Raw genomic sequence first — 144179 nt, forward strand, 5'->3', positions numbered from 1 at the left:
ACTCACTGTTTACGCAAATGTGTCAGAACTTCCCCCCCCCCCCCTTGGTTGGTTCAAACTAGCAGTTTCCAAACTTTTTAATTAAGAAGTTTATTGAATTGGTATGTTTTTTTAATCATTGGGGTTGAACATTATCTTATCGTCCTTTGTCTTATCCCCTGAGATCCAAAAATATTGATATTATTGTATTTTATCCCAGGGATCCTCAGGTATAAGATAATGGCCGATAAATTGTTGTTCATCCACAATGATGATGCACAAAATTACCCCTTCTGAAGATTTCAATCAGTGTTTAAAACGTTTGGACACTTAACTTAATCAACCAATCAATTAAAATTCAAAAAAGGTCCCTAAAATTGTTAAGTCATCGGATAAAAAAACTTCTTTTAATCTTTTGGAACTAGAATAATAAAAACCCCATTGTCCCCTCCTTCCCTATACCCTCATCCCTAATATTGAGAACACTTCAGCAACAAGATTTGTTATTTATTATTTTCATTATGAATCAAGTTTCTTCATTTTATTGAATTTTTTCCTGTCTATAATTGCAATATTTAATGTTTTATTTTTCTTGTGATAGAATTATTAGTAAGAAATTGCTCTTTCATAATGAATTGACATTTTAACATTTTGTCCTAATAACTCATAATTTAGTGATATGTTGAAATAAATGGTGATTAGATACCTAAGAGAAACCTAAATAGTAATACAAAAGCAAATATCTAAATTAGATGGCAGTAAGTTTTAGTTTGAATTACTTGAGTATCCCTAGCTATACCTCTTGATACATATTCTTAATTTGGTGAGAATTTAGTTATTTATCGCATCGTAATATAAACAGCTTTTTTTGCGGATATTTAAGTTAAAATTATACTATTATAACTATTTTTATTTTAATATTCGTGAATAATTGTCTGTAATACAATGCTACACATGATTGTCAGTATGCCTGAGAATGAGCTCTAATCCAGCGGATATTAAGGGGGGGGGGGAAGTTCTGACACATTTGCGTAAACCTGGTGTATAGGCTTCATCTTTAGACTGAGTGGATAGGTTATTAGGGATAAAATCATTCTCATATGATGAATTTCCCCCAGATTTAAGATTTTTTGGATAGGCCTCCAGGTTCCGGAGCTCCAGGCCTCCAGGTGGTCTATCTACAGGTAAAAATGAAAAAAAAAATTTTTTTTTAAGAGTTAGATGTCAGCTTATGATACAAAATATGTATGTTTTTTCTTCAAATATGTGAATAACAATCAAAAAGAAGCATATTTTGTTTTATAAGTTAACCTCTAACTCTTCAAACTGGAAACTGGAGGCCTATCCAAAAAAGCTTAAATCTGGGGGAAATTTATCATATAAGAATGATTTTATCCCTAATAACCTATCCTCTCAGTCCAAAGATAAAGCCTATACACCAGGTTTACGCAAATGTGTCAGAACTTCCCCCCCCCCCCCCTTGGTTTCGAAGCCATACGGGAAATTGTATTTTCCCGATTTTTAAAGATGTATACCTACAGTTTCCACTTATAAGTAGCCCACCTGCTAAAGAATTCTATACTCTATCTAGGCATTTGTAATACCTATGTTTCTAATATTTATAATATTTTTCAGAACCATATGTAAAGCTTAACAGAAATCTAGTGATTATTTGCCAATAAGGCACATCCAGTAGTTACAAATAAAGGGGTATAACAGAAGAATAACCCCCCGTATGTGATTTTTTTATAAAACATAATGATTATCAGTTACTGCCAGTAGTACATCACATTTTTACAGGAAAACTTTCAATTTAATCCATATAAGAAAAGTAGCAGGATGTCTGTCTGTAGCAAAGGATCTTGCTGAACCGATATGGCCCACCTTTAAATTGTAGCTACTTTAAGGATTGTAACTATATTGGTGTAGGGAATCTCCACCCTCCCAAGAAAAATCACCTCTAGAAAAAAAAATAACCCTTCTTCCAAGAATTTTTTACTTACAACTAAAATTGAAAATTGATGGGGGCGGGTCGACTTCTCCATTTCACCTAATTTAGAGCCTCCTAGAGGCGCTAGTTGTAAAACCCATTAAATTGAAAGTTTGTGACCGCTGCAGGATGATGTTACGACATGTTTTATTGTTTCTGGTGGCCGTATCCCGGCTAACCAGGGCAGAGTACAAGTGGACAGGCTCGGAATGGGTCTACCTAGAACCTGACAGAAAAGAAATTGAAGCTTATGACGTAAGTAACTTTCATTAAATACATTTTTTAAAAAACAAATGATATTTTTTTTTTAACATACCTAGCTAATGTATTTCTAATTCTTCTATAGAGACTTTAAGTATTTGGCTCATAAGCTTTTATGAAAACTAGTGCAGCAAGAAATAAGCATAAAATTTCAATGAGCTTAGTGGCTAAATTCCTAAAATACCTGATCGAAAAAATTTCCTTTTTGTTATTCCTCCAATGTTATAATAATACTAGCGGATACTCCACTAGCATGTATTCGAGAAAAATAAAATTAGCCTATAACTTTCCTAGGACCTATGTTAAGTTTCATAAACTGGAGAACTCAATCGGTTCTGTAGTTATAGAAATCTGAAGCTACAGACAACAAAAACCTTACTACTTATTAAGATATATAAGTTTTCCGGAATTGTAATGTAGGGAGTAGATTTGAAATCTGCATCAAAGGGGACTATCCACGAACGAGAGCACATAATTCTAAGTACCTTCCAGCATTGATCCTAAGTATTTTCTTTCAGAATATATAGGTCACCATATATCATTATTGTATTGACGAGAAAATTTATGTTTCACCATGTTTTTTTTAGGTATTTAATTGATTTTGAAAACTTTTATAAAGCTAATTCTTTTAATAAAATGGATATTTGATGATACATATGCGAATACTCGTGTTATATAGATTGTAATTTAATCCATACTAGCATTAATTTAAACATACATATGAGATATAGGTAGTAACTGTGCTTTTAACTTTTTAAAAATTTTTATCATTTGACACATAGACAATTAAAGACACCCCGAACTCAACAAAACGTTTGATATAATTTTGACTTAAAAACCTGAACATTTTTTTACTTTTCTTCAACTTGAAGTGGTGAAACATAAATTTTCTCGTCAATATTTTAATTATTAATAGTGACCTATAATATTTTGAAAGAAAATACTTAGGATCAATGCTGGAAGGTACTTAGAACTACGTGCTCTTGTTCGTGGATAGTCCTCTTTTAAGAATTTTTTTTATAAAATTCGTTTTTTGTATAATTCTTTATCTAAAAGCGGAAATACAAATTAAGTTAATTAATTTTGGCATCTGTGATTGGTGGATTTAAAAAATCTGCGCTCTGATTGGATGTCGTACATCATTCAACCAATTAGAGCGCAGGTAGTTTAAAATCCACCTATCCTATTGGTCAAAATTAATTAACTTAAAATGTATTTTCGCTTTTAAATAAAGAATTTTACAAAAAAAAACTTATATCTCTTACTACTTATATTATAGGATACCTACATAAGGAATTTTACAATAAAAAAAAATACCTTATTCCGTCAGCTAAAAAGATTAATGTTAATTAACGTTAATAAAAGGGAAGGTTGGTAATTATAATTAATTAATATAATAATTGCCATAAAGTATGAAAGAAATTATTAGTTATTAATTAGGAACGTTTAATTAACAAATAGTACAGACACTTGTACAACTTTTCTTCACATTATTTATTCATTCATACATTTTCAATTAAATCTTAATATATTCACAGGGAGGGAGGGGACAGTAGACTGTAAATTAAATTGATACCCATACTTTTAAGAACAAATTCTTCAATTTGTGGCTTAAAATTATTGGTCATTTTAAGGTTACGGGGGGGGGGGGGGGGTGAAGTTTAGTAAAATAAAACTTTGCTCTGGCTGTTTGTAAAATCTCTTTTATTATTGGATCTACCTGTAAAATTTTCCTTCTAGGAGATAGTGGGTTAATACACACCCCCCAACCCCCCAAAAAATATAAGTTCTGAGCTTTTTTGAGATATCGAGCTGATTTGGGGTTTGTGTAGGAATCCTTTTAATCATCATCTACAGCCGGTAATATCTTGTTGTCCCGTTTCAGATTCTTACAGATAGATGTTGAAAATTATAGATTTGCTTTGCTCCTAAAGAGGAATATGTTAAAACAGGAACCTATAGGAAATACCTACCTATAGTGGGTTATAAGTTAAAACTATATTATTCTTTGCCTAATTATACCATGAAGTATGTATTTATTATCAAAATAGGTTAATTTTGATTGAATTAGGAATTTTTAAGTTTTTTTTTTCATTGATGGTTCAATTTTATATCAAACAAATGACTTCATTATTTTTTTTTATATTTAAACCTTATGAAAAAATGCATACGAACTTTTGGCTAATACTGAAGTTATTTTCTCATTTGAAAATAAATGCTCTGATCTAATATATTGATTTTCTTTGTTCCTACCAATTGCAGTATGATATTGTAAAACCCTTCTATTTGTCTAAATTGCCAGAAAAATTATTTTTAAATTAGCTTTTCTGCAATGGGGAAAAATTGTCGTCAATTTAACTTGCTAACACGAAACCCGTTTATTGGTCAGTTCTTTCGTCCAGTAGAAGGGAAGGGGGTGGATAGTTTTTTTTTAGCCCCATACAAGTTTCACTTTATTAGAGTACATTATAATCTGGTGTAAGATCCAAGTAATAATAAATCCATTGCTGATTTTGTGTTAGATAAGTCTACTGATAAGTTGTAAGGTGAATGTACTAAGAATATCTTATCAATAATATTAAAATATGAAAAATTTAAAAATGACAAAATGTTAATTGGAGCTAAAAATCGAACAGGGATATCAGAAATAAGTAAAGCTTAGAAAAAAATGATCTTTTTTATTTCCACCTTTTCTTTGTTTATATAGGTATGATATTTTACTATTTTGCTTCAATCATAATGATTTTACTAGCGGAAAAGTTAAAGGACGAGTTTTTTCAAACCATTTATTTTCTATCGGTAAATACTAAACCAATTTACAGTCTTGAAAATTTTATGAAGATGTCCAATGTCCAGTAGAAATAAATAATCATATAGCTAATTATAATCTGATAAGCTTAGTATCCGGATTTATAAGAAATAAATGCTAAAGTCAAATCACATTTACAGTATTTGCAATATTCTTTTATACACATTTAAGGGTGAGGGTAGAACTTCACCCACGTATTATAAGTTTAGATCTAGTTAGGTTATTTGAGTATTATTTTCGTTTTGTCAGAAAGCCACTTGCATTAGTTAGGCTACTGTAAGGTAAAGGTTCCCGCAAGGGCTAGAGACTCGAGTGCTGTTGGGATAAAAAAAAATGCTGAAACTCTTGATATCAACCTTAAACATATTTTCCAGTCTTTTTACCTATTTCAACTGTGCCTGAAAATTAGCAACGCCATAGATATGTGTGTGTGTCTTTTGATTCGGTCCTGCTTCAATTTATGATAAGCATTACAGTGAATATCAATTTATATGGTGCTTTAATCATAATGTGACATTGGACTTCAGATAAATCCGGGAACTGCCTTTGATTTGCAAATTTTGCTAGACTTTGATCGTCATATCATGTGTAGGATTTGATAATAGACAGATAAATATAAGAGTCGTATTAGCCTGTTAAATATAGACAGACAATTTTAATGGTTTACTATGGACTTCAAAAAATTACATGCGCTAATATCGAGCAACATTAAATAAATACTTTCCGAGATCTATATTTGTTAGGGATCGTCAAAATATTACTATATTTAAGGGGGAAAAGTTATCAGGTATTTGAGTTTAATTTGAATGAAGTTTCTTTATTTGAATCAACCAGATTACATAATCAAGATTTTAAATCTAAATGCATCATCTTTTAAATCTTATCATGTGTAGGAAGATTTTTTTAGTTAGCTTCTATTTTTTCCATTTCATACTGCTAAAAAATCTAATGATCTTAACATCAAGAAACTACTTAATTCAAGAATTTTAATTAAGTTCAACAATATTTTTTTCTAAATAGAAGAGTAAAGCTGTATTTTAACATGCACTTTAAAAAGATATTTACCCCTAATAAAAATACTTCTTTTTATTGTAAATAAGTGATTTTAAGATCTTTATACAAATAAGAAACACGTAACCATTTTACTTATTAACGAATGGACATAGTTTAATTAACGTGTAGTTGCGATACTAAGAAAATATTTGAGCATATAAAGAATTTGCAGAAATGTATGAAAACTATCACATCACTCTTAAAGATTTATAGATGATGTAAGAGGGAAGTCATTTTCTAGTAAATCCTGTAAAGGTGTGTGTTATAAGGCCTAAAAGTAGTAGTAGAATGATAAGGTGCTCTAAATATTTGTATTCCCTATTGAATAGAACAATAGGGAAATTTTTTTTTTTTTTTGATAACTGTACCTGGAATATCTTAAAAAAATAAGAAATTTCTATCAAACGCTTTGTTTGGCTCAAACTGACAAAAATTAAAAAAAAAATATAATTATAATAATAATGTTTTCTATAGGTACAAGGTAAAGGTTAAGAACAATCTATACCACTAAACAAAGGAAGAAGCCATTCTTTACAGGTTGATTTATTCAAGGTGACAAAAATTAGTTTTATGTTTGTGGAATTATTTTAACTACCTAATTAAGCAAGGGAATTAAACCTTAAAGAATATCTATTATTTATTCAATTATGGTTTTCAAATATGGTTTTAAATAAGTTCCAATAGTAAATAAAATAAAGTATCTTAGAATACAAATAAATTAAAATTACAAAATAAAGAAATAAAGATTATGATATCTAAATAAAAATGAAAGTAAGAAAATTAAACACTATAAAAGCCATTGACATGCAACCTCCACTTTGAATCTCTTACCTTCTTATATAGATTGTATATCTGAATGTTTTCAAAATTGTCTGTATGTAACTTGTTGTGTTGGTTTGTTTCACTAAGTCATTGTATTAATGATTTGTTAAAGTTTCATTTTAATGTTCACTGCTCGTACAACCTGTAAAGAATGGCTTCTTCCTTTGTTTAATGGTATAGATTGTTCTTAACCTTTACCTTGTACCTATAGAAAACATAATTATTATAATTATATTTTTTTAAAATTTTTGTCAGTTTGAGCCAAACAAAGCATTTGATAGAAATTTCTTATTTTTTTAAGATATTCCAGGTACGGTTATCAAAAAAAAAATTTCCCTATTGTTCTATTCAATAGGGAATACAAATATATAGAGCACCTTATCGTTCTACTACTATTTTTAGGCCTTATAACACACACCTTTACGGGATTTACTAGAAAATGACCTCCCTCTTTATTTAGAAATTATTAATTGCAAATACGCATCTTTGTAAGTTTATTGATGATAAACAAACTTTCCCCTTTTTAAGACTAGAATTATTGGTTTAAAAGTTTGGACACTGCTAGTTTAAAACAACCAATCAAGATTTTTATATGTACCCAAAGTTTTAAATTTGGCAAAATATTAAGTTTCTACTAAGACGAGTACCTATACTTGTTAAAATATAAAAATATATGTTGAATATAGTTGGAATTAATAGGACAATTGTGATTATATTGCTAGGTATACAAGCATTATTTAGGTACCTTTTACGAAAGGCAGAATGTTACAAAAAGAAATTATGAATATATCTTATTTATAGTCCATTTGCTAATCCCATTTATATAATAAAGATAAAGAAAATGATTAGTTAATCATGAATACAACTTATTCTAATTCAATAGGTAGATGATTATTATATTTTCATATGTAATCAATGAACTAATTTTCCAATTATTATAATATATGAATCATTATAAAAGATCTATTAAATATTTAATTAAAAGTTGATATTACCTATAATATAAAGTGTAATATAGTGTATTAGTGGACATGTAATATGCTTTTAAAAATATCATATTTAGCTTCCACGTTTAGATGATCCTTTTAAGGATGTTCTAAATAATTCTAATATGGTGGTTTTAGGCTTTTTTTATTGCCCCTTGCTGAAGCCAATGAGGCTAGTTTTTATAATTAAAATAGAAAAACTGTATAGATATTTAATTATCACTTTAAAAATCACTTTTAAAGAACTAGGCATCCCTTTCATAATTCCAATAATATTTCTATCATAATTATTATGTAATGTATTTGTAGGTTTGGAATATAAACTAAATTCATAAGGAAATCCTCAGATTAATTAAGTTTATTTACTTTACATGAAATGCTTTAGTATTGTAATTAGGTCTGTACTTAAAGCAATATACCTATGTGTATTTGAATCAGAGTTTCGGATCCGCATTGATTGTATGCGGATCCGGATCCTCAAAATTTGGTCAGTGGACTCAAAAATATGCTTATCCTGGCGGATCCGGATCCGAAACTATGATTTGAATAAAACTAAATGCAGATACACTAGAACTCTGTGTAAAAGCAATGGCTATTTATTTCGGTCAATTTTGAAGTTTTCAACAATTGATTCTCTTGTGGTGAATGTTATTATTAATTTTAATCAGATGATAACTCGAAAAATCTCAAATAAAACAGATTTTTGAGAGATTTCTATTACAATTTTAAGAGTTCTTTTTCATTAAACGTTTTTTTTTTTAACTCTATACCTACTTTTTAATTTTAAGATTATTAAGTCATTGTTTAATGTTTAAAGTACGAACAATGAGTAAGTTTTAATGTAGAAAAAAAGATTATTTTGATGATTCGACAAATTTTTTTATCATTTGTTATCAAAATTTGTTTCGGATTAAATTAAAAATTATGCAATTTTTTTTCTTTCTTCATAATTCATGACCTAAGAATATTAATCACGTTTCGTGATTACAAAAAAATGATTGTAAATAGAAGGAATATATTTTTCTAGTTGCTGCTTCTCTCCTTGCATCTAGTGCAGTGGTTCTGTATTACAAATCTAGGGAAGAGCAGAATAATAGCCTAAAACCACCCCTGGATATATGTAAGCTTTCCTTAAATATAACTCATTTGGTTCAGAAGTAATCGCAATCTTAAGTTGAAGAAAAATAACCTTACTACTTTATAGTATTTTAGTAAGATACAAAAATACTAATACTATAATATTTATTACATGAGATCAAATTGACAATATGTTTACAAATAAAATATTTTTATTAATTATTACTATTGTTGTATATTGTAAATCATGATGATTATGGTCGGGTTCATTAAAGGTAAGATTCATGTGATCCAGATTCCAAGAAGGCACGTAAGCTATCCACTGTTACAAGGAAAGCTTGCCTGTAAAGCTGGATAACAGCATATTTAAGCAGGAATATTAGAGAAAGACTATTTCATCTGCATTAACTGGCAGAAAAATATTTCCAATGTTGTATTTTAATAAAATGATTGTCCTTGTTATTTTATTTGTGAAAAACAAGTGTAGAGTGTACACAACCAAGATATTGATTCGCATAATTCTTTGTCTTCAAGTCTCTTCATAAAATTTAGGAATAGGTAAAGGAACAAATAAGAATTTTTACTTGGATTCACACATATAAATACTTTTTCTTGTAGTTTTGATAAACCATTTTAATGTAACTTTATATTTTAAATATTTAGGAGAATAATGCCTTCTAATTTTTGGTATTAACCATCACAAAAAAGTAGTTGGACTCATTTAATGATTTTAATAGAACTGGCGGTTTAGTCAAAGGGTCAGAGAGGTAATACAAAATAAATTATGATAAAAACCTTACTACTTTAGATAGTGAATTAAGTGGATTTGATATTTCATACATCAAACTCATAATAAACCCGTTAAATGATAAGTATACTTAAGATGATAAATTATTATCATAAAAACCTTACTACTTAAAGTTATACCTAGAATAGTGAACTATGTGGATATTACATACATCAAACTGTTAATAAACCCGTTAATTGATAGGTGTAATTAAGATAAAAAAAAGTATCTTTCTCCAAAAAATTCAATTGAGAAAATTCTGGCCTAAAAAAAATTTCGGATCATGGAAAGAAAACAAAGTCATTCCTAAATTAGGACAGAAGTCACCTTCCTAGAAAGGACATAAGTAGCCTTCCTCAAGTGAGAATTTGTTAAATGAAGGGCAGAACATGCCTCCCTTAACAAAGATTTTGCAAGATTGAGGACATAAGTAGCCTCCCTTCACCTCACAAAACCTAGCTTTTTGATCCTTCACATAGCAAAATCTTGCATAAAATTGGTTTTTGGTTCATCACATAGCAAAATATTAGAAAACTTAGCTTTTCTGTCCTTCACATAGCTAATTCTTGCAAAACATAGCAAATTCTTGCAAAACATAGCAAATTCTTACAAAACATAGCAAATTCTTGCAAAACATAGCAAATTCTTACAAAACGTAGCAAATTCTTGCAAAACATAGCAAATTCTTGCAAAACATAGCAAATTCTTGCAAAACATAGCAAATTCTTGCAAAACAAAGCAAATTCTTGCAAAACATAGCAAATTCTTACAAAACATAGCAAATTCTTGCAAAACATAGCAAATTCTTGCAAAACATAGCAAATTCTTGGAAAACTTAGCTTTTTTGTCCTTCACATAGCAAATTCTTGCAAAAAATAGCAAATTCTTGTAAAACTTAGCTTTTCTGTCCTTCACATAGCTAATTCTTGCAAAACATAGCAAATTCTTGGAAAACTTAGCTTTTCTGTCCTTCACATAGCTAATTCTTGCAAAACATAGCAAATTCTTGCAAAACATAGCAAATTCTTACAAAACATAGCAAATTCTTTCAAAACATAGCAAATTCTTGCAAAACATTGCAAATTCTTACAAAACATAGCAAATTCTTGCAAAACATAGCAAATTCTTACAAAACATAGCAAATTCTTGCAAAACATAGCTAATTCTTGCAAAACATAGCAAATTCTTACAAAACATAGCAAATTCTTGAAAAACATAGCAAATTCTTGCAAAACATAGCAAATTCTTGCAAAACATAGCAAATTCTTGCAAAACATAGCAAATTCTTACAAAACATAGCAAATTCTTGCAAAACATAGCAAATTCTTGCAAAACATAGCAAATTCTTGGAAAACTTAGCTTTTTTGTCCTTAACATAGCAAATTCTTGCAAAACATAGCAAATTCTTGGAAAACTTAGCTTTTCTGTCCTTCACATAGCTAATTCTTGCAAAACATAGCAAATTCTTGGAAAACTTAGCTTTTCTGTCCTTCACATAGCTAATTCTTGCAAAACATAGCAAATTCTTGCAAAACATAGCAAATTCTTACAAAACATAGCAAATTCTTGCAAAACATAGCAAATTCTTGCAAAACATTGCAAATTCTTACAAAACATAGCAAATTCTTGCAAAACATAGCAAATTCTTACAAAACATAGCAAATTCTTGCAAAACATAGCTAATTCTTGCAAAACATAGCAAATTCTTACAAAACATAGCAAATTCTTGAAAAACATAGCAAATTCTTACAAAACATATCAAATTCTTGCAAAACATAGCTAATTCTTGCAAAACATAGCAAATTCTTACAAAACATAGCAAATTCTTGAAAAACATAGCAAATTCTTACAAAACATAGCAAATTCTTGCAAAACATAGCAAATTCTTACAAAACATAGCAAATTCTTGCAAAACATAGCTAATTCTTGCAAAACATAGCAAATTCTTACAAAACATAGCAAATTCTTGAAAAACATAGCAAATTCTTGCAAAACATAGCAAATTCTTGCAAAACATAGCAAATTCTTGCAAAACATAGCAAATTCTTGAAAAACATAGCAAATTCTTGCAAAACATAGCAAATTCTTGCAAAACATAGCAAATTCTTGCAAAACATAGCAAATTCTTACAAAACATAGCAAATTCTTGCAAAACATAGCAAATTCTTGCAAAACATAGCAAATTCTTGGAAAACTTAGCTTTTTTGTCCTTAACATAGCAAATTCTTGCAAAACATAGCAAATTCTTGGAAAACTTAGCTTTTCTGTCCTTCACATAGCTAATTCTTGCAAAACATAGCAAATTCTTGGAAAACTTAGCTTTTCTGTCCTTCACATAGCTAATTCTTGCAAAACATAGCAAATTCTTGCAAAACATAGCAAATTCTTGCAAAACATAGCAAATTCTTACAAAACATAGCAAATTCTTGCAAAACATAGCAAATTCTTGCAAAACATTGCAAATTCTTACAAAACATAGCAAATTCTTGCAAAACATAGCAAATTCTTACAAAACATAGCAAATTCTTACAAAACATAGCAAATTCTTGCAAAACATAGCAAATTCTTACAAAACATAGCAAATTCTTAGAAAACTTAGCTTTTCTGTCCTTCACATAGCTAATTCTTGCAAAACATAGCAAATTCTTACAAAACATAGCAAATTCTTGCAAAACATTGCAAATTCTTACAAAACATAGCAAATTCTTGCAAAACATAGCAAATTCCTGCAAAACATTGCAAATTCTTGCAAAACATAGCAAATTCTTGCAAAACATAGCAATTCTTGGAAAACTTAGCTTTTTTGTCCTTAACATAGCAAATTCTTGCAAAACATAGCAAATTCTTGGAAAACTTAGCTTATCTGTCCTTCACATAGCAAATTCTTGCAAACATAGCAAATTCCTGCAAAACTAGCAAATTCTTACAAAACATAGCAAATTCTTGCAAAACATAGCAAATTCTTAGAAAACTTAGCTTATCTGTCCTTCACATAGCAAATTCTTGCAAAACATGGCAAATTCTTGCAAAACATAGCAAATTCTTGCAAAACATAGCAAATCTTACAAAACATAGCAAATTCTTGCAAAACATAGCAAATTCTTACAAAACATAGCAAATTCTTGCAAAACATAGCAAATTCTTACAAAACATAGCAAATTCTTAGAAAACTTAGCTTATCTGTCCTTCACATAGCAAAATTCTTGCAAAACATAGCAAATTCTTGCAAAACATAGCAAATTCTTGCAAAATATGGCAAATTCTTAGAAAACTTAGCTTTTCTGTCCTTCACATAGCTAATTCTTGCAAAACATAGCAAATTCTTACAAAACATGGCAAATTCTTGCAAAACATTGCAAATTCTTACAAAACATAGCTAATTCTTGCAAAACATAGCAAATTCTTACAAAACATAGCTAATTCTTGCAAAACATAGCAAATTCTTACAAAACATAGCAAATTCTTGCAAAACATAGCAACTTCTTGCAAAACATGGCAAATTCATACAATGAGGGTCCCAAACTCAAAAACGAATTTTCAGCACGATCCGACCACCGGTTCTCAAGATATGGTGAACTGGTGTCCTTGGTACCGACGGTAAGATTTGGGAAATGGTTCAAATCCTTAGGACAAGTCCCAAAATTTTTTTACACTTTATTTTCTATATTTCGACCTGGTGTCCTCTCAGTTCAAAAATTTGACTAAGTGTCAAAATAATTTTTGGACTTAGCCAAATTTACTAAGGATTCGAACCATTTCCCAAATCTTACAGCCGATACCAAGGACACATCGCGCTGAAAATTTGTTTTGAGTTTGGGACCCTTTTTGCAAGAATTTGCTATGTTTTGCAAGATTTGCTACATTTTGTAAGAATTTGCTATGTTTTGTAAGAATTTGCTATGTTTTGCAAGGAATTTGCTATGTTTTGTAAGATTTGCTATGTTTTGCAAGAATTTGCTACGTTTTGTAAGAATTTGCTATGTTTTGCAAGAATTTGCTAAGTTTTGTAAGAATTTGCAATCTTTTGCAAGAATTTGCTAAGTTTTGTAAGAATTTGCTATGTTTTGCAAGAATTAGCTATGTGAAGGACAGAAAAGCTAAGTTTTCCAAGAATTTGCTATGTTTTGCAAGAATTAGCTATGTTTTGCAAGAATTTGCTATGTTTTGCAAGAATTTGCTATATTTTGCAAGAATTTGCTATGTTTTGCAAGAATTAGCTATGTTTTGGTAAGAATTTGCTATGTTTTGCAAGAATTAGCTATGTTTTGTAAGAATTTGCAATTTTTTGCAAGAATTTGCTATGTTTTGTAAGAATTTGCTATGTTTTGCAAGAATTTGCTATGTTTTGCAAGAATTAGCTATGTTTTGCAAGAATTTGCTGTGTTTTGCAAGAATTTGCTATGTTTTGCAAGAATTTGCTATGTTTTTGCAAGAATTAGCTATGTTTTGTAAGAATTTGCTATGTTTTGCAAGAATTTGCTATGTTTTGTTAAGAATTTGCTATGTTTTGCAAGAATTAGCTATGTTTTGCAAGAATTTGCTATGTTTTGTAAGAATTAGCTATGTTTTGCAAGAATTTGCTATGTTTTGTAAGAATTTGCTATGTTTTGCAAGAATTAGCTATGTTTTACAAGAATTTGCTATGTTTTGCAAGAATTAGCTATGTTTTGCAAGAATTTGCTATGTTTTGTAAGAATTTGCTATGTTTTGCAAGAATTTGCTATGTTTTGTAAGAATTTGCAATGTTTAATTTGCTATGTTTTGTAACAATTTGCTATGTTTTGCAAGAATTAGCTATGTGAAGGACAGAAAAGCTAAGTTTTCTAAGAATTTGCTATGTTTTGCAAGAATTTGCTACATTTTGTAAGAATTTGCTATGTTTTGTAAGAATTTGCTATGTTTTGCAAGAATTTGCTATGTTTTGTAAGAATTTGCTATGTTTTGCAAGAATTTGCTACGTTTTGTAAGAATTTGCTATGTTTTGCAAGAATTTGCTATGTTTTGTAAGAATTTGCAATGTTTTGCAAGAATTTGCTAAGTTTTGTAAGAATTTGCTATGTTTTGCAAGAATTAGCTATGTGAAGGATAGAAAAGCTAAGTTTTCCAAGAATTTGCTATGTTTTGCAAGAATTAGCTATGTTTTGTAAGAATTTGCAATTTTTTGCAAGAATTTGCTATGTTTTGTAAGAATTTGCTATGTTTTGCAAGAAATAGCTATGTTAAGGACAGAAAAGCTAAGTTTTCCAAGAATTTGCTATGTTTTGCAAGAATTTGCTATGTTTTGCAAGAATTTGCTATGTTTTGCAAGAATTTGCTATGTTTTGTAAGAATTTGCTATGTTTTGCAAGAATTTGCTATGTTTTGTAAGAATTTGCTATATTTTGCAAGAATTTGCCATGTTTTGTAAGAATTTGCTGTGTTTTGCAAGAATTTGCTATGTTTTGCAAGAATTTGCTATGTTTTGCAAGAATTTGCTATGTTTTGCAAGAATTTGCTGTGTTTTGCAAGAATTTGCTATGTTTTGCAAGAATTTGCTATGTTTTGCAAGAATTAGCTATGTTTTGTAAGAATTTGCTATGTTTTGCAAGAATTTGCTATGTTTTGTAAGAATTTGCAATGTTTTGCAAGAATTTGCTATGTTTTGTAAGAATTTGCTATGTTTTGCAAGAATTAGCTATGTTTTGCAAGAATTTGCTTTGTTTTGCAAGAATTAGCTATGTGAAGGACAGAAAAGCTAAGTTTTCCAAGAATTTGCTATGTTTTGTTAGAATTTGCTATGTTTTGCAAGAATTAGCTATGTGAAGGACAGAAAAGCTAAGTTTTCTAAGAATTTGCTATGTTTTGTTAGAATTTGCTATGTTTTGCAAGAATTTGCTATGTTTTGTAAGAATTTGCTATGTTTTGCAAGAATTTGCTATGTTTTGCAAGAATTTGCTATGTTTTGCAAGAATTTGCTATGTTTTGCAAGAATTTGCTATGTTTTGTAAGAATTTGCTATGTTTTGCAAGAATTTGCTATGTTTTGCAAGAATTTGCCATGTTTTGCAAGAATTTGCTATGTTTTGTAAGAATTAGCTATGTTTTGCAAGAATTAGCTATGTTTTGCAAGAATTTGCTATGTTTTGTAAGAATTTGCAATGTTTTGCAAGAATTTGCTATGTTTTGTAAGAATTTGCTATGTTTCGCAAGAATTAGCTATGTGAAGGACAGAAAAGCTAAGTTTTCCAAGAATTTGCTATGTTTTGTAAGAATTTGCTATGTTTTGCAAGAATTTGCTATTTTTTGTAAGAATTTGCAATGTTTTGCAAGAATTTGCTATGTGAAGGACAGAAAAGCTAAGTTTTCCAAGAATTTGCTATGTTTTGTAAGAATTTGCAATGTTTTGCAAGAATTTGCTATGTTTTGCAAGAATTTGCTATATTTTGTAAGAATTTGCAATATTTTGCAAGAATTTGCTATGTTTTGTAAGAATTAGCTATGTGAAGGACAGAAAAGCTAAGTTTTCCAAGAATTTGCTATGTTTTGTAAGAATTTGCTATGTTTTGCAAGAATTAGCTATGTTTTGCAAGAATTTGCTATGTTTTGTAAGAATTTGCTATGTTTTGCAAGAATTTGCTATGTTTTGTAAGAATTTGCTATGTTTTGCAAGAATTAGCTATGTTTTACAAGAATTTGCTATGTTTTGCAAGAATTAGCTATGTTTTGCAAGAATTTGCTATGTTTTGTAAGAATTTGCTATGTTTTGCAAGAATTTGCTATGTTTTGCAAGAATTTGCTATGTTTTGCAAGAATTTGCTATGTTTTGCAAGAATTTGCTATGTTTTGTAAGAATTTGCTATGTTTTGCAAGAATTTGCTATGTTTTGTAAGAATTTGCTATGTTTTGCAAGAATTTGCTATGTTTTGTAAGAATTTGCTATGTTTTGCAAGAATTAGCTATGTGAAGGACAGAAAAGCTAAGTTTTTCAAGAATTTGCTATGTTTTGTAAGAATTTGCTATGTTTTGCAAGAATTAGCTATGTTTTGCAAGAATTTGCTATGTTTTGTAAGAATTTGCTATGTTTTGCAAGAATTTGCTATGTTTTGTAAGAATTTGCTATGTTTTGCAAGAATTTGCTATGTTTTACAAGAATTTGCTATGTTTTGCAAGAATTAGCTATGTTTTGCAAGAATTTGCTATGTTTTTTTAAGAATTTGCTATGTTTTGCAAGAATTTGCTATGTTTTGTAAGAATTTGCTATGTTTTGCAAGAATTTGCTATGTTTTGTAAGAATTTGCAATGTTTTGCAAGAATTTGCTATGTTTTGTAAGAATTTGCTATGTTTTGCAAGAATTAGCTATGTGAAGGACAGAAAAGCTAAGTTTTCCAAGAATTTGCTATGTTTTGCAAGAATTTGCTATGTTTTGCAAGATGAAGGACATAAGCAGCCTTCCTAATGTAAGAATTTGTCAGACAAAGGACATAAGTCACCTCCCTTAAGTTAGATTTTGTTAGATGAAGGACATAAGTAGCCTTCCTTAGATCAATTTCCAGTGACTTATGTCCTAATTAGGAATGACTTTGTTTTCTTTCCATGATCCAAAATTTCTATCCTTGCAACCCTGTGTTGACAAAAACCTTGCAATGAAATATTCAGACAATAAGGCTGAATTGGATTTTTAACAAGGAAGAAAATATCCATATTAAGGTAGAGTCAGTAGCTTTAATCAGGGATCTTAAGGTATATTAATGTACATCCCCAATGATGATACACAAAATTGCCCCTTCTGTACATTACAACTAGTGGTTGAAAAGTTTGGACACTTCACTTAATGAGCCAAACAATCAAGATTCAATAAAAGTCCCCAAAGTTGTTAAGCCAACGTAACCATTATCATTATAATAAGATTAATGAAAAGCCTTTTTTTGAATATGAAGATACTATTCAATTTCTATGTCTTTTTTAATTTCCAAAGATATAAACCAATTTAATTGATATAAAGATGCTTCGCATGTTGTTAAAGAAGGTCTAAATATGGATAAATATACCTTTCTTTTCTTTCAGCCGAAACTTAAAATCACCAAGAGAGACATATATTATTAAAAATAAAGGGAAATATGATTAGACCCAATAAGATATTTTGAGAATAATGTAATAATAGTTGTTTATCGCATCGTACTATAGACAGCTTTTCGCGGAAATTGAAATGAAAAAAAAACAAGATTAAAACCAGCAAAGCCCAGAGGTGCCGAAGGACCGGGCTAACAAAATGTATTAATATTACGATTTTTTACTATTCGTAGAAAAATGGCTATAATAAGATACTATACATGATTTTCATTTTTTTAGAACCGGTTCTAATCCATTTGTTTTTGCCCATCCTATTTATTATTTTTACTATTATATCTCCTTATTCCAAACTTTACATGCTTTAAAGAATAGAAAGGCTCCATGAATACATTTGCAAAAAAATATTTTAAACTTTAGGGTAAATTTGAATGTCAGACACGAAAAAGTTAAATAGTTGTTCAGCTACTCTATACATTATTTTTGAACTTATCCGGTAAATTGATTAAGAAATCATTTTTATATTTTATTTATTGATATTTTAAAAAATTTGCTAACATTTTTGGATCTAGTTCAACTCGTGTAAAGATATAGTAATGGAATCCAAGAGTTCCTAAAAACTAAGTGCCTTACAGGCAGCTGCTGGCCAAACGGATAAACGTATATAGTTTAAACAGCTGTTAAGGCTATTTGTATTCTATGAAGAATTTTTTTGGGATCGTTGCATTTTATTATGATATGTACCTAAAATGTTCTTATATTATGACTACGCTATGCATTGATTGATGAATGTTATTGTCCTTGTTTTGTGAATATTTAACTAAGTTTAAAAGCGAATCTGCATTAAGTTAGAAGAGAATTTCTGTCAAAGCTAAAGAAATTAGATTTGATTAATATCATGAAATTAAATGAGATTTAGATATTTTTAGGTTCTGAAAATTCTATAACATAACAAACATTTGGAGGATGAATGGAGGAACAGAAAAATAGCATTGAACCTTCTAACGTTTAGAAATAAAATAGACAAACTCCAATTCTGAATCTATACGATGTTCACGTAAATGTGAAACTCAAACGGATCAGTAGTCTTAACGGACAGGCATAAAAACTTTATCCTATTATATAAAGTAGCAAGAGTTTTTAGTCTAATCTCAATAACTACTGAACCGATTCATTTAGATAAACTTCACAAAGTTCATGTGATGGCTCTAGGCAATTTAATCTGCTAGCTTGTCTTGTGTCTTGTATACCTGACTTTTTCAATGTAGAAATACTTTAAAATTGTAAATATATGTATCATTACTTAAAAATCCAGCTATGTTGAAAAAGAAAGATTTTAATGATACTACTTACATTACAAACAAAGAGGTGATAATTGATATATGAAAATTATCCAAATATCTGTCTGTTAATCTCTTTACCTTAAATGTTATTTTTAGTAGCGCAGCTACTCTAATCCTAGGTTTCGTATGTACGTCCCATCGTCCTTGTATATGTATATCATTCTATTCAAGGGATTATCAGAGTATAAGTAGTTTATAAAAGTGCTTACCTTTAAATTATATTCATTATTCATAGAATGAAAACTTATATTAACTTAACAGCACTCGGAGTATTTCAATAACTAAACCTATTTTAAGATTTTCTATATCTTTAATTAATGTATGATAGTTTATTGTTCCCTGTTCCTCCTTAGAAATAGTTTTTATCTAGTTGGTACTGCGCTACTCATTAACTTTCTTATTCTTGTTATATACACAAAGAAGTGTTTTGTTATTCTTAATTTAATTTTATGTTTTATTGTAATGCATTGGTTATTACTGCGCTTCTTCTTTACTTTATTGTTCTTGTTATATACACAAAGAAGTGTTTTGTTATTCTTAATTTTATTTTAATGTTTTCGTTATAAAGCTTTGGGAACTTCATTTTATTTCATCTTGTTAGACTCCTTTACAATGTAGCTTTTTATAGGTTCTGGGAAGGTTTATAACTATTTTGTGGGAGGTTATCATCCCTCTTTTTTCTTTCTTTTTTCTTTCTAAACTAATTGAAAGTTAGATTTGGCGACGTCCTACCTTAATATAGAGGCCTCTAGGGGCGTAGCCGCTAGTATAACATATTACCACACTCTGAGTAAACCTAATTGAGCAAATTTCTTGCATTCCTTTTCAAATCTTGACTGGGTTTAAGAATTCCTCTGTCACTGTACAATGGCATCCTAGTCCAGGCTAAAATAAGCTGTGATTATTTACTATCAAAATAAATAAACAAGCAGGAGGACGGTGTCTCTTTAATTAGAAAATAGGTCACTGAAATAGCTAGTTAAGTATACTGAGAGGATTTTTACTCTTACATTTATTTTTAGCTATAGATAATTTTAAAAAATCATAATAGGCTTTATTTCATTTTAAGCTAAGTTTACTTCAAAGAAAAATTGAAGTATCATTTATTGATTTTAAATTAGTTTAATAATATCTACTCTAATGTTTATCATACTTCTAGAACTAACGGGATAAATCATGATGATAAAACTTTGCCTAGGATTTTTATTTGGATAACTAAATAGAGGCGATTTTTATTGTATGATTTTTAGTCAGGTAGGGAGGGGTCATTAGACCACACATTATACTGTTATCCAAAGTTTTTTGAACATACTCTCCCATTCTGCTGATTGGTTGGTTCAAATAAGCATTGCCTAAACTTTCCACTAATAATTGTGTTGTAAAGAAGGGGTAATTTTGTTTATCCGCATGGAGATGAACAACAATTTTTCCTCCATTGTCCTTTCCCTTAAGATTACTGATCCATGTGTAATAAGATATATAAGTTTTCCGAAAATTTAAAGTTAGGGGGAGATTTGAAATCTGCATCAAATTTTGAGGATTTTTTATAAAATTCGTTTTTTCTATAATTCTTTATCTAAAAGCGGAAATGCATTTTAAGTTAATTAATTTTGGCATCTGTGATTGGTGGATTTAAAAAATCTGCGCTCTGATTGGATGGCGTACATCATTCAACCAATTAGAGCGCAGGTAGTTTAAAATCCACCTATCCTATTGGTCAAAATTAATTAACTTAAAATGCATTTCCGCTTTTAGATAAAGAACTATACAAAAAACGAATTTTATAAAAAAAATCCTTAAAATTTGATGCAGATTTCAAATCTCCCCCTAACATTAAAATTCCGGAAAACTTATATATCTTAATGTGTAAGCCTCATATAGATTGCATAGGTGAGGGACATTTAGTAGCATTTTATTACAAAATTAGCCCAGATTTCCCCCTACTAACATCGGATAGGGATAGATATTTTGTTTAAAAAAAGCCTTCTGTATTACAATGCACAATTCATGCTTTTTAGTAGTATTAAAACCCTAGATTTTCTTTTATTATCAATAAATAGAGACTGATATTTTTGGCTTATCAAAAGAAAAGATTAAAGCTAATGTCTCATTCCACCCTACATTTTGTACGAGCTGATTTTATTTTATTTTTTAGTATAATTGTCCTATCTGGATTAAGCATCGGATAAAATTTGTGTAATAAAAATATATGCAACGTACAGCGAATATGTTTTACAAACTAAATAAAAGTTAATGCTATTTTTACGGTAGCTTATTATATTCTCATTTGAAACATATAAGTTCTAGTGTCTTTAAACTAGTGCCTTCGCCCATAGAGGCCACAAGGCTAAGAACATTATAGAACATTATAAAAACTGGACTCTCCTTCATTAGGTTTTATTTAGGTTTCAGAAATATAAATTTTAAAACAGATATTTATTTCATGGGCCTCTTAATATTGGGTGGGTTGAGCTACTCCACTAAATTAGATGAAAACCTTTACATGAAACGTATAGCGGTAAAGTTGTTATCAAGATCATAGTCAAAAGACCAACATACATACATCCTACTTCTCTTCTAAAAGCATAAGCTCATAAATGAGTTGTAAGAAACTCAGAAAATTTACTGAAAATCACTTTGATTTAAATATTTACACATTAAGACGGCAATTAACATTTTCAAACTTTAACGATAGTCAAAATATTCTCCTAACTCCTAATGTTTCAAAAATTTCTTTTCTTTTCAATTTGTATTTATTTTAGTAAAATCGTACCTAATCGATATGGTTAATGTCTTTTATTAAAGTCATGAAGTACTAAAATATCATAAAAGACAAACCAGCAAAACTAAATTAGGAGAAGCTATGCAACACACTGAAAGGATTTTTTTTATAAACAGCTGATTTTAAATTAGTGGATTTTTTTGAAGTTTAATTTTGGTGATGACATTGACTTCAACACTTGTAAGTCCTTGTTTACTTCTTGGGTTATGTCATTTACAGTTGTGCATACAAAACGTCGAAAATGTACACAAAAATAGCCATATATTATTAGTGGGATGTTTTAACATTTTGACTACTTACAGCTCTAGTACCTCAATAAATTTTTTACATCCTAAAGTTATTAGAATTAAAGCAAAATTATTTTAGGGAAAAACGAACAGGGTTTAAAGATTATTGTATGTTTCTTTTACGGTTACTATTGCTGATAACGATGTGGTTATTTTGTATACACACCCGCACTTTTTTTCATGTTTATCTGATATTGGGTGGCGAAGGAGTTTAATCATGCAAAGAAAAGCAATTTTATGCACACACGTCTCCTTAAATATCTTAAGCCTTTGTTGCAAGTGTGTTTTAAGTCTGGACTGTTTTTACATCTGAAAGCACGTATAACTGAAACGTATTTTAAACGTATAAAATAGGAATATCTCTAAAGTAACATACATAGAATATGAAAAAATGTCTTAATTTTGTGAGGAAAGTAGTGGAAAGGCTATAAGCCCACGTATGCTCAAGTATTCCATACTGAGATCAAATCATACTATCTTTTAAGCACATATTAGAGTTAACTACTAGAATGATACTTGATTGTTTTAAATGAGGGGTGTTATTCAAATAGCTTACAAATGCTTTAAAATATAAGAGGTTCTGAAATGATCTGTAACATACAGGGAGGAAGGGGACAATGGGCTGTATATTACTCTATATCACAAAATTTTATAATAACATTTTCTAATTCGTTGTCTTTAAAACTTTAGTGACCTTTATTAAATTTTGATTGGTTGGTTTATTAAGTTGAATGTCCAAACGTTTTAACTTCTAATTGCTATCTACAGATTGGTAATTTTGTGTATTATTGGGAATGTACATTGTCTTATCCCTTTAGATCCCAGTAGAACTTACCATTAAACATATTCAAACATAAATGGATCGATTTGTAATACAACAAGGATGACAACATCCATAAAAGCGAAGCTCTGAAACGGTAGGACAAATGGACATTAACACTTGTATAATGTCAGAACTAAATAATCAGAATGCGAATGTATAAGAGTCAAAGCAAATTTGTTTGATACAGGATAATGATACAGGATAATGATCATGGACATACTTACATTTTTAGGACTTGATTATAGAGTTGCTTCGCTTATAATATTGTACCTTGTTGTCCTAGGAATCAGTTTACAAAAAATCAGACCAATCGGAAAATTAGGTCACATACAAATTTGTTGTTAAAAATGTTAAAAAAATCATCATGTTTAAAATGGACGTACGGACATTCTGGTAATGATTATTGAGTTGCTACGCTTTCTAACTCGTACCTAACTATTACAGGAATCACCATGCAAAATTTTAAATCGATAGGACAATTCTAACATGCCTAAATTAACTAAAAAAGCTATTTAAAAAAGTAAAAAAATTAACATGTTTAAAATGGACGTACGGACATTTTGGTAATGATTATAGAGTTGCTACGCTTTCCAAATCGTACCTAACTACTATAGGAATCACCATGCAAAATTTGAAATCGATAGGACAATTCTAACATGCCTAAATTAACGAAAAAAGCTATCCGTGACGGACGGACGTACGGACGGACGGACGTACGGACGGACGGACCGACCCTAATTATAGAAAAGCTTCGCTTTTAATAAAACTTCAAATATAATGATTCTATACATTATAAAATTACCCCACATTACTGAAAAAAACACTCTATTTTACGGGGAAGATTACTCTAACTTACTCTAAACAAGAGAAGACAAGTGCATAGATACTAAATACCTTGCATGAAAATAAGTAAAAAATTTCATTTAGCCGCGGGAATCTGTTGGTTTGCCGGTAAAATATTAGTTTTTTTATCACATTGTAGTATAGAAAGCTCTCCGCGGATATTAAAATGAAAAAGGGGGGGGGCGAAAGTGACACTTTTTGAAACCAAAACTAAGAAACTAAAAAATTTTTGTTGCCTTTTCTCGGCGGTTTTCGGCGGTTGCGCCGCCGTTTTTTCACAGTTCCATATTGTACCCCTATAAAGCAACTGCCATGCAAAATGTCAGACCTGTAACACTTTTTTTAGTTGAGTTCCTTTGACTTTTAGTTTTGGTTTCAAAAAGTGTCACTTTCGCCCCCCCCCTTATATGATTAAAAGTCTTGTTTTGTTAGTCCCGATTTGCAGAAAGCCATGTCTAACAAAACTGGTATTTATTTTATGCTTTTTATGTTAATATTCGTGGAAATCTGTCTCTAATAAATGATTTTTCAGTGAGACTATGTACCGGTTTTAATCCAGCGGATATTAATCGGTTTCGAAGCCATACTGGAAATCACGAGAATCAAAATCATTAGGGGGTTAGGGATAAATGTGTTTTAAACACACATAAATTGTTAGGGTAAGGGGGGGGGGGGAAATTTCGGTATTTTTTCGGGGTTTTTTTTGGAAAAAAATGGGGTAAATATTAATATTTTCAAATGAAACCAAAACCGGTAGAAAGCTTATGGAAAGGATTATCAGGTCCTAAAAGGACGTTATCCTAGGACTTTTAGAAGTTTGCCGAAATTGACCGCAAAAAAGTTACCGAAAATTTCCCACCAGCGGGGGAATTTTCGGTAATTTTTTTCAACCTAAAAAAAATCGATGAAAAACGGCCAAACGGCCAGTCGAACATAAATAATCATAATTAGTATAGGTTATAGGGATTATCCACAAAAAAATTCACAATGATCGGACTATTCCTTCTATGTTAAAAATGAATTTTTTTGAAAGACGCTAATTTTCGATTTTTTTTTTCGAAAATTTTTTTTTTTTTAAACTTGAAATTAATATAAGAAAAAAACGTATTTTATTACTTTTTAGGCCTGATCCTAAAAAAGCTCACATTGAACTATAGATTTAGACCAAAAAACATGAAAATTGATTAAAAATTGAACTCAATAATCGAATTTGAAGCAAAAGTGTCATCTTTGCAAAAAATCTTGACTACATTTTAACCTTAAAAAAATCGATGAAAAAAGGCCAAACGACCAAACAAGCGTAAAAAATCATAATTAGTATAGGTTATTGGGATTAACCACAAAAAAAATCATAAAGATCGGACTATTCCTCCTATGTCAAAAATATTTTTTTTCAAAGGACCAGAAATTTTGATTTTTTCCTCGCAAAAATTTGCTTCAAAAAATAAAATTAATTTTTTTGTTTGTTTTTTATCTGTTCTATTCATTTTTAGGCCTAATTCTTAAAAAGTCCATATGGAATAATAGATTTGACAAAAGAAAACATGAAAACATGACCTTAAAAATTGAATTTTAATTTCTTTTGAAATTACCGAAATTTCCCCCGGCGCCAACTTTGGTCATTTTTGAAAAAAATATTACCCCGATTTTAAAGCTCTCAACAGATTTAGAAAGAGCGGGCAATTCTTAGTTCAAAAGGTCTTTACGGATCAGCTCTAGGTCTTACCAATTTTTGTGTACGTCGATCTTTACACACCTACTAAAAAATTTTTGAAAAAAAAATTTTTCGTCCGACTTTGAGACCCAATAAGTACCCTTATTATTCATCTCACAAAAAAATTTTCTGTCATTTGAAAGGAACATGAAGAAAAAGGTCATTTAATGAAGGTAGGTCGAAATTACCGAAAATAGCCCCTTACCGAAACTTCCCCCGTCTTACCCTATATTCAGACGAATAAGAAAGAGGATATTAACCAAAATGTATTTTCCATACCCAAAGATAATCATTTTATGTGATCTGATTATAAATTGAAGAAATTTGTTAAAAATGTGTTATTAATTAAAGTTATTATTCGAAATTTCGCATCAAGTTTGCAAATTCATATTTCATGCAGAAAATATTATCTGCACATTTTTTGCGTAGTTGAAAAGACCTGTCCTAGCCCCTTCAGCGAATTTCATTAAAAACAACTTTAAAGCTTTTTTTAAAAAGAAAAAAAAGTAAGTAGCAAATATTTAGAAAATGAGCCAAGAATTCAAACAGGGACACAACACTTGGGGAAAACTATTTAAAGAATAGTAATTTTATACATTTCACATTATTTTTATGAATTAAAGCATGTTAATGTTACTGTAATAAATGACAAGTATCAAATGATGTTTTTAAACCATTCACCTCTGATTTGCCAACAAGTTAAGGGAAAACTGCAGCTGGCATATAATCTTAGCCTCTATGTTCACGAAAATTTGTAATTATAATTGCATTTGAGAAGGGTGGGGGGGGGGGTTTACTTTTTTTGTAAGACTTCTAATCATGAGGAGAACGCTTAAATTTGGCATGGCAGTTGTATAATTGGGGTACAATGTGGAACTGTGAAGAAACGGCGGTTATTTGTGTGCTATTTAAAATAAACAAATAACATCGTAAATTTTTTAAAGATAGTCAACAAGGGCATACTAGAAGAAATGTCATTTGTCATCTTGTCCTTAATCCTAGAGAGAGGGATAGGTCAAAGTTAGATGAATTAATCCCCCCCCCCCCCCCCTTCACAACTAATACCAATATTTTCAAGTAACCAAGGATTGTCTTCTGTGTTGGAAAAAGATTTATTAAACTTGTATTGTCCCCTCCCTGCATTCCTGCTTTGTTTCATATTTTGTGGAGACTTGAATGTTTTGAATATGCAAATTTTTTTGTATTGTATTTATTAACATCTATTATACTACCAAGAAACCTTACTTGATAAAATATTTTACTTTTTTTGCTTTTAACTTTCGTGATACAAATATGTTATGATATTTCCTAAGTATTCTTTTACTAAAAATAAATAGTAGCAAATAAGCCACTAGAGGACTCTAGGGGCACGAAAAATGTTTATATTACAATCTATGTTAAGATCTGCGGTTTATCAAAAATATCCGCTGGGCGGTTCTTATGAATTTTTATATTTTACGTTTTTTCTTCGGAGGGTGTTGTTACCCTTCCTCCAAATAGCTAAAAACCTTCCCAGGACCTGTGAGAAGCTAAACTAAAAAAAGAACCATATCGGTTCAATGGTTAGCGAGATCCTTGGGTAAAAACAGACATCCTTTTACTTTATTACAAAGATAAATATGTGATTTTTAATTTTTACTCTATCCTTAATTATTATCAAAAAGGGAAAAAATATAGTAGGTAGTATATGATTCTAGATTTGTGAAATTATGTTAATGATTATGCCCTTAGTTCTAGATTATTTTTTTGTATTGAAACCCCTTTTTGCACATTACAGGGTGCATTCCATTAAGTTTTATATATTAAAAGAAGACCTATAGTTATTGAGTAATCAAATAAGGGGAATTTATTAGTTATATTTAAATACAACAGAAATCTATTTTGGTTCGAAGCCACTAAATAAAAAATCTAATATAAGCTTTATTTAAAACCAGTTCTGTTAGCCCCGAGGGCCTTAATATTTATGGAAAATTGTGTGAAATGTAATACATAATTTTTCAATATGGCTGACACCCGGTTCTAATCCAGCAGATAGTAATAGTTTTGGAAGCCAGTAGAGATGAATCATTAAGAACTAATTATCAGTCTAATTTATCTCTATAATATCTAATATTTTAAGATACAAACTAACTCAACTAAAAATTTCGATAATGGAGATAATTTAGACACATTCTCTAAATCAGCCAATAGAATAACAAGAAGAAAAACACGGCCATGGTATTGGTTGAAATTGTGAACAGATTTGATTCTTTTAAAAAAAAACTTTTCTTGGGTAAATAATACCATGTACTTATAATTTCTTTCGTAGTGTAGTGTGAAGCAAATTACAAAACCTAGCTATAATAAGTCAGCTATGAATAGTTGAATTCCTTAGGATAAAAGCTAGATTTCTAGAAATTGTATCGTACATTGCAAATGTGTTTGTCTTAGGGTTGGCAATCCGTATCCGAATCTGGGATCCGGAATCCGCCCAATTTTTGGTCAATTTTGGAATCCGAATCCGGAATCCGTTTTTTAATAGCGGATTCGGATTCTTTATTTGGTAGGCTAAAATTAGTGTCTTTCAACTCCCTTTTTTTGAAGGCAAAGATTATCATCATTATATATAAAATCTTTTAAAATCTGGTTCGATTTTCGGAAGTGAATTATAGAGAACACCAAGAACATTAATTTTTTGAACATATGTAGCACCTAATAATTTTTTTAAAAAGCCTTTTAAAATTTTGCTAGAATCCGGAATCCGCCAAAAATAAGAATCCGGACGGATCCGAATCCGGTCCAAAAATTTGACAGATTGCCATCCCTAGTTTGTCTGCTATGATTTTGTTTCAAGTTTGACGAATTTTGGGGTCTGAAGGAGCATCTAGTTATATTGTGTTTATTATTCTCATCCTTCTTTCTCTGGCTCTACAAAAGAATTGGAAATCAAATGTTTTCTCCCAAACTTTAACAATTCTACTGCACAGGATTAGAGCTGGATTTATTCTTTTCTTAATGATAGGCACAATTTTTTGGATATTTTATCATTAGTATTAGTTGCTTCACCACTAGCATACAGGGGAGGAGGTGGAAGGTAAGGAAAAAAGCCTGAATCCACCCCAAACCTTTCAAACTTAGAATTTCCGAGAAATATAGCTTCAGACAAAAAATAGGATATTAGCGGATGCAACCCTAGCATATAGGATCTCTATTTTCAAAGAAGTTGGAAAAGCAGAAAAATAGCATAAAACCATGCCTATACTTAAATCTAAAAAGAATAAATAGCTTAAATTTATCCCGGGACCTATGCAAAGATTCACTAAAATAGAGATTTCAATCGATCCTTTGGTTATCGAAATCTTAAGCTACAGTCAAAAACCTTAATACTCTTTTAATAGGATTAAATGTACAGTATAGTGCAATTTCCATAGAGTTCTGTTAAAATCCGCAAAATTACCTATTTTTTTATTTCAGGGCTCAGGAGGAGATGACGAAGATTATGGTGATTATGGAGATTATGACAGCGGGGATGTGAATGGCGGCTCAACTGGACCTGCCGGCAGCTCTGGAAACACAGGCAAATACTGAAATTACTTTGCTTTTAAAAATTTTTACTTAGAATAATTGGATCTTATTACTAGCTCATGCGGGGGGCTCCAACCCTGCTGCGGAGCCAATTTCCTAATCTAGCGGGGCAATCATTAACATTTACCTAAACTAAAGATCAAAGCTACTTGTGAAAATACGACGAAACCCGCTACGTCGTTTTCTTTCAATGGTCCTAAATTATTTCTCTTAGAACTATTGCCCGCTATTTAAAATATAGAACTATTTAAAATATATTATATATTTCTTCGAAGAGTTAGACTGGCATATCATTAAATTGCTCTTATATGTGTTGTTTTAAAAATACCACTAAATAGACAAAGTAATACAAGTATAATAATGTGCCAGGGTTCATAGATCAAGCCGGAGGGGGAAACAAAAACAAGAATAAAAACAATAACTGGGGCGCAGATACTTTCAACCAGCCATCATTTGGTGGCATCGACTCCAGCAAATTCAACTTTGTCCGCCCAGGTACAGAAATATATCTCGTGTAGCGTAGCTAGTCTATAAGTACAATATGTCCTTTATCCTTACACAGCGTTTGCTTTATTATGGCCCATTTGTTCACCTACTATTGATAAAGAATATACGTGGAATTATGACAGGCGAAAAGTTGTCGGTAACTTAGGTATCTAACATGAAAATCATTAATTGGTCAGCTCGTTCATTCAGTAGACGGTGAGGGAATGGGGCAAGGAGGGTGGATGGGGAGGATCTTAAATTTAGCCCGCTGCGAGTTAACTTCATTAGAAAACATGAAAATTTGGTGTAACATCCAAGTAATAATATATCCATTTCACTTAAATACAGACGAAAACACGTTAGCTATAGAGGAGAACTACATATGATAGGTACCTAATCAGATGTTAAACATGCTTTGCTTGCAAATGGATTACTTTTGTAGGAATCACAGATGATGAAGACTTCTTCGAGGGGTCCGGAGACGCGTCCATACCCCTGGGAGGTGGACAGGGTGGTGGTCTGCCTATCGGAGGCGGATCATCCTCTGGCGGTCTTCCAATTGATGCTTTTGACGGCGGAGTCGAAGGCTCTGGTGGGGCAGGTATTGTTTTTAAACCATTTTTAGTGAAATATATTAGTTTATTGAATTGGTTAAGCTAAAAGACGACCTCTAGGGAAACGTTGTTTTGTTACCTACTTAAGCTATTATAATAGGTACTTGAGAAGAAAGATAAATGATTAATTCATTGTAGTGAAACAAAAGTCTATTCTTTATAGATTTTTTTAGAAATATATTTAGTCGTACATTTAGTATAGCTAAATCAATTTGATCAGTTAATTAGAATATTTATACCTAACAATTATAAGTTATGTCTTCTAAGACTTTTCGTTATTTATACTAATATCGACTTAAATTAATCTATATGATAAAACTATGCTTGCTTGGAAAAAAATTAATTTTGAAGTAGTAAAAGGCAAATTACGTTTATATTTTGAATTTTTATTAAGTGATCCTGTAGAAAATATTTTCTACCTTCGCTTCATAATTACTTTATCTTATTTAGAAGACGATGATTTGGAGCAGTATCCATTCGGGGGCAACCCATCTCTCAATATTCCCTCCACCCCCCAGCGCACCCCCCAAACCACCACCACCACTACTACACAATCACCCCCCATTGTTATCGAGGACCATAACACTGGCGGGGGAGATATTTGGACGCCTGATCAAACATTTGGCGGGGATCAGTTTGGAGGTAGCTCCGGCAACAATGGTGGAGCTAGCTTTGATCCAGGTAAACCATTTCCATCCATTGATAAAGCTCTATTCGTTGTTGGAAAGTAAAGTTAATGTAGATGCCCGACAAAAACAGTTAGTTTAGGTGAAATGCTTTGGTCAATTACAAGCACAACTTAATTCTGTGCACAATTAAGACTTTTAGACAATGGTGTGCAATTAAAGGGCCAGTTGTCAACAATAGTGTTATTTTGACTTTTCCTCAGAGTTAATAATTCGAATTCTCTATCTAGGTTGGCCGACAAGTGGAAAGAACAAGCCCACTAAACCTTCTGATGACAAGGACTATTATGATGAAGACTATCCTCCGTACAATTATGATGATGATACTGATGACAATATTTCTATTGATCAACCAGAGTCTCCTGTCAACAATGTTCCTGATTTCATCAATCCTCAGCCACAGCCTCCACCACAAAGCGGTAGGTTTATAGGACTTTTAAAAAATAACTTTTACCTTTTCCTCTTTTTTTTTCAAATTTGATCAAACGGTTTGCAAATTTAAAAAATACACTTTAGACACAAAATCGAAGAAAAAGTTTTGTTTTAATGTCAATAGTTAAGTTCTTTTTTAGGATGTTTTTATGTTTACTTGATACCTTTTTTACGGAATCTCTTGAAATTTATTTTCCCCTAAAGGATCTCGCTGTCTGCTCAACCAATATGGTTTTCCTTTACAGTGTGTCTTCTCATACATCCTTGGAATGTTTATAGCTTATTGGGGGGAGGGTACCACCACTCCCAAGAGAAATCATAAAAATAAAAAAATATATAAATCGCTGCCTAATGGATATTTTTAGTAAACATCTGATCTTAATACAGATTGAAACGAAAACTTTTAACGTACCCCTGCCGCCTCTATATATCTTTTTAATATTCATATTTTTTCAGGTAACCCCGCTACACAAAGTCCCTACTTCCCCATTGTGCCTGAGGACTCATCAACTGCCCGTCCCTCTGTTCCCGAGCGGGAGCAGCCAGCCGCGCAGCCGCCCATTATTACAGACACAGTACCGACCAACAGACCTGTGTCTTTCTTCGCACAGCCAGGTATGCCCAACTTTAATTTCTTTTCTTAAAACCCAGGGATCGTAATTTAGTAAAATGATTCCATTTGAAATTGATGAATTTATGTGGCATATAATATTGTAAGAAGGAAGTGGTTTGTGGAAAAATTTTCATTTATAATTGTTTGTCATAATCCTGGTCCCTTGTCCCTGCTTAAATCTAAACATACTTAAAACAAATTTAGTGATCAAGTTTATGGTCTATTAAAGCACAATACCTAAGTTATTTTATCTAATAAAAAAACTTAAACATAACAGCCAATAATTTGTCTCAATGATAAAGCCTTTTTACATATCACACTTTCCTATCAATTAATGTTAACATATCTTGTATCATAAAAATGTAGAATTTTGAATGTATTGAAGTCATGAAAAATTTCAACATTAAAATTAAAAACATATGTAATACAAGTACCCCAATTATATCAAAATAATTAGGACGATTTAATTCATATCAGAAAAATTTAAACACATATGAATATGATATTGTATGTATTTTTAAAGTATATCTAAACGAATAGTTTCGTTATGAAGCAAAGATTAATTAAAATTAAATTATAACGTTTGTTTTTTTCTTTATGCTAACCCCTGCGGGGGTCCCTACCTTTTGGGCCTAAACCTGCGGTCAATTTCAATTTATTTCAAAATAAGGGGAGGGGTTCTGTGCACTTTGAGGTAAACCGCCCAGAAGAAGGTTGAGAATTTTGGCCAATCATGAAAGAATTTGATTTTAAGTCATTTCTTGAGACTAGATTGTAATAGATTTTCTTTTAAGAATGTAAGATTAGAGCTTGAAATAAATAATGGTATCACCAACTTTTACTAAAGGGGACTATCCACGAACAAGAGCAAGGTTTAAAAAGTTTGGTTTCACCATGGTTTTATATGAATAAAACTTTGAAATGTTAGACATTTTGTGACTAAATATCATCAAATGTTTTGTTGAGGTCAAACTGCTGTGGCACAAAAGTAAACTTTTTTGATGAAAAATGTTAATTCAGAAAAAGGAATGGTAACTTAAAATATTGTAAACAGTTTTATTATTTTACTTTTGTAATTTATAGCATTTGATTATGTTTTGGCATATTATTTTATTTAAACTTTTGAACCCAACAAAACATTTGATGATATTTTGTCAAAGAATGCTTAACATCTCAAAGTTTTGTTTATAGAAAACCATGGTGAAACTTAATTTTTTTAGTATATAACGATATTAAACATTACCTTAGTATATTCACCAAAAAAAACATTTAGAATCAGTGCTGGAAGGTGCTTATAAACTCACTTGCTCTTGTTCGTGGATAGTCCCCTTTTCGACACATACACAAGAAAAACCACCCTTTTTATGCATGTTGCAAATAAAATATTTTTGAAAAAAAAACTGTTTTGATATGCATTCACCAATACTTTGTACTCAATAAATGCAACTGTATTCTAAAGATATAGAGAAGTATTCTTATAAAATTTTCTAAAAGAAAGTAATCTTATGAAAAAATTATTTGTATTTATCGAAATAAAGTCTTTAAAATTTACTCTTTCGCTATAATCAACTTTTATTTTATCAAATTTCTCATTTATGTGTTTCAACAAATTTTTTGGTCCTTTTTCCTTCTTATTGAAGAAATCTACTAAAGATTCCTATTTAAGTCTAATCGTTTCATGAAAATAGTCTTTTTAACTTTCATAAGCTTTTTGATAAAAGTAATTTTTGTACTATTGAACTAACAACCCATATCTTTATATGCTAAATATATTCATATTTCAAAGTGCACATCAGATTTTGAAGATTTGATGCAACTTTATAGGCGGGTTTTAGAATTTCTGAGGTTATAGTATCACTGTTTATTATCTTGTAGTGTTAGGAATATTATACTGTGATGTAGATACACTTTAGTTTTGAATAATGTTCATTTCATATTCATAAGACGATTATGTAACTTACATAAAAAGACGGATTTTCGAGAGATTATTTAGAATACCTATACTTAAGCTTTTCTAAAACTTATGTCCGCTTGTCTTCTGTAGATTAAAATTTTTAGTTGAAAAGCTTGGACACTGATCTTTTGAAGCAACCAATTAAGAATTAAGTTAAGTACCCAAAGCTTTTACATCATCGAATGAGTGAACGTGTTTATTAAACTATGGGTACTGGTGTAATTTACAGTTCAATGTTATGTCCCCTTCGCAAAAAAAAATTATGTCTAAAAATTTCAACTATTTTTATTAAATAACATAATTTTTACATAATTCACTTAAGAAATTAACGTTTTCTTATTATTTCAGGAATCCTGGCGGCCGTTATTGGTGGAGCAGTTGTGGGCCTCCTGTGTGCCATCCTGCTCGTTATGTTCATCGTTTATAGAATGAGAAAGAAGGATGAAGGCAGGATTATCAAAAGTAAAATATAACCAAAAAATAACAATTTTACCTAAAATTAACCACCGAAATATTACAAAATGAAGTATATTATGCTTATAGTCATAAGATATCAACCCTCTTTTTCCCATCCCCTCCATTCCTACTGGATGAACGAACTGATAAATAAATTATGTCCATGTTAGCAACCTATATTGACGACAATTTTTCACCTGCCATAATAAACACGTATGTCGTATATTCTGTATCCATTAGAAAGATGTTTTACTTTTGATATACGTCAAGGTTCCTATATTCTGGATGAACCAAAGCGAGTTCACAACGGCAATGTCTACACAAAAACACCAAATAGAGAATTTTATGCTTAACAAAGAGTTTAAGTGAGTCACAGAGCAGCTCACTTATACACACAGAAAATAATTAAAGAAAAATAACAAATAAACAAAAAACTAGAATCATAAAATAATCGGTTAGTGAAATAAATGTAACAAAATTCTCAGTGTCTTTAACGTAGAACATTTTAAAAAATGGATAATACAATGAAGTGGTGATAAATGGAGAGAAAGAGTGAGAGATACACACTTTAAAAAAAGAGAAAAATGAGAATATATTGTAAAAGCTTTGTTTTTGCACACTCTTAATGTGCGTGCAAAATAAAAGTGTACTCAGAAAGTGCGCCTATATTTTAGGCGTGACATAACATGGTATATTTTTCTACCCCAACAAAATCTACTATTCACGCATAAAAATGGCGGAAAATATTCCCGCGTAAAATATTTTGGCGCATGTTATTTACGCGCGGTTTTTGAGTTAAACCCTGCAAACACAGGTCAGGCAAGGAAAGCCTGCACGCCGCCGAGTACGTCACAAACTACAAAACATCAGAAGAAAAAAACTAAATTAGCCTGCTGAAATATAAGAATTTGATCAAGCAATATCAGAAAGTCACAAGATAGCAGAGTTGAAGCAAAGCTTTTATACAATTATATTCTCGAATAAAAAGTGATCAAAAATTTTGTCAGGAACTGTCCGTTATGCCGACCTTGTACAATTGATGATAAAATTACAAAAATTACCAATCGCCATTCTAATAATGATAATATAATAATGCTTTTCTTCTCTTAATACATGTAAATATCAAAGACAAAAGATAGGCATTCTTTTATTAGATAATAGTGTTAAAAAAGCTAGGTACTCACCCTTTTTTCAATAAAATTGAGAAAGGGAATTAGGACTTGTAACTTAAAAGTAACCTTAACCACAATGTGTAAATTTTATTTAATCCTATTCTTTGTTTTTGATATTGTTAAATGGACTGAACATAAAGTTATCAGCCAGTCATTAACCATTGTTTTCATGTAAATTTATGATTTAATTATTATATGTAATAGTGAAAAATAATTGTTATTTAACTATCAATCAATATTAACATTAAAATACATTTCATCTAAACTCAATCATTGCTTGATATTTCCTATCATTAAAAAGGGGACTCAATTTCAAATTTATCATACCTAACCAAAAGAGCTTATTTTACAGAAGAAAAAATTATACAGACGAATATTTAGAAATATTTTTGTCTAAGGGGTTTTTAGAACAGAAAGGGATATTATACCCGAAGAAAATCTATTTTTCCTCTAATTTATCAGTCTAATAAAATCGTTATTCCCTTCAAATGAAGCATGTTTTAAGAATATTAAAAAAGCATTGGTAAATTCATAGGCAATATAGTTATTCTTCAGATTAAATATCTCTCCCTGTTTTAAGAACATTGTTACCAGTTTTTGGCTTTCCTCAATCATATTCAAATAAAAGACAATGGATTGAATTGTTCTCAAGTATTCTTATTTCACAAAATTTTATGTTAACAGCCTTACAGTTTTAGACTCATAATTTTGCTGCCAAGTTTACTGAAGAAAAAAAGTTTATTTTGAATACTTACAAAAAAAACTATTTTTGCTTGTAATAATTACCAGAAAGGTTTTTAAAATGTTGAAACTTGTTTTTTTTTGCATTGATGCATCCTTGTTTTAATTGGGTAGATGCATTCTTAGATTAGAATAGATTATTATCTTCAGGGAAAAAGATATGACACCTTCTATATTTACTTTTTGCCTTCAAACTTTCCTCAAGTGAAAATGATCCTTTTTGTCTCAAACAATTTCCTAAAGGTAATGAGACTTTGTCAGACTCAAATATTTTTTACTGGGTGCCGAAACAGGTTTTTATAAATTGCCAAATCCTTTTCCCTGATTAATAGTTATCTCATTTTTTAATCTTTAAATTTTTTACCATAAGTTCTCTAAAATTGGCCTTCAATTTGTTCATAAAATTTTGCCTTAGAGCATTGCTTTTATATGAAATTTATGATGCAAATAGAAAGAATTTAGGTTTTTAGGTCATTTTTGTAACAAACTTTTCCTATCTAATATGAAATATGTTTTTATATAGGGCCTGAAATATACAATTTAAATTTACATTCAAGTTTTAATAATTTATGGGGGTATATTATTTCTAAAGGAAAAATTAGTTGCCTTTAACTGTTCTGTTTATGTTTAATTGGCGGAAAAGAATGAGGCAAACTTTATTTCTTCAGATGTATTATATCCCCTCCCATATTGAGTTGAATTAGAATGTTTTGAGCAGTAATATATCTCATTTAATTTTCTATCTCTCTTTCAAAACTCAAATCATATTCCTCTAAGAGGAAGTAAATGTAAAATATTTTACCCAGGGAATATTTACTTAAGGTTAGGTACAAATTTTGATAAGTAATGTTTCATTCATAAAATTGACTCATGGTTATGGTTTTTCACAAACTAAGACTGTCTACAAAAACATTTTTATTGTTTCTATGCTTTAATTATATATTAATGAAATTTTAAGCCTAAATTTTTCCACTTTAAATAAATATACCCTGGTTTATAAGGCTTTGAATTCAGTGCTTTAGAAAATATTTAAAAAGAATATTTGGTGGATAGAATTTCAAATTTTAGTCTTGCTCTGCTAATTTAGATGGAAAGTTATGCTTTGCAGAAAAAGTCACAAGAATTGTATAAAAAAAATCTCAATTGCAATGGGAAAGACCAAGAAAATGTACCTAAAGGCCTTAGTAAAAGTTAAATCTTATTCGAATTTTTTAATAATAAAAGAATTAATGATATTATCGGTTCCATTAATTGCAATTAAAATCTATTCCTCCAAGGAGTCCAAAACTCACTTGTCCGTACCTAACTAACATATGAATTTAGTATGGTTATTATATCAGTAGGGAGCGAACATTGGGCTGTTGATTACACTTGTCCCCAAAGTTTTATAATAACGTTTTCGTATTCGTTGGCTTTACAACTTTAAGAACTTTTATTAAATTTTGATGTGTATGTTCATCAAGTTGAGAATGAGTGTCCTAACGTTTCAACCAATAAAAGTAATCGACAGAAGGGGTTATTTTGTGTTTCGTCATTGGGATCCCTTTGTTATTAAATACCTTTTTTTATATCATAGTATATTCTTTTTCTTTTATAATACTTATACCCGCAACTCTTGTGCTACTTTTACACATTTTTAAACAAAGTTCAAAAGCATTTTTGCTTTTTTTCCCATCCTCCAATGTAAAAAATGTGTTTATTTTCTCTAGCAATTAATGTCTTATCCCCTTAAGTCTGAGTTTAATCCCCGTTTTAAAAGGCGTTCTCTTAGGCTTTTTAACATCAGTGTTAGTACAGTTTTTTTATGCTATGGCTAGCCTGTTTTTATGCTGTGATTCTGGTGTTTCCAGAACCCAGTTTAAAGCATAAAAAATGTTGTGAGCACGTTTCATTGAACTCGAATTAAGGGTTTCTAAATAAAATCGTCCATTACAATCTTTAGAAATCTTTGAAATAATAACTGCACCAAAAGCAGACTAATATAAAGAATTCATTAGAAAGACTTCAGCAATTTAAAACGTTTTGAATTTGCTTAGAAAAAAAAATATTTGGTCATTTCAATTGAACGTTATTAATGTAAAAAGGTCTAGTTTTTAAATCTCAAGTAATCTTTTTATTTATATTAAAGAATAATAGCGTTATATTTTCTAATATAGAGTTGATTTATATCCTCATGTAAAAGAAAAACAATTAAGGTATAATAAAAAACTTTTGTAATAAGAAAATTTAAATTAGGCAGAACAGTTTTGCAGGTATAAACAGTAAACAATATTAGTGGTTCCTATAATTTTTAGTTACCCTAGTATAACAGTAGCAATACTGGCTGTTTTAGTATAAAAAATATGGTGATCTTACTATTACTTAGGTCTTAAAGGAATTGTTTAATATGGTGCATAACGTACATTAACATGTTTTAGTATTTTGACAAAACAGTCAATAACTAATTTCATAAATTTTCAAGGATTACAAAATAGAGGTTAGCTGAACACTAGACACTTCATCATTTTATAAAATTACTAAAAGCAATTAATTTTGGTTGTAATATTGAAATACCCCAGATGTTTTACATGATATTATGAATATCTTTTTTTGTCTTTTTTTGCATTCTCAAATGTTTGTTGCTAAGTCGAATAATATTGTTTTTACGGTTAATGCCATAAACCTTAAGTAAGCTTCCCTGTTAAGGTTATTTATCTTGAGGCTGATAGTATTGTGTTAATTAAATATTATCAGAGAGAGAGAGAGGGAACAATGAGCTGTTTATTACACTAGTTTTCAAAGTTTTATGATAACCTTCTCTTATTCGTTAGCTTAACAACTTTAAGGACTATAATTGAATTTTGATTGGTTGTATCAATAAGTTGAATGTTCACACCTTTCAGAAACTAATGGTAATCTACAGAAGGGATAATTTTGTGTAGCATCATTGAGGATGTACATCAACTTATAGGCCATTGTCTTTTCCCTTTAGAATACTGTTTTTTATCGGCTATTTGTTTGTCAAGTTAACACAGCACACAGACATCATAATACTTTGATTAAAATATGTTTAAAACCCTTAATCTCAAGTGTCCTAGGAAGTTGCAATGAAAATTCAAACATTTCCGATCAGACAACAACAGAAACGCCGTTTCCTTAGACATTTATTACAGAATATCACACCAAGATGTAAGTGTAGACTGAGCACAAATGATAATGTTTTTCAGCATTTTTAAAACTGTTAAATTTTCTGTCAGACTTCCAATCAAAAGAAATCAAGCGCCGGACTGAAAAACAATTTTAGGTCTCTACTCTAGAAAATATTCTTGGATATTATTAAAAAGCATATTTAATTTGACGGATTTTCCACAGTGCATCTCACTTTTCTGCTATTTAAAATAATCATTTGATGTAAATCTGTTGCATGATTTTGATTGACGGAAACAGTTAAGACCATTTGTTTTTCTTACCAAGATTGTTTATAAAGTTTTTCTAGAATATCCCTCCTGTAATGCAGTCGACGTGTCTATAACAAACTTTTGAATTGATGGATAGCTGCCTTGCTTTACTCTAAAAAAGCTATTTTTTAATTTAGTTTTGATTGATCTAGTAGTAATCTTTTCTGTCCGTAGCTAGGTCTAGGGAAGGTTTTTAACTATTTTGAGGTTGATTATCTCCAACATTAATTGCCCCTAGAGGCTTTTAAGTGTTTAGCCGCTAGTATCATTAAAAAATACTTCATTTTCTCCCTAAGATATTTTTTACAGTTAATGCGTTTCAGACAAAACTACTTTATTTTATCATTATTTATAAACACAGATAGATAGGGGTAAGTTATTACTTTAATTCTTTTGATTTAAAAAAAAATTCTAAAGCATTGAATTTAAAGAACTTCTCATCAAAAAGGAATGGTGGTCTTTATTTTGAATAAATCCACATTTTTATAAAAAAAATATTCATGTTTATTTTACATACACTAAGTTGCGTTTTTTTTTTAAATTAAAAAAAATAAGGCCTACTAACGTTATTTTTTACACAAAGGGAGAGGTCATTTTCTAGTAAATCCCGTAAAGGTGTGTGTTATAAGGCCTAAAAATAGTAGTAGAACGATAAGGTGCTCTAGATATATGTATTCCCTATTGAATAGAACAATAGGGAAATTTTTTTTTTTTTTTTGATAACCGTACCTGGATTATCTAAAAAAAATACGAAATTTCTATCAAACGCTTTGTTTGGCTCAAACTGACAAAAATTTAAAAAAAATATAATTATAATAATAATGTTTTCTATAGGTACAAGGTAAAGGTTAAGAACAATCTATACCATTAAACAAAGGAAGAAGTCATTCTTTACAGGTTGATTTATTATAATTATATTTTTTTTTTATTTGTGTCAGTTTGAGCCAAACAAAGCATTTGATAGAAATTTAAGATATTCCAGGTACGGTTATCAAAAAAAAAAAAAAAAATTTCTTCCCTATTGTTCTATTCAATAGGAAATACAAATATATAGAGCACCTTATCGTTCTACTACTATTTTTAGGCCTTATAACACACACCTTTACGGGATTTACTAGAAAATGACCTCTCCCTTTTTCAAGATATGATTGATAAAATTACCAATAAACAATATCTGTTACTTATTATAGAAACATTTTGCCTTCCTTATAAGCTATTTAAACTTGTATCACTCTGTTAAAAAGCTACAATCACAAAATTTTATATTTTTATTTGTATATTTTTAACTAAATAGCTGGTTATTTTTGGAGTCTTTTTGTTTTAATGAAAAGGGAATTAATCATGAATGGGATTTGAAAGTTTGGATACTTCCAAACTCTTAATCTTAGATCCATGTATAGTCCCCTTAAAACAAACCCCCCTAAAAATGCCAGCTTGTAATAATACTATGTTTGTGATTATTTCTTGTTATTAACATTACTACTACTAGGATCTATGACATTAAACTTATGTATATTGTATATATGTAAAATGTAGAACTAAACTTTAATTGCAATAATAATAACAAATTATAGAGTAGCTTCGCTACTTTCCAGGTACAATTATTCTGTTGATAATTAATAGGACAGACAAAGATTCAGGGAGAGAGGAGACATTGGGATGTTCATTACACTATTCCCCAAAGTTTTATTTATAATGTTTCCTTATTCGTTGGCTCAAAACTTTTGGGGTATTTAATTGAATTTTAATTGGTTGGTTCATTAAATTCAGTTTCCTAACGTTTCAACAACTAATTATTATCTATTGAAGGGGGAATTTTGTGTATCATCATTGGGGATATACATGAATTTATTGGCCGTAGTATTTTCCCTATAGATCCATGCAAATATATAAGTTTACCTTTTTAATGAAATATCAAACATTGTGGCTGTCTAAATGATTACATTTATTATTAAATCTTTGTTTATTCTGTCCTATGATTTGTTTTCAGAATAGTTTTTCCAATAATAATAATACTTGTTTAGGCTATTGTGTACAGAAATTTATTGATACAGGTATATGCCAATGGAAGATAGATAAATCTTTCTCCAAATTCTAAACGAATTTTGGAGGTTTTAACCTTAAAATTGGGGACGTATTATCCCTAATTGTCTATGTTTTCAATTTTTAGTATTTGTAGAAGATTATTTTATCTTCCATATTCATGTCCCTGTTTTCTTGAAAGAAAGCATACAGTCAGAAAGTCTAGTACGTTTATTATGGAGAAAATTTGTCAGGGTTTAGAGACATTTCCAACATGGCTTCGAATCCGATTAATATCCGCTGGAGTAGATCCTGTTCTCAACCATACTAAAAAAACATGTATAGCATCGTATTACAGACCATTTTGCACGAATATTGAAATAAAAATCATAAAATTGGTACCTGTTTTGCTAGCCCGGGCCTTCGGCTAATTTGTGCTAACAAAACTAGAATTAATCTTATAATTTTTACCTTCTGCATCAATAAATGATATTTCCCAGAATGAATAGTTTTGTGAAAGAAATTGGTTATGAGAGTTGTTGATATTTTTATGACATTTTTCTTTATTTCATTTTTAGAAGCAAATTAACAAATACAATTTCTGCAATTATCCCATTCTCAATAATATCCTTATTCATTTATCTCTGGCCACTGACGTTGTCTGTAAGAAAATGCGTCTTTCAACTAACTACTATTTAGCTTAGGTATTTTTTGTATGGAATTTTTTCCTATGTGTTTTTCTTTCTAAGTGTGATTTTACGACTTAGGTATTTTAGACCGATTAGACATTTTGTTTTTAAACAGACTAAATGTCTAAAAATTAATCCTTTTTTTACAAAGGCTAATTACAAAAGGCAGATTTTCTCCATAAGAAATGTTATATAGATTTTTTTCCAGCGATGCCTATAAAAATTTAACTAATTTTCTAGCTGATCTTGTCCTTGCGTTTTTTTACCTACTATAATAATAAATATTATTTAATGTATTAATCTTTCATATATCAAATAAATATAAAAATATTTCTTGATATTTTGTTTATCAGTTTTTTTTAGTAGCGAAGCTACTCTATAATTTACTTGGTTTGTCAGTCAGTCAGTCCGTAACGTTATGGCAGAAATTTGATTTTCTCAACTGCTATTCAGGAGTGACGGCTGATTTTTTTTAGATGATTAAGCCTATACAACTGAGCACTCGCTATATATGTAATTTACGTTTTCTGTAAGTCAAGCTAGAAAATATAAATATAAAGAAATAAAAAGTAATTGAAGGTTTCGTGGTTTTTCCTCCAATAAATTTATTCTTGAAATTACCAAATACTCTTTAAATCTTCTTGTCCGTATTCCCATCCATGATTGTTGCACTTCGCTACTAATGGATGTTGACATCTTCGTTACATGAATAAAGATTTCATGATTAAAAAAATTAGTATCAATTCCGTATGAAATGCATTTGAACTTTATTTAGGGAACCGCATAATTTTTCCTATTTAATGGGTTAAACTACATTTTTATGGCATATATTTGAAAGAATTTCAATTTTCTACCACGTAGTTTTAAAAATATCAAGACTTGAAAATCGTCTTTTTGTGATATATGCAATTTAAAAAGACTATTTTCAAGTCTTCATATTTTTAAAACTACGTGGTAGAAAATTGAAATTCTTTCAAAGATATGCCATATAAATGTAGTTTAACCAACTAACCAGGAAAAAATATGCGGTTCACTAAATTAAGTTCAAATGCATTTCGTGCAACTACCCCTTTATGTTTAAAATGAGACGTACTTTCTTGTAGTCAAAATTTTAGTAAATATCCTAACCATGTGTAAAGTAACAGGATGTCAGTCGTTACCGAGAGACCTCTCCAACTCCTGAACCGATATGGTTCTCCTTTACAATAATTAATTTTACGTAATTATCTCTAAAACTAAGGGAGAAGAACATAAAATAAAATTTGCTGGTACTCTTAAACCCGAGTCTATGTATTGTCAACCCCCCACCCCCTTTACTTGTAAAACTATGAAAGAGCATATTATATAAAGTAGTAAGCTTTTTTTGTCTGTAGCGAAGGATCTCGCTAACCGCTCAATAGGTATGGGTCTCCTAATTAAAGAGAAGCTACTTACCGGTCAAAAAAAGCTTTTAAACTATTTTTGGGGAGGGTAACTCCAACCTCCAAAGAGAAAACGCCCATAAAAAATAATTCATTCCAAAACAATTTTCTCCTTTTTCATTATAAACTCCCCCCCTCCCTAGAGTTCTCTATAGGCGTAGCTGCTAATAGTTTATAGAGTAGCTGTGCTTCTAATCTTGTATAAAACTAATTAAATCAAGTGAATTTGTGAATATGTAAAGTTCTTTGACCTTGTCTATCACGCATTCTAAAACAGGATCCAACATTTAAATAAAATCTGTCACTTTTTTACAAGCTTCTATGCAGTGGCGTGCACAGGAATTGTCATTGGGGGATGTGAATCTTTATGGGGGTAAAAAAAAGGAAAAGCAGAACTGCATAATTATTTTTATTTTAGGGGGGTGTTGACTGCTGACACCCTCCCCCCGTACGCCTATCCATCGCAACGATTTGTACGACACATTTAAGAGATTTTTTTAGTGTAGAAAAAAGTTTTCATGCCATATAGCTTAAAACCTGCCCAAGAAATATAAAAGCTCTTCTGAAGTATGTACGAAATCTAACTGGACACACATATATACACAGGGCGACCACTCCAAAACAAAAACAAATATAGTATATTTATAAATCTATAGAACGATTTCCTAAGTATCATTTTCAAGAATTATGGTATAACCATTGTAATAATGATTTATTAACCCACAATCAATCAAGAAATTTTTTTTTTAAATCTAAAAGAATATTTCTTTTCAAGCTTAACTCTAGTGTGTAACAACCAATTATGTCGAGAATGTAGATAAATTTATATTTCTCTTCAATATTGTTTGAAATCTGATAAATTAATCAAATTTAATTGTTGAATTTTTTTAAAATTTCTATTATTGCAATAATGGTGTGATCGAGACTTGTATGCTCTAATCAATCCTTCCTATTATCATTCTTTCCTCTCTTATATGATTTTTTACTATTACTTATTATCTTTTTTACTTATATGGCCTGTATGAAAACAATGTGTAAATACACATTACTGCATACTTCCTACTTTTTAGGAAACTGCCATTTGGGAAGAAATTTTTTTTTATAAATTAACCATATCAATAAAATTTGACTGTATATATAAATGCATATAATATTCATTTAATTCATTTATTATTGTCGTTTTTTTTCTATGTATGTACACCCAAGAATAATAAATCTAATCTAATCTAATCTATAACTATATTACAAAGTAGCTTGATGTCTGTCTGTCCATCCGTCCTTCCGTCTGAAGCTTAAGATCTTGGTAACCACTGAACAAATCGGATTCTATTCTTCAGGGAATATACCTACTGGTCCTGTGGTGGTTTTAGGCTATTTTCTTGGAGGGTGGGACACCCTTAATTCCCCCAAAACAACAAAAAACTCCCCCTTCATTTTTTTTGCAGAACATTTCCTTGGTCCTTATTTTTGTAGAACATTTCCTTGGTCCTTTTTTTTGCAAAAGATTTCCCTGGTACTTTTACGAATTTCGCCTTAATTTTTTTTATCACCTCTTGGGGCAAAGCCTATAGAGGCTAGGGGCGAAGCCGCTAGTATATTTATGAAGAGGAGGTATAAATACTCAAATAGGGAAAGGAGAATAAAACACATGGAGGAAGCTTATACCAATAACTAAATTAATTCGAAAAAAATCACGAAACCTATACGTGGTTTTCAGCTGTAGTTGGGGGGCAACACATCGTAAAATTGACGACCTCTCCATTTGCCCCCCAAATATTACTTTAGATTTATTTCAGTGGCGTGCGAACCGAAGGGGGCATTTGGGGCAATCGCCCCCCCTAGCCACCAAAACGCCCACCCCTGCCCCCCTAGCCACCGCCCCCCCTAAATGTTCAAAAATGCCCCGTTTTGCCCCCCCCCCCTGGTAAACAAAAAATGCCCCTTTTTGCCCCCTACCCTCCAAAAAAATTCCAAAAGATCAAGAAATTCTCAAAAAAAAAATTTTGGCGCTTCGCGACAAACAGACAGTTACTATTCATATAACCTTACCAAATTTTTTAACTAGTGTAGAAATTAGATTATAATCTCTTTTCGCTGAACATAACAAACCAGGTAATAGACAGTATTTTATTTTGTATAATATAAACTTTTTACCAAAGAAATTTTATACATCCCCATTGATGATACACAAAATTACCTACCCCTTATATAGATTACAATTAGTGGATGAAACGTATGGAAACTCAACTTAATTAACCAAACAATCAAAATTCCATTAAAGTCCCCAAAGTTGTTGAGCCAACAAAATAAATGTAAAAGCTTGAACTTAATTGTAAGTAAAGTTGTTGCAAAACTGCTTAAATACAGGATACTTTTTAACAGTGTTTCGAAGCCGGGAGCCGTGGAGCCGCCATATTTTGCTGGAGCTGGAGCCGTAATTTTCGTTAAAAAAAAAACGGCTCCGGCTCCGGACTAGATAAATAAAGAGATTTTTTATAAATTATAATTTGGTAACTCTGTTTTGTCATGTGCAAATGCCCTTTTTAAGTTTTTCAAGTCCATATTTATCAAAAATTGAACTTTAAAAACCTTCAAAAGTCGAAAATAAAAAATATTTTTTATGGGGAAAAAAATATGTTGAGTTTTTCTTGATTTTAGGTCGGAGCCGGAGTCGCACCAAAATCAAACGGCTCCGAAACGCTGCTTTTTAAGGACATACTTAATTTTAAGTACTTGATTTTAGAAATGCTACTTTGTCCTAGAAATCAGTATTCAAAATTCATAAGAATAGGATAATAATATTGTGGTAAGACGGCAGTATACGGACAAGCCTTCCACAGAGTTGCTACGCAGCGGCTTATCAAATCACCATCCAGCGCTAATCCTATTATCACCATTTCACCCCTGCCCCTCCGGGGCCTTGCCGAGACCTCACAAGCAGCGGTCAGATTGGACAGTTCTAATAGTGGGAGGGACGCAGCCCCTCTACAACCCCAAGCCCCAGTCAACTATCCTACCGGGAGATGCTTGCCTTCCTCTGACTGCAGCTTACCCCACAAATATCTACCGCAGCAGGGCTCCGCCCTCATCTCCCCACACCCCCTTCTACCTAACCTATTGTTATCATCTATTTTTGTATATATAGTAATAATCCTATTGTAAATGTATTCAGTTTAAAATATATCTTTGTAGTAGTAACTACTGCTAGTTCTTTATTGGTAGAATCTTTAAGGCTAGGGGCTTGTTTGGATTCGAACTCGCGACGGTAAGCTGAAACGCTTCAACTTACCACAATATCATATAAAAAGTTGCTGTTTAAAAAGCTATAAACGATTCGCTTTACTTCGCTTCTTAAATAGTTTCTAACTGTTATAGGAATCATCATGTAAAGTTTGATATCAATAGGACAACTCTAACATGCCCAAAATAACCAAAAAGGTAACCGTTGCACAAATAGAGATAACCGATCCGTACGGACCTACCCTAATTATAGAAAAGCTTGCTTACAAAATTCAAATCAAAACAAAATTTAATAGTATTGGTGAGGGCACAAAATAGGTTTTCTTAAGGTGACTTATACATTTTCCCCAGATATTGGGTTATGAATAGAAAATATATCAGGGAGGAAGGGGACATTGGGCTGTTTAGTGTTTATTGCACTAGTCCCTAAAATTTTATAGCAACGTTTCATATTCGTTAGCTTAATAACTTTGGGAACTTTTGTTAAATCTTGATTGGTTGGCTAATTAAGTTAAGTGTTCAAACGTTTAAACCAATTAGTATGTACAGAAGGGTTAATTTTGTGCATCATTATTAGGGCGGGTTCATATCGGATTTAGACAAAGAGGGGATGTGCAACAGATAAAACTAACTTAAATAAAATTTCTGACCAAAAAAGAATTTTAAAAAATTGAGATTTAGAATGCGACCACTTAAAAATGCATTTCATTAATAAAAAAATATGCAAAGACGACATTCAAGTTCTTTCCACTTATTATCTCAGTTGCTATTACTGCTAGAGGGCTAAATATTTTTGTTCATTACCCTAATTTGATAATGAATTTCCGACTATAAGTCAGTCAAAGTCATATTTCGCTTCCTTACCCTTTATTTACCAACCTTTTGCCAACGACCAGAAATACAATTGTAGAGCTATTTGTAAATGAGAGTAAAAAATTTATTGAATCAGAACTATGGCTACATGGTGCTTCCAGGAAAGGCCTTGAGTAGTAGAATCAGGAACTTTTGTCCATTTCAAAATATCTTGTTTCTAGACTTTGAAATTACTAAAAAACCACCATTTTTAAAGGTTTATTGAGAATTGTCCAATTTGTAGAGGTTTTATGAGGTTTTTCTCAGGCTAGAAACGAGATTTTTTGAAACGGTTAAAAGTTCCTGATTCACTCCTCAATGCCTTTCCTGGAGGCACCATAAAGTCATAGTTCTGGTTCAATAAATTTTTGACACCCATTTACAAATAGCTATACAGTTGAATGCCTGGTCGTCAGCGGTTTTAAGACTTAGGATAAATTTTAAATCATCCAGAGGTGTATTATACTCATAAAAATCATTTGCAGATCCCCGCTTTGGTCTCATAAAAAAAATGTCCAAAATCGACCCACCCTAATCATTATTGGGGATGTATTTCAATTCATTGGCCATTGTCTTATCCCTTTAGATCCCAGAAAATATATACTAATGGATATTGTCATTTTTTCCTCATGCATGCATTAAGAGTATTAGTATTCATACGAGTCAGCACAATACTGTTTCAATTAAAAGTGAAGCTTTTCTATGATTTGAATTAGTCCTTTAATACATGCGTAATATATATCCTTTAACGTTGATTTAGGCACTGTATAATTGTCCTATTGTTTAAAACTTTGCATGATTATTCCTGTAACAGTTAGGTACAATTTTTTGGTAAATATTTGAAATCTAGACATTGTTGAATATTGAAAGCATTATTTTTTTTTTATAGACTGTCAATATTTGACAATACTTTTAATATAAAGGAGGGGTGATTTTGTTTATCATCCTTATGACATATATACATCAAATTATAGTCTTTTGTCTTACTCCTTAAGATATTACCTAACCAACAAGGATAACAACATCCATAAGTTGCAATTAACATTTCTTTAATTTCGACAAACATAAATAAAATCTATTATACAGTGTGTTTTTATTTTAAGGGAACAAAATTATTGTTTTATCTGACCCACTTACCATTGACAAAAGTTAATAATCAATATCTCATTTTCTTCATTGACGTGAAAAGTTTTATATCAGAAAAAAATATTTTTTTTAAAGCAATACTTTTGTTCCTTTAAATAAAAAAGACATTGTAATTACAAAAAATATTGATTTTGTTTGATTATAGCAACGCTTGAAGAAGTAAATAATTGAACGGATTTGTATGGTTGGACACACACTACAAAGACAGGAAAATGATGTATAATACTTATAGTATAGCATTGCAGGAATCTAAAGGGATAAGACAATGGCCGATAAATTGATGTACATTCCCAATTATGTTATCCAAAATTACCCCGTCTGTAGATTATAATTTGGTTTTGAAACGATTGGACACTCAACTAAATGAACCAACCATGAAAATTCAACATAAGTCTCAAAGGTTGTTAAGACAACAAATAAGAAAACGTTATAATAAAATTTTAGGAACTAGTGTAATAAACAGTCCATTGTCCCCTCTCTCCCTGCTATGGTATAGCATTGTATTGTAAACAAAGATAAATATAATTTACTGCAATAACATAGGAAATCAACAAACCAAACAATTTTACAATAGAAAAACATTAACATAATTTCGAAGGAGTATGGAAATTAGAAGCAGCTCACAGTGCCTAAAAAAATGACTTCATACAATATAAATGACCAGAATACATATATATTGACTAATGATTTAATATATACTGGCCAAACATTGGTCATTTGTATTGTATTTTTTATAGGCACTACTAGCCGATTCTGTAAAATTATTCTTAGTTGATGCATTTTCTGAATTTACAATTTAAATTACTTGACATAGACTATTATTGAATCTTATATACCAAAGCAAAAGAATTAAGCCCCCCCCCCCCCGCTTAAATTGCCCCTAGAGGCATTTAGGGGGTGTAGGTGCTGTTTTATTTCAAGTAGTTATCACAAGAGCCATTTTTATCTGATATTCACGAAACGTTATAAGCTGAACTGCTTGAATACTATATTTACTAAAATAACGCTATTCTTGTAATAAAAAATAAAACATGTTATGAAGATATAATAAGGTTCTATATCAGTTATACAAAGAGTCAATATGACTTCCTTTGTTATATTTAGTTGCACAATTAAGAATACTAAAAAATTAACTCTAAGGTTTCGTGATTTTTGTTTAATAAATAAAAAATCAATATATTATTACTTGAATGTTGCTACAGATTTTAAGTACTCTGATAAAGAAATATTTGCAGCTGGCTAAAATAACGACAAACCCTATATCCTATCCCTTCCCCTCGTACTTGATGAAAGAACTGACCAATAAACGGGATCCATTTTCGCATCTCAATTGACGACAAATTTTGCCCTACAATATATCCACGTATATCCTATATCCATTAAATCAAATGTTTGTAAAAAGTACTATTTATACATATATGTTAAACAATTTTCTGCATCTAAAAAAGTATATTTTTTAGGTTTGGATATAAAATGTTCAAGTTATCATTATTCATTTTATAATTGTTATAATACCGAATATTGCTCTAATTAGAATAAAATCAAATGTTATTATTTAGTCAAACTGTTGAAAACCAACAAATTTTTAAACAATAAAATCTGTGGAGGGAGGTGACATTGGGCTGTCCCCAACGTTTTGTTCCCTTAACAATTATGAAGACTTTTAATTCTGATTGGTTGGTTCATGAAGTTGAGTGTCCAAACGTTTCAACCACTAATTGTAATTTACATAAGGGGTAATTTTGTGCATGTGTATCATTTTGGGATGTACATCAATTTATCGGCCATAAAGTCACTTAATATTATTATTATTACTATTTGAATTTAGATAATTTAAGTAATTAAGTAATATATTTCTTTCACCAGAATAACATCAGAAAGACAACAGCATATAAAAACATTAAATTACATAAAAGCAAAATATGTAAAACAAGATTAAACAAAAATACAAAAAAAATCTTGTTTGGAAGACATTAAATTGACAAAAAGATGAATGTTGAGAAACAAGTAATGCTTTTCTGTATGTTAGTACAAACAGAATGTTGTTATTTTTACCAACAAAGAAAATCTATCACTATAGATTATTTTTGAAACAATGTAATGGTATAGGTTTAGTTGAACAAAAAAGATGGGATCTATGAATTTTTAATCTGCTAAAAAACTATGAATTTGATTTACATTTAGGAATAACACACAGAATAATTTTAATGCAAAGAATAATAACAATTATAGCTAGAAATGATTGTATAATGATTAGGATTGGTTCAGGTATAAACTTGTCCAAATTCCAGATTGAGATATCACTGCCAGTTAGACTAAAAGCAAATGATGAAATTGTATCAATGAATCTTTTTATTTAAACTTAGATTTTATCCTTTTAAATAAAGTAGTAAAGTTTTTTGAAAGCAAAGTTTTGCTATAATCAGGGTCGGTCCGTCCGTCCGTAATGGATAGCTTTTATAGTTAAATTAGGCATCTTAGAATTGTCCTATCGATTTCAAACTTGGTATGATGATTCATGTAGTAGTTAGGTACGATTTAGAAAGCGTAGCAACTTTATAATCGTTACCAGAATGATTGTACGTTAAAAACATGTTGATTTTCAACCCTTTTACGAAAATAATTTATGTGATACAATTATCCCATTATTCTGATGATTCCTATTACATCAAGGTACAATGTTACTTAAAAATGTATTCCAAACATACAAATAAAAACGCCTTTTAAATAAAATCCCAGGATCGTTATTATACCTGTTTAACAGATTGCTGGGTTGATTAGTTAAAGCTTTCCATACAATTGGTATAGCATTAACTGTTGTACTTTTAGCTGTCCATAGAGGTCGCTCTTCTTTCTCATAAACTTTTTCCAACTAGAACAGATATAAAATAAGAAAAGCATGAAAGGTGAAGAAATCAGTAATAAATTACTAATTATTAATTTTCTATTATGGCTTCGAGATCGATTAGTCTCGCTGGATTAGAACCAGTTCCCAGTTATATTAAAATCATGTGTAGCATCATATTACTGACAATTTGCAACTGATATTAAACTAAAAATCATATAAACCAGTATTGTTTTCATTTTTATATCCGCGGAAAGCTATCTATAATACAATGCAATACTATTCTTGGAGGATTTGGGTTGAGGAAAGAACGATGATTCACCTAGATTCTAAGAAGTAAAGTTTTATTTTGTTTTTAATAAAAATAGAAAGATTCTCTATACTGTATCTGTAAGACGCGGTATTCTTGGTTGTCATGCACATGATGATGTAAACAAACTTGTGTACTGTCTGTACTATTCTTTTTACTGTACCTGTAAGACGCGGCATTCTTGGTTGTCCTGCACATGATGATGTAAACAAACTTGTGTACTGTCTGTACTATTCTTTTTACTGTACCTGTAAGACGCGGCATTCTTGGTTGACTTCCTCATAATGATGAATCGAATTTGTATAACATTATCTGTACTGTACCTGTAAGACGCGGCATTCTTGGTTGTCTTGCGCATGATGATGTACACAAACTTGTGTACTGTCTGTACTATTCTCTGTACTATGTAAAGGAACTCTGTAAGTTCGGACAACCTGTTTTAGAATATTTTCTTTGTATTTAAGAAAAATTGTTTAATGAAATATAAGTTTATCTTCTTTACATAATTCTCAATCTAAAATAAAACAATGATTGGGGGGGGGGGGGGGGGGGGGGTAGCACTGTTTATTTTCCATTGGCCAATTTAATTATCTCTTATCACCCTAACTTTTAAACTACAGTTTTGTAAGTCTTTGTAAACGATGCGTTTGTGTGTGTGTGCGTGTGTGCATGTTGACTCTTCTTACCTGTATACCATATTATGCATTTATTATAAGAATAATTTCTTATAACGGTGGGCGAAAAAACATTTTAAAATATTCTTTCCTGTTGGTTACAAGGACTGACTAGGATGGAAATACTGATGCTTTCAATTGTACCTAAATGAAAAAAAGTAAATTTTGAAAACCTGAAATTTCTTTTATTAAAAATGGCATATTGAGGCAATCCTTTTGAATCCTATAGGAATTTAAAATATTTTTAACAGGTTATATATAAATACATTATATTAGCTTTTTAAAATGTAATTAATGGTAAATTAAGAATTGAAGGACTTTAAGTAATTCTTATAGGGATTTTTGAATTTAGCAATGTACGATTATTTCCTTTTTTTATTATTTTTATTTTCATATATTCTTGAAAAAAAATAAATTAAAATTTTACCTGAAAAAATGCCACATGAGTTATAGAATGTGAGTGTAATAAAGATGTAAGCATCATCAACCAAAACAGCATTGCCCTGTATTTAAACAAGGACAGTTACATTCAAATGTTTTATTATCTTACTAGCGGGTACGCTCCTAGAGGCCTCTAGTGGCACTTTAATTTTTATATAAATAGTTATAAACCTTTCCGGGAACTATGGGAAGCTACCCTATTAAGGAGAACCCGATCGGTTCAGCGATTAGCGAGATCATTCGGTACAAACAAACAGACAAATACACACCCTGTTACTTAATAATAAGACTCAAGATTGTCAGCAATATATGAAAGTATATCAAAATTGTAAGTTAATTTTTTTTTTGCAAAATGCAGTTTAGTTTCGATAGGATATTTTTAACATGACTAAATTAACGACAAGAGCACTCATTACGTATTGATTGATGGACGTACAGAACGACCCTAAATCTAGAAAAGCTTCGCTTTTATCAAAGTTTTACAAATATTAAAGAGTGGTTAGTTTTTGTTAAAGAAAAAGAAAGGAAAAAGAAGGAGGAGCATATAATAAAGGTGCACAGGCCATAGGGTCAGAGAGACACTAGCGACTTGTAGAGTAGCTTCGTCATTACAAAGTTTGGCGCATAGCCAGGAGTACATTCAGGATTAGAGGCATCAAGGGGCACCAAAAATGTTATTTTTCAATCTAAGTTAAGATCAGTTTTTACGAAAAAAATAATAGTTTTTGGCCTCTGAATTGGGTTAGTTTATATTTTTTTCTTATAATTTCTCTTGGTACCCTTCTCCAAAATAGCTATAAACCTTCCAAGGACCTAAGAGAAGCCCTATTGTAGAGGAGAACCATATTAGTTCGGGGGTTAGTGAGATTCTTTGGTACAGACAAACAGACAGTCAGGGGTCTTGTTAGTTTTATATCAGGATTGTTAAAGTATTACCTCCCATTTGCTAAGAATGGTTGAATTTTGAAACAATGTGACATCTAATTCTGGACCTTCAAGGACAAACTTAACTTTATCTCCTTTTCTCCCATTTTCTACGACTTCCTCATTTCCTAAACATTAAAATATCAATCAATTTTTAGTTAAGGAACAAAGTTTTCCATAAATTATCCCACTAAACAATGACAGAAAATAATAATCAATAAGGCATGATTTGTTGAAAACTGTTAAATAATTTTTTTCTTATACATAATGCACCGAACCAATGAGGAAAATAAGATATTGATATATTTCTGGCAATGGTAAGCGAGTTAAATTAAGGAATACTTGGATCTGCAGATAACTGAGGCATATTTTTTCTGTTTATTGACTTTCTACATCTAATAAATTAATCAAAAAATCATATAACTTATTTGTTGGTACTTTTATTAAAAAATTTTTTTGCTCCGAAGGGTTGATGAATTAATATCCACGGAAAGCTGTCTATAATATGATGCGACAAATAACTATTACCTGATTCATATATTTTATACTCCGAATTTTCAGATTCTTCAAGTTGTTTTTGAGACACTGTTGAAATCCAATCATCTTTGGTGAAAACACCATAGGTATCTGCCTAATTATTTAATACCTATATTAGCGGACACTCTAATTATAATCTAATTTTAAGAATTGCAAACATTTTTTAAATACATTTGTTTATAATTTTTTACGAGCTATATTTTCTGCATCGAGTTTACTGTTTATTTATTAATGAAGGGGGGGGGGGAGGGGCAGGAGGTAGTTAGTCAAAGCTCCAATATTAAGGAGAGCCAGACCAATCCAGTGCAGTAGTTAGCGAGGACTTATAGGACAAACAAACAATAAACTTTCTGCTCTTATTTTTTATAATACTAGTGGCACATTTATTCCATGGGAGATTTCTCTTGGGAGGCTGGTGGTACCCTCCCCTAAACAGTTATAAAACTTTCCAGAACCTATACGAAGCTACACTGTTAAGGATAATCATACCGGTTCAGAGGTTAGCGAGATCCTTTGATACAAACAGAGATATTTTTACTTTTATATACTACGCCCCTAGAGGCCTCTAAGGGAACTTGAGGATGAGGGAATTGAATTGGATAACCCAATTTCTTAATTTAGATTTTAAAAGAAATATTTTGTTTTTGGGGAGGGGGAATTTTTTTGGGGGGGTTGGGTTGCCCATTTTTGATATTAGTTAAAAAAATTGATTTGAAAAAAAATTGGGGAGGGGCGAATTTTTTTCTAGGGGCGATTTCTCTTTAGAGGGTGGTGTTACCCTCCCCCAAAATAGTTATAAACCCTCCCGGGACCTATAAGAAGCTATTCTGTTAAGCAGAACCCGATCGGTTCAGCGATTAGCGAGAACCTTTGTTACAAACAGACAAACAAACAGACAGACAGACATCGTTCTACTTTGTATTATAGATAAAGTGATGAACTGAGGTTATATTTTCATTTAAAAAGTATACACATACATTTATCAAAACAATTTCATTTTACCTTAAATTTTTGTTGCTCACAATTTAGAGTTGAAATGTGTACAGCTTTTGTTATTTGGTTGAAAGGGACTTCATGGATGTTACCATCTTTTACCTGAAATAAAAATGCCGAGAACTGTTTTAGTGGATACGCCCCTAGAAACCTCTAGGGGCACTTCAGAGGAGTGGAGAGCGAGAAAGTTAAATTTTTTTGTGGTGGGAATTTTTATTTTTTTGCTAGAGGCGATTTCTCTGGGGAGGGTGAAGGACCTATAAAAAGCTTCATTCTAAAGGTTATCCAGGTATGTATTGTCCAGTAGTTAGCGAGTCTTAACAGGCAGACAAAATCTTACTACTTTATGTACTTTAATTTGGTGGTAAAAATTAAAATACCTTAAGCCATCCAGGTAAAGATAAATTTTGTTCTTGTTCTGAATTCATGTCCATTTGTCTAAATAGATTTCCAATAATTTTCTATAATCAACAAAGTTTGTTTAAACATTTTAAATTTATATAATATGTCCAATACATGGTGTTTCTTTGTCTAATAGAAAAAATTTCAATTGTTTCATAAAAAATATATGTTTTTTTTAATGAGAAATGTTGTTTTGACAACGACAGTTTTTTACAATTTTATTGAACTTCCCTATATAAATCTGAAAAAAAACTGGATACATATTAATTCTTTGAGCTCCTAAAATAAAATTCTTACCTTAAATTGTTATCTTTTTGCAATATGAACCATTTCCCAGAATATAGGTTTCTGTCTGGCATACTTTCAATCATGCCATGCAGCTTCATGTTCAATCCTAGATATTTGTAATTGGGCAGTTACTGGTATGTATGTATGTATATTGTATAGCCAGAGAAATAATAATACTTTGTTAAGATTTTGTAAAATACTTTTTTAATTATTTTGTTTCGCTAATTTTGGTTATTATTGTTTATGGCATATTTCTAGCTGTTTTAACTCTTATAAAGTCAATAGTAACTGCACCTCTAGCATCAAGTGGCAATATATCATGGCAGAAAAATAGCATCACAAAACTCAAATTTTAAAATAAAATAGCCTAAACCTACCCGAGAAGCATGTTAAGCTTCCCTAATATAGTAGTTAGCAAGATCTCAAGATCTTAGCGAACAAACAATATAATCTTCCTACTTTATTAGCCTTTTAAGTTTTTCTTTTTTTTGTACCTTGCAGTTGTAAATGTCTTGTCATGCTTCCTAGAGCCCTGTACCGCTGAAAAATATAAAATTTCTCCTTTTTTTTGGGGGGGGGGGGAGGGGATAAATTTCATGTAAAAATATTATCACTCCCCTCGTGATTTTTTATATTAAAAGTAAAATTTAAATGGGAGAGAATAATAATTACCGCTCTTTAATAGAAGAATTTCTGTAGTACAGTGTATAAAAAAATCTAAAACCATATCTTAAAGGTGTAACAAAAATAATACTTGTATACTGGATCTGCGTCCAGTTGGAAGGAAATGCTGAATGGAAAACTGGAAATGAGGAATTGGATATCCAAGTTGTATGCCAGTGTGTGTGTCTTCTCCAGGTAGTATTCTACAAAATAGTCAACAACAAAAAAACTTTAAGAACTTTTTATTATCTAATTTATAATTATAACTTATAATTTTGTATTCATCTAAAGTGTCATTGCTCATATTGTGGTAATAATTGTCATATTAGAATACTCCATTATTCTAATATGACAATAATTAAATAGCCTTATTTTTTTATTCTGGTGCGGAAAAGTATAGAGAGCAACTTGGACTAGTAATTCTTTTCATGAATCAAAACTTTTATTTATAAACTTAGAATAAAAGTGTTAAAATAAAAATGTACATATGTATACCTTAGTGTGCAACATGTACTGCTAGGAGTGTGTACAGATTCTGTACACCCAGGATTGGATGTGTACAATGTATAACACAAAGGGCAGGTTTGAAACTGTAAATAATAATATTGATTATAATATCAAAAAAAATAATTTTAAAATTTTTCTATTACAAGTATATTTTTAAAAGAGCAAATTTATATTAGCACATGGCAATGGATATTATTAGAATTTTGTTGCAATTATATGATTACTCAAAGATATGTATTAAACTGTTTTTAAACTATTTTTGAATGGGGGGTCAAAAATATACTAGGACACCTATAGAATCAGACTGCAGAGCCCAAATTTGAATTAAGTCCCCACTAAACTTTTTTTGGGGTATTTAAAAATTAATTTTTACTGTTGCTCTGGTCATTTTTACCAGATTAAAAGGTCTTTTTTTTTACTTCGTGTAATATTGTAACTTAGTGAACAATTTTATATAATTCACTTTATACTGATACAATAAAAAAAACATTACTGTGTTCAATGGAAATAATTTTTTTTTCTAAAACAATAAATTTCATTGAAAAATCTGACATAATACAATAAAAAACATAATGCTGAATTTAAACCAATAAGAAATCTTCTTTCATTTCAATTCTTTATAATTTCCAAAAGAGTGTTTTCACAAAGTGACTTATTTCAATCGCAGTTAAATAATTTTATTTAATAAAAATGAAAAGAATGAAAACCCTACTCATAAAAGATACATACTTTTTCAAAATATTTGTATATGTGACAAAAATAAATTTGTTGTATTGCATAAACATTTGTTGTCATCTTATTTAACCCTTTACAGCCAATTTTTATGTGTTTTAATGTATAATAGACATGAAACATTTTTATTTTAATTCATTGATATATTGTAAAGAATTAATTTTTAATTAGTATTGATAGATAAAATCAAAAGACCTAACTTTACTGTAAACTAGCATACAATATTTATGATGCAAGACACTCTAAAAGCTGAGTATTTTACCTACAAAGGAAAGAAACATCTCGATCCAGTAAAAATTATTTAATCCATAGTAAAAAATAAACTTTAAAATCCTAATAAAAATTGATGTGGGCAATTGTTCTCATTTTCGGCTTTGCAGTATGATTCTACAGGTGTCAAAGTATATTTTTGATATACCTTTCAAAAATAGTTTAAAAACATTTTAATATTTCACCCTGTAGCTTTTTATATTGCCTATAATAAATTATGTCAAACGGCCTACCATTGGTCCATTAAAATGTATACTGGCCTACCATTGGTAATTAAGTCTGTGTTTTGGCCTATCATCAGTCATGTGTATTGTATGACGTTAATATAAAGAGCTTCTTCATACCTGGCATTTCTGGTGACTCCACTGACAATAGCAGGATAGAAGAAATTCATACCTGGCATTTCTGGTGACTGCACTGGCAATAGCAGGATAGAGAAATTTCATACCTGACATTCCTGGTGACTGCACTGACAATAGCAGGATAGAGAAATTTCATACCTGGCATTTCTGGTGAATGCACTGGCAATAGCAGGATAGAGAAATTTCATACCTGACATTTCTGGTGACTGCACTGACAATAACAGGACAGAGATATACCATACCTGACATTCCTGGTGACTGCACTGACAATAGCAGGATAGAGAAATTTCATACCTGACATTCCTGGTGACTGCACTGACAATAGCAGGACAGAGATATACCATACCTAACATTCCTGGTGACTGCACTGACAATAGCAGGACAGGGATATACCATACCTGACATTCCTGGTGACTGCACTGACAATAGCAGGATAGAGAAATTTCATACCTGACATTCCTGGTGACTGCACTGACAATAGCAGGACAGAGATATACCATACCTAACATTCCTGATGACTGCACTGACAATAGCAGGACAGGGATATACCATACCTGACATTCCTGGTGACTGCACTGACAATAGCAGGATAGAGAAATTTCAGGTACACTGTAAACATATTTAAAATATAGATATTTCGAGTTACAAAAAACAGGAAAGTTTTTATAAATTGTGAAAATTGCTAAGAATAATCTTTATCCAATTGTAAAAAGTAGTAAGGTTCTTTGTCTGAAGCTGAAGATTTCTATGATTGAGTTCTCTATTTTATAGAAGCTTTATATAGGTCCAAGGATAGATTTATGCTATTTTTCTACACTCCCTGCTTCTTCGAATATATAGCCCATAGATGCTAGGGGTGCAGCCGCAAGTATTATGTAAAGTAGTAAGGTTTTTTTTTGTCTGAAGCTTAAGATTTCGATTACTCCTCAACCTTTTGAGTTCTCCATTTTAGGGAAGCTTCTCAGAGTGGTTCTTAGCTATTTCATTGTAAGATTTAAGTAATTTGATTGTATTAGGCTATTATTTCAATCTTTGAATACAGAGCCCACGGAAGGTAGTTTCATATAAATTGAATAATTTTTTTTTGTAGAGTATAGAAAGTTTTTAAGACTAAACTAGAAAACAAATTCTGCAATAAGTTTAGTCATATAAATATTCAAATTATCAGTTTTCTTAAATTTTACGGTCCAAATAATGAATGAGAACTTACTTGAATTGGTATGAAGATATTATTGGATAATAATAAGAGATTTCTTCTAATGTTAACACTTGACTAAAAAGTAAAAAATTATTATCTCATCGTATTATAGAAATCTTTCCGTTTACAGCAAATTGAAAAAAGATTAATTTCAGACCTCTGAACAGACGACACTTCTAACCCTCGTTATATAGTAACAGGCAGTGAGCCATAAAGTTTTTTTAAGAATTCACCTCTGATATAAGTTTGATTATCAGTGCAGTATTAAGAATACATTTAGTAGACACACCCTAACTTTGTATAGCACAAATGAAACGACGTTCGTCTTACGGATGGACGCACAAACATTACTTAAGTTATAGAGTAGCTACTTTACAATTAACCTGATATAAGTTTAATTATCAGTATTTAGTAGACAGACACCTGTTCCTTGTATATTTTAAATGAATTAAATTTTTGTCAGACGGATGGACGTACCAACATACCGTAGTTATTGGGTAGGTGTTCTACAATTAACCTGATATAAGTTTGATTATCAGTTTTGAGTAGACAGACCCCACTCCATGTTTTGCAAAAATAAATGACATTTGTCAGACGGACGGGCATACGAACATACTGTAGTTCTAGAGTAGCTACTCTACAATTAACCTGATATAAGTTTGATTATCAGTATTAAGTAGACAGACCCCTGTCCCAGGTTCGAGTAGAAAAGAAACTGAGGTTGTCTCTTGAACACCAGAATTATCTGTCATACTTCTAAATCAAAACATCAAAGTAAAGAAAAGAGGGGGAGGGATTTAGATAACTGTATGTCCCTCACCCTGTGGACCCTGTGCCGACTTTCAATTGGGTCTTTGAATATCAGGTAATATCATCGTAAATATTAACACAGCAAAGTCGCTTCAAAAAAGGTCTCCGACACTGGATCCAGATAGTTTTCTGATGTTATACATACATCTATACTTATAGATTTATTATCAAAACAAAATAATTGTAGCAAATAAGGATGACAACGTCCATATGTAGCGAAGCGCAAATAAAAATTACAGATTAACAAACGGACAGTTATTAAGCAAATGTCCAGTGGTCATAAAAGAAAAAGAAATAGTGAGAATATGTGATTACTAAACAAAAGTAAATCACGAAACCTTTTTAAAAAAACCAATATTAATATCTTTTATAGCATGGACGAAATACCGACTGACTTTAGTTTTATGCTGGATATTGTCTTTCAAGGGGTATCTACAACAAAAATCAGCAATCTATCTTAGGTAGCAGCCTAGAAATTAGCATTTTATCTCTGGTGTTACACCGACGGACAAGCAAAGTAAATTAAAATATATTTTTTAAAAATCTTAAAATAGTAAAAATCATGGAATTATATCATTAAAGCATGAATTAAATATTTCTATAAAACGCATTCCAAATTAATGTAAAAAAACACTAATTTATAAATAAATTATGGTTTTAAGTGTTACAGTCTAAAATGTAAAAGATGTTAAGGGAAAAGAAGCAAATATGTATCAAATTGTCTCTTATTTGTCACATATGAACAACTTAATTAATTAAAAAAAAAAACATTTGTCGAAGTTTTGTGATTCTGACTTTATAGTAATGACGACCTTAAAGTTTGACCTCTTTTTTAAAATTTGCTTGTTACAGTTATGTCCATTTCTTTTACCTGAAAGTACTTTGATGTAAGGGTGTAGAAGAACAAAAAGTTGTACAACAACTTTCATCAAACATTATGCTTATGCTTACCAGTAGAAAACATACATTTTTAACTTTCATTTTCAATTCATTATTTATCTGATTTATTCACTAAAATAAAATATAAAATATGTAAATTTGATGACATTTCATTTTAAAAAATACTTAAAATACCCTAAAAGACTATTGCTAATTATGAAGCTTTTATGTAGTGCCTATAAAAAATGATAACACATTGGCCTACTATAGGGCAATTTAAATGTATACTGGCTTACCATAGGTCGATTAAAATGTATACAGGCCTGCCATTGGTAATTAAGTCCGTTTATTGACCTATCATTGGCCATTTCTATTGTATTACGTCATTTTAATAGGCACTTTTAAAGAGCATAATTCGCGCACCTCCTGGGTAAATCCCAGTGCACGCCACTGCTTACTTATAAACAACTCTTTTATTGAACAATCCTTTTCAAACGCTAAATTTAATTTAAACACTTACATCCACTATAACTATTTTCGTCACACGCATGTTAAAGCAGCAGTAAATGACCTTTGGAATAGCATTACGTAAACAACTATATTGTTACCTAAAAAACCATCGACCTAAAGGGATAAGATAAAGGTCGCCTAAATGATGTACATCCCCAATGACGATACACAAAATCATAACTTCTGTTGATTACAATTAATGGTTGAAATCTCAACACTCATCTAAATGAACCAACCAATCAAAATTCACAAAAATTCACAAAGTAGTTAAGCTAACGAATAAGCACCCTCCCATTAAAAACTTGCAAATGCTTAACAAATATACATTATTCACCAAATTTATTTGTAAAAGTTATTACACCAAGGCTAGATATCCTTTAACTGAATATGAAAATGATCTTCCCTTACATAAGAAGAAATAAGTTCTTTTCCAATAGTAGCGCAAATATTAGACCAATAACTATATGAATGCCAAATATCTACTCAACTAAATAAACTAAAATCTGACAGGGACCATCAACAATCTTCCATCAAAATATTTTAAGTAGTAAATATTTTCACCATGAACTAAAATCATTCCTAATATAAAAGTAACAAGATGTTTTTCCTGCTATGCGTTTGTTTATTTGTATCTTAAGATCTAACTAAATGATATGGTTCTCCATTACAGTGAAGCTTTCAATAGATCCAGGAAAGGTTTATTACTTTTTGGGGATTACAAATATACATCCACCCTAGAAAGTGAATTATTTTCTGTTTACTTTTTCTTTTAAAAATTAAAATTAATAGTGTTGGGTCGATTTTTACCAAACCCTCCAATCCTTTTTCTTAAGTGCCCCTAGAGGCCTCTTAGCCTCTAGTTATTTATAGACCAGCTGATAAAGTTAGCTTTATAAAAGCCTTCAAATGAGTACTCTAATTCCTAACTCTGTTGTATAATAATTGGATCTCTATAATATTTGCACATATCTTCCCAATTATGCAATAAAACCAATTATTTTCAAGTACTTTTAACCTTTATTATCAAGGAACAATTATCTATCTATCCAATTATCACAAGATTTATCAAAAGCAAGTTTTTTTTATCATTATCTATCTTCATTAAACAATAATTGTATTATAGACATCTTTCCTCAGATAATAAAATGAAAAAAAATAAGATTAAAACCAGATTTGTTAGGCCCGAGGGGCCGAAGTCCCGGGCTAAAAAATGGTATTAATTTTATGATTTTTATTTTGATATTTGTGAAAAAGTGTATGTATGCTATGCCTTATTTTTCAGTATGGCTGAGAAGCTATTCTAATGCAGCAGATTTTAATCGGTTTCGAATCTATACTTATCTAAACCGCTTTGCTAAAGTCAAAATATAAAAAAAGATTATTTTCTGATAATAAAACTTTAAATACACTCTGGAGATATCTCGCTATGCGGGTCAACCTGCTAATGAAACTAAAATTGCGTATACCTGTAAATAAGTATATACGTGTAGTAATATTCCCTTTCGCGCAATTTTTATCTTTAAAAACATTAGAATTAAAGTAGAACTTGTATGCAAATTGCTTTCCTTCTACTTATAGAATTGTTTATAGGAATTTTACTTTTATAATTTTATTTTGTTTGAAACATAAGATCTTTACAATTGCTGGTCCTAATGGATTTTACTCTTATGGGAAGCTTTATAAGCTTCCCATAAGCTCGGGTGGTTTTAGGCTATATTCTTGTTATCTCTCTCCCTCCCTTAGAGGTTAAGATATCAATTAAGTTCCTTATACTTATTTTTTTTCAGATTGGTTTAAAGAATTTTTTTGAAATGTAAACCAAACTTTAAAAATGTGTTCAAGAATGACAAAAAAAGATCTTGGTTTACCTATCTGAGATATATCTAAAAATCATTGAAGTATATATATATCAGCTTTAAGATCATAATTTCAATCGTTAAAGAATTTATACCTCTAATGTTAAGTTTTATATCATTCTAGTTTTAGGTATTCAAGGATCATGTGGTCTGTTGTTCGCGCCATTTGTGAAGGGGCGGTTACACATTTACGCTTACTTAAACATCACACACATACACACACACACAAACACACACACACACATATAATATAGAAATGCTTACTTAAATTTAGTTAATTATTTTACTGATGGATTTAGCATAACTAATCAAGAAAATTATGATATATCATGTACAGGATTTGAATTTGAATGGGAGGGGAAAGGGAAAAAGTCTAAAATCCTCTTAAAACTTTAAATGAAATAATTCCGGGACCAATATGAAGCTTACCTAAATTTGAGAATTAAATCGGTTCTAAGCTAGCTTAAAGAGATCTTAGTGACAGGAGCATATTAAGGTGACTACTAAAATGGTGGGTCCACGCATTACGTGCATGACAGATATCTTGAGTTTTTTCCGTCTTAATTTCTTACGACTTTTTATACAGTTTTGTATTGTGGGAGGCGTTGTTAGACAAATTAGTTGGGGGGGAAAGTACCAATTCAACGGTGGGCGTTCATTTCCGCATGCTATCACTTCAGCATATTGTTTCATCAATACACAAAAGCAAATTAAATTAGAAGGGGTATACAGTAGTGGGTATAATGGATCTAAAGGGATAAAGATAATAAGACAATGGCCGATAAATTAATATATACCCCAATGATGATACTTAGAATAACCCCTTCAGTAGATTAAAATTTGTGGTTGAAAAGTGTGAACAATCAACCTAATGAAGCAACCAATTTAAATTGACCCAATCCCCAAAATTGTTAAGCCAACTAATGAAAAAACGTTATTTTAAAACTTTGGGGACTATTGTCATTGCCCACTCTTTCTCTGCTGTACAAAGTTTGTACGGTGTTAACAAGGACAAAAGGGATGTAAAGTAGAAAATATTTTTTTCGTGAAATAAAAGAAATTATTTTTTTTTCATTAAATAAAAGATATATAAATATATTTTGTATCTTGTTTATAAAAATATTTTAGATTCTAAATAAATTTTGCTGAGTAATTTACCACATCATATTATAGACATCTTTCCGTGGATAATAAGTGAAAACAAGGTTCCGAATGCCTTAACTATAAAAACTAGTGCTAATCTTATAATATTTACTTTAATACTCATGTAAAATTTCTGTAATATTAGAAGTAATAGAGTAGCCTCGCTACTAGAAAACGATTTATCTTTGTACTTAATACCCTTTCTTTAAGAGAAATAATTCTTCAATTTATACATGGGAACGTTTAATGGGGGCGTTCAAAAAAGTGGTGGTTTATGCACCACCAATAATTAAAATTTAAACAAAAATAAAAATCTGTATTTTAATGTATTTTATATACGTAAATATATTCTATTCCTTAGTATCTTTTATTTGAATGCTTACAAGCGACTTCAGATAAAGTATCAATTAATTTGCATGCGTCGCATGTGTTTTAATGTGTTCGTATGAAAGTAAATTATGTTTGCATGAATAAATGGAGTTGAAATATGGATCTTGAAATTGTTGGCGAAGTTTATCTATAATTTGAAATGTCTGTCAGCTTGTCTATGTAACATTTTTTCTGCTTTTATTTTTAATTTTTTTGTATTTTCCTCATAGCTTTTCAAACAGAATGACTGATTAACAGATAGAAAAACAAAGTGAGTTACAGAGTAGATTTGCTTTAAAAATGTGTTTATCTGCCAACATTTTTATTTTGTTAGTGAGTGAATAAATATTAGTTTTTTAAAAGCAAAGCTTTTCTATAATTAGGGTCTGTCCGTCTGTATGTGAGTTTATTATTATGGGACAGTTAGCTATTCTGGTTAAAACTATGCCCCGCCCCATAACTCAAACAAGGCCAAGAATTATTCCCTACTCCTCCTATTTAAAAAACCAATGTTTTAATCTTTTTTTTAAAACTTTTTCAGTCGTCATACCTAAGATTCAAAATAATTTGTGACATTGTTCTATATAAATGTATGTTTAATATCTTTGATCATATTTGCTGTTATCTAATATGTCTCATACCTATATTTTTTAAGACAAAATGAATTGAAAATGATTGCTAAAATCGAAATATATCTTCATGTCTTAGAATAGTGTATTTTTTAAAAAATAGGTTGAAAAACATACTATATTTAAAATAGGTTAATTTATATGAAATATAGGTGTTCAAGTCAATTTCAGGCTCCAGGTATGATCCTGCAGGTCCTGATCCTCGAGGTCTCCAGAAATCTTTAAAACCCTCCTGTGACCGCAATTTTTGACATGGAGCCTTCAAATTTTAAACTTACGCTTTTCTTCTACGTCTACATAATGTATTAAAATTTTATGAAGATCTGCCGCCGTTCTCCCGCTGACCGCCAACTGCGGCGGCTGGCAGGTGCCAAGTACAGCTGCGGCCGACGAAATTTATGTTTTGAGATTTCTAATATAAATTTTACATAAATATAAACATTTTCTGAAAAAAATTATTTTTCTTGTTTCAAAGATAAAAAAAATTACAGCCTTTTGAAATTTTTAAGTAGAAAAGGACTTAAAAACAAAGGCTGTTAAATAAAATGGAGAAGAAAGCGAAAATTGACTTAGGCTCAGTTTTAGTCGGAAATTCATTATCAAACAGGGGACATGCACTGAGATAATAGGGGGGGGGGCGTTGAGCCCTACCTCCAAATGTGCGGCAAGGGGCCTCACTATTAAGGGTTAATGTCTAGTATACTTATTGTTTTGTATTAGATATATTACTTAAGGGGGGGCGGATCTGACACTTTTGCGTAAACTTGGAGTATAGGCTTTGTCTTAGGAGTGAGAGGTTAGGTTATTTGGGGGAAAAGTTTAGTTTTGGGTGTATTTTCCTAATATTTTATTAATTTTTTTTTATATGTCTCCAGGTTCAGGTGCTGCAGGCTGGAAGGTCACTTCTGGAAAGGTATAAATGAAAAAAAATAGTTTGAAGAGTTAGAGATCAACTTATTCAACCAAATATGCATCTTTTGGGATGTTATGAGCGTATATAAAGAAAAAATAAAAATCAGCCTCCACGTTCAGGTCCTGCAGGTCTCCAGGTGAATTCTGGACAAGTAAAAACTGAAAATTTTTAATTTTATAGTTAGAACAAAAAAAACTGAAAATTTTTAATTTTATAGTTAGAACAAAACTTATTTTACAAAAGTTTCTACTTTATTAATGGTATGAACTAATTTGAAGAAAAATTTGAAATCAGGCTCCAGGTTCAGGTTCTGCAGGCCTCCAGATAAATTCTAGACAGGTAAAAACTGAAAATTTTTACTTTTGAAGTTAGAACAAAACTTATTTAGTAAAAGTTGCTACTTTATGGATAGTATTAACATTTTTGAGGAAAAATTTGAAATCGGGATCCAGGTTCAGGTACTGCAGGCCTCCAGGTGGATCCTGGACAGGTAAAAACTAAAAATTTTCACTTTTAAATTTAGGGCATAACTTATTTAACAAAAGTTGCTACTTTACGGATAGTATTAACTCATTTGAAGAAAAATTTCAAATTGGGCTCCCTGTTCAGGTACTGCAGGCCTTCAGGTGTATCCTGGACAGGTAGAAATAAAAATTTTCACTTTTAAAGTTAGGGCATAACTTATTTTGAACCTGGAGCCCAATTTCAAAATTTTCTTCAAATTAGTTAATACTATCCATAAAGTATCAACTTTTGTTAAAGAAGTTATGCTTTAACTTTAAAAGTGAAAATTTTTATTTCTACCTGTCCAGGATCCACCTGGAGGCCTGCAGGACCTGAATCTAGAGGCTGATTTTTATTTTTTCTTCATATATGCTCATAAAATCCAAAAATATGCATATTTAGTTTAATAAGTTTATCTCTAACTCTTCAAACTAATTTTTTTTTCATTTATACCTGTCCAGAAGTGACCTTCCAGCCTGCAGCACCTTAACCTGGAGACCTATCAAAAAAATTTTAAATACAGTGTGTTTTTTTTATGAGAACTTTTTTGAAAGCAATTTTACCCCACTTATAGTTATCAGAATTTAATGATTAATGGCTTATTTTCTTCGTTTTTTAAGGGAAATTATGAAACAACCAAAAAATGTTGAAAAAGTACAGAGCTGGATCTTTAAATCGTTTTTATAGTGCGCTGAATTGGGGCGATTCAGAGGTGAACCGTAGGTGCGCTGGTGGTTAGCCACAGCTCGCCTATAAAACAGGGATTTTTAAAAGATTTTCGGCGCGGTGTTGCTAGATCGCTGGCGACACTCAATAACATATCCATACGTGCCGGTACAATTTTATAACTTAAAATGGGTCAGTACGGTGTTTTATATAAAAAAATATATAATTTATTTTAAAAATAACTATAAAAATGTTTTCACTATAGTTTTGCAATAAAATATTAAACTAATTTTAAAAAAATATTTATTTATTAAATATGAATCACCCCGATTTAGCGCGGCAATGCCACTCGTTGAGTGGCATTGCTGCGCCGGTTCGGCGCAACTGACCGCGCTGAATCGCCCATGCCATTTCTATTTAAAGATTGGTATTTAATAATTTGATGGCGCGCTGAATGAATCGCCCCGGTTTAAATCACCTATAAACAATTTAAAGATCCAGCTCAGTAAAGTTGAAAATTAAAAACTTAGGTGTCAACATCTAAAAATGGTTTTAGCGCATTTTTCTTATGTTCAAATATTCTACCTTTTGCAAGAATGGCTGCAAAACGCTTCAAAGTTGAGATATAGAGCTATAAATTTATACAGATACTATTGGGGACATGTACTAGAATAGGTCAAAGTTTGAAGGCCATATCTCAATCAGGGAGAAAGTACTGGCCCCCCAAAGTCGACTACTGAAAATCCAATTTTTTTCTTGCAAAGGGTAGAAGATTTGAGCATAAGAAAAATGCGCTAAAACCATTTTAAGAAGTGGTCACCTAAGTTTTTAATTTTCAACTTTACTGTACTTTTTCAACAAAAACTGTAATTTTTTTTGGTTGTTTCATAATTTCCCTTAAAAAACGAAGAAAATAAGCCATTAATCATTAAATTCTGATAACTATAAGTGGAGTAAATTGGCTTTCAAAAAAGTTCTCATAAAAAAAACACACTGTATAAGGAAAATACACCCCAAAACTAAACTTTTTTCCCAAAAAACCTATCCTCTCACTCTGAAGACAAGGCCTATACTCCATGGTTACGCAAAAGTTTCAGATCGCCCCCCCCCCCCCACATATCAATCAAACAACAAACCCTTTGAATTAATGAACTTTTTTTTTGAAAGGCTCTTGTGACCGCAATTTTTGACTTAGAGACTTCAAATTTTAAACCTAAGCTGTTCTAACATGTATACATGACATATTTAAATTTCATAAAAATCCAACGCTGTTTTCTTGCCGACTTCTGTCTGCAGCGTCCGGAAACTGCCAAGTACTGCTGCCGCCGCCGAAATTTATATTCAAGATTTCTAATATTATATATACATAAAGGTAAACATTTTCTGAAAAAATCTTCTTCTAGCTTTAAGAGTACAGAAATTACAGCCTTTTGAAATTTCTAAGTAAAAAAGGACCTAAAAACAAGGTTGTTCAATAAAAAAGTAAAAATTACTTTGATCCACTTATTGTCGGAAATTCAATATTAAACAGGGGACATGCACATTAGAAACAGAGATAACAGAGTGAACGTTCAATTCCCCCCCCCCCCCCTCCTCTCCTACCCTCGACCTATTAAGGTCAATAAAGGGGACCAACCGTTAAAGGTTAAACATAAAATTCGCTACTAAAAATAAACTGTAAAGTCATCTTAGAATTGATTAAAATTTTTACTTAGTTTCCTGCGAAGAAATCTGCGATACCGTCGCTAATTTTTAAAATTATAATCTATGCTATAAAAATTGAATTCTTTAATAATTTGTATTAAATTTAAATATGGAATGTAAATATAAGTAGAAATTATTTGTTTCTATCAATGCGTTGCAAAATTTTAAGTTCGCCAAATTTGAGATATGTCAGAGAGCCAGACCCACCATTTTAGGGGTCACCCATATTAATTTATGATATAATTTTGGAGTGGCTTCGCTTCGATACAAAACAAGGATGACAACATCCATAAAAGCGAAGCACTGAAACGGAAGGACAAACGGACATTAACATTTGTATAGTGTCTGAAACTGAATAATCAGAATATAAAAGTATCGAATGAGTCGAAGCAAAATTGTAAATAAATTTGTTGAAAAACTGCTTGATACAGGATAATGTTTATGGACATACTTACATTTTTAGGACTTGATTATAGAGTTGCTTCGTTTATACTATTGTTCTTTGTTGTCCCAGGAATCAATATACAAAAAATCAGATCAAACGGAAAATTAGATCACATAAAAATTTGCTTTTAAAAAAGTAGAAAAATCAACATGTTTAAAATGGACGTACGGACATTCTGGTAATGATTATAGAGTTGCTGCGCTTTCTAACTCGTACCTAACTACTACAGGAATCATCATGCAAAGTTTGAAATCGATAGGACAATTCTAACCTGCCTAAATTAACGAATAAAAGCTATCTATCTCGGACGGACGTACGGACGGACGTACGGACCGACGTACGGACCGACGTACGGACCGACCCTAATTATAGAAAAGCTTCGCTTTTAAAAAAATGATATACAAAGAGGTAAATTTTTTATCTTTATTTTTGTTTACAGTAAATTTGGACCCCCCAAAATTTAAGTGTAAACATTTTATATCTTGCTTTTTAAGTTTAATTGTGCTTTTTATGTCCTTAATTGTGTTTACATACCTTTATAGCAACAACTCTAATCAATTAAGAATACTACAAAGACTCGCGCGCCGGTTAGAGCACAATGAGCCATCCTGGAACAAAATTAATATTCTTAGTACCAAAGCCACTCTATAAGTGTTTTTGTCCATCTGTCATTTTGTCTGTAATGCCCTGTAACTCAATTTTAATACTAACCATTCAAAATAAATCATATTTGAAACGAGGAGAGAATTACGTGGGTTATCATGTTTCTAAAACGTGTTATGTGTTATTAGAGTAAAACACTACAGGGTTAAGAGGTTAAATAACTGTATTTCCCCTCCCAAGGACCCTGTGCAGATTCTCAATTGGATCTTTGAAAAAATTGACGTTATTATCCGTGTTTTCTCTAAAAGTTGTTATAGTGATCTATTGTGTTATTAAAGTTAGGGGGAAATATACAAAGAATTCTTTGATATCCTTTAAAAATAAAACAAAATAAATTTAATGTTTTATTTTCAAAAACTTTTTTTTTAGATTTTATGTAATATACAACAGTTTAATGATTAAAATAACAGGGATGACAACATCCATAAAAGCGAAGCTCTGAAACGGTTGGAATAACAATCATTAACACTTGTTTAGTGTCAGAAGTGAAAAGGCAGAATTTAAATATATAAGTCGAAACAAAATTGTAGGTAAGGTTGTTACAAAATTGCTTACATTTTTAGGACTTTGATTTTTATGACTTTAATATATGGATGATTTGCTTATGACAATTTACCTTGTTGTAATAGGAATCAGTATACCAAAACTCAGATGAATAAGATTATTACATCACTTTAATATTATTGTTAAACATCAACTTGCTTTAAATGGACGTACAGACATTCTGCAGATAACGATTATAGACTTGCTACTCTTTCTTAATTGTTCCAACTACTGCAGGAATCACCATGCCAAGTTTAAAATCTATAGGACAATTCTATGAAGCACAAATTAACAAGCTATTAAAAGAGCTGTCCGTTACGGACGGACTGAAGAACCTGCCCTAATTATAGAAAAGCCTCGCTTTCAAAAAGGGAAGTACTTTAAAACACATAAATATATTTAATATCTATAAAAAGGGATAGATGGATAGAAGTTAAATTATATCTTTAGGTAATTTGGAGTTTAACTTTTAATTAATATCAAGCTTAAACATTTCTCGAATAGATTATTGAGAGGATGAAAAATTTATTCACAATTGTCTCATCCCGGTATCTATGATTGCAATTGTTTCGCAATAAATTTGGCACGTTTTTATACAAATATTTATTGCTTTAAGTCAAATTTAGCAGGAGCGCAACTTCTCTGTAATATACTTTGTTTTTTTTGTCCAAAAGGTAAATTTTTTGATATGTTAATATCATCTCAAGAAAATGTTTGTAAAAAATAAGTTTAATTGAAGGGAGTATGTGAACTATACTTCTTTATTTTAAACTTATAAGAAAGGATCTTTGTCAAGGACATCCTGTTGATTTAAAACTTTCATTATGATTCCTAGAACGATCTGTATGGTAATTAAAGCATAGTAACTATATAGAACGAGGCTTATATATAGGTTAGAATAATATCATTTAAAAAGAATGTTCCAATTTAAGAAAACACAGGATTTTTTTCTCTCTTTTTTAGAGCTTCGCTTCTTTGTAATAGATTTTTTCATCCTTGTTTCTAATAGACAGCTTTATTATTATTATTCAAGAAGTGTCAGGCTCTTTACAAACATACTAATTCTAAAACAATAAAGGAAGTAATTTTATTGCTTTTTGGATTTATTAAATTAGGTTTTAGACCAAACAAACTATGCAATTTTGTGATTTAAATAACTTTTAAAAATTTTTTTGTATTTTTTATTTACTTGGCATTTATTGCTAATATTGTATTCATATAATGCAGATTTTAAAACCTTTTATTATGACTGGAGGAAAAGTTGGGGGCAAACGGTTTTTCATCAGGTGCAATAACAAATAAAAGCGTTAAATAAAAACTGGAATAATTTTGTCGATAAGAATATAGCGCTAGTTCTCAAAATTAAATAGAAAATAGTAAAAAAATGCAAAATGTTAAAGCGGCTGAAAAGCCGTCAAAGACCTGTCTCACTGTCTATGTTGTGAAAGGGTCAAACATGACCTATAGTAAGGGGAATCTAAAAAATTCAAATCTCTTTGTTGTATAGCCAATAAGAAAATACCTCGTTATAGAGTAAGTTGCGCTACTAACAAGTTAAAGATTCATAATTAAACAAACAATATAAATTTGAAAGAATCACAGAACAGCTATACTCTCTTTCTGTACTTAAATTCAGAGAGAGCGGGGACAATGGGCTGTTTAATATGCTAGTTCCCAAAGTTTTATGATAACGTTTTATTCGTTGGCTTAACAACTTTGAGGAATTTCATAAAGTTTATATTGGTTGGATCATTAAGTTGAGTGTTCAAACGTGTCAACCACTAATTTTAATTTTCTGAAAGCGTAATTTTGTTTATTATCATTGGAGTTGTACATAAATTTATCTTCCATTATCTTATTCCTTTAGAGCTCTTTCTTAAATAATCAAATAATTCTTAAGTCATGTCCAAGTAATAACAGAACTAATGATTAATATTAATTTTAGGATTATTTATTTTAAAATTTGCTAAAGAATGAAAAGAAAGAAAGAATATTATTAAAGTACAAAAAAAGTAATCCAAAAAAGGAAGATCGACTAAATCCGATAAGAGTTAGTTTTAGAATAAATGCTATATCAATCGTTTAGGGGTGTTTTTCTAAGATTTAACTCATAAAACAATAGATATATTATTACTTAGATCTTACACTAGATTTCCATGTTTTCTAATAAATTTAAACTTGCAGCGGGCTAAAATAACTATTCTTCCACTCCCTTTATCCAATCCCCTACCCTCCTGCTTACGACATGTAGGGGCTAAAAAAAACTGTTTTTAATCTTATAATTGTACATTTTTTATCCGCGGAAAGCAACAATGCGAGAAATAGCTATTCCTTGGTTAGTAGAAGCACCACAACTGTGTTTTAGATCTATCTTAAATATCAGCTGAGGGAATCACAAAATGCTATAAACAATAAGACTGACAAACCTTTAGAGTTGCATGGAGAAGAGTGGATGTTTTCAATATTTTTTTAAGAAGCGAAGCTTTTCTATAATTAGGGTCGGTCCGTCCGTCCGAGATAGTTAGCTTTTAATCATTAATTTAGGCATGTTAGAATTGTCCTATTGATTTCAAACTCTGCATGGTGATTCCTGTAGTAGTTAGGTACGATTTAGAAAGCGTAGCAACTCTATAATCATTACCAAAATGTCCGTACGTCCATTTTAAACATGTTGATATTCTTACTTTTTTAATACCTAACAATTTTTTATGTGATAAAATCATCCGATTGATCTGTTTTTTGTATTACTGATTTCTATTACAATAAGGTACAATATTATTAACGAAGCATCTCTATTCTGAAGCAATTTGCTAAAGTTTACTGTAGGTACAATACTGGGCTAATATAAAATTTGACAGCCTCATTAAATTTCATGGGTGTGAAAATGACAATAAAACTGTGTTTATGAACAGCAGTAAAGGTATAATTTTGACAGCGGATAGAAGATATTGGCAAAAATACAGCAAAAAACGAAACTGACAAAAACACAACTACTTTTTGTCAAAAACACAGAGACTATATTTTTGCTAGTGGTAGAAGTGGCAGCATCCCATTATCAAGTATGTCTGAAGTAATTGCTTAAAACACAAAAGCAAAGTAACAACGTCTTTTTGCTATTCTACACAATAAAAATAATTGTTTGATATAATGAATGCACACATGCAGTGAGATAGTGGAAGAGATAGTATGACCCCACTCACCTCTTTGTATGGAGTTCTCAGGAACGAAGTCATTTGGGTTAAAAGAAAATTCCTAGTCGAGCACAGAACCCCTCCATCCTTATTTGAAATAAATTTAAAATAAGAAGGTTCTTGTATTGTTTGTTTATTACTTTGGTTAGTGTAAATTGAGTACTGGTTAGCCCCGCAGCTCCATGGCCCCCCTATAGGTGTAAGGTATATTAAAAAACCTAACCGGCCCTTATTTTAAATTTATTTAACAAGGGCTTAGTTTAAGTGCTCAATAGGCACTTTGAGAAAAACATCAAAAATGTATAAAAGAAACTTTAAGTTTAAATTTATGCAAAAATATTGTGCTTTGTACATTGTAAATGTTCCATAAGTCTGTTAAATCAAACAAATTTCCAAACTTAATGATAACTTCCCTAAAAGCAAAGCTCTAAAAATAAGATGGTCGGACAAACGAATAAATAGATGGCAATTTAACTGTAAAAATTTTAACAGAAGACAAATTTTTAACCTCAATCTTGATATGTTTATTCCCGAAGAAACACTTGTCACTTCAAGTGAAAACAAGCATAGAGAAGTATTCTTACAATACCTACATTAAAAATTTATTTTACAAAAATCTTAGTTTCTATGGTAAAAATCAATACAGTTTTAGTTTCAAATTTATGTCTTTCTGTCAGTGATTTTCAAGGTTAAAAGCAAATAAACCTATTTATTTATTTCTGCGGTTTTGTATGATAGGTCACATCCAGGGAGGGAGGGGACATTGGGCTGTATATTACACTAGTCCCAAAAGTTTTATAATAACGTTTTTATATCCGTTATGGGACTTTGATTTAATTTTAATTAGTTGGTTCAAGAAGTTAAGTGTCCAAACGTTTTAACCACATATTGTACTCATTAAAAGGGATAATTTTGTGGATATACATCAATTTATTGATCATTGTCTTATCCCTTTATATCCCTGAGTTACTTCTGCAACGACAGGAACGACAGTTTTGCTGATAAGAGTTTGAATAATTTGACAATGCAGGAAGCACTAACTCAAAACAATACAAATTGTTTTCATTTAATGGTGTTTTGTCCAAACAGCAAGTGTAATGTTCTTCAGTTGTTTCCGAGACACTAAATTCTTTTTTATGCAAGCATATTCTGTAAAATTTCAATGGCAACTGATACTCTGATTTTCTTTGTTCTGTTTCAACTTTAACATTGTAAAGGCTACAAGACCATTTTGCATTTAAATTACCATTTCATTTCCATTTAAATTGTATAATGACAGAAACCCCTTCTTTTTCTCCAAGTTATTTTAGACAACATTTTTTAGCACTCAGGACGGGGATTAATGTTCGTAAAACAATGTTTGAACAATTACCTACAATTTTCTTTTTAGTACTTCACTATTTTGAGAAAAATCCAGTCCCTCCGCAGGAATTTTTTCACCAAAAACAAATTTGCCTACAATTTGAATAAAAATTTCCTTTTTTATCGATTAATATTATTTTTTCTTTAGATGAAACATCCCCTCTCTTAACATCTTTTTATATGTGGGTGCCCAGATGGAAAAAAGATAAAAGCTGAAATGAAATTTTAATGAGGGGAGCTTTTTGTCATTAAAAAACAGAGGAAAGAAATTTGTCATGATAAATTTTCTTTTAAATATTTGTAGAGCGAAGCTCCTCAACAAATAGAATTTAAGACCTTAGGGGGAGTATTACAGACAACAATGAGGGTGTAATTTTATTGTCAATGGGTTAATAATAATTAATATAAGTACCCAAAGTTTTAAGCTATTGAATAGATGCCTGTATGAATTACATTTAAATATCTCTTACTCCCTCTAAAACGACCAAGCTAATATTGCTTGATTCACTTCTACAAGAGACAAAATGAATTGAAAATGATTGCTAAAATTAAAATATATCTTCATGTCTCAGAATAATGTATTTTTTTATAATTAGGTTGAAAAACATACTAACTTTGAAATAATCCCTCGTTATTAAAATTACACTGCTAGTTTAAGATTCGCATCAACCTATATATGATATGTGTTCAAAAGCTTTTTATAGTGACTATAACCAATGACGTCATATTGGCTTATTATTGTTCAATTAAAAATACACTGTTCTACCATTGGTAATTTAGTCTGTGTACTGGCCTATCATTGGTCATTTGTATTGTATGACGTCATTTTTTGCATAGACTATAAAGAGCTTCATGTGTTCTAATATTATATCCTTTTTTCCGCTTTTCTTCCCTTATTTTTTAAATTTAATAATTGGATGTATGATTTGTTAATCATTTCCAACAGCTTTGATACTATTGTTATCGTCCTTGTTATTATATATCAGGACGAAAAGACATACGGACATCAAATATTCTTAAAGCTTTAAACTTAGATATGAACTATGAATCATTTTATGATTTTTTAATGCAATGCTAGTTTGGGATAAAGGAAGGGGTAAATAGAAGATATATTAATAATATTCAAGAGTCTCATTAAAACTGAATTTGAGTCGATCTATTTTCCATTTTTTCTTAAGGATCACACATCCCTGGCAAAACCCTTGGTCCTCCTCACAATTCCACCAATAAATTCATAAGCATAGATGTATAACCAAGACAACTACCTGGTTCAAGTGGTGGTGACCTTTTTCCTTTGCTAGCAAATTAGTTTCTACTTCTTTGCAGCGACTTGGCTATGTTCATATTTCCGACGCTATTGGCAGATAATCAAGGATCAAATTGAAAGTCGGCGCAGGGCGTCCACCCCGCGAATCCCTGCACCTTCTATTCTTTTACTTTAAAATTCCCCACACACATTTTCAGATAAAAGATATAAGGGAATGTTAAATGATAAATAATTATCCGCCAAATTATCCTTAAATCCCTGTATTTAAATTTAACATATGAACTAATAATATAAATGGTTGGTTCAAAGATAATTTGACCATCGATCAGAACTTAATTAGTGCGAGGAGAGTTATACATAGAACATGTAAGATTATATCCATAAGAATGAATCAATAATTTACATACAACATTTTATATAAAAAATTAATTTTGACCAGAAAATTATATAAATAAAATAAGAATATTTTCTAATAGTTCCCTGTCAGGTATGGAGGTGGGATGTTTATACACTAGTCCCAAAAGTCTTATAACAATAATTTATTTGTTGTCTTAACAACCTTAGTGACTTTTATTGAATTTTGATTGGTTAGTTGTCCAAACGTTTCAACCACTTATTTTAATCTACAAAAGGGGTAATTTTGTGTATCACCATTGGGGATATACAATGTACATCGACTATTGTCCATTGTCTTATCCCTTTGGATCCCTGGTTAATCTTGCGTATCATAATTGGGGATGTACGAACATCGATTTCTTGTCTATTGTCTGATCACTTTCAATCCCTGGTTACCTATAGTTAATATTCTTCATTGAAAGTCGTTTCACAAGCAGGAGCAAATAAAAACAAAATTATTCTTTCAATAAGGTTAAAAAAATAATAATTTCTTTAAATACCTGCGAAAGTAGGAAGGGTTGGGTCATTAGAATGTAAATAACATATGGACCAAAAGTTTTATACACATGTAATCTTATTTGTTTTGTTAAAACTTTTTTGTATCCATTCGAGTATTCAGAAGTCCACTGAAGAAATGTGAATTATAAAAGTACAACTCAAGAGCACAACAATCAACTGAAATACCTCACTTTTATTGCATTAATGAATAAGGATACTGAGCTAGACAAGTGTACAGAAGTCCACTGAAATTCTGCATTTTATAAGAAATGTTAATTACAAGAGTACAACTCAAGAGCACAGTAATCAACTTAAAATACTTCACTTCTATTACATTAATGAATAAGGATACTGAGCTAGACAAGTATACAGAAGTCCACTGAAATTCCACACTTATATGTATGTATAAGAAATGTTAATTACAAGAGTACAACTCAAGAGCACAGCAATCAACTTAAATACCTCACTTCTATTACATTAATGAATAATGATAATGAGCTAGACAAGTATACAGAAGTCCACTGAAATTACACATTTTATAAGAAACTAGCGGCTTCGCCCCTAGCCTCTAGGGGCTTTGCCCAAGAGGTGATAAAAAAAAATTATTGCGAGAGACCATAAAGGACCATGGAAACTCCTTCAAAAAAAAAAAAAAAAAAAAAAAAAAAAAAATGGGGGGGGATTTTTTGGTTTTTGGGGGGGTTGGGGGTGTCCCACCCCCCGAGAAAATAGCTTAAAACCACCACAGGACCAATAGGTAGATACCCTGAAGAGTAGAATCCGATCGGTTCAGTGGTTACCGAGATCTTAAGGGACAGACAGACAGACGGACGGACAGACGGTCAGACGGACAGACGGACAGACAGACATCGTTCTACTTTGTATTATAGATATAAGAAATGTTAATTACAAGAGTACAACTCAAGAGCACAGTAATCAACTTAAAATACTTCACTTCTATTACATTAATGAATAAGGATACTGAGCTAGACAAGTATACAGAAGTCCACTGAAATTCCACACTTATATGTATGTATAAGAAATGTTAATTACAAGAGTACAACTCAAGAGCACAGCAATCAACTTAAATACCTCACTTCTATTACATTAATGAATAAGGATACTGAGCTAGACAAGTGTACAGAAGTCCACTGAAATTCTGCATTTTATAAGAAATGTTAATTACAAGAGTACAACTCAAGAGCACAGTAATCAACTTAAAATACTTCACTTCTATTACATTAATGAATAAGGATACTGAGATAGACAAGTATACAGAAGTCCACTGAAATTCCACACTTATATGTATGTATAAGAAATGTTAATTACAAGAGTACAACTCAAGAGCACAGCAATCAACTTAAATACCTCACTTCTATTACATTAATGAATAAGGATACTGAGCTAGACAAGTATACAGAAGTCCACTGAAATTCCACACTTATATGTATGTATAAGAAATGTTAATTACAAGAGTACAACTCAAGAGCACAGCAATCAACTTAAATACCTCACTTCTATTACATTAATGAATAATGATAATGAGCTAGACAAGTATACAGAAGTCCACTGAAATTACACATTTTATAAGAAATGTTAATTACAACTGCACAACTCAAGTGCTCTAATTATGGAGTATTTATACAAACCATATATATAGAATAGATAATTCTATTATATAAAGTAGTAAGATTTTTTGTTTGAACGTTAAGATCTTGCTATCCACTGATTTAACAACTTTAGGAAAACTTCACAATAATGTCAGGATGGTTTCAAGCCACTTTTAATTTAAGTCTTGGGTTGGTTTTAGGCTATTTTTCTGACCACTCACTCTTCCTTTGAAATGAGTTATTTGGTGGATTAGGCTGCTTTAAAGACAAAGCCCAAAGTGACTTAAACATCAGCCATATGACGTCATAAAAATGGGGCGATGAAAGGAGAAGTGGGAAAGAAAACCGCTAAAAAAGAAATGGATAACCCTCATTTTTATGACATCATATGGCTGATTTTTAGTCACTTTGGGCTTTGTTGCTTTAAAGGTTCGATTAAAAAACAACATATGATTCATTTGCATTGCTATGCAATTCTTAACTTTATTATGTTTTGCTAATGCAAAATTTTATCTAGATTAAACGAACACTTTTTATTATCCTTGAGAGTTTCCCCATCTGATATCATCATAAACAAAATATATAGAAAGGGGCGGAGCTAAATCACATTGAAGAAAGGTATACATATTTATTGAGAAAATATTTTCTAGATAGCTACACAGCAAAACTTTGTATATTTAGGATTAATAACAAAACTAACCATATATAAAAGTACTAGGATGTCTATCTGTGGTTAAGATCTCGCTAATCGCTGGACCCACTTGGTTCTCTTTTACAGTGAGGCTTCTTATAGGTCATGAGTAGCTTTATAACTAATTTCGGGGAAGAGAATCTCCACTCTCCAAATAATTAAGCCCCCACCAAAAAATTTGAAATTTGATGGTCGAATTACCATTCGCATCTTACCTTTACATAAATACACTTACGCTAAAAAAACAATAAAATACTATTTCTTAATTTAATTAGTTTTGAGATCTTACAGGACATTTACTAATGAAAATTATAAAGCTATAGCGTAACTACACTGATTGTCTTTTTTTTCGCAATAAAAAACTTTGTTCCTTGGACCCTTGGTTTAAAATCTTCCTGGGCACTTACTTAAAACAATTATCTATAATACAAAGTAGCTTGATGTTTGTCCGTCCGTCTGTCCCTTAAGATCTCGGTAACCACTGAACCGGTCGGATTCTACTCTTTAGGGAATATACCTACTGGTCCTGTGGTGGTTTTAGGCTACTTTCTTGGGGGCGTGGGACACCCCCAACCCTCCCCAAAAAAGTTCCTCCCAATTTTTTTTTGATGATACAGATGATGCCCGCCATTTTTTAAAAATTATTTAAAATATAGGTGGAGTGGGGAATCTCCAGGTCGAAGCCGCTAGTGTATATAGGAGCTTAACTCCGCTTTTTGTTGCCCCTATAAAATGTTGTGTCTTAAGGCTCCTAGTTTACCTTCAAACACTTTTTACCAACAAAAATGCCTTTTATTAATTTATTACAAGTTCGGAAAATGTAGCAAAAATATTTAAACTAAAAATAGTTGTTTATCGCATAGTATTATAGCCAGCTTTTCACGGATACTAAATTGAAAAATTATAAGATTAAAACCAGTTTTGTTAGCCATGAGGGGGCGAAGGCTAAGGCTAACGAAATGGTTTTACTGTAATATCCGCCGAAAGCAGTATATATTGCGATCCTATACATGAATTTTCAGTATGGCTGAGAACCGGTTCTAATCCAGCGGATATTAATCGGTTTAGAGCCAAATTGGAAATGGTATGGTAGATATAAGTTTATAGTAAATAAATGTAAAAATGAAAACCATATTTCATGCCTAACAAGGATGGCAACATCCATAAAAGCTAAGCACTGAAACGGTAGGACAAACGAACATAAACACTTGTATAGTGTCTGACCTGAATAATCAGAATATAAAAGTATAAGAGTCAAAGCAAAATTATAAGTAGATTTGTTGAAAAACTGCTTGATACAGGTTAATGTTTATGGACGTTCTTACATTTTTAGGACTTGATTATAGAGTTGCTTCGCTTATAAAATTGTTCTTTGTTGTCCCAGGAATCAATATACCAAAAATCAGATCAAACGGATAATTAGATCACATAAAAATTTGTTGTTAATAAAGTGAAAAAATCAACATGTTTAAAATGAACGTACGGACATTCTGGTAATGATTATAGAGTTGCTACGCTTTCTAAATCGTACCTATCTACTACAGGAATCACCATGAAAAGATTGAAATCGATAGGACAATTCTAACATGCCAAACTAAACGAATAAAAGCTATCTAACGAATAAAAGCTATTTTTCTCAAACGGACGGACGGACCGACCCTAATTATAGAAAAGCTTTTAAAACTAAAATTATGCTATTTCAAAAAGCGTGTTATCCCAATGAACATCTTTTATTGTTAACGGAAAATTCAAGTTTAAAGTCTTTTCATAAAACAATTAAAAAAGATACCGAAATAAATAAAATTCTGCCCAAATTTGTTGACCAGTGGATTTGGAATTTTGAGGAAGTCATGCCTAAAAATAGCAAGAATGTTAAAATTTTCATTACAAATCAAAGCACACTGGCCTCTTAGTCTTTTTCATTTAGCAAGATATAGGCTATTTTTAAAAGCAAAGCTTTTCTATAATGAGGATCTGTCCGTCCGTAACGGATATCTTTTTTTTGTTAATTTAGGCATGTTAGATTTGTCCTATCGATTTCAAATTTTGTATGGTGATTCCTTTAATAGTTAGGTACGATTTAGAAAGCGTAGCAACTCTATAATCATCACCAAAATTTTTGTACGTCCATTTTAAACATGTTGATTTTTTTACTTTTTTTACAACAAATTTTTATGTGATCTAATCATCCGATTGATCTGATTTTTGGTATATTGATTCCTGGGACAACAAAGTATAAAGTAATAAGCAAAGCAACTCTATAATCAAGTCCTAAAAATGTAAGTATGTCCATAAACATTATCCTGAATCAAGCAGTTTTTCAACAAATTTACTTACAATTAGGGTTGAGCCGGATAGATATTTGGCCGGATACCGGATATCTGGCCAAGGCCAGATATAGAAGTAACAAAAACAGTTTTTTTTTCATAAAATGGTGTTTTATTACATAAAACAAGGTTAAAACTTGAAAATTAAGTAACTATTATTAAGTTAAGCCTACTTCTAAGCAATTAATAAACTATTTCTACCATTTGACTTACTTCTAGTTTCTTGGGAAGGTAAAATTCAAATCGTTTACTAGTATGCAGAACATTATTTAACATTATGTCACATTTTCACTGAGCATCACAAAGCAAGTAATAAATTAGTCTGAAAAAAATGGAAATTGAGATAAAAAAATTAAAAAATGAATGGTAGAAGTGACAAATAATTACTTTTTGATATAATGCCTATTTCTTTTGATGAAGATGAGCCTGTCGGCATTTCTGCTGTCAAGTCTACTTCAGTAGTCATCCATCACCAAGCCTGCAGTACTGAACTGCCTTTCAGAGGCTGTTGAACTTGGTGGTACTGACAGATACTTCATTACTATTAACTTCATGGATGGAAACGAATGCAGATTTTCTTTCCACCATTTAACAGGATTCTCTAAAAAATAATTATTTTCAGAATAGATTTCACTTAATTGCTTTCAAATATATGTTAAATAATTATTTCTCATAGGTATGTAATAACATTTACTCTTTGGATAACTTTCAATGAAAAGTAATTACTTTAATATTCAACTAAATCTAAAATCTTTTTCTTTCATAGGCTAGGTAGTAAGTTCAAATATATAAAATAAATATTGATTACAAAATCTAAAGAAAATTTAGAATAATGAAAGGTTTTTGGTGTAAAGTTTTGCTTACCTTTTCTATTAATATTTGGCATATTTTTATACTTCTGAATTTTGGCAGTTATAATGGCTTTCTTCTGTTTCATAGGACTTGTTATATTTCTTGTTCTGCCACTTGGACTAAAAGATAAAATGTATTGCTAGTTTAAATAGGTTTTAATAATGTTTAATTAATAAATGTGATGAATTATTGATTATTATGTGTTTGAGAACATCAGAAGAAAGATTTAAACAACTTTTCATAATTATAACAGATCTATCTTAATGATAGTAAAGTATTTAGCACTAGAACAAAATGAGAAAAAGAGTAAAAAGAGTTTTATCAACTATTTATTTATTTACCTTGCTTCAGTATCATCAATCTCTTTTTCATCTTTTAAGAGTTTCAAAGCAGGACCAAAAATCTTCATGAATCACAACCTCCAAGTTCTGATGTTCTCCAGGTCTGTTCTTGTCAATACTTATTTCTGCTGCTTCATCAGATTCTTCATTTGACTCATTAAGCTCTGTGATCTTGATTACTAGAGCATTGATCAAGTCGCTAACTTCATTCTCCTAAGTGAACAAACATTTGTATCTGGGATCTAGGAATGTTGCATACACCAAATTGTTGTCTGCCAGGTTGATATTTCCTGCTGAGCTTTCTGTATCTGGAAATCTTTTTTTAACACTATCTAATAGTGCATTCTTCATTGTTTTCACTCCAATATCTTTGTCTGATTCTGAGAGTTGTGCTAGGTATTTCATTGTTGTCTTTACATTTGGAATAATAGAACTAGCAGTTTCGGTATCACTACTGCATAGAACTGTGAGCTCATCAAAAGGTTTCAACAGCCTTATAACACCACTAACAGTGTTGTATTGTTGACAAGTTAGAGTTACAAGATCATACTTTGTTGCATACAATCCTAATGATTCCTTCTATTCGTTCACACTCTCTAAGCAATGGAGGGTAGAGTTCCACCTTGTGCTAACATCTTGAACAAGCTTCTTTACTGGTTTACCTAATTCTTCTTGGATTGTTTGAGATTCTGAACTGCTTTTGCAGAGTGATGAAAATGTGTAACAATCTTTCTTGCAGCTTTTATTGCACCCTCTACAGATTTTTGGGAAAATACTGAATCATTTATACAAAGTTGATTTGTATGGTTATAGCAACTCAGATGATCAACTTCTAAAAGGTCAATGCCAAGCAGCATATTTGCAGCATTGTCTGTACAAATGAGATGTACTTTGTTTCTTGGAATCTTCCATTCATCAAGAAGTAAGTCTAACACTTCACATATATTGATTCCTGTATGTTGCTCTGTGAAAACTTGTGTAGACAAAGTAACCATAATTTGTTCAAAGAAGTCTGGGTGATTAAAATGTGCAGTCAGACTTATGTAAGCAACATTAGTAACTTTGCAAGTCCATATATCAGTTGTAAAACTGATGAACTTGGCAAGCTCTAATTCAGCCTCAATCTAAACAGAAAAAAAGTTTCTAATAAATTAAGTGATCTATCCTAATCTGTTTATCTTTCTCTTTTCCCATTTAATACATCAAATCGATTTTATATTTCTCTAAATTAAAAATGTTATATTTTTTCTGTCTGGTTCTGAATCTAAAGGGTGTTAAAAAAAAAACCAATCGCTTCACTTTTTTCAATATAAACCTTACAGTTTTGGTCCAAAACTAATAAAAAAATAATACAATTCCTGCCCAAGCAATGACAATGAGAAAACAATATTGAATTTTGAATCTACTCACCCTTTCAGAGCCCTAGAGCTTAAGACCTAGCCCTTGCAGAGAAATTTGCCCTACGCCGAAAGTGCATATTTTATTACAAATTTGTCTTTTTAAAAACCAATCGCTCACAATTTGAACCACCATAAGTACTTAAAATCTTGTAGATAGACCCCATAATGTTTGGAGTTTTTGATGGGGCATGTAAAGACCTTTCTTTAGACACCTTAACAAGGTTTCTAACACAATCTTAGCCAATTTGGCATCAAAAAGAAAGACCTGGCAATCATCAAGAACTAGGAATAGACAGAGCCGTCATGCCTCAAAGTTGGATGAGAATGTCTTTTTTATGCCAAATTGGTATAGATTGAGTTAGAAACCTTGTTAAGGTGTCTAAAGAAAGGTCTTTACATGCCCCATCAAAAACTCCAAAGATTATGGGGCCTATCTCCAAGATTTGAAGTACTAATGGTGGTTCAAATTGTGAGCGATCGGTTATTTTTTTAACACCCTTTAATACATTCAATTTATCAATCTAATGTGAATACTTTTTCAAATATAATCCAATTAGTGTTTTTAGCTATTTTTCTATTTATCTAATTAGTTTCTTTCTCCCCATTGATTACACTTACCTTAGATCTTATTTCCTCATAAAAATTAGGAACAACAGTTTTGGAGAACATCTCTCTGCTGGGTATTTTATATCTTGGGTTCAGTACATGAATCAGATTTCTAAATCCCTGTCTTTCCACTACCAAATATGGTTCAGCATCACAAGCTATCATTTCACCTGTAAACAATCATGTGTTAGTAAGACTAAGTAGTATTTTAGTCAAGAGAATAATTTAGATACATTTTATTTTATTTCATTTAAAACTATAGAAAAGAAGTTTATGGGTCATATGAATCCTTACAAAATTTAAAATGTCAATCATTGATAACAGTTAATGAAATTCTTGATGCAAAAAATCTTTTTTTCTAAAATAGAAAAAGATAAAAAACATATTTGCTCCTACAGAATTACAGACAGACAGACTAAGATAGTTAAGGACTGGGTGCTTAATAAGAAGCTGGATGATCACAAAAAAACGCCATCTATATACAATAGCAGCCAAGTAAATAAAATAATGCCTGTTAAAACAATACAGTAGGACAAATTGATCAATTTATGTATATAATAGATGCTCATTATTATAGAGAATCTGGACCCAAAATATTCAGCTGTCTATCTTCAATAGCAGCCAAAATATTCACATTTTTCTATCAGATACCAATTAGAATTATAAAGAAGCTTAGCTACTAAAAAAACTTACCTATTGCTCTAGTTATTTCCTGAGCATTGTCACTTTTGGGATCTAGAGGCTTGACAGCTTCGAAGCTATTAGAAATACTAGGTAGAACCAGTTTCCTCTTCTTTGATTCACTAGCGAAAACAGTAGCAGCTGCCTCTTTAGTCCCTATCTGTTTGTAATAGTCTTGATGGTTGTTTCTCAGGTGGTTCCACATTGGTGTTGTAGAGAAGGATTTAGGAACTCCTTTTTTTCCCCTAGCAAAAAAGATGTAATATTACTTGGATCTTACATAAGATTTATGTTCTATAATAAAGTGTACTCTGTAGCAGGCTAAAATAACTAACTCCAACATCCCCCTCCCTTTACCTCATCCCATACTCTTTCCTCTGAATGGATAAAACGGCCTGACCAATAAAAGCAGGGGAAAATGCAACCAAAATTCTCGACAATTTTTCTCTTGTTATATCATCCGTGTATATTCTACATCCATTCCTAGCAATCTCAGCTGAACAGTAATTACACACAGCAAGGCAGTCATTTTTTGGGTTTACAACAAAAAATTTCCAAATTTCAAATTTGGTACTCATTTTTCAACATCTGGAAAGTGGTATAATTGATATTTGTATTGTAGTAGATAAATCATAATTGTATATGTTTTATTCAGTAATAAAATAGTAAAACTTCCTTCATTTTTCAGACACACTTTGCTTACAAAAGATAAGTCATTAATAAATATTTACAGTTGTACATTTATTAAACTTATTAACGGCATTTTGACGATTTTTGCCATTTCCAAGGTTTTGATGGGCAATTAGCCAGGGAAGGAGTTGTTTTATTAAGTTTACTCTGAATTACTATTATTTAGGCAATTAAATTTACAAAATATCATGTAAAGTAATTTTTTTTGTAGATTTAACCTGTTTTTGTCTAGTCAAATTTCAATTGGACACGGATTTTATTTTTTTTCAGATGCACAGACTAACCCTTATAGTAGAAAAGCCTTGCTTAATAAGGAAATAAGTTATTTATTTAAATTTAAAACTCAATAACGGAGATTTGACGTTTTTTTTCCATTCCTGAGATTTTGATGGGCACTTAGGGTTTTATATTTTTAAGACATAATATATTGGCGCCAATAATGGGTTTCAATTTTATATTATCTGCATGAATAATCTTGACATTATTTTAACAAAATTTAAACATTAAATACAAGAATAATTAATCATACATCATTATATTAACATTGTTATTACATTTATTTCTCACTTTTGATTTTAAAATTGACTACAATATGCACCATGTGTTTCTAACTTATGAATTAGTAAGCGCGAAAATGTGCTCAAACGATTGTTATTATTAACTAGCAGACAACACTTGTTTTGTTTACATTAAAATTAACTAATAGGCCAGGGATAAATATTTCTTACCCAACAATCAATTTAAAATTAAAATACAATTATGGTCTGTCCGTATGTCTGCTGTATGTCCATCTGTACGTCTGTATGTCCATCTGTACGTCTGTATGTTCGTCTATATGTCTGTAAGTCTCTCAATCTGTAATATTAATGAAGTGTTACTTACTTATTGCTACATAGAACCAAAAATTTAAGAAATAATACAGGTATTTTGTTGTATAATATTAAAGAAGATATGGCCAGATATCCGGCCAGATAGTTTTAATATCCGGTATCCAGCTGGATATTGGAAATGGCCGGATATCCGGCCTGGCCAGATATCCAGCCCAACTCTACTTACAATTTTGCTTTGACTCTTATACATTTAAATTATGATTATTCAGTTCTGACACTATACAAGTGTTAATGTCCATTTGTCCTACCGTTTCAGTGCTTCGCTTTTATGGATGTTGTCATCCTCATTTTAACTTAATGTTGAATTCTGATGTAGTTTATGAATTGAACATCTATGAATAAATTGTAACATTACGAAGATAGTCTCTCCACAGATTATAACGACATACGATAAAATAACCAATAAGAAGCCAGAATAAATTTTACCATTGGTTAATTACAGTGTATACTGGCCTCACATTGGCTATTCTATCATATGATGTCATAATCTGTTCTAACAGTTCTCAAAGTTTTATAAACACCTCATCTTATTCGCTAACTCACAAACTTTGGGTACTTCCATCTAATTTTGATTGGTTGGTTCAAAATAAGTGTTCCAACTTTTTAACCAATAATTTTAACCTAAAAAAGGGTTATATCATTATTGGGGTTGTATATCAATTTATCGTACATTGTTTTATCCCTTCATATCTCTGATGAATGACTAACTATTAGCAAATAACTAAAAATGAGCTTTTGGACTTTGGTACTTTTGTTTAACTAATATCTTGCATTTTGTAAGCCACACTAAGGATAATCCAAGAGTAATAAAGTCAAGTAGCAATAGTAACATTGCCATTCAGGGCAAAATATTTTTTAGAAAGTATTTAAGAAATGACCAATTTTTAACCAGTTTTAAACTTTTCAAATATTGATTTATCGTGAGTATTCCTTTTATATAAAGTAGTAAGATTTTTTTTGTCTAAAGCTTAAGATCTCAATAACTAGTGAACCGATTGGGTGCTTTATTTTAGGTGACCTTCACATAGCTCACGTGATGGTTTAAGGCTATTTTATTTTCAGATTTAAGTCTTAGGAATATGAATACTTTAGGCTATTTTTCCATCCCCTCTCTGCCCATTATAATGCAGATCTCCTAGATTGGGGATTATCCACAAGTTTTATTACAAATTTGACAGCGATAAAATTAAAAATATAAATTTAAATCTTTGATATATTTATCCCTTGTTGTATTAAAGGAGGAAAATAGAAATTGTTTGATGATGATATTTGAAAAATCCTTGAACTTGGGATTAAATCTGCCTTCACAGATATTTACCAGGGACAAGGGATGGTCCATATGTGCATATTTGTTTATATGTAAGTAAAAAATGCTTTTAATTAACAAATTCCTATTTTAAGATATTGTAAATTTATATTTGAATTTTTGTAAATTTTCAATTTACTCCTAAAATCTTTTGACAGCATTATTTTGCATGGTGTCTATATTCAGTTTTCCCCTTCTCAGTATTTAAAAAAAAAAAAATTGGACCACAACGTTGTAGTTTAGGTTATGTAGAGTAAGGAATAGGTGAGCCCGCTGGTTTATGCAAAAATATTTGATAAGAAATATCATCATTTTCTATGTATTTGTCTTCGATTTTGAATATGTTAATGAATTTGGTATCATATTCGTCATTGGCTATCCCCTATTTCTCACAAGTGTACAGAAGACAACAAGTATAAGCGTATTCAGGGGGAGGTATTGGCAGATAATTGTTTTATTGCAGGTGGACAATAGGTAGTTTCCAGTAGTTAAGGAAAGAGACATTTGGTTCCAGGACAAACGCAGAAGTCCCAAACGTCGGAGTGAACAAACGCAGGAGTTCCAAACGTCAGAGTGGACAAACGCAGGAGTGTTAAAAAATTAATTTTATTAAAGGGACTGTGAACGTAAATTTTTCTCATCTTAATATCAAATCTTAACATTATCTCATTCATAATACCTCACAGATAGAGCAAAACGCGCTTTTGTTTGCTTAAAAAACGGCTTTTTCCGGTTCCACGACAAACGTAAGAGTCCCAAACGTCAGAGTGGAAAAACATCAGAGTGGACAAACGCAAGAGTCCCAAACGTCAGAGTGGGACAAACGTCAGAGTGGGACAAACGTCAGAGTGGACAAACGCAGGATTTTTGGGACAAACGTCAGAGTGGACATTTTATAAGTAAAACGTATGAGTCTCGATTTTATAATCATTAAAGCGCTGCGGCTAGGTAGGCCAGGGTGCTGAGTGCTGCAGCCAGAGTCATTTTCTTTATGATTAGGTTAGTTTAGGTTATAGGCTAGGGGGCCGAGCGCCCGCGGCTAGGCAGGCTAGGGGGCCGAGCACTGCGGCTAGGTAGGCCAGGGTGCTGAGTGCTGCAGCCAGAGTCATTTTCTTTATGATTAGGTTAGGTTAGGTTATAGGCTAGGGGGCCGAGCGCCAGCGGCTAGGCAGGCTAGGGGGCCTAACTGTCTATTTTTTGTCATATAATTAAAATAGCATAGACTCTGATGTTTTACTTAAGCAATGTCCACTCTGACGTTTGTCCCACTCTGACGTTTGGGACTCTTGCGTTTGGGACTCTTGCGTTTGGGACTCTTGCATTTGTCCACTCTGACGTTTGGGACTCTTACGTTTGGGGTAGGACCCTTTTTCCGACGATTTTTATAAGGTAAAGGGAAAGGAAGAAATTTTCCGTACTATATAAAATGTGCATTAAATTGCTTTTTTCTCCCATTATAGCTAAAATTAAACTTTTTCACATAGTTCTTGATTTTTCCTAACGGTTAAGCTGACTTTTATCATAATCCTTGCTTTAAACCAATGTATAGTTACTTAGAAATTGATAAAATAAGCAATATTTTTTATTGAAAACCAAATACAATAACAAAGCTAGAAACAGGTTTTTTTATTAGTATCCAATTAACTTTAGGTGGCCCATCTCTTGCCCACCTTTAATTACAAATTTGTAAATAATAAAGACGCAATATTTCTTTATAAACAGTCTGATAAAAGTGTAAACTATTTCTCCAAAGTGGGTTATTTATTGTCTAATACAATAAAAAAGGATATTATTATTTTAAATAACCTGTGAGATTCAACCCTTTGTAGACAGTGAGGTATTTTTTTGTCAATAATAGGAATTTGAAATAGGTCTTTATTACCTAATTACTACGTTATAAAAAAAACTAATTGGCAATTTTATATCATAAAATAAATCCTTAACAGTAAGTAAGTTGTTTCAACTATATATGACAAGTTAAATATCCCTACAAACATTATAAGAAACAAAAACGTTCAGATATTCCCTGTTTTTTCCTTTTTCCCTCCCAAAATACCATAAAATCAAGGCATTATTCCTGGATATTTTTGTTAATAGGACGTTTTTGGTTGATCAGTGTAGTGAAATGTGCTTAGAAAATGTTAAAATTTGTTAATCAGATGAGAAATTTTTACGTTCACATTCCCTTTAAGTATTACTATACAGATTAGGTTAGGTTAAGATATGAATGAACAAATAAGCCCCCCGCAGGGGTTAGGCATCTAAAAAACCTATAAGATGGTCTAGAATAGGTTAGGTTAGTTTATTTGTCCACTCCGACGTTTGGGACTCCTGCGTTTGTCGTAGGACCAGACATTTATGTATATAATATACATATATATTTTTATTAAAGTTGTGGATTTTTTAGTAAATTTCTAACCAATTTCTTTCTTAATTTTTAATTATGTTTTTGCTGCTCTATTTTTGGTCATCATAAACTTCTTGTAAAATAACTAATTAACTCATATCAAGTTTTGAATAAACATTCCAGTATTTGAAATAAATTAAATTTGTAAATACCTGTCCTTATTTCCACCCTTGACCCAAACATATAGATTTTGATTTGTCCAATTTATTCATAATTTTATAATCAGATATCTTAATGAAAATAGTTTAAAATTTACATGGCTACAAGATCAATAAACAGATTTATTGTTTATGGGTAAAGAATTTTTAAAATCTCAATAAATTAAAAAGACAATTTAAATTTCAGGAAATATATTCACATGATATAAAAAACAAAATTTGTCTATTTGAAATTTTAATATTGCATAACTTTACATCAATAATTAGGTCAATAATCTGAGTTAAAGTAAATAATTAACGCATTATTTATGCATTGCGGATTTTTATGCAAAAAAATGCAAAATGCATAAACCATTGAACAATTATGAATAGAAATTACGACTGATACATATCTGATTACTATACTTAAATGGTTAAGATTATTACAACTACATAGAGCACCAATGTTTGTAAATAAGATGAGAACCTCTATGGGGCATGGTGTCGCTCTGGGTTCTACCAGACCTCTCCACGCACCTTGAAACATTTTCCACGTCTTATATTGCGGTGTAAGGCGTCCATTCGCCCGATATACAACTAACTTTGCTCCGTAATAAGTTGCGCTTGTTTATGGCGCCAACGCATTCCCTACACTATTCCTATTGATGTCACGCGCCTGACATAGTAGCAGTAAGTTTAATTTTTAATGTCTCTAGTATTTGGTCCAGGCTCGAACCCCACACCTCCAGCGGATAAACATTGGTTGTATAGTAATGTATATTTATAGTGATTACTCATTTTCAATCATTGTAAATATTTAAAGCTACCTGAACCAACATCTACAACTGGTTGTCTATGGCAACAAGTCAATAAACTTTACTACTTGCAATTTGTTATTAAAACAACATTTTATTAGCATAATTTTAGAGCGGATCAGATGCTCTGAAAACAATTTTCAAATATTTCTGTACTTATAGTATGCTGTTATATGTCCGCTAGTTATTATGGAAGATTCTAGCTGTGGTTGGACTTTGAACACTACCTGATGTTTTTAAAATTACATTTAATTACTTAATATACAATACAAAAATACTTTTAAAACTAAATACTGTTTTAGTGGTTATTATTTTGCTTGGTGTCTGTCATCCTATTTATAGCCTTAAAAAGGTTTAATACTTTAAATAATACTTTCTGTTTTTTAAATCCTGTTACAAAAATTTTAGAGAAATGCCTTGACAATATCATCATTCTAAAGTGCATAAGAAATACTTCCCGTCAATGCAAAAGTGGATTTACTACTCTATTTTACCTCTTTTGAAAAATCCGTAATATTTCAAATGCATCGTCACGAAGTTGAAAAAATGAGAAATTTTGCAGCTTCATTAAAACTTAATGGATATCTAACTTATGGATTAAACATTTCAAATTTTGATGAAGATTAATATGAATGTTAATTTTCAAATACAAAAGGATTAAAAATAGGAAAATAAACAAAATATTCAACATTTACCATTTTTTTAGTATAAAATGGCTAAATTCCAAAAATCTTAAGGGAAAAAACAAAGGAATAATTTTTGTACACATCCCTAATAAAAATAAACAAAATTACCTTTTCTTTATTTCAAAATTATTGGATGAAAATGTTGACAATGCTTTAATGTCCCAATCAAAAAAGGTTAAATAAACTAAAAGTTTTAAAAAAAACTATTGAGAGAACCTGTTTATATTTTAAAGTTTAAAATCCATCTACTTTCCAGATGAATTCATATATTTTAAATCCAATGTAAAGAATAAGATAAATGAGGAATGAGAGCATCCTTTTCGCATCATTTAAATCAAGTTTCCCAGATTTTTAATGTTTTGTTTATTACTGAAAATGATTTTTTGTTTCTCTTGACCATTTAGATTTTATCGGTACTTTCCCTTTCCTAGCTAGCACAGTATACCAACCTACCCCTTGTCTAAAAAAAAGATAAATGGGAGGGGGGGGGGGTAGTTTAATGCATTACCCCTAGGGTAATGCATTAACATACACATTATAGGGCCCCAATCCAGTGGTGCCTATATATGTGTTGTTCTAACCCTGCGGGCTGCCCTGTATTTAATACACATTAACTATACCTAACCTAAAGTAAAAAACACAACTTTTTCATTATCTTCAATCTATTTCAAATTAAGAAAAAAAGGGGGGAGGGGCTCTCTGCTCAAATAGGCACTTAACGAGAAACCTCAGATTAACTCTATTTAAAATATATTTTATTAATATGAGTCAATTACTCTTAAATTTTTAAGTCTTTAATTTTCTATAATAATTAAATTAAACTGAATTTTTATAAAACAATTTAACAATTTTGGTTTTATGGTTTAGAAAAAACATTTTATTTTTGGTTGAAAAATGACCTTAAATTAAGGAATATGTATTGAATATAGAAAACAAGGAGAATTTTGTCCATAAAAAGGTACAAATGTCAGAGATCTTAAGGGATAAGACATTGGCTGATAAATTGATGTACATTGTACATCCCCTATGACGATACACAAAATTACCCCTTCCTTAGATAACAATTGGTGGTTGAGTGGTTGAAACGTCTGGATACCCAACTGAATGAACCAACAAGTTTTTAAGCCAACAAATAAGAAAACGTTAAAATACAAATAAATTTTGTTTTTAAATATCATATTTTTAAACACTGGTTTTAGGCTAGGAAAAAGCAGTAATTTTCCTTAACGCCCGTCCAGACCTTAATTATAGAGTGCCTGCGCTATTAATAAGCTTTTATAATTTTTTTCTGAATAGAGTTATTATACATTAAATATTCAAGGAAATTCTTTATAAATTTAGAATTATGAAAAGTCATTTAGGATTTTCTTTACAAAATTTGTCCATCTGGCTTTACATATATTAAATTTAAATTTGGGTAGCATAGCTGCTTTACAACTTGCTTTGTCTGTATTTTATAAAATTTATATTATATTTCCTTTTCTGTAGATTACAATTATTGGTTGAAACGTTTGAAGACTTAACTTAATGATGAAACCATTCTAAGTTCACTACAGTTACCAAAGTTGCAAGCCAACTAATAAGAATAAAACTATAAAATAAAAATTATGTTGTTTGTAAGCTTTTTCTTTGTCAATTTGTTTATCTTATATTTTTCTCTCTGTCTACTGCTACTAAGATGACATTGTCCGTGTCTCTGTCTTTTTGTCAGTCTTTACTTTTTATCCTCTTTATTTATCTTAAAAAATGTGAGCTATGTTAGATTTGAATGTAGTCATCCTTGTTGTTGAATATATTGAAAAGAACCTTTAATTATTTCCTTCACTTTTAATGCATATCAAATTGTTGCCCAAAGGGACACTAAGTAACTTTACTTTTTTTTGAATTAAACAAATTAAAAGGTACTAAACCTTATAGATTAACACAAAATAACATCACCCTCCCCATTTATATTTTTTTCTGTGTGTAAAAGACTGACTAATTTACATAAGAGGGATAATTACTCACAGATTGTACATTTCAAATATAATTCTGGCGGCCACAGGTTGCCAGCAAACATTGCTTGTTCATCCAGGAACAAAAAAACTTTATATGAATTAAAAGAATTATTAAAAGCAGACAAACTGCAAAAAATATCCAGTAATAGTAAAAATTTTATAAAATATGTATAATTATTTAACCCAATTTAATTTCGTTGTCTCCAGCAAAGTGAAAATAAGAATATGGAATTAATATAATTGCTGTTGATATAAAAAAATCTTTAATAGTGTCCTTTAAAAAAAGTTAAACCCTTCGTGTCATGCATGCTTTAATCTTTGGTGTTCTTACAAAATGTATGAAAAAATCTATAATTATTTAAGAATCACCTACTCAACTTTTGCTTTTGCTATATTGAAATTTGTTCGAAATATTAGAGAAAGTTTCATAGAAAAAATGTGTACGTTAATAATTAAATTGAGTTAAAAAATAAAGACATTTTCCATAATTATCATAAGAGATAAGATGAGGAACATTTAATAGTTATTTCTTTCTTCGTATTAAAAACCGCTTTCCGCGGATATAGAATGTACAATTATAAGATAGGCACGGGCTAAAAAACTGGTTTTAATCTTATGATTGTATATTTTTATATTCGTAGAAGGCGATGCTAATACGATGCTAGACATAGTTTTTTCGTATGGATGAGAACCGGTTCCTATCCACCGGATTCGAATGAATACGAGAAATATTGTAAAAGTAATGTTCCTCACCTTTTCATCTTTAACTTATGATAACTAAGGAAAATGTGGCGAAGGGTCGTGCTCAGTATTTTGCTAGGTGTTGTGAATCCCGAATGATAAAAATAGGGAAGGCAGTCCTTCCTAATTTTAATGAAGGTGTATATACACCTATGGTTCTACGTACAATGTGAATAAAACAAGGATTACATCATCCATAAAAGTGAAGCTCTGAATCTATCAAACGAACATGAACATTTTTATGACTTGATTATATTGTAATATTGTACCTTACCTAGGAATCATTCCAAAATTAGATGAGTAGGATAATTATATCACGCAAAGCAAAATTAAACGGACTCTCTGGTACGATTATAGAGTTGCTTCGCTTTGTAAATCATGCATAACTGAATTACAAAGTTTAAAATCGATAAGACAATTCTAACATTCCTAATATAACGAAAAAAGTTACGGACGTAAGACCCAAATTATAGAAAAGCTTTAAAAAATATTTTAAAGAATGTATGAAAGTATAGTAATTTAGAATGCATGATTGTGCTTATTTAGTATTTATTTGGTGAGATAAATAGGATAATAACATTATTAGAAGTGCGACTTCTTTATAACTTTGTGTGATTGTAGATCGTCTGTATGTCCCTATATGTAACTTTTAGTTTGCGATTATATCGTTCTTATATTGAAATTTGATAGGATAAAAATACTATAACTACTCAAAAAATCTGTACATTTGTCCAACCATACGTCACCTAAAGTATGTAGTACTTACCTTACAACTAAGTTAATAGGTTGGATAAACAACATGACTAAAAGCACTGCTACTTTGTAACAAGGATGTAGTCTTCCTTCACCCAGCCATTCACGTTTACCTTTTCATTGATTGGATTTTTATGGACTTTTATTTGCTTGCTAGAGGTTTAAGGTCTGAGATTCAATAATTAAGTTTTTGTGTAAAATATCGTTCATATCAAGTTTTAGTAAAGTTAAAACAAGTAGTTAAAATAATTGAAATACAATTGTATTATAATACTATTTTGTCAAAGTCATATCTGTTGAATTGGAAGGCTTTCTGTTGACATACAATATCATTTATTTGCATCGACAACTTGGCTCTTTAGAACGTTTTTAATTTTATGTATGACATATTATTGACATTTTTATTGTAAAAGATTTTTTTCGACGTTATGATTCATATTAATACAGAAGCCATTAATATAGCAATATCGTTATGCTAGATATCTTATGACCTGTGTAGATATAATATAAACAACAAAGTTAAACAGGAACACATACATCATTTTGTTGTCGCACAATAAATTTTATGACACCACATTGATTTAAAAATAAAACCCCCTATTATTTTATCCGGCCTTGCCGCTAAATTAAAACCTTAAAATGACCCATCATCAAGGATAGTGATATGTTACCTATATAGTTTTATTTCTACTTCAACCTTCCCGCTAATCGATAAATGGTTACTTGGATGTTGCACTAGATTTTTAGCTCGCAGCTGGCTAAAATATCTAACTGACCAATAAATAAGGTCCATAATAGCAAGATAAATTGACGACATATTTTCCCATTCCATCCATTTTCCCGCTAGAGCTAGGGTCATTGTGTTTCAGAGGCATTATGTGTAAGCATTCATTAACCCTATTACTAGGAAGGTTTATCTAGATCCCCCTCCCCAAGGTTTTCAGCCTCTTATGAAAGGTTCATTTCTTATGGTTTCCGAGATAGCTAGGGGGGTGCGGGGTAAAATAAACCACCGGAATTAGGTTAAATAAGTCAATGAAACATGCAAATAAAAATGGCCTAAAAATAACCAATTACAATATTTATCATTCAATCTATTTTTGAGATCTGAAGCAACAGACAAGCATGGAAATTGAAGATGGAAATATACAGCTTCTCTCTTAAAGTAGGAATATACTTATCTTCTAAAATTTAGAGGTAATCTAGTTTTTCTTTATTTAACATATCCCTGTACCAACCCAAAATGTATAATCTGACATAATATGGTTTCTTTCTAGGTCTCTTTAATATCCAAGTTTTACAATGAAGTTACAGCTTTAGGTATTTTATTTTGATTTGTTATTTTAAGATTAAAGATTGATTTTAGAAACAAGATTTAATTTCCAGGGATCTAATGGGATAAGACATTGGCCGATGAAATGATGTACATCCCCAATTGATACTCAAAATTACCATTCTTTAGATTACAATTAGTGGTTTAAACTTAATAAACCAACCTATCAAAATTCAATAAAAGTCCCCAAAGTTTTTTAGCCAACAAATAATAAAACGGTATTATAAAACTTTGGGGACTATTGTAGTAAATAGCCCCATGTCCCCCTCCCTTCCTGTTTAATTCCTAAATTGAAAAATAGTCCAGTGGCAGTAGCTAAACAAGGATGATTAAATTATCAGCTTACGAAAAGCTACGTAAATATGAAACAAAAACAAATTAAGAGCATGAAACAGTTGCTTCCAATAATAATAACATGCTTGTCCAATTTTATAGAATGATTCATTAGTACTGTTTTTCCTACATGAAAGTAATAATTGATTTTTTTAGAATGGATGCTTTTTATTTTAAGATAAATAAATCTAAAAATTAAAAATATGTTTGTCAGTTTATAATGTACTACAATTTGATAAAGTGCATGGATCCAAAGGGATACATTGATGGACGCTCTCAATAACGGTAAACAAAAGTAACCCTGCAATACATTAAAGTTATTGCTTTATTACATTAAAAATTTTGACACTAAAAGTTTGAACAATATTTAATAAGATTCCCCGAAGTTTTTTGGGTACCTAAAAACTTTGGGTACCAGTGTAATTAACAATCTAAAGTCCCAACTTCCAATCATGTAAAAATGTAAACTAGTACAAACCTCTAAAAATGTTGTAGAATAGTTGCGCTGCAGAAAAATGGTGCAGTAGCTGAAAAAGGAAAAGAAAGAAAGAAAAAAAAATATTTATAAATGGTGACTTTGAGAACTATATACACATTCACGGTCAAAGTCAGAGATGGGGTTTTAAAAAATGCCGCGTTTTTTCGACATTTTTTCGACATTGTTTGATTGAACAAAGACTATGGGATTTCAACACAGAGTATACAACTTAAGAATTCAAAATTTTAAAATTATTATTTTAGCCATTTGTATAATGTCTAATACAACTTAAATCCATTTTCGCTGCATATTTATTAATTCATCTTTTTAGATCTGTATTAGACACTAGCGGCTTCGCCCCTAGCCTCTAGTGTAAGGTGAAATTTGTAAAAAAAAATATTCCACAAAAGAAATCTTCCACAAAGGAAATCTTCTACAAAGGACCAAGGATATTTCTTACAAAAAAAAAAAAAAAAAAAAAATGGGGGGATTTTTTTTTGTTTTTGGGGGGGGTTGGGGGTGTCCCAACCCCCCAAGAAAATAGCTTAAAACCACCACAGGACCAATAGGTATATACCTAGAAGAGTAGAATCCAATCGGTTCAGTGGTTACCGAGATCTTAAGGGACAGACAGACGGACAGACATCAAGCTACTTTAAATTATAGATTACTAGCATCTGCGCCCCAAGCATCTAGGGGCTATATATATTCAAAGGGATATGGAAGGGCAAAAATAGCCTAAAACCACCTCAGGACCTTTAAGAAGCATCACTGTAAAGGAGATTCATATCAGTTCAGTAGTTAGCAAGATCCTTCGCTACAGACAGAAAAAATGCTTACTACTTTATATAAAAGGATACAAATGGCTAAAATAATAATTTCAGAATTTTGAATTCTTAAGTTGTATACTCTGTTAAAAACCTTATTTGATCTTGAAGATCAATGCCCCGTACGATTTTAACAGAGTATACAACTTAAGAATTCAAAATTTTAAATTATTATTTTAGCCATTTGTATAATGTCTGACAAAGCTCTAAAAAGATGCATAAATTAATATGCAGCAAAAATGAATTGAAGATAATTTGTTTTTCTTCTATGAAGGCCGTACCAACAACAGCGAAATAATTAAATAAATATTTGTATACTTTGTCTAGTCAATCAATCAATCAAAAAACGCGGCATTAATCTTTCAAAAACCAATCTCAGTTGTAAACACTACAGTCTAACACGGGACAATATTAGATTAAATTTTCAGAAATTATTTATAAGTCAAAAATGTTCGAAAACTCAAAAAGGTACATAGTTGACTTTCCAAATAAAAACAACTTTATTTTTCAATATTTTTTTGAAATATAGAATGAAAATTAGTAATTTGAGACATTAGAAGTGCCGTGAAGGTTTTTCAGTTTAAGTTTGAAAAACTTTTTGAATTCTTCATTAAAGAGAAAATAAAAAATGTCTTTTATGATAGCAAAATTGCTAAAAATCTACATAATAATAATAATACAAGGATCATTTCCAACCAGTGCTGTCTGGGGGTGTAGAGGGGTGTCAACACCCCCCTTAAAGTTACCTTCTCCCCTTTAAAAAAAAACTCCTATTGCTTTCACATCCCTCAGTTAATTGCTATGAACGCAACACCTATACCTTCGCTTCTAGTAGATAAATAAATGCTGATTTTTATTTTTGTCTACTAGAGAACCATTTTGGTCCATTGTGCGACGTCGTCCAAGAGAAATTAACGCTCATTTACGCGCGTATCTGTTCCGACGTTCCTACTATCTATCTGTCTATCTATTTATCCGTCTTTAGTTCTGTCCCTCTCTACTTATTCCAATTTATGGACGGTGTTTTTATTATATTACTTAATATTAAATCTTATGTTAGCAAAATTGCTCAATTACTTTAATATGCACTAGCGCCCGCACCCCTGGCATCTAGGGTTTCTATATTCTAATGGATATGGAAGGCAAAAAAATAGCCTAAAACAATACCTAGACTTATTTATTAAAATAAAATAGTCTAAAACCAAATCAGGACTTATCAGGAGCTTCACTGTAAATGAGAACCTACGTTTTGAGCTTACTAACGTGAGAAAGTTTTTTTTTTATGAAACTTGGGGTTCTAGTATAATTTGTCCCCTTCCTCATGCAAAGTCAGTTTGTAAAATATATATATTCTTTAAAATAACGCGACGAGTGAATTGTAATAAACATAAAGAAATTAGATGAATATTAAACACTAAGAAACCAATTTAATTTTAGTAAGAATGATTTGCTATTTAAAGAAATGTAACTTTGAATTAACACTGACATGTGTATTAGTATCCTTTAGTAGCATCTGAGCGACGGTAAGAGGGAGGGGGTAGGGGTACGAATCATACATAGATACAAGGATTACATTTCCCCCCATGCCCTTTCCTATCCCTTCCCTCATATAAATGTTGTAGATAGATAGATAGATATTGTGGCTCCCTCATATGTGTAGATAGATAGAAAGATACTGTGGCTACATGGTTCTATGTTGAACCATTCATCAGTTATAGTTGTGATCTTGTCATGTTGTGTGTCCAACCATCTGTGCAGTGGCAACACTGGCGTTTTATCCTTGTAATAAAGTAACAGGATGTCTGTCTGTATGTCATGTTGCCAGCCATCTGTGCAGTGGCAAACCTGCTGTTTTATCCTGTTCTATGAAATATTAAGCTTTAAATAGGTCCTGTGATGGTTTCAGGCTTTTTTATTTTCAGATTTAAGTCTTTATATGGTTTTAAGCTATTTTTATATTACCTCTTTAACCCCTTAAGATACAGAGCCAGGAGAGGCAAGGGGCGTAGCAGTTATTTATTTTTTTATATAAAGCAACAATCATTTTCATCCACATGTGTAAGTGAAGTTCTGTTGCTTTTTATCATTCCATAGTTGTTAAAAAAGTCAGGTTTAATTAATTAATATTTTACAATATTATGTAATTTTTATGCAAAATTAGCATTTAATTTTTTGCTTTATATTGACTTTTGTAAGTGTCGTCTTGTTCAAGTAGTCATGTTTCACAAATTTAAAATCCAAATATTAGGTAATTTTTTAGTGGCGGTCATTTTTATCGATGTTTTTACGTGTTGCCTTTTGATAATGTTTTTGGTTTTTTTATTGATAAAACAATTGAATCTATTTAATCAAAAGGTTAAATATTTTCTTGAGATGAAAAACCCCTCCCCACCTATGTTACGCTGTTGCTTTATTTTTTGTTGAATATTTTTTTTTTTAATCTTTAAAATTTTAAGAATAACCATGAATTTCTTGTTAGTTTGACTTGCTTGACTTCAAAGAATTATTTTTGATAGCAAAGCTACTCTATAATTTACTTTGTCTCTTTGTCAGTCCGTCAGCCAGTCAGTTCTTAACGTTTTGAGGGAAATATAATTATCTCGGCTGATATTGAAGATAGACTGCTGAAATTTTAGTGATGATTCCTATTACATAAGTGCATATAGTTTAAGTGCATATTAATTCTTTGTACGTCTGTCAGTCGGTCAAGCGTCAAAAGACATAGACCTGATATTTTAAAAATTTCCTAATTTTCTTTGAGTTTTTGCATATTCTCTCTCTATCCTTTTTTTATGAAAACTGAACATCTGCTTTATAACTCACTTTGTACGTTTGTTCACTCCATGATTTTTAGGGCTTGCTATTTAAGGATATTGCCATTCTTGTTGTTAAATTAATAATATAAGTACCTATATCTATACCTAAGTATCTATACGGTGTGTCTTGTTTTCGTTGTTTATGCGCGATTTCCTTCAAATTTACTTGCTTCCTCAAATTTGAAGTTGATATTTTACCACCATACTCCCTGTTTAAGTGAATTTTCTATAGGATACCGTTGAAGTGTACAAAAAGTTTTATATATCCTATTTCATAAAGTAGCAATCTTTTAAGTTTTTTAAGATTTCGATAACTAATGTGATTTTATTTTAGGAAGCTTCACATAAGCACCTTGGTGGTTTTAGGCTATTTAATTTTTAAATTTATGTCTTAGGAAGTTTTTGACTATTTTAGGCTTTTCCCAACCATTCAAAAACAGAGCCTCTAGTTCCTAGGAGGAAGTTGGGGAGGGGGGGGGGGGTCGCTATACAGTAAATGACCAAAGTTATACGGTCTTAATTGGAAAAGGTATAAGAGATGGTTAGGTTTATATAGCATAATCTTGGGCTACATTGTTGAAGTGATGTAAATAGCAGGAAAATAATTTTTTACAAGAAGAACATGAGTAGATTTTGTGTTATAGTAATTTGATCAAATACTATAACAACTATTAGTCGACAATAACATTTAAAAATGTAAGTCAATGACAATAAACACCTTTTTAGTCGAAAAGTCACATTTTACATACACATTATTTATACAATAGCTCTAATGCATCACCCAAAAGCACTTTTTCACTCAGCATAAATGTGTCCAAGGGCCGCGCAGTAATACAAATATTCCATTTCACAAATTCACTTTTCACAGGCAGTTTTTAGGATATCAAATACTATCAATTAATATTTTTTTAGTTATTTTCCCATTCAGATCCATCTAACCACTAAACCGATTGAGTTCTCCATTTTATGAATGCAATAGGGTATTTGGCTATTTTTTAATTTCTAAATTTAGGTCTATAGTTCGTTTTGATATTAATATTATTATTGTTATGAAAAGTATATAATATACACTGTACAAAATCAGACATGAAAATACCTTATATCATGCATTATACTATAGGACGGAAAAATATGTGCAGTCTAATTGATTTCTTACTTTTATGCATTAGTCATAAAAAGATAACAATTTTCAGGAAACTATTAATTCAAACTTTTAAAATTTGCACTTTTCTTATAAGCGGAAAAGGAAAATTTATTTCAAAGAGGGGCAAGGAGTAGAATTAAAAATATTGAAAACTTTTGAGGAGGAGGGGGTATATCTGCTTTTTTCACATAAGGACTGTAGTTTAAAATCATTATTATATAAAGTAGTTAGGTTTTTTTTGTATGAAGCTTAAGATTTTTAAAATTACTGAATTGATATAGTTCTCAATTTAAGGGAAGCTTAACATAGGTCCCGTGATGGTTTTAGGCTATTTCATTTTTAGATTCACATAGGTTCCAGTATGGATTTAGGCTATATTTCTTCCCTTCGCTGCCCATTCCATTAGAGAGCCCTTGATGCCAGGGGCGCAGAGGTTAGTAATCTCATAATGCAGTAATTTATACGTAGAAATTGTTTTTTGATCAGAATGCCTATTTAGGCCTATTCAGCGCATTGAAGTAGGCATAAATAAAAAAGTAGCTTGATTTTGGACCAGTCTACTGTACAACACTTTTTATAATTTGGTGGTTATATAATATTTTTATCTGTCATCTATATTATTCATATTTACAGCTACTTTAAAGTTCAAATGCCAATATAGATTAATCAATCAATTCATCACAGAATTATACATGTGTAATTGAGTTAAAAATTATTACAGTATTTTGGTTAATAAGGGATCTAGAGGAATAAGACAATGGCCGACTAATTGATGTACTTCCTCAATGTTAATACACAAAATAACCCCTTCTGTATATTACAATTAGTGGTTGAAACGTGTGAACACTCAATTTGATAAATCACCCAATCAAAACTCAAAAAGTCGTCTCCAAAATTGCTAAGCCAACGAATAAGAAAACGCTATTATAAAAGTATGGGGACTTGTGTAATAAACAGCCCATTGTCTACTCTATATCTAACTTTTATTGTTTACTGAAGCAAAATCAGAAAACATAGTAAGTTGGATAAGATTTACCAGATTTGTTGAAAATAGGACTTTCCTCAAAATGATGCTTTTAATTTTTAACAAACCCCCCGAGCCCAACCCCCTATCTTTCCTCCCTTTATTTTTTTTCTATGGTATTATTTCCCATTAAATTTAGTATAAGTACCCAAAGTTTTTAAGCCAATGAATAAGATAGAGTGATCTTAAAACTTTGGGTACCAGAGTTATTAACAGCCCATTATCCCTTCCCTCCCTGAATGATAATTTAGTTTAATTACACATAAAAAGCTTTTTTCAAATATTCGATTATTCATTTATTTATGAATGTACATAAAACATAATTCAGTTATTTCTATCTCTATTTAGTTTATTTAATTTATCATCAATTTTGAGTGTGAACGGAATTGAATGATTTAATTAAAATTTGATTAAAATTTGAATTTAGTTATGTACTTAGAAGCCCTAAAGTATAGAGTTGTCATCTAAAATAACGAAAAAAGTTTTTAAATAAACATTTAAATAACTATATAGATTAAAAATAAATATAAGTGCTGACATTGTATAAACATAGATTATTGCCTTAGATTCTTCAGAATAGTTATTTATCGTATTATAGACAGCTTTTTGCGGCTATTAAAATGAAAAAAAACTAAACTAACAAAACTGGTATTATATTAAGATTTTTATTTTTATTTTTGTCTGGAAAATTGTCTGTAATACGATGCTGTATCTGATTCTGCAGGCGAACCTAGAATTAGTGTCGGACTGATTATGACGTAAGAAAAAAAATTAGCCAATGAGAGGCCATTATTGACCAATGGTACAATTTATTGTGGCCTCTCATTGGCTAATTTTTTTTCTTACGTCATAATCAGTCCGACACTATTACTAGGTTCCTGCAGGCTAGCTTGAAACCGGTTTTAATCCAGCGGATATAAATCGGCTTCGATGCGATAAAAGAAAGTTAATCATCCACTATTTATACATACTAGCGGCTTCGCCCTAGCCTCTAGGGGCTTTGCCCCAAAAGGTTTTAAAAAAAATTTAAGTACTACTGGTGCTGCCGCTAGTAGTTTTATGTGAACTAACTTCCCCATAAGAAAAAAAAAATGTGGAAAAATAGGTACTTACGCAAAAAAAAAAAAATTAGCCTAAAACTACCACAGGATTTCTATTACTGCATGATATCTAGCTGAACGTAAAAATGATAAATTTTTTTTTTTAGAATAGTTTGTTGATTACATGCAGTTCAGAACAGAGTAGGGCTCGGCAGCCACGCGTCAGCCGCGTGAAAGCCTCAGTGAAATCGTCATATTATAACTTTAAAATTCAGCTGGATGTCTAAACCCTGTTCTTAAACAGCTAATCAATCTAGTCAATAAATCTGATTTTTTTATTTTGCACAGAAAGATGTTTAAATTTAAGACTTATGCTTGACAGAGGCAAGTTTGCAGAGCCCTGCTTTATAGAGCCTGTAACATTTTAAAAACCTTTAGATTCTAGATATAAAAACTTTTCGTTCAACAGGACATAAGATGTGCAGTCGATGGTAAAGAATGAAAATAAGCGACATCAAAGGAACCCTTATGAATTAATTTGGTAAGAGAAGTGTATTTTACAGTTTTCAGTTTTTAGTATGACGGAGTTTTATAACTTCAAAACAAAATTATGCAAGGAAGGGGGGCAAATTTAATCTAAAGAAAGCAATCTTGCCTTTAATTTTTAAGCCAGTCAATATTGAAAGTTTAAGAAAATATTGTATAACAATCTTTTTTGTCTTATTTAGGATAGTTAGTAAGCTAAAATTCAAAGACAAATCATACTTTCATACTAGCGGATTCGCCCCTGGCCTCTAGGGGCGTTGCCCCAAGAGGTATAATTAAATCTTCTATTACCTACCCAGCCGAAAAAAATGCGAATGGATCACAAATTTTCGTTCTTCGCGAATAAATGGCTTATTAGCAAAATTCGAAAACAAATGGGGGGGGGGAGGGGATTTTTTTTTTTTTTGGGGGGGGGGGGGTTGGGGGTGTCCCACCCACCAAGAAATAGCCTAAAACCACCACAAGACCAGTAGGTATATTCCCTGAAAAGTAGAATCCGATCGGTTCAGTTGTTACCGAGATCTTAAGGGACGGACTGACAGACATCATTCTACTTTGTATTATAGATTTGTAGGAAATGTAATTAAAGCATTGAAATATAACATTTATTTCACATTTTCAAATTAAAATTATGCTGTTGTTCATTCTTTTATTAGAAGATAATTATAAAGTGATCTAAAATAGCAAATAATTTGCGTAAAATTGTCAAATTAGCAAGCTGTTATAAAAATCAGCTGCTTAACGAAGTGGCAACTGTTTTTTCTAGTATTTAAAAAGCTTTTTGATCAAACGCATACAACAACAATTTTAATACATTTAATGGATAGTTAAATAGACCAAAAAAATGTTGAAACAACAACATAAATGTAAGAAACTTCCACATATATGAAAATATGGGTTTTTTCATTTGTTTTTTTTTCGAAGGTGGTCCTAAGAATGTTGTTTTGTGAATATTTTGATTTTAGCCGAAGATAAAACGCGATGTCTTTGCTGTTTTTGGTAGAAGCGTTTAAGAGAATAATTAATTATTTATAATTAAATCAATTTGATGTTTTATTTAAATAATTGCTTTTGTATTTTTAAAACTTTTTTTGATATGATTTTACATATTTGTTTTCCCCTGATAATCACAAATTAATTATATTGATTAAAATATAAACTTCACTACGGAAGTTTTAATTTAATTTATGTTAAATTTTGATTATGTCTGTTAAAAGTAAGTCTTTAGAAATAACAAGAGACTGCGCCCCTAGGGCCTCTGTATTTAAAAATTAGAAAAAAATTGCATAAAACTATCTCAAGATAAATAAAAATTAAATTAATAGCCTTAAACCACTCTTAACCTATAGGAAATTGGAGTCACCGAAATCTTAATTTTCAGAAAAAAAATCTTACTACTTTAAATTATAAGATACCATTTAAGGAGTGGGAAAGTGGATGGAATTAATGGGGTGCACCGGGTTTACCCAGGGATGGTTGATTTTTTTCTTCCGGGGGTTAAGAAAGGGAAAAGTAGCCCTTCCCGATTTCATTTTTAAGATGGGCGTTGACACCCCTTTATGCATACTTATGGATGGAAATATCTCAAAATTATTACAAATCTGATTTGAAAAGCACAACCTTTTATTTGGATCTTTGGACAAACATTCAATTCAAACACAAATAGTATAGCGCAGATTTAAGATTTAATGGCTGTTAAATTTTTGTTGTTGTTCTGATAATATAAGTTCAATTTCTGAATTGCTTTATTAAATTTATATGTCTTTTGTATGATCATGACTTCGTTTCCTTCACATGACCCAACTATTGTATTGTTTCTCTTGATTTAAGTTAGATTATGTAAGGATCATCCGCATGGGTGAAGCTTTAACCGAAGGGAATTAGATTTTTAGAATCAAGGAGAGGGATTGATAGCCGTTCTATGGCGAAAAAAAAATGATTTTACAATTTCTTTTTTAAATATGTCCTTATAGAATTAGTGAAGCATTGAAATGAGATTTTAAAGTAACCAAAATTTTTTTTGTGGTTAGTGTTATCAACCCAGAGAAAAAGTAACGGGAAATTTAACTTCAGAAAGTTTAATTTAATTCTTAATATCTTAACTTTTAAAACATCTTAAAGGGAATTTTTTTAAAACACCGAAAGATTAAATGCCTTACTTGAAACTTTAAAAACTAAATGACAATTTAGTAATATAGAAATTATATAATGGTTAAATTAGTGTAAGTTTAAACTTTGATTCCTTTTAATGACAGAACATGAAGATTTTAAGATGATTTATTTATTCCTACAACTATGAATAAACCAAAACCTTAAACTTGATAAATTTGTCAATGTCTTTAATTAGATTATCATATCATTCAGGAGGAGTAATACTAGGTTTTGTAAATGTTTAGCTTATAATGTTTTAAAAGGCTCTATTCAATATTGACTTTTTTTTCTAAGTGAAGGTCATTATATATTTAGTCAAATACCACAAAAAAATTGTTGTGAGATCTATTTATGAATTAAAGATTTTAATGTTGCCTGTGTCCTTAAACTTTTTTTCTCCGTCTGTATTTATTTATGTAGTGGGTTTTGGGGATGCAGCACAAACCCCGAAGAAATACCCCCCTCGAACCAAAACTTCAAATGAAAATTCATGGGGGGGAATCCCATCTGCATCTCGAAGGGCTTCACCCCTCAGTGCTAGACCCAACACCACTAGTATTTTATAACTTCAAAATAAACCTTTTTCCCAGACATGCTGTGAACCTATTAACAACCATTAATTTTATAGTAAAGTGCAACTGATTAATTTACAAAATCTGACACTGTTGTTTTAACTAGTGTAGCTACTCCATAATTAAGATTCGTCCGTCTGTATTTAATGTAATTTTTTGCATGCTATGTACCTATAAACACAGATTAATTTACAAGAACAGTTCATTTAATTCATTTTAAAAATTTTGTTTTATTATGATAGTTACGTGTTACTTTATGTTCCATGGAAAAAATTGTCGTCAATTTAGCTTGCTGACATGAAACTCATTTATTGGTTAGTTTGTTAGTTTGTCAGTATTAGGGGAGGGGTTGTAGTAAAGTTGTTGGAAGGTGGAATCATTATTTGAGCTGCGTATTTCACTTTATTAGAGAACATGAAAATCTGGTGTTAGATCCATGTAATAAAATAGCCATTTTATCATTAAAAGAATCTAGCTTGCAATTGCTTCACTGATTATAAAGATAAATGTTCTTGTTATGAATTATTAATCGATTTGCTGACAATTCTTTACAAACAATGGAAACCAAAGAGCAAAATAATGATATGCACCAGGAAAAGACATTTTTTTATCCGACAAATATCTTTAAACTGGTACTTTAACTTCATTTTAGAATAATAATCATGTGGATACATTTTGGCACTTAACATCTATAAGCTGCTATGTTTTGAAACTGCTGCTGTGCATATTGTCGATCAAGTAGGGTGGATTGGCCCGGCCCTGATAGACAAAATATACTAAAGACTCTTTAAATAAAAGTATTCCATTAGTTTTTAACCTAGTTTTTCAAATAAAGCAATGGTTTTCTAAAAAACAAAAATATAAATATTTTTTCAATGTCTTAGTCATACTTAAGAACTCAATAATATCAATAAAATTATTATAAAATTTATTTAAGTTTGTACTGTACATAAATAGTTTTAAGAACCTTAAAAAATTACATTTTCACAATGACAATAAAGAATGAAATGAAGCGATTTAAGGTGTATGATTCTTCAAAAGTTGTTAGGAAAAATAGTACGTCTTCTCAAGTGGTGGATTTAATTAATTTTTGCTCCGCCCCTAGCCTCTAGAGGGGGGGGGGGGATGTCATGAAAATAGCCTAAAACCGTACCAAGACAAGTTTAAAGATTCCCTGAAAAGTGCAACCAATAGGGACTAGCAAATTTATCAACAAAATAAACTTACTACTTTATATTATTGGATAAGATTGCAGTATAAAAACTTTTTCGTTGTAGTTATAATAAGGTAGGTTCCCAAACCCAGCGTGGCTAGCCAGTACAAAATATAACTTAACCTAAACTGTAATCAACAAGGAAACCAAAAACTACCTAACTTATTTTCAAGTGTTTTATGCTCGACTGGGCACTTTAAGGGAAACCACAAGAAAACCTTTGTAGTTGAAATGTATAGATAATTTTTTCTCTTCCAATTGTCTTCTTTTTTGCAAAGATTTACGCTAAAAAATTCTCAAAGACAATTACTAATGGTCTGTTGCGCTCATTCACATAAAGTCATTCTTGTTGCGTCCCTACTTCACACTAAATGTCACCAAAAGTATATTTTACTTTAATAATGGAGGATACATTGCATTGGGATGTTTATGACACGTATCCCCAAAGTTTTATAATATAAACAACTTTGGGAAATTTATTGAGTTTTAATTGGTTGTTTCATTAAGTTGGATATTCAAACGTTTGAATCACTTATTGTAATCTTCAGAAGGGTTAATTTTGTGTATCATCACTGGGAATGTAAATCAATTTGTCGTCCATTGTCTTTTCCCATTAGATCCCTGATTTTACTATCTATCTATATTATTCAATATAAAATATTATTATTTTGATATGCTGCGCAATTATGGACATATTTTAGACTTGTTTAAATCTTTGAATTAGAATTGGCACAGCGCACACGTAGTCTTGAAAAGTTCTTTGTAAAAATTATGCCAAGTAATCTTCAAGAAACATATCCTTTATTTTTCTCTTTTCATATCAAATCAGGGATAAAAGGATGAGTGGCTGCTTTATAATATTGTGTAAATAAGAAAAAAAATTGTAAAATTAGACATACCAGTTGATAAAAGACTTAAATTATCACATCTTATTAAAGATGCTCACTTCTAAGGAAATCATTGATAATGTTTATAATGAATAAAGCTATTTTATCATTTAATATTATTCATTAAAATTCCATATGTAAAGGTATAAAATCTTATATTGTGTATGAATTTTCGTTAAAAAATACATTTAAGACATAATAACAAAATTATATGCCAGCATTCTATCAATAATTAAAAGAAATAAAAAACTACATATTTGAAGTGGAGGGAAAATTAATAAATCGTCTATTGGCCTATGCATGTATCCCTGTATAATATGATATGAAAAATTTTGCTGTGTAATCTTAATTATTGTACAGAGTCATCGCATGTCATTTTATCTTACCCCCATGTCATTTATAACAATAATTCTAGAAGCATAGCAACTATATAAGCCATCATATGTTATCTTATCTTATCCCATGTCATTTATATTAAAAATTCTAGATGCATAGCAACTCTATAACTCATCTCATGTCATTTTATCTTATCCCATGTCATTTATAACAATAATTCTAGAATCTTACCAACTCTATAAGTCATACCATGTCATTTTATCTTATTCCATGTCATTTATAACCATAATTTTAGCAGCGTAGCAACTATATAAGCCATCCTATGTCATTTTATCTTATACCATGTCATTTGAAGATTATTTTTAGATACATAGCCACTCTATAATCTATTTTACATATCAAACTTAAATTCACCTATGCACTAATGAAAGATTTTATTCTTGTTAAATCTTTAAAATGATAGTCTACTTTCTTTGAGTTTTTTATCTGTTTGTTTAGCTGTTCAAAGTACTTGAAATCTATGCTTTTGTACACTACATAATAACCTTTTCTTTAGGTATTGTACAGAAGTTTACTCCCCACTCTTCCCTTTTTTGAAAACCATAATCGTACAGATAGGGGGTTCTTTTAGGTTAGATTATAAAGTACAATATAGGGGAGCTAGCTAAATTGAGCCATGTTCATAATTTATAAGAATTACTAGTTGCTTAGCGAAGGAGGTTAGGAAAACAGCCTAGAACCATATCAAGACAATTATAAAGCTTCCCAGAAAAATACAACCCAATAGAACCAGCAATTTCTGAGATTTTTAGTAGCAGACAAAAACATTTACTACTTCATAAAATCGGAAATGGGCTACTTATATTAAAGGCAACTTATATGAAACAATAAATGTATAAGTATAGAAGTATAACCCAGACAACTACCTGGTTCCAGTTGTGGGGACATTTTTCGTCGGCTATCAAATTGAAAGTTGCTCTATTCTTTATTTTAATTACACAAAACAGAAAAGTACCAACTAACTTACACTAACTTAAAATAATCAAAATACTTTCATAAAAATATTTTTGCCTTAAAATGTCATAAACACATTTTATTTAGTGAAAAAATGGTGATTTAGTGAAAAAAATGGTGTAAATTGTTAACATTACAATCTTAATGAAAACAATTATAAAACCACTACAAGTGCATTTCTTGACCTTAAATTAAATATAAGTACAGCTTAACTATACTATGTAACTAAATATATTTTAGTAAATAAAAAAAACCTGTTTAAATAAAGGATAGTGTTTAAGAACTTACTTATAGTTTTGGGATTTCATTGTACTTTGTTTTTCTAGAAATCAGTAAATCAAAAACAATTAGATGGACTTACGTCAACGATTATAAAGTTGCTACGCTTTCAAAATTGACCTAACTATTACAGTTATCGATAAGACAATTCTAACATGACTAAATTAACGATGATAGGACGGACATGCCATTGGACCCTAATTACAGAAGAAGCTTAACTTTTAGAAATGCCATTAAACAACGTTAAGAAAACATATAAAATAAAAATGCACAAAATTTAGGAAATTTTTGGCTTTAAAATTCTTGAAAAACATAAAAATTGTTTACTCTAACCCCTGTTAGACTAGGAAGCATTGAGTTGATATAGAATTTCAGTAGTTCATATCAGCTTATGAATTCTTGTATAAAAGTAACAGGATGTTTGTGTTTCTGTTATTAAAAATCTCACAAACACAGGGATCTAAAGGGATAAATTGATCAACATCCCTAATTATAATACACAAAATTATCCCCTCTGTAGAATACTATCAGTGGTTATAACGTTTGGACACTCAACTTAATGAACCAACTTATAATAATTCAATAAAAGTCCCCAAAGTTGTCAAGCCAACGAATGAGAAAACGTTATTATAAAACTTTGGGGGACTAGTGTAATAAACAGCAATATATCTACTACCTCCCTGCACAAACCGTTTATCATTTTAAAAAAATATATTATGTATACAATTTTTGTCGACATCAGATCCTAGATCCATGAAATAATGTTTTAAGTCAAGTTGATAAAATACCAGCATTAAAGATTAACAGGTTTACTACTAACTATTACTAAATTCAATGTAGTGTGTAAAATTTTATTTTATTTGGAAGTTTCCATAGAAAAACTAAATTTTTAATCGTTGCCATAAAAAAAAAACTATGATTGTCATTTTAAAGGAATTTTTTCTCATGAAAAGTAGCTTGAAAAAAATAACACAACATTGAACGTAAGAATTCCATAACATCAAATTAAATTTTAATAGTTATTTATCGCATCATATTGTAGTTAATTTTCCGCGGATATTAAAAATAAAAAAAAACATTAGATTAAAACCTGTTTTTTTAGTCCTGATATTTTGATATTCGTGGAAAATCGTCTGTAATGCTATATGTGATTTTTAATCGGTTTCGTTGCTATACTGGAAATTTTTTTTTAGTTTTAAAAGTTCACCAATAAAATGTTTATTTTAACTAGTAAATTGTCAATATGACCTTAAACAATTTATTACGTGCTTACATCTTTATCTCTTTAGAACAGAGATTATACACAGAAAATTGATGCCATTATCTAAGTTTAGTTTTAAAGCTAAAAAGTGCAGCATTTTTTACTTTTAAGCAAAAGATTAGTTTTAAAATCAATAATCAGATTTTTAAGTGTTTTAATGGTAGTTAGATTTTACACAAATTACAAATGATTTTTTAGTTGGGAGGCTTCTATTTAAGCGTTCATATTTTGCCCTAAAATATTTTCTTTTTTTTCTTTTAAAACATTTTTGCTATTGCTTCTTTTAAGTTTCAGTTTTGCCTTTCTTCTTCTAACTCTTACAATGGTTGACCAATATTTTGCTTATTAATGCTTCTATTGGACGTAATTATACTTGTTTTAATTCAATCTTTCGTTCAGGGCTACCTTTCTAATTTTGAAATTTCTATTTTATCTATACATACATATGCCTAAAAGGGCCCTATTTATGGCTTGCAAGGTAATTGACTTTAAGGCCAAGTTTTGTATAAGATAATCGAAATTACCATCTGGCTTAACACTTTAAGTTTGGGCCTAACAAGGAGAAAAATATACAAATCTATTTCGTGGGGAACTACAAAAATCAGATATTAACTTTTAAATTGAATTGCAAGATAGCGTACACAAAAATTTTATTTTTAAAAGTCACACAAAAAAACAAGATATTCTGTGCAGTTTAATGATAATTTCCATTAATGTTAGGTTAGGAGCAAGATGTAACACATGGAAAGAGCCCTGCATGGTTTTAAAACAGTTGTTTATAGCAAAAATATTGGGTATAGTCTTGTAGATGTTTGGGATGGGTAGAAGAGGTTATTATCGCTCCACTAGCAAAGCAAAGGATGTGCCGAAACTAATGAAGTCTAGAAACTATTTTGCTAATTAAAAATACGCCATAAAATGCTTAAAATGCCCTTATTAAAGTCATGAAATGTTTTAGTGTGTCGGCAAGGCTCATTTTCTAAAATTGTATATATAAATTTATGATTAAGGAATCGCCTAATAAAACTTAAATCTATGTAATCTAATAACTTTATCTACAAATATTCTAAATAAAAAACATTTTTAAAAATCTATTACTTATATCTACTGTACAAACCTTTAAAATCATTCTTGCTGACATGCTTAGATATAAAAGTCATCTTAGATAAAATTCTTTTGAAGCACTAAAGAAAATATTCTCAATGCTAGTGACTGCGCCCATAACATCTAGGGGCTTTGTATTTAAAGAGACAGGAAGTGTAAAAAAGCCTAAAACCATCCCAGAAGCTATGTTAGGCTTTCTTAAAAAGGTGAACCAATTCGGACCTGTGGTTCTTAGATCTTAATTGATAAAAAAACTTGTTACAATAAATGATAGGATTAATATGAAGGAAATATTATCTTAAAAAATACATTGTCTTATAAAAAATGTTACTAAATAGAAAAGAATACTAAATCTTACAATTAAAAAATTGTAAATTATTATTATTGTACTGTGACGTCTATTTTTACAAAATCTTCATAATTATATTTAATTTCAGATTCAATATTGATATAAAACTAATGTAATCAAACAAAGGAGAATTTTATTCATTAATAATCAACAAAAAATTAAGGTAATCCTATTTCCTATTATATAAAGTAGTAGGCTTTTTCTGTCTGTATCGAAGAATCTCATTATCCGCTAGACCGATATGGTTCTCCTTTACAGTGAAGCTTTTTACAGGCCCAGGGAAGGTATTAAACTAGTTTTGGGGAGGATATCTTAACCCTTCCCATAAAGAATGCTACCCCAAAAATTTTTTTATAAGATCTTGAAATGAAAATAGTGGGGGATTTCGATTTAACAGACATCTACCTGGATCCCCCTGTTGAGAACCTTTTTCGTCTTCTGGCAAATTGCTTTCTGCTTTTTTGTAGCGACTTTGCTGTGTTAATATTTCCGTCGCTATTGGTTGATTTTCAAAGACCTGATGGAAAGTCTTCACAGTTATTTAACCAATTCCCCCTCTATTGTTTTACTCTAATATATCTTTATCTTTCTAACTATCTCTATATATTTAGTTCCCTGGACCAAGATGAAGCTGTCCTGTTTGATAATAACCTGCCTATATCTTGGCCTAACCATTGCTTCAACCACAGAGGACGATTCTAACACAAGAAGTATTAGATCTGCAAATCCATCAGGTTTAAATCAATTCTAATAATTTTTTGCTAAAGGGACATACAACAATTTAGGTTACTAACATGGACATCTTTTATTGGTCAGTTCGTTCATCAAGCATGTGGAGAGGTAAGGGGGGGGGGGGTAAAAAGGGTGGAGGGAGGGTATATTTTTTTTAGCCAGCTACAAGTTTCGTTTTAACAGAGTACATGTGGAGAATACTGGTGTTAGATCCAAGTAATAATAATGAAACGGGGACTTTTCTGCTCTTTTGTTGGACAACTGTTTGAAGAAAGGCACAATAAGCTGGAGTATAAACAAATAAATTATTTTAAATTTCATTTTTTGTATCTAAAGTTTGATTATTTTTTTTTCAGCGAGAAATGGAAGAAAATTTAGTTTGGCCTCTTTATTCCAGGTAAAATTATTCATCAAGTCCATTGGTATAATACGCTTTCCAGTATGACTTCCAAACCTATAAATGTCTTACTTCTTAGCCGAACTGAAAAATCATGTAAAGCATTTTATTACAGACTATTTTCCACGAATATTTAAATAAAATTATAAAATTAATACCATTTTGGTTAGACCCGAGGGGCCGAAGGAAATGGGGAAAGCTATCTATACTATGCGAAAAAAACAATTGGTCAAGTAAGGCTATTCTATTATTAGGGTCGGTCATTAGCGGATAGGTCTAATCGTTAATTAAGCACATAAACATAACATATATACTATATAGGTTGAATTCTTTATCATTATTATATTTTAGTGATTTAAAAAAAAATAGTAAAGTCAGAGTAAATTGTCATTTTGCCCAAAATTGAGAGAACAACAATAATACAAGCTTACAAACCAAGGTCTCATCGGAGACACAGATAGTTCTTCAGAGATTTTATTTTATTGATTTTTAACTAGCGAATATGCCCTTAGAGGCCTCTGGGACAATTGAGGTAGGAAAAATCGACCACACCATTATTAATCAAAATCGTTTTTTTTTTAAACGGTGGTGGCAACCTCTTCCAAAATAGTTATAAACCTTTCCATGACCTATGTGAAGTTACATGGTGAAGTAGAACCATATCGGTTGAGCGGCATGCGAGAATCTTCTGTACACACATACGGATAGATAGAAAGACATTTTGTTACTTTTATAAAAGCATTTGTAAAATTTACATTAAAATAAACACAAAATTATTATTATAAACAGTTCATATGTATGACAAAAGAAAGAGGAAAAACGCGCCAAATGATATGTTATTAAAATCATTGAAATTTTTGAATGCATATCCATGTTTTTATATCTTTCGCGTACTTTTATTTGGAATGTATGATTACTACTTTTTACGTTCACTTACTAGAATTTATCTGAAACTGTACAAAACATAATCTATAATAAAAGGTTGAAATTGACAGAATTAAAGAGATTTTTTCAAATGGTCATTTGTTATGATGATATTTTTATTTTAAAATTTAGATTTTAATATAACATAACATTTATTCAACTTTAGCATGGTTAAATACATGTATTAAAAATAGTAATATCAGTTGTAACACAAAAGTAAGGAATTACAAAGTCAACTAGGACCTTTTTAAGATCATTTGCAAGACACTTTTTCTACTCTATTTTATCAAAGGTTAAAGAGACTATTTTAGGGTTCCCAATATATTTAGCACTGGAGGCTATGTCCTTAGAGGCATCGAGGATCCTATCTAGACAAACAAGAACCTTAATACTTTTATGACTATGCATATTTGTATTGTAAAATTCTGAATTTTACATAATGATGATTTAAGTTGGTTACTGAATAAAATTAGATGATATATAAAGCTAATCGATTTATAATTATTTGGATGTTGTACCAGAGTTTCATGTACTCTAATAATAAGTGATACTCCCAGCTGGTTAAAATAACAAAACCCCACTCCTTTACCCCATCCCCTCCCCATTTAGTGAACGAACTGACCCAAAAGAAAGAGGTCCATATAAGCAACCTAAATTGAAAAATTTTCCCCTGTCAATATATCCACGTAATTTAAATCCATTATGAATCTAATAAATATATAGATATTGGTTTAGTTGGGTGGTCAAGCTATCAAATATCAAGGGTGTTTATGTAGAATAGCATATTTGTTCTAAGCATCTCATAGCAAAGAAAATTAGAATTACTGGCTTCTATTCCAGTATTTTTTTGTTTACCCATATTTATTGTAAGAATACAATAGCATTTCGGAAAAGCATAATTTTATCATATTGGTTAGTCTTTTTGGACATAATTAAACAAAAAAAACCTGCTAGCTAAATCTTTTAGAAAGTAGCAGAATGCCAGTCTGTGTGTGTGTCTCTTTAGAGAAGAATCTCTCTAAACAATACGGTTCTCCTTTACATTGAAGCTTTTAATTTTCCCGTGGATGGTTTATAGCTGTTTATGAGCTAACTGTAAATGAATACGCTTTTCAACTATCGATAACTATGACTATAACTATTATATTTGTACAATAAAGTTAAGGCTTAAAAAAACCTGCTGTTTTATTTAAACACTTATTATAGGCATATTATTATTTGGTATACAGTGGAACAAGGTCATAAATATCCACAATTCCTAATCCTTTTTAATTAAGTCATTTTCATGAGAATTAAAAATTTAAATTGAAAAGTATTATTAATTTCGAGTATAAATTCATTTGAATAAAAATTAATGTTATTATGTCTAAAGAAATATTCAGATACATGTATTAATAAATAATTGTTGTTGAATACATCGATGTATCACTACCATATTCCTATTCTATGTATGATTACTTAATCAATCAAACACAGTAGGAACTTTTCTAAAATATATTATCTAAAAAAAAGAAAACTAAGTTTTAGCTTTTAATCTGCGCCGATAGTAGCTTGTAGCGCTGTATTTGAAGGGGTGGAAAAGCAGAAAAAAAAACTAAATCCATCTCGAGATTTAAATATAAAATTAAATAGACTAAATCATCTTAGGACCTTAAGCTACAGACAAAAAACCTTTTTACTTTATATAATAGGATAAGTTATTGATTGATTGGATTACTGCGCTAAATGAAAGATTTCGGATTTTGCGTTTTGGGAAGCCTCATATATGCCCTAAGATTTCTAAAAACTATTTTTATATTTTTTTTGTAGAATGTAGTAGATACTCCGGAAATAGTCCCTTTCGTGACATCGCACCTTATTTTTTATAGGTTATTTTAGGTTAGGTTAGGTTATATTGGGTTAGGTTATTGCCCCACAGGGTTAGGTAATTGGCCCCGCAAGGGCTAAAATTAGGAGAAAACCTACTGTGAAAAATACGAAGAATCGCCCCTTAAGGTGCGATGTCACGAAAAGGACTATACCCGATACTCCAAATCATACAAACAAAGGTTTAATAATAAGGCTCTAAAATATTTATATAAATGTTTTGGTAATTTCAAATTTGTTCTAACACATACAAAATCCTCATATTTTTTCATATTTCAGGGCATGTTTGGAAAATCCTCAAATAATGTAGCAAGAAGACATCAAAAGGTAAACATTTTATCGTCTTTTAAACCACTTTTTTAAAAATAAACTTCTTCACAAATCGCATTATCATATATGGGAATTTTGCAAATCCTTTTGAAACTTTATAGATTTATGTAATTAGGGCTCTGAAAGTTGTTATTGACTTATAAGCGGATGTCGATTTTTAAAAACTTACAGGAGGTTGCAACTAAAAACTACATCTTAACGTTGTTGTGTCTACAATACCCTGTTTTTAAGAACTTAATAAATATTATCAAAGATTTATTTATATCATGAAACTAATTGTGTATTTTTGTACATTTAATTATTTAATTAACCTTCTATTGATTAATCCTGATATATAAATGGATATAAAATATACCTGGATATTGTGGCAGGGGAAAAATTCTCGTCAATTTATTTTGCTAACATAACTAATTTTTTAGTCAGTCCGTTCATCCAGTAGGAGAGGAGGGGATGGGGTAATGGGGTTGAATGGTGGTATCGTTATTTTAGCCCACTGCGAGTATCAAATTATTAGATAAATGAAAATCTGGTGTAACATCCAAATAATAATAAATCCATTGATATATATCTAAAGAAAACAAATAACTTGAATCTTACTTGCCTTCGTTTTTTATTACCCCTGAGGGAAAAGGAAATTTTTTATAAAAATTAGGAAATAAATATAGAATTTAAATTTTTATTTTGATCTAAAGCAAAAATGCGGGATTAGGTAAATAAAAAATATACCAAATTTCAAGGTGTTTTATTTATGATAATTTGACAATGGTCTCATGTAATATTAGTAAAAAGACAGTTTAAATACATTTTTCTGCATTTCTCGCAAGAAGGTTTACTAAGAAATTTGTAAACCGATAAATATCTGCTGGATTAGAACATTTTCTCAGTCATACTGAAAAATCATGTATAGCATCGTATTAACGACAATTTTTATTAAAATTATAATGTCCGCAAAAGCTGTCTATAATATGATGCGATAAATAATTATTTTAGCATACCCTCAATAAAGACTAGATGAAAAAAAAACACAAGAATCTTTGATAAAACTGATAAAATATGTTTAAGGATTTAAATTGATTATTAAAATAGACTTCCCTGTCCTAGATTTACCTAATTTTATTTTCTAATATATTTCTACTACCCTTCAGGGTCAAGCGTGCATAGGAATCAGAGATATAGGAATAGAGAAATAGAAATATAGTTTTAAAAATCTACTAAACTAATATAATGATGGTTCACACAATCATATCTAAGCTTTGTAATGTTCCTACTGATAGGGCTATCTACGTAAATACATAGGCATAGGTTTCTCTTAAAGATAGTTATTTCTATCTAACTTTTATAGACATGTATTATCATAAAGTAACGGTCTATATGTATATACATTTGTAATAGTTATTTATCGCATACTTGATAATCTTTCTTTGGGCCTATTTGAGGTTCTATGAATTCTATGAGGTTCTATTCGAGCTATGAAGCTTCTCTTTAAAGGAGAACCGTATCGTCCCAGTGGTTACCGAGATCTTAAGCTACTAATAGACAAACACACAAACACAAATAAGGAGATATTTAAAACCCTAATACCTATAATTTTATTTTATTTTATTACACACAATAACATAACCACACACACACACACACACACACACACACATGCAAAGAAACCCAATACTTTATTACCCAAAAATACATAAAAAACATCTCAAATAATCAAGACCCAGAGGCAAAAGAACTATTTAGGGAATTTAAAAATGATTTTAGATTTGAATCTCGAGTCTTGTCATTCATAATAAAAGAGAAATTATATCAGGGATATAAAGGGATAAGACTATGTTCGATAAATTGATGTAAAACCACAATGATCATAAACAAAATTACCCCTTCTGTAGATTACAATTAGTGGTTGAAATGTATGAACACTCATTTAATAAATCAACCAATTAAAATTCAATAAAAGTCCCCAAAATGGTTGAGCCCACATATAAGAAAACCAAATATTTAAAACTTTGGGGACTAGTGTAACAAACAGCCCAATGTCTTCTCCCTCCCTGAATTATATTTTCTCTGTTGTCAAGGGAAGCTGTGCATTCACTTCCACAATTAATTCAGGGATTTTAAGAGATAAGACAATGAACGATTAATTGATGAACATACCTAATTATTATAAACAAGTTGGGATACTTAGTGGTTGTACAAACCAATCAGGATAAAAGTGTCCAAAGTTTTTAAGCCAACGAATAAGAGATATTGTTTTCAAACTTTGGGTACTAGTATAATTACCAGTGTAATGTCCCCTACCTTCTTGCAAATTATCGTGACATGACGTGAATAGAATTTGCGGTTCTGTTAATTCTAAATTGTGATACATATGCGGAATTGATTGAACACCCTGGGGAAATTTTTATAGTTTTAGGCGGATAATAATTTTATCTGATTACTTTTGTTTTTTATTTAGACATTGAGATATTAAGGCTATTTGATTTTGTATCAGACAGCCAAGTATTTTTAAAATTGGCATCAATCGTTAAAGTCGTGTGGCTCGGCTGTGGATAGTTGACTTACCCAAGGCTGCAGATTGTTCATATCGAATTTCAGAAACTTATTTGGCGGCGGCAGTTTTATATCTAAAAAAGAACTTATAGGTTTGGGCTGTTGATTGTAAATTTAATATAATTGTAGTTGCATATGCTGAATCGGCCACTGCTACGCACGTGGCATCAATTTTTTCTTATCTTTGGGTTTAACAATATTAAAGTTTTTTTGTTTGTAGTGGAAACAATACCATTTTTAAAGTACTAGAAAGTTTTAGCGATTCCCATGTTGATTAGGTTTTTAATGTTATCTTTTTAAAATCTTTCAACAAAAATAAAAAAATCTTTGATTTAAAAAAGAGTTAAAACATAGAAATAAAATATCCAATAATGTTAATGCTTAATCAGTTAGGTAGTAGATACAAAATGATAAGAAAAATAAAATTATTTAAGAATTATAATTTTTATGAAGAAAGGAGGGTAAAAAGATTAACAAGTAAAGCTGAGTACTTTAAGAACTTAATACATGGTGAATTATAAAATAAACTTCCTTACTATTATTAAACAATTAAGATGGACAGAAGGACATTGTTGTCAGTTGGGGAGCTAAACCAAGTTATGTCAATAATCTACATCCAAACCTTTTCAATAGATTATTCTGACTGTATCAAGCTTAAAAAAACATCGTTCATGCTTATTTCTCTGTTGCAATTTTAAATAGATAGCTGAAATTTTCAGTGACGATTCCTATGACCTTTGCGCATCTAGTCTATACATTGTTTCGTCCCTTTGTCTGTCGTTCATACTTCAAAGGATAAAAAATTTTCTATGTAGGTCTCGAAATTATTTTGGATTTTTTTGCATATTCTCTTTATTTTTTTTTATGATAACTATAACCTACTTTGTCAGTTAGTCAACCTATGTTTTTCTGCTTTGTCACTTATAAATGTTGAAATCCTTGTTATTATCAAACCCCTGCTACACAGTTTTCCCATCAGCTCGTCAGCCAACTTTTTGATGGTGTTTCAGTAAATTGTTTTTGAAAAAAATTAAACCAGAAAGAAAACAATTTCTTAGTTCTTTATTTATTATCAAATATTTGTGCCATCTGTCTTTAATGGTTCCCACGAAAATCTAAAGCAATTGTATTACAGTACAATCTTCTTGGTAAGTTTATATAAACAATAATCAGCACAATACAGTTACGCTCTTTATGTTTATTTCTTATCTTTTTCAAAAATAAGTCTCTAGGGGCACTTATGGAAAAGAGAGGTGGGGTTGAAAGTCGACTCTCAACTTTTGATTTTAAAAAGAAAAGTAATAATTTTTGGCAGTTTTCTTGGAAAGGTGGTACCTTACCACTTCCATATTAACCCTTACAGATCGGGGGGGGGGGGGGAACTCCAAGAGTCCCCCCCCCCTCTAGTTTTTTCAATCTCATTTTTTTTTGTAGGTAAGATGGAGAGCTGTGACTTCATGACTTTTTAAGTTTAGTAATTATACGTCGGCAAGAGTTGATTTTATTAGGATATCTGGTCTGTGTCGGTCGTGGTGTTTGGTCAAAGTCGGTTGGGTAGCACCAAAATTCTAAATAAATCTTAATTTCTACATCATGACTTTTGTGTATAAGGTAGAAACCTAATTTTTTTTTGGTGAATACTTAGATACCAGTGACCTTCTGAGAGAAGTGGTGTTATGACCGTTTGATCGCTCCAAGACCGACTTTATGACCGGTTATTTGTCCGGCTTTTACTATAGACATATATCATGAATATCGTGGCTTCTATTACAGCTAGAGACCTATAATTTTTTTTGGTAATTCCTTGAGCAACAATAAACAGATAAAAATTTTAATTTGCGCCGCCAACTGCCATTTTACCGCCGTTTTACCGCCGTAACCGCCGAAAATGGCGGTTTCCGTTATTTGCCGTTTTTCGGCGATGATCAGAAAAAGTAATTTTTTAGTTATGAAAAATAAAAGTTCGTCCTAAATTTTGGTTATCCTAGCTGCAAAATTGGCCGCTCTAGAGCTGTTTTAAAATTTAGCGGCTGGCCGCTAAAAAGCGGCTAAGGAGCGGTCTGACCGCTATGATTAGAAAAAGTAATTTTCTCTAAAAATACACATGAACCACCAGAAAAAATTTTACGTCTTTATCTGTAACAGGAGCAGAGATAGAGGGGGGGGCTCTTGGAGCACCCCCCCCCCCCCCCGATTTATTAAGGTGGGAATTGGGGCCCGATCTGTAAGGGTTAATCATGAAACTTTCCTGAAAAGATAAAAAACTGTAAAGTAGAAATATTTCGTTTTAATAGTCAGAAAGATGTTCCACTACAATTAGAGAGACAATTGTTAATATCATATGAGAATTAAAGAATGATAAGTTGTGATGTTATTATAAATCTGACAAAAGACTGTAGGAATTATTTTATCTACCACAATTATATCAACTGTTGTGTTGTCTCTATAATGATAATAAACAGAGATAAAGAAATCATCTAATAGCATCTATTTAAGCGCTTATAAAAATCTAAGATTTTAAATGGTTAATCTTTAAGAACTGAATAGGACATATATAAGGCAAATAAAATAATTTACATGCTTTATGAGGGTTATGTATCAATCCCTTGTCAAAATAAAGGAGTTAGGGTACAACCCCCCCCCCCCCCCATATAGGTATACATCCCTGACAAATATTTACACAGTCATTGGGTGTGCCAACTTTAAGTTAATTTAGTAGCATCCCCCTTAAATTAGATTAATTTGGCAAGTAAGGAACTCTTGTTTAACTTTTGAGTATGCTAATTATGGAGGGGGGTTTATCCACCCCCTGACAATAAAATAATACTATATATTAATTTAATGGGGATGTCAAAAATGTATTTTAATTTATCCTTCAATTCATTTCTGCAAATATCCTTCCCTCAAACAACATCAACAGGACAATGTATAACTTTTTCTACAGTCATTATTTTTCGGTTCAACATTAATTTTGTTCCTTTTACACACAGTGCCCAGTGCACAATGTTAACCCCCCTATTTAAAAAAAAATGTACATAGTTATAGGTGGAGTTTTCAAAAGCCTATCCATTGCGGGTTCCTAGTGGTCTAAAAAATAACCCTTGTGACGTCATAAAATGAGGGATTATCCATATCTTTTTTCGTGGTTCTCTTTCCCCACTTCTCCTCTTATCTCCTTCATATTTATGACGTCACATGGCTCATTTTTGAGACACTTTGTCCAGCTACAGTACTCAACATGTTACCTTGTGTGAAAGCGCCATAATTTTTAAAAGGTTATACATTAGTTAGCTTAAGATCTCGGTAACCACTGAACCGATCGGATTCTACTCTTCAGGAAATATACTATATTAATGCTTGATTTTCTTAAATTGCAAGCGAAGGAAAATTTTTTCAAAATTAAAGTTTTTGAAGTTTAACTTAATAAACGGGGTTATCTGAACCTTCTTCTAACATGGCACCATATTTATATGAAATGAGTGTGTATCCTTTGAGTGTTTTACCTCCCCGACCGTTCTTAAGACTTATAGAGTGGTCTACTTTATGCATAACCTAGCTTCCATAATTGATTATTATTTATTATAAAAATTCTAAAGGATATAGGAATAGAAGAAAGGATGAAAGTCCAATTTTTCTCCCAATTCCCAAGTGTGAAAATCTGCTGCAATATTAGTTCAGGTTAGGTTAGGTATAATAAGCCCCACATGGTTATGTCCCCACCAGAGAAATGGCACACACGCGAAATAATCCCCACCCCCCTCCCTTTTTTTCATTAAAAAGGAGAGGCTGAGAATCTACTTATATGTGATTGTCCACACCCTCCAGGGAAAAATCAGCAGATGCGCAAATTATAATGTTAATTATTTCATCAAAGTTAATACTTTTAGCACTTTATTGATAAATCATTAGAATCATTAATTTTATCAATTAATTTCTACGTGGCGTTGAGGGGAAAGAAAATCATTAATGACATTATGATGATAGATCATTTTAAATTTTTATTTTATATATAATTTTACTTTTATTTACTTTCCCTTAATTCGGAGAAGGGGAGGGGGTGAAAATCATTTTCCTTGGAGAAGGAGAAGGGGTGGGTCGTATACATGCCAACTGCCGATCTTAGGGCAAAAATCGGCTAAAGTATCATGTATGTATTTTTACTTGGGACAATTAATGCCTTTTAAGATTTTTTTTGTTAGTGATTTTGTACCTTTCTTTAAAAATATATCTAGACTTTGAATGGCTTCTTTGGCAACAGCCAAGATAGATGAAAGTCAACAAGTTAAGGATTACTTTTACAGGGCTATATTTTCTTTTCTTTATTAATTTTTGTTTAAAATTTTGAGATGCTTCGCTGAAAAACACAGCCTGTAGTTTCGGCCATTTTGACTGGAGGTCTTTTAGAAATCACGTTACTTTTGACTTATCTTGGAGGTTTATTTTGAATGTAAAGCGAATCAACTCGTTTACACCACGGGTATCAGAATACCCAATCCATAAAAGACAACTAATTCTTTGATTGCTCAACCTTTGTCTTCCCAATACGATGAATAAAATGAACAGACTAATAATTTTAAGCCTACAATATTAAATAATTTGAAAGCCGGAAAGATAACACTAATGTTGTCTGTGTGTAATTTTTTATATATAAAAAAAAGATGTCCATTAAATGTGGACAATTAGATATTATAATTTTCAGTTTTTTTGTGGTAAGAAAAATGAGACAAGAAAAAAATAATTAATAACATCTTTTTTTGGCTTTTATAGGTTAGGTTTGGATGAGTCAGGGTTATAAAAGCAACACTGGGCTGGCTAAAAGAGATCATAAAGGTGGGAGGGTGGGTTTTCTGAAGTCATCTCGGGAAATTTACCATGCAAGCGGCATTATTAGGGCAAATTTAATGGTCAATAAATATAGCGAAGATGAAGAAAGTATCTCAAAAAATCAGCATGTGACGCCATAAAAAAGAGGGATTATCCATCTCTTTTTTGGGGGTGTTCTTTCCCAATCATCCTCTCCTCATCCCTCATTTTAAAGACGTCAGACTTTCTTCGTCTTCAATTTAGCTAGAGGAAAGATAGTTGATTTTAGAAGTTATTATCAAAAAAGAAGAAATCACTGATTTATTTTTGTAGTTTTCAATGGACACCATTTTTAAAGATTTTTATCCATTTGGTTGTTGTCATCATTTTTCCTTCACCTTTTTAAAGATAATTCCCATAGCCTTGTAGTTATACTTGCATTACTTTTAGATCAGAGAGGGAGGTTTCATCTGACCAAAATATATTTTTGCCTCGACTTTTCCGCTTGTCAGATACAACTTCCTTTTTTCAAGCTTATGGTAAATAAACATGCTTTATTTATATAAAAATTAATGTAATTTTATTTTAAATATTTAAAAAAAAATTTCAAAAAGATTTTTAGTTTCACTCGGTTATTAAAAATTCTGATCTTAATTGGCCAATTCCTGTAACTTCAAAAATAAGTTTCCCTGTAAAGCAAAAATTAATTTGTGTCAAGCTTTTTAAATTGTTCCTTAAATGGATATATTATTACTTGGATCTTACACTAGATTTTCATGTTCTCTAACAAAGTGAAACTTCTAGCTTAAATAACGATTCTCCCCCTTCCACCCTTTTACAACATTCATTTCCCTTCTACTGTATAAACGAACTGACCAATGAACGAGTTTCCTGTTAGCAAGCTAAATGACGACAATTTTCCCCTGTCATAATATCCACTTTTATTCTACATCCATTGTTCCTTATAAATAAATATTTGAAAAATAAACAACAATAATCTTGTTAGATAAAAAGTAACAGTGTGTGAGAAAAATGTGGCAATTCTTTTAAAATTCATAATCATCTTAATTAGGCTTATTTGAATTAAGTCAAAGTGTTAAATACACAGCAAAATTGCAGAGAGAGATGGGACAATTGCCTCTTTATTACACTACGCCCCAAATTTGTTTAATAACGTTTTCTTATTGGTTGACTTTCTTCGAATTTTGATCAGTTGGTTTATAAAGTTGAGTGTTCAAACGTCTCAACCCCAAATTTAAATCTACAGAAGGTGTAATTGTGTGTATCATCATTCTGTATATCAACTGATCGGACATTGTCTTATCCCTTTAAATCCCTGGCAAAACTGTTTCAGCTAAATATTTTCCGTATTATTTAAAAGAGATAAAATATTAAGATTTATGCTATGTAAGATGCGTGAAATTCTACGAAAAGACTAGTAATAAATGCTACACTTTTGTACTACTCCTGCAAAGTTTATTGTTAAAGTTTATTTTCTTTTAAGATGGGACAGACTAGCATAAATAAAGGAAGCAACATATCCTATTTTGTCCATCAAACAATAAACCAACCCTTTGATCCTTTGTCTTAAAGTCCTAATAAGTTGTGACTTATCATAGGTCCAACAATTTTATTTTCAAATAGACGGAGAAGCAACATTTTATATATAATGTCCTCAGTTATGTGCGAGACTTGAACTCGTAACTAGAAAATTTACATTTCAATAAACCATTAACGAAACTAATTAAATAACAAATTTTTTTTCCTCAGAATACTTAATCCTATAGCTGATTCTAAAAATGAAGATTTATATTTGACAACATTAAGAGTTAATAAAAAATATTTTCTTGGACGTGCTTTTTTTACTTAATTTTCTGTTACAAAAGTCAAGGATATGGTTTAAATGATGTTTCGCTGGTCAGGAAAACGGGGATGGATAAATTGAACATAAATTGATCCTTCTCCAACTCATACTAGCTTAAGGAATAAGGCACGAAAGGAAAACTTTTTTGCTTCCAATTTTATTGCAAAAGCATGCAAAAAAATAATTTAATGGGATTCCAATTGCTTGGATTTGAAAGTTTTAATAGTTTGAAATTTCATCTGTTTTATTTTATCTATATTCTATAAACATAAATGGTTGATTTAATAACAACAGACTTAATTTATCAATGATTAACTAAGCCCTTTATCCCTGATGAACTCATGCTCCAAGTCATTTAAAGCCAACAAATAATAATTATACTAGGTGATTAATCTTTAGAAAAAGCTAATAAGAAAATGATTAAGAATAGTTAAGTACAATCTTAATTTGGACACAAGGGCATAAATGACATTTTATTGGTGTTAATTATCATTTTGTTGTTGTTTTGTACTTCCTTTAAGTTTTATAATAGTTATATATTGCATCGTAGGCCCTGGATAACAAAATTGGTATTGATTTTAGAGTTTTCATTCATGGAATATTGTCTGTATTATGATGCTCTCGAAGCAATACTGGAAAGGTAGTCAAGGGTCTTCATTTAAAAAAAAGTGATTAATTTTATTGATTCCTTGCGACTCTTAGGCATAATGCTATAAGCAAAGCAAAAGAAAATCTTTGGATATTTAATTATTCCAATTCTTTATTCTAAGAAGCAACGTTAAGATAAATTTAGAAATGTTTGTTTGTCCTACAGTTGGATGTGTATTGTGTATAGCTTCGTTGTTTTTTGATGTCGTAATCCTTGTTGAATAAAGCAACCTTTATCACAAACTAAGGTTTCCGAAAATAAAAAAAAATTTAACAATCCTATTATATAAAAGTTATAGCAATTTTTTTTTGTATTGAAACTACTTTATTATTTACCTTGTCTGTCCGACAGTCAGTAAGTCTGTGATTTTGCATATTCTTTCTCTTTCTTTACTTTGTTATGACAACTGATCATCTGCTCTATAACTCACTTTATCTGTTTTTTTTGTGCTTCGATACTTTTAAATGTGGTCATCCTTGTTTAACTCAGTTACATTTTGTGTAAAATCGCTATATTGAATTTAAAATTAATTCCATGTAAAGTATAAAATTAAGTATTAAATACACAGACAGAAGGCTGTGATAATATCACAAATTAGTTTCTCGGATAACGCACAACCAAAAATTATCCATGTCAATATTACATTGGCATACAATACGTTATCTCCTTTGGTTCCTTAAAAAATATTTTAAACTTTTTATAATCCTGATTCACTGGGTTAAGCTTTCATTGTCTAAGCTTTTCGACTAATAGTTTTGATCTACAAAAGGAGTAATTAAGTCTATAATCATTGGGGATGTACTATAGTTTATAGTAATGTAAATGCTAATGTAAGAGTTATGAAATAGTTTGTAGACTTTTTAGATTATTATAGCTCAAACCCAAGAGAATTTTTTGTACCTTTTATAACCTAACCTATTCCGAAAAAAATACTGGAAAACGTAGGGGCAATTTTAGAAGTTTTTAATGGGGTTATTTCGACGATGAATGTCCCTTGTCCCTGACAAAGTGCCGGAAGCAGACATCAAAATCTATAATTCGTTGAGTGATACATAATTTGTTCCAATAATATAGACATAGAATATAGATTGATAGATAGACAGATAGATAGATTACATAGTTGGTTAAGAAATACATAATTTGTTCCAATAATATAGACATAGAATATAGATTGATAGATAGACAGATAGATAGATTACATAGTTGGTTAAGAAATACATAATTTGTTCCAATAATATAGACATAGAATATAGATTGATAGATAGACAGACAGACATATAGATAGATAGATAGATAGACAGATAGATAGATTGCATAGTTGATTAAGTGATACATAATTTCTTCAATAACATAGACATAGAATATAGATTGATAGATAGACAGACAGACAGATAGATAGATAGATAGATAGACAGATAGATAGATTGCATAGTTGATTAAGTGATACATAATTTCTTCAATAACATAGACATAGAATATAGATTGATAGATAGACAGACAGACATATAGATAGATAGATAGATAGACAGATAGATAGATTGCATAGTTGATTAAGTGATACATAATTTCTTCAATAACAATATAGACATAGAATATAGATTGATAGATAGACAGACAGACAGATAGATAGATAGATAGATAGATAGACAGATAGATAGATTAGATTACATAGTTGATTAAGTGATACATAATTTCTTCAATAACATAGACATAGAATATAGATTGATAGATAGATAGAAAGACAGATAGATAGATAGATAGATAGATAGACAGATAGATAGATTAGATTGCATAGTTGATTAAGTGATACATAATTTCTTCAATAACATACACATAGAATATAGATTGATAGATAGACAGACAGACAGATAGATAGATAGATAGATAGACAGACAGATAGATAGATTACAAAGTTGATTAAGTGATACATAATTTGTTGTTATTTATGTTATACCCAAAGTTTTATAACAACTTTGGGGACTTTTATTGAAATTTGATTGGTTGGTTCATAAGCTAATTGTTTAAACGTTTCAACCACTTATTTTCATTTACAGAAGGGTAATTCTGTGTATCATCATTGGGGATGTACATCATTTTATCGGCCATTGTCTTATTCCTCTAGTTCCCTGCATAAACCGATTTAAATAAAAAAATAGAAATACCTGGATTCCATTCTACATATTATTCTATCATTTACTTAAACATTTTTTTCAAAATGGTGTTTTGCGAAATAATTCTATTTATCTAATCTATGATCCATTTTAATAATATACTATTAAATCTTTAGTTATTTAAATCATAATGTTTCATTACAAATCAATTTATAGATTAAAATGATTAAAAGTTATGATTAAATCATATCATTTTGTTTAAATTTGTTAACTTAATAAAGAGCGTACTGAACTTTAGACAATAGGTTAATAAAAAACAAGCATTATCATATAAAACAAGGGTGACAACATCCTTAAAAGCGAAGCCCTGAATCAAACGATAGAACAAACAAACATAAACACCTGAGTTTCTTAATAAGGACATACTTAAATTGTTAGGACTTGAATGTAGAAATGAGATGGTTCGCTAAAAATGGTGTACCTTGATGTCCTAGGAATCATTGTTCCAAAAATTGTTGTCAAAATGTAAAACATCAGCATTCCTAAAGTGAACGTACAGACTTTTTGGCAAAGCTTATAGAGTTGCTACACTTTATGAATTGTACCCAACTGTTACAGGAATCATCATCTAAAGTTTAAAAAGGATAGGGAAATTATAATATGCCTAAATTAACTATAAGAGCTAACCGTTACATACGGACGGACGTACAGACTCTAATTAAATAAAAGCTTCGATTTTAAAATTCTTAAAATTAAGTATGATAGATTATGATAAATTTCTAAATGATTGTATAACTCCGGTAGCTTAACCCACTCTGTTGTAAGAGAGCTTAACCCAACCCTCTATTTAATAATTCCCCACCTTTCTAGCATGCATAATTAAACTTTCCCCATCACCCCCCCCCCAAAAAAAAATAGTCTTGTTGTACATCATACAATGTAGCCAAATTTAAGACTCAGTAATTTTTGTCAAAAAATCACTTGTGAAGCTGTTTATAATGCCAATAAAAAATTACATCATACAATACAAATGACCAATGATAGGCCAAAACACAGACTAAATCACCAATGGGAGGCCAGAATACATTTTAATTGACCAATGGTAGGACAGTATGACGTAATTTTTTATAGGCACTATAAAAACTTAATCACTTCATAAGTACACTTTTTATAAAACACCAACAGGATAGTGGACAAAATAATGCCACGATCGTAGCGGTTATGCGTCTTGCGTCAGGTTGAAAGGGTGACGCAAATTTCAGACCCCAGATTTGCGTCACCCTTCTAATATGACGCAAGACGCATGACCGCTACGACCGTGGCATTATTTGGTACCCTATCCACCAACAGTTTTATACAATTAGACAATCAAATAATGATTTAGGAATTAACAGTGATTGACTGATAGTAGATAAATTAATCTTCCCTTCTAGGTATTCATTAAATTCTTCCTTTGGTAGAATTGTTCATACCTTGCAATAATTTGTTTCTTTACCTTGTTATTGCTGCGTTATTTAAAGACAAAATCATCTTTTCAAAAAAAATTCCTTTTTGTAAAAACTTTAATTTATTATCTAAATATATTGACGAAGTAATCATTACTAAGATAAACTGTGAAAAATTATTTAATTTCACAGCTGACTTTTATTTTTATTTTAAGTATGTTCAACAAAGCTTAGATTCCCTCTTTCATTTCAGTAGTGCTTCCCATGTAGGGGACATTGGGCTGTTTATTAAGTCCTTAAAGTCTTATAATAATGTTTTCTTATTAGTTGGCTTAAGAACCTTTAAACTACTTAATTTAATCTACAGGAGGGCTAATTTTTTGTGTATTCATTGGGACTTTTATCAATTTATTGGCCATTGTCTTATCTCTTTAGATCCCTGGCTACCAGGCAATGTCCATGCGTCTTTTTGCGTGTGGGTCCTAGAAAGAAAGCAAAAAATGTAATCTTCTTGTTTTGACCAAATAAAAAAGTCTAGAAAACTAACTGTATTAAAATAATAAATCTCCATGTTTGCTTGCTACAGTAATGTTTGTCCTTGTTAGAATCTACAAGTTTCTTCTAATCTTATCAAATATAAATGTAGTTTTAAAACATTCATTTGAAAAAAAGTGTGTTTCTGATCAGGAATTTGTCACCCTTAAAAGAACTACTTTGCCTACAACTTTTCTGCATGTTAATGATAATTAATATTTTGAATTTTGTTCAAGTTTTAAAATTGAAAAATATTTAAAGTCATAAACATTTTTGAAAAGATAGAGCCAACGTAGTTTTCTCACATTTTCTTACACTGATATAAGAATAGTTTGTTACTTAAGGTCTCATGAACAGCTTAACATTTAATTAAAGTTTGTACTTAAAAACCTCCAAAACATAGGAGAATGATCTATAAATTAAAATCAAATATTAAATTCGTACAGTAAAATTTTAAATATAATTTATTTTATTTTGACAATCCTTCATAAATCTTTAAATAAACGTTAATTACTCTTTTAAATTTTTTTCCTATATTGTTGTTTTTCAAATGTAAACTTATTATTAGCGAAGCTTTACTTTGTGTCCTTCTGTCTGTTTTTCAGTATTGTTAGGGAGTTGCCATTTTATTTTTTGAAGTACAGAAGATTCTCATTAATTTTTTCCCCATTACCTCATCTTCCCTTTTCTTTTCAAATTAACTTTTCATCATAAAATGTTATTCTTGTTCATTTGTCATAGACAAACAAATAATGGATGTAGAATATACGTCGATATTATGATAGGTGAAAAATTGTCGTTAATTTAGGTTGCTAAATCCCCTGTCATTTATTGTTTTTTTTCGTTTTTCATGTAGGAGGGGAGGGGATGGGGTAGTTACTTATTTTACTTCTTTTATTTCTTTCCTTTCTATTTTCCTATATCTTGGCAGGTATAAGGCAAAACCAAAAAGTGAAATAAATCTAAAATAATATTTGGGGGGCAAATGGAGAGGTCGTCAATTTTACGATGTGTTGCCCCCAATGACAGCTGAAAACCATGTATAGGTTTCGTGAATTTTTCGAATTAGATTCGTTATTGGTATAAGCTGATAAGCTTGGAGGATTCTTACATTTTGTTCATGTTTTTATCTTTCCTATTTTTAATAAGCTAAGCACCATTGCATTAACCTATTCTTGGTTTATTTTGCAATAAAAAGTAAAGACAATAAAGACATATTTAACTATCACTGGTTCACATATCAATCATATTTAAAGGGACACATCCTTTTTATTAGAACTAGCAGATTCGCCCCCTTGCCTCTAGCTTTGTCCTAAGAGGTAATGTAAAGTCCCCCCCTATATATTTAGAATGGTTCTTATAGTTATAGAAATATTATTAACAAAATTCCCCATCGCCCTCTCTCCCAAGAAAATAGCTTTAAACCACCACAGGACCCATAGGTATATTCCCTGAAGTGTAGAACCTAATCGGTTCAGCAGTTACCGAGATTATAAGCTTCAGACGGATAGGCGTACATACATCATTCTACTTTGAATTATAGATTCTCTAGGTATAAAATATTATCGCCTACTTTTAATAATTAATTTTGTCAAATTTAAAGTAATGTTCTATGATAATATAGGATATTTTAGGTAAAATGAAGACATTTGAACACCCCTAAAAAATTTAATTTCTTAATTAAAAGGGGTGGTTAGGGTTGTAAAACAGTAATACTTATTTTTTTTATTTGCTATAGACTGTCCTTTGAAGCAACAAATGTTGCTAAAAATGTGTGATAATTTGTTCAGCAACGTAGTGACATTTTTTGCATAGCTGATAATTTTTGCATAGCGTGTAACAAATAGATAGATAAAGCGTTTTTCAGAAGATTAAAAATATGCTTTTTTCTAATTAGGCGAAGAGACATTTTAAAACTCTAAAATGAACGTTTAGAAAAGACAGCTTAATTAACAATATCTTGATTCAAATTTGAGGAAAATATAAGTATGTATATTGTGCTACATTATTTATGGTCTAATAATTTGTATTACAATCTCTTATTAACTAATAAATAGATTTTGAAAATTTGCTTAATAAAAATAGATCTGAAAGGTTTCGTGAATAAATATAATATTCATAAACAAAAATTATCTTTTTCCCTATAAAAGTTTTCCATTGGGTGTCTTAAAACTTTGGGTACTTAATCGTGCAGGGCAACTTTTAAATTAACAAACCTATCCTATGTCTATGACTTATGTTCAAAAATTATTTTAAGAAGCAAGGACGCCCAAGTCTTTTTTTGAGGGTGTGAAAATAAGGGGTTAAAAAGTTTTGATTGGGTTAATTTTATGTATTTTTATGGGGGAGAGGATTAAAACCCTTTACCCCCCTCCCTCACTTGGACATCTATAGAAAGGAGTTAAAATATTATTTAATTCTTTTTTATTTCAGCCCGTACCTGTAGTGCGTCGGCCACCCAACGCCAAGAATGTTCTGCTGCCTCACAGAAAACCGGTTTTACACCAAATTATTCCTCAAAGACAGGGACCAATACTTAAATAAAAAAGTAAAAAAAAGGATTATATCTAGTAAGGTAGAGACCATTAGACTTTAAATTCTACCGATTCTCAAAGTACGATATTTTATTTGTTGACCTTTAAATCTTTTGGACTGTAAAAAGTAGCAGTGTCCAAACTTTTCCACCAGAAATCTAAATTTATAAAGTAGGTTATTTTAGGGATCTTAAGTGATAAGAAAATGAATGATAAATTATTAGAGTAAAACACTAGAGGGAGAAAGGGTTACATAACTATATCTCCCCATCGCAACCACCTTGTGCAACCCTTCTGTTGGGTCACTGAAAATCAACCAATGGTGTTGTTTACATTAACACAGCCAAGTAGCAGAAAATAATTTAGAAGCAGATGAAAGAGGTCTTTGAAAATGAAAGGGAGGTAGTTGTCTGTATATACATCTATGCCATATATCTGTTGATGAAATAAAGAACTATCTAAGTATTGACCCTAGGCCCGACCTAACCGCAAGCCACACCCCCCTCCCCTGCGCTACAACCCCCAGCCTCCTGCCACCCCGTATAAGAAGGCACCCCCGTCTATCCCCAAACCAACACCCCCAGTATCCGGTAAGATACAACCACAAAGTAAGTTAAAATATTATTTTTTTGGTGGAGTTTTACCAAACCCTCAGCCCTGAATTTTCTAATTCATTGGCGTGCACAGCAATTTTCCAGTGGAGGGGGTGAAACCATTAGATGGGAAAAGAAAGGAAGGCAGGCCTTCCCAATTTTAAATTTCCAGAAGGTGTTGACACTATTCTACACCCCCCCCCCCCCCTATGGAACGCAACTGGTATAATTTTCTATCTATCTGTATGTCAATCTCTGAGCGATAGAGTATCTATCTCTTTACCTCTCGGTCTCTAAATGTCAATCTATGTATCTTTCTATCTATCTATTACTCTATTCAACCACTGACTATGTACCATCTATCTAAAAAGATCTGAAGTGAATTCTTAAAAAAAAACTTTTGCCTCACTAAAATCAGTTTGACTCACTAAAATTTTAGTGAGGCAAAATTATCCCCCTCTAAATTTTAGTGAGCCTCACTGATTTTAGTGAGGCAAATATTTTTTAAGAATTCACCTCTGTATATTTCTTAATTTATCAATTTACCCTAGGATATGAACTGGACCCCCACAGTAGAGCACCCCCTGCCCTCCCCCCAGTTTATACCTCAGGAACAATAATGATGAAAAAACAATTGTAAATATCAATACAATAATTTTACTTGTCCAAAAGTTACTGAGAAATAATTGTCTCTTAATATGCAATGTCTCAATGAACACAACCCTGCAGGGCTTGGAAAGATGAAATGAAAGTTACTTTGTCCCCTTTCTAGATATATCCTATTACATAAAGTAGTGAGGTTTTTTTGTCTTTTTGTCTGTAGCTTATGATTTCAATTACTACTTAACCAATTGAGTTCTTGATTTTAGGAAAGCTTTGTCTTAGAATGTTTGTAGACAAACCTATTTTTTAATTAAAGACTTGGGATGGTTTTAGGCTTTTTATCTGATTTCCCTTCCCTTGGCTTACAGAGATTTTAGTATAAAAAAAATAAATGATTGTGTTGAACGTATGAGAATACGTGAGGGGATTTATGTATATATATATATCTTCCACATCCCTATCCCTGCAGTCCTATATTATTTAAAATTAAATACAGATTGTACATGTACAACACCAATTATAATAATGGCGTTAAAATTGGTCTGTGTTTCTGTTATAAACTTATTGACATGATGTTACAATAAAGTTGGGTAGTTAAATACAAATTTCTTGGTTCAATATTACAATTGGGCTTGGCGGGGACTGTCTACATAAACCATAATAATGGTGTAAAAATTGAGATATATATTTACCAAATTTTTAAATAAAATATATGGGTTATTGTAGGATTTTATTTCATGGGATTTGTAAGAAATATAGACATTAAAGAGATATAATTAGAAATTATGATAAAGTGTTAATTATTCGATATCTGCAGAATGGGCAATTCATGTAATTCTTTTTTTTAAACTAGAAGATACTTGCTTTCCAAAGACGAATACGAATCAAAGTCAATATAAACTTTTTTTGTTACAAATTTGTTTGCCCATGGAAGAAGTTCCTTCTATTCTGATCATTCATGTAATTTCACGATAAATGCCCTGTACTATACTTTATTACGTTTATCTACCCAACCAACTAATATGTGTTAAAATAGTAGCTTAAGGGGTATAACTCATTGCTTTGATGATGCAGCAACTTAATAAAATTAAACTTATAAGAGCAATTATATTCAAAAGCAGCTAAATTATCCTTATTCCAACTTTTATCATTTTTATTAATTTATTCTTTTCATGTTTATATCAATGCCAATACAGGAAGACTTGGTAATATATAAAAGTAATAGAGAATTTTTAAACTCTTATATAAGAAAGTAAATAACAATGATACAATGTACTAAAATATCTATTTGTCAAATTTTAAGTCTGTGCGCTAAAGAAACTTGTAATATTTAGATTGATTTTTGTACAACTTGTCTTTTTTCTTATCTGGACCTAAGCGACAATTTTCCTAATGATGAAGTTCACGAAAAAATAACAAGAATATTTGATAAAATTATCATGAATTGATATTGTTAACATAGACTCTGTGGATTATTTTGATGACAACGAAGCATCTACCATTGGATTTGATTATGAGGTTGTCACTACGCCATCACCTGCAGGTAGTCTCATACAATTCAGACCATTAATTTAAAGCAATATTGTGATATATAACTCATTTATTTCATGAAAAAAGCTATTTATAATGCTTATAGAAAATTACGGCCATACTTGCCTACCAATGGTCAATTAAAATATATACTGGCCTGTAATTGGTAATTTGTATGATATAATGTGATTTTTTTTATAGACACTATAAAGATCTTCAAAAATAACGTAAAAATAGTAGTTAATTAAGAATACAATTAATTTGTAATTTTTTATTATAAAATAGACTTCACTTTTATGTAAGGAATGTTTATAACAGATTAATTAAGATGATAAGTGGTAAATTTTTATCATATAATACAAAATTTACAAAACTGTTTACTTGGTTTATCTGTAATCAAAACATATAATAAACAAGGATGAAAACATCCATGAAAGCAAAGCACTGAAACGGTAGGACAAACGGACATTAACACTTGTATAGTATCTGAACTGAACAATCAGAATTTAAAAGTATAAGAGCCGAAGCAAAATTGTAAGTAAATTTGTTGAAAAACTGCTTGAAGCAGGATAATGTTTATGGACATACTTACATTTTTGGAATTGTTATAGAGTTGCTTCGCTTATAATATTGTTCTTTGTTGTCCCAGGAATCAATATACTAAAAATCAGATCAAACGGATAATTAGAACACTTGAAAATTTGTTGTTAAAAAAGTAGAAAAATCAACATGTTTAAAACGTACGGACATTCTGGTAATGATTATAGAGTTGCTACGCTTTCTAAATCGTACGAATAAAAGCTATCTATCTCGGACGGACGAACGGACGTACGGACGGACCGATCCTAATTATAGAAAAGCTTCGCTTTTAAAAATATGTCTCTGTATCGTTTTAACACTGTTATAATTTAGTTGAGTCTAATGAAGTAATCTACTCCTACCCAACTCCCCAACCGCTAAAGGCAAAGTATTTATACAGTAGCAAAATTAATTAATTGTTCATGATTAAATTTACCATAGAAAAAGTAGCGAAGCACAAAAAATCATTGAGTTGACAAACAGACAAAGTTAGTTAAAGAACAGATGTTCAGTTACAATAAAAGAAAAAAAATGAGAGAATATGCAAAAACTCAAAGAAATTAAGGTTTATTCTTTTGAAGCATTGCTGAAATATATATACGGATAAAACAATGTATTTCATCTGTCTATCTTAAATAGCAGCCAAGAAAATCACATTTTCCCCAATTTGGAATTATAAAATTTTGAACTGGGACATCTGAGCAAAAATGAGTCCCAATTGAACATATAAAACCTTAAACACAATCACTTTTAAATACAAATGTCTATTAATTTTTCTTGCTACTTGTTAAAAATCCTTTGATGTCAGTCTGTACAGGGGTCAAGTTCGAATCTCGCCCAGGGCGCATCCAGCCAATTTAGTCCTCCTCAACCCCATGAAATTATTATGATTAGGCATGAATGTGTGTGTGTGTGTGTGCAACTGTTTCACATGCAGAGTTAAATGTCTATATTAGGAGGAGAGACAAATATTCTAAAAAATTTTATTTTATTTTAATTGCTATTTCTTTTGATTTAAAAAATCCCTAAATTTGATTTATTTACGATGCAATTTTTTTCTTTTCCCTTCAATTTTTTTTTTGAATATTAATCCATGTTTTTTAGTATGTAACGTTTATTTACAAATTATTTGAAATTTCACGTATTATTTCTCCTAAGATATCCAAGCAAAGTAATTGGATGTATGTCTGTTTTCAAAAGGTCATATGTTAGGATCAATTAATCGGGTAATTTTTTTTATAAGAACTGGGTATTTGCGGAGTTTAGGTAAATCATTGAAAATGATTATGTCATGTGCCTTTCAGATTAAAAAGCCATAATAAAACATAACCTCTCTTAGAAGCCATTAAAATGGGTTTCTAGACAAGGAGCATTTCTATGAGTATCAAATTTTCTTTCTCCTTCCAATAAAAACTTGTAAGTCGCTATTAGAGTTTTTGCTATTACAGTGTCCTTATTTTTTAATCAGGTTATATAGTGACGACGAAAATCTAATTAATATCAACGCATATATGACCGTTTTTTATCTTGTTTTCTTTTTAAATTTCTGAAAATTAAGCAAAAAGTTACACATACAAACGTGACAGTACACTGAACAACGCTGGTGCTCCACTAACTGCTGAGGTCTCCAACTCATTCAGTTTCTCCGGGGCTAGTGGGAGCCCCGCAGGGGTATACTCCGGGGCTAGTGGGAGCCCCGCAGGGCTGGTCCAACAGGAACAGCTAAACAGCTTTAGCAGTGATGAGGACCTGGTCAATAATGGATTTAACAGGTAACATGTTAACAGGAGATTTTCTTCTTCCACAACAATATACCTTATTACTTTAGGATAAGTTGTTGGGTTCTAGGCAGCATATTAGGGTTATGGCATCACAATATGGTTCTCATCCATACTGAAAAATCATGTATAGGATCGTATTACAGACAATTTTCCACGAATGTTGAAATAAAATCATAAAATTAACAACAGTTTTTCCTCGGGACTAGTTTTAGTATTTTTTTCATTGTTCGCGGAAATCTGTCTATAATACGATGCGATAGATAACTATTATATCCCTAGATTCTGATGGTTATAATTGTCCTTGTTTAGTTTGCCAAGTCTGAGAGAAATCAAGTCAACAATGGATGCCTCTATTAGCCAGATAGATAACAGTATAGATGACAGTTTTGCTGATATTAAAACAGGAATGGACATACATTATGCTTAACATAAATATATAGAATATTCGTGGATATTATGACAGGGGAAAAGTTGTCGTAAATTTAGGTTGCTAACATGAACATCACTTATTGGTCAGTTCGTTAATCTAGTAGGTAAATAGGGGAGGGGATAAGATAAAGGGGGTGTAAGAGGGGGGAGGTGGTATCGTTATTTTAGCTTGCTATAAGTTTCACTCAATTAGAGTACATGATAATCTGGTGTAAGATCCAAGCAATAATAAATCTATTTCTTAAAATAAATTTATTTAGAACAATACGACAGAAAATATTTAAAAAGGAACATTTTATTAAGATTTTATTTAAAGCTAATTCATCTTTAACCCAATAAGACAAATATCATTCTTCCACCCAAACAGAAATATCAATTCCCTTAAAGCAAAATGGATAGACTGCCGGAAAATATTAGTTGGAGGGTAGATCTTTATTGGTCTATAGATCAATTTTAGATGTGTTTCTTCAATACCAAGTGAATTAAGAAAAAATTGGTCTGTAAACCATACTGGTCCCCAAAGTTTGATAAAGACTAGGGTGGGTCGATTTTGGACCTTTTTATCTGAGACCATAGTGGGAAATTGTACATATTTTTCATAAGAAGAATATACCTCTGGATGATTAATACATAATTTAAGTCTAAAAACCGATGGTTACCACACATACAATTTTATAGATATTTTTGAATTGGACTAAAAAATTATTGAATCAGAACTATGGCTTCATGGTCCTCCCTGAAAAGGCTTTGTCCAAACTTTTCAACCAATAATTTAAATCTACAGCCTTTTGGAGTAACTTCATACAAACAAGAGAATAAATATCATAATGTGTTATGCCTAAAAATTTAGATTTTGCCGATCAAGACATAAAGAAAATAACTTTTAGCACAATGGAAATATCAAAAATGGATAATGGAACCATAACTAAGGTTTATATAGCATGGAATTAAAATTACATAATAAATAACAATTTTAATTGGACCATGGAAAGAAAACAAAGTAGCTGGTTTCGTCGTATTTTCACAGTAGCTTTTCTCCTATTGCTAGCCCCAGCGGGGGGCTTTAACCGTGCAGGGCAATTATTAACATTTACCTAACCTAACTTCGTTATCTTTCCATGATTTTTTAAATTTAGTATGAAAATAAAAAAAATGTATTATAATAAAGATATGATATGAAAAGATAGACAAATACAAAGTAAAGATAGATTGATTCAAATAAAGGTTTTTAATATCATCGCTCAGCAGCCACGCATAAACCTCAAAAGTAAATGCAAAAAATTTCTGAAAAAATGGATTATTTGTTTCGGAAGAGGTTTGGACATCCTGCTAAATTTTTGTAATAATTAGTATGACGATATCACTGAACTAGATAGCGGCTGACGCGTAGCAGCTGAGCCCTGATAAACAGAACAAAAATTAAAAACAAATTATCAAAATAAGAAGAAGTAATATCTATTCTCGTATTCATTCGAATCCGGTGGATCATGGTTCTCATCCACACGAAAAAACTATGTCTAGCATTGTAATATATTGAGCTTTCTACGAATATAAAAATGTATAATCATAAGATTAAAACTTTCGGCATCTCGGGGCTAAAAAAACTGGTTTTAATCTTATAATTGTACATTTTATATCCGCGGAAAGCCGTTTATAATGCGATGCGAGAA

General features: G+C 30.7%; 6 protein-coding genes and 1 long non-coding RNA gene across 8 annotated transcripts in view; 4 read left to right on the forward strand and 3 right to left on the reverse strand.

Moving 5' to 3' along the window:
- Nucleotides 1-1643: 1643 nt before the first annotated feature.
- Nucleotides 1644-36869, forward strand: LOC145312884 (uncharacterized). Its single transcript, XM_080152111.1, has 10 exons — nucleotides 1644-1776; nucleotides 2095-2224; nucleotides 29056-29158; nucleotides 29536-29661; nucleotides 30095-30253; nucleotides 30717-30947; nucleotides 31183-31371; nucleotides 31841-31999; nucleotides 34300-34398; nucleotides 34678-36869. Exons 2-10 carry the CDS (start codon nucleotides 2099-2101, stop codon nucleotides 34758-34760), a joined length of 1275 nt encoding a protein of 424 aa, XP_080008237.1. The 5' UTR covers nucleotides 1644-1776; nucleotides 2095-2098; the 3' UTR covers nucleotides 34761-36869.
- Nucleotides 36870-40970: 4101 nt separating this feature from the next.
- On the forward strand, nucleotides 40971-42804 carry LOC145312893 (uncharacterized). 2 transcript variants are annotated; one of them, XR_013877170.1, is made up of 4 exons: nucleotides 40971-41352; nucleotides 41782-41811; nucleotides 41982-42004; nucleotides 42665-42804. It is a non-coding gene; the product is annotated as an uncharacterized LOC145312893 (long non-coding RNA). The 2 variants fall into 2 exon arrangements; XR_013877167.1 differs by lacking the exon at nucleotides 42665-42804 and having other exon boundaries at nucleotides 41982-42047.
- Nucleotides 42805-53032: 10228 nt separating this feature from the next.
- LOC145324604 (uncharacterized) lies at nucleotides 53033-57085 on the reverse strand. Its single transcript, XM_080167220.1, has 8 exons — nucleotides 57036-57085; nucleotides 56551-56647; nucleotides 56232-56289; nucleotides 55861-55953; nucleotides 54850-54952; nucleotides 54334-54449; nucleotides 53384-53459; nucleotides 53033-53100 (listed from the first exon to the last, which is right to left on the reverse strand). Exons 1-8 carry the CDS (start codon nucleotides 57058-57060, stop codon nucleotides 53033-53035), a joined length of 636 nt encoding a protein of 211 aa, XP_080023346.1. The 5' UTR covers nucleotides 57061-57085.
- A 186-nt stretch (nucleotides 57086-57271) lies between these two features.
- On the reverse strand, nucleotides 57272-62090 carry LOC145324700 (uncharacterized). The gene is made up of 6 exons (XM_080167329.1): nucleotides 61955-62090; nucleotides 60922-61029; nucleotides 60286-60348; nucleotides 59630-59684; nucleotides 57700-57794; nucleotides 57272-57407 (listed from the first exon to the last, which is right to left on the reverse strand). Exons 1-6 carry the CDS (start codon nucleotides 62062-62064, stop codon nucleotides 57272-57274), a joined length of 567 nt encoding a protein of 188 aa, XP_080023455.1. The 5' UTR covers nucleotides 62065-62090.
- Nucleotides 62091-84115: 22025 nt separating this feature from the next.
- LOC145332171 (zinc finger BED domain-containing protein 4-like) lies at nucleotides 84116-87694 on the reverse strand. Its single transcript, XM_080177134.1, has 4 exons — nucleotides 87142-87694; nucleotides 86461-86618; nucleotides 84443-85566; nucleotides 84116-84214 (listed from the first exon to the last, which is right to left on the reverse strand). Exons 1-3 carry the CDS (start codon nucleotides 87332-87334, stop codon nucleotides 85105-85107), a joined length of 813 nt encoding a protein of 270 aa, XP_080033260.1. The 5' UTR covers nucleotides 87335-87694; the 3' UTR covers nucleotides 84116-84214; nucleotides 84443-85104.
- Nucleotides 87695-116499: 28805 nt separating this feature from the next.
- Nucleotides 116500-138227, forward strand: LOC145324777 (uncharacterized). The gene is made up of 7 exons (XM_080167446.1): nucleotides 116500-116542; nucleotides 116870-116992; nucleotides 117347-117387; nucleotides 120457-120504; nucleotides 136894-136984; nucleotides 137468-137602; nucleotides 138139-138227. The coding sequence occupies exons 1-7, from the start codon at nucleotides 116500-116502 to the stop codon at nucleotides 138225-138227; spliced, it is 570 nt and encodes a 189-aa protein (XP_080023572.1).
- A 2883-nt stretch (nucleotides 138228-141110) lies between these two features.
- LOC145324843 (uncharacterized) overlaps nucleotides 141111-144179 on the forward strand; it is a 5425-nt gene continuing 2356 nt past the window's right edge. Inside the window, exons 1-4 of the mRNA XM_080167569.1 lie at nucleotides 141111-141193; nucleotides 141886-142071; nucleotides 142390-142482; nucleotides 143358-143439. Of these exons, the coding sequence (XP_080023695.1) occupies nucleotides 141186-141193; nucleotides 141886-142071; nucleotides 142390-142482; nucleotides 143358-143439 (369 nt within the window). The 5' untranslated portion in view covers nucleotides 141111-141185. The remainder of the gene's footprint in view (nucleotides 141194-141885; nucleotides 142072-142389; nucleotides 142483-143357; nucleotides 143440-144179) is intronic.

Source organism: Acartia tonsa, chromosome 1 (genome assembly GCF_053477335.1).
Source record: "Acartia tonsa isolate MP-2025a chromosome 1, ASM5347733v1, whole genome shotgun sequence".
In the NCBI taxonomy this organism is placed as follows: domain Eukaryota; kingdom Metazoa; phylum Arthropoda; class Copepoda; order Calanoida; family Acartiidae; genus Acartia; species Acartia tonsa.

Coding starts and splice junctions, on each gene's coding strand:
- LOC145312884 (XM_080152111.1), top strand. CDS start 2,099: ATGATGTTACGACATGTTTTATTGTTTCTGGTGGCCGTATCCCGGCTA. Junction 2,225..29,055: donor AAGAAATTGAAGCTTATGAC/GTAAGTAACTTT, acceptor TTTTTATTTCAG/GGCTCAGGAGGAGATGACGA. Junction 32,000..34,299: donor GTCTTTCTTCGCACAGCCAG/GTATGCCCAACT, acceptor TTATTATTTCAG/GAATCCTGGCGGCCGTTATT.
- LOC145324604 (XM_080167220.1), bottom strand. CDS start 57,060: ATGACAAGACATTTACAACTGCAAG. Junction 55,954..56,231: donor CTTTACCTGGATGGCTTAAG/GTATTTTAATTT, acceptor TTTTTATTTCAG/GTAAAAGATGGTAACATCCA. Junction 54,450..54,849: donor GTATAAAATATATGAATCAG/GTAATAGTTATT, acceptor TTTAATGTTTAG/GAAATGAGGAAGTCGTAGAA.
- LOC145324700 (XM_080167329.1), bottom strand. CDS start 62,064: ATGAAAGTTAAAAATGTATGTTTTCTACTGGTAAGCATAAGCATAATG. Junction 61,030..61,954: donor TTACATCAAAGTACTTTCAG/GTAAAAGAAATG, acceptor GTTTTGATTTAG/AAGTATGACAGATAATTCTG. Junction 57,408..57,699: donor AGTACATGTTGCACACTAAG/GTATACATATGT, acceptor ACTATTTTGTAG/AATACTACCTGGAGAAGACA.
- LOC145332171 (XM_080177134.1), bottom strand. CDS start 87,334: ATGTGGAACCACCTGAGAAACAACCATCAAGACTATTACAAACAGATA. Junction 86,619..87,141: donor GGAAATAACTAGAGCAATAG/GTAAGTTTTTTT, acceptor GATTGTTTACAG/GTGAAATGATAGCTTGTGAT. Junction 85,567..86,460: donor ATGAGGAAATAAGATCTAAG/GTAAGTGTAATC, acceptor TTTTCTGTTTAG/ATTGAGGCTGAATTAGAGCT.
- LOC145324777 (XM_080167446.1), top strand. CDS start 116,500: ATGGTTCTCCTTTACAGTGAAGCTTTTTACAGGCCCAGGGAAG. Junction 116,993..117,346: donor TAGATCTGCAAATCCATCAG/GTTTAAATCAAT, acceptor TTTTTTTTTCAG/CGAGAAATGGAAGAAAATTT. Junction 117,388..120,456: donor GTTTGGCCTCTTTATTCCAG/GTAAAATTATTC, acceptor TTCATATTTCAG/GGCATGTTTGGAAAATCCTC.